Here is a 102,694-nt window from a genome sequence, read left to right as displayed (position 1 = left end):
TTTTTTTTTTTTGCTTGGGGCGGCCAAAAAGCCAGAACCGGCCCTGCAGATAGCAGTAATAAGAGCATGTTACTGCCTAAACTAACAGTGTGACAGGCACGAGTATGAAGTTTCTGATTGATTTAGAGGCAGCTGTAAATCTGGTAGATGGCCACGCTATGTCCAGCTGGAGGATAAGAATAAACTCGTGTCAAACAAATACATAAATAAAAATAAATATTTTAGAGTATGGAAATTGTAAGCCACTATCCAGGCTGGGCTTATTCAAAATAAAAGTGACAGTTTTGTGGCTGATCTACTCTATATTTAACATGGCAAAAATCATCAGGAAACCTGCTTGACTGTAGCCAATGCCATTAACAACAGATCCAGTGGATCACTGACTTATCCAAGCCTGCCCAGTGGAACCCTGTCAGATGTCAAAACATATTCTCAGATGGAAAGAAACACTGACTGTACTGGGGGTTGAAGAACTCTTTCATTGACACTTGAATGGAAATTCACTGAGCGCTGTTACTGATCAGTAAGCCCTGGTAACCCTATTTAGAAATCCTAAAGACAGAACTGAAGGAGAAAACTATTTTGCGGTAGGACACGCAGCTGAAAAGACCACCCCCTTTCCCTACACTCTTGTCTCCAACATTTATAATTATTTATTTGTATTACTGCAGCACCTAAGAGCCCCAGTCACAGACCAGGCCCCATTGTGCTCGGCGTAGTACAAAGAGACAGTCCCTGTCCCAGCTAGCATCATGCTACGCCATTTAGTTAGATGATTTAAAAATACATGTCCACGCTTATTACAATGGCAGGCAGCGTACTCATTAGTATTGCAATCTGAGGAACTAGCTGTTTTATTAGTTGAACCTTTTATTTTTCTTGCATCGGTCATCTATCTCAGTAACCTTTTTTTTTAAAAAGAAAGAAAGAAATTCAAGAAGCTGAAAAAATATTTTTTCCTCTAAATCAAGTGATGTGCAAATTGCATTTGCCCATGGAAGTGTCAGTGCAGCTCCACTACGTCCCTATGTGGCATCAGATATTACTAGGTAGCTGTTGCCTGGAAAATGTTCACAATAGAGTGTTTTCACTGAGATTAAACTTGAAGCCGGACTGGTAGGAGCTAGGTAGCACTGGAGTATCCTGTAAAACTCTCTTCAGTCAATCAAGTGTTCAAGAGCAGCACTGGTGGGTTAATTAATTAGTGAGGGCTAAATGCTGGCTTTTCCAGCGAAAGGTGCACTGGAGAGTGCAGATGGGCCGTGCTGCAGAAGGAGCCCGGTTGACTCAGCCAAAGTTCCTTCTGGGGCTCCTAAGGGAACTTGGGCAGAAGGTGCTCATTTCATACCTGGATAACTCTGCTGGCTATTGTGGAGGGAATAGGGGGACTGCGCCATGGCTCTCCCTTGCCCCTGCCTCTCCCTGCAACCTTTTGGGTAGCTAGTGAAGGTGGCACTGCTAGCAGGGTCTATGCTGCCAAATAGGACCATACTTAGTCCCTGCACAGGGGTGCAAGTGGCAATGGGAGGCTTCTTGTACCCTCTCCCCTGTTCTGTGCACCCATTGGTGGCTGGTCACAGCCTGGCCCTTAGGGTTTTTATGACACTGGAAAATAAAAAAAAAAAAAACAACTTGAAAAAAAATTAATTTCCTGCCCGTAGAGGCTCTGGACCAAGTTACTCTCTCAGATCTACAGGGTATCCCCTTTTGGCTTCATTCCCACTCTCAGCCTGTCCGTCAACGGGATTTGCGCACACACCATTCTAGGTGCAGATTTGCAGCTGAGTGTGGCCTCTCTTCTTTCCCCATCTCCTTTTCCAGTTCTTTGTCTCCTTCTCTCATTCCACTCAGATTGGGGCAGGGGCCATCTTTCATTATATGTGCACAATGCTGCCCTGACCCCTGACTGGGGGCTACCACAATGGAAATTATACAAAATAAATTCCTTCCCTCCATTCCCTTTCTAATTCATAAGAACATCAGAGCGGCCAACCTGGGTCAGACCAAAGGTCCATCTAGCCCAGTATCCTGTCTTCTGACAGTGGTCAATGCCAGGTGCCCCAGAGGGAATGAACAGCTTCTGGCAAACAGAGGCTAGGGACACCATCCCTGCCCATCCTGGCTAATAGCCATTGATGGACCTATCCTCTATGAATTTATCTAGTTCTTTTTTGAACCCTGTTATAGTCTTGGCCTTCACAACATCCTCTGACAAGGAGTTCCACAGGTTGACTGTGTGTTGTGTGAAAAAATACTTTCTTTTGTTTGTTTTAAACCTGTTGCCTATTAATTTCATTTGGTGGCCCCTAGTTCTGGAGTTATGAGAGCAAGTGAATAACACTTCCTTATTTATTTTCTCCACACCAGTCATGATTTTATAAACCTCTATCATATCCCCCCTTAGTCTTCTCTTTTCCAAGCTGAAAAGTCCCAGTCTTATTAATATCTTCTCATACAGCAGCCGTTCCATATCCCCAATCATTTTTGTTGCCCCTTTTCTGAACCTTTTCCAATTCCAATACATCTTTTTTGAGATGGAGCGACCACATCTGCACACAGTATTCAAGATGTGGGTGTACCATGGATTTATACAGAGCCAATATGATATTTTCTGTTTTTTCTATCTATCCCTTTCTTAATGATTCCCAACATTCTGTTCGCTTTTTTGACGGCCGCTGCACCTTGAGTGGATGTTTTCGGAGAACTATCCGCAATGACTCCATGATCGCTTTCTTGAGTGGTAACAGCTAATTTAGACCCCATCATTTTATATGTATAGTTAGGATTACGTTTTCCAATGTGCATTACTTTGCATTTATCAACCCTGAAAATTCCTTCCTAACTGGGTCATTCCTTCTCTTGTTGAGAAATGTCTCTTTTGTTTGGCTTCATTACCGGCCACAGCGCCCCCCTTCCCCTTCCTGTTTTGTGTCTCCGCCTGCCCCCACCCCTTTGCACTTTAATTCTATTCTCTCTTTCACCAAGATTGCCCCTCCTCTCTTTCCTTGGCCCAAATCCTGGGCTCCAGTTTACCTGGCTGGGGTTCTCAGGAGTACTACCACACAGGTTGCAGAGCTGCTCAGCAGTCCTGCAGGTCCTGAACCCTCTCCTCTGCAGGGAACATCGGCTGAAGGATCCATGTAGTGATGGATCCACCAACTGTTCCACTGCTCCCAGGACAGCAGTGCACAGGGAACCCTACAGAGCTGGGCTCCAGAAGGCACTGGCCGGGCACCTCCCTGGACCACCTCTACAAATCCTGCCTCCACCCCCCACTGCACTGAAACTGGACAAGTCCCACTGCATCTAGAAGCCACCACACCAGAGTGTCCAATTTTTCTTCTTGGGGGTATATTCTTCCTTCATTCAAACACATGGGATTCTGGCTAACGCTAATGGGATTTCCTCATGGAGAATGACAGGACACATGGGGGCATATTCTGCTATCTCCTTGCTTTCCCCTTCCCCGTGGTTAGTTGTTAGTAATTAGCCAGCCATCCAATGCACAGCACGCAACACTGATCACATCATTCCACTGGGCTGTAACAGACTGACTTTCCTCGGTGTTACATTTTAGGCAAGAAGTTGAGCTAATTTCCACAATCTGAGGCTTTGCTTGAAGTGGTGAAGATCAGGGGCTGTCACTCACCAGGGTTATTACTTTCTTAACATACATTTCCCTGGGTACAAAACCCTTCCCCTGCTGACAACCCTTGCGTAAAGGAGGAATGGATGAACATTAGGGCACTAAAGAACTCTAGAACATTTGGAAAAGTTCCTTTGTCTCATGAAGCCTCTAAAATGAAACAAACAAAAAAACCAACCTATCTTCACGGGTTTGGCTGGAAAAATGGCAGCCAGAGCTTGACGAAACAGAATGATCCTTTAAATCAGTGGCCAGAACGGAGTCATTCCAATGGAATCTCACACTCAGCCCACTTCCCCCTCCTCCCCCCATGAATTTCAAAGGCAATGCTTTTCTACACACCACTTTTTCTAATGGGTGTCATACTCATATTCCACCACAGGAGAATAGGGCTCTCAGAATTAGATAGTGTGGTAAGGACGCATGATAAGAACCTAGAGAGAGAGACAAGAGTATGTCTACACTGCAATAAAAGATACACACACACTCCTCTCCACTCCCCGGCATGGCACAGATCAGCTGATTCTGGCTTGCGGGGTGTGTGTATCTGTGTGTGTGTGAGGCTGCAGGGCTAAAAATTGCAGTATAGACATTTGGGCTTTTTCAGATGCCACAATTCACTCTCTCTTTTTCACATGCATGTGGATCAATGTACCGCAGAAGAGGGTTGACAGCAGATTGTTGTTAGAATTTTCTGAGACACACACACACACACACATATCACACATCACATAGCTCAGTAACAACCAGAGCGTACAATTCTGAGGGTTTTTCCCTCACCTCTCAGCTCTACTTTTTGCTGGTCGATTCATATTTCCACCCTGATCCCTGACACTATTTTTCACTGTATCTTATGATGTTAATGGAAGACTGCCTTGCTGAAGTAAGATAAGGCAGTTGCCTACGAGTCAGACTTCCTCCTTCGTGATTTTGGCTTTTACCAAAACACATGGGCGTTGAGGATGAATTAGTCTTTGTAAGGTGCGTTGGGATAGGAGGTACCATACAAGTGCACAGTGTTGTTATAATGGGAGCATTCTAAATGTACAAGTTAGTAGACAGCTGGACTGCAGATGATAACTTTTTTGGTCCGAAAATGTCAACTCATCTAAATGAACCGGTTGCAGGAAAGAGTCAGTTTTGACCCCTGTTGCTGTTTCAAAAAAATATTTGGGAAAAAAAGAAAAGAAAAAGAAAACATCCTGTTTCGACATTTTCAAAATGAAAAAGTGCACGTTTTTGGGTCGAAGCAACTTTTTGTTTCAAACTTGAAGTAAAAAAAATAAATAAAAAGGTCAAAATTGAAATGAACCATTTCAAGACTATTGAAGCAAAATGTTTTGATTGACCGGATATGAATTTTTAAAATTTTTTTAGTCATGAAAATTTGAGATTTAAACTTTTTATGCCAGTTTGGGATGGGAAAATTTTTCAGCCTCTCGAAAATTCTTGCAGGATGGGAAAAATGCTTCATGTCTAGATCGAGTAGCTAGCACCTTATTTAAATCAACTTTCATGAATAAATGCACACAGTATATTTCATTTTCAAGTGGACAGTGTCTAAATATCCAAGCAACATAAAGTGATTTGATAGTATCACATGACTAAGTCATAGGTGTTCTAAGGAAATGAATCTGACAGCTAACTTAATAGCTTTGGCAAGTGATGCTGGAAACTATTTTGAGGCGTGACCATGCAGTCGAAAATGGCAGCGCCCAGAGAGTGCACAGAGAAGACGCCTTGAATAGACGTCTCCCTAATCTACTCTAAATCTAATTTATCAACCTTTCTTAAATACATTAGACTTTTGCATCATCAGCAACGAAATACATCCCTCTACCACTCAGGCCATGTCTATACTACCGGGACTAGAGAGGCACAACTGTGGGTGTGGTAGCTATGCCCACATAACCCTGTAGTATAGACGCAGCCTACAGCAACAGAAGGGGTTTTCTGTCATTGTAGGAACCACCACCTCCCTGAGCGATGGTAGCTACATCAAAGGAGGCATTCTTCCATCAACCTCGTTGCATCTACATCAGCATAGCTACATCAGTCAGGAGTGTGGATTTTCACACCCCTGAGCACCATAGCCACATCAACCTGACTTTTAAGCATAGACCAGGCCTCAGACCCTTTCATTAGTAGCAAAGGCTGCACCTTGAACAATAGACTGGGCAATAACTGTGCGTACTTAAAAGCTCATTCAATTATCAGAGGCTTGTTTGAGACCAATTTACTGTTTTACGTCTCTTAAAAATGCAGCAAGCGCAATAGGAAAAGTTCTGTGGTTTTGTTTTTCTTTCAGTGCAAGTCATTCAGTAAATAATTGAAGGCAATTCAAAGCCAGTTTAAGACTCTAATGAAATGATTCTAGTGTGTTTTCAAACCTCGCCACTCGGGGGCATTGGCCTCGTGCACAGAATCGCGGCACTATTTCTGCTCTTCCCAGAACTTCAAGCAGCAGGTGTTTCAGGTGAGGGCTGATGTTCATTGGCAAAGCTGTGTGAGGGCCCAGGCAACGGCAATGGAGTGGAAGGTCAGGGCTGAGATGTGCTAGCAGGGCAGTGTGAATGGTCAGGAGAGAGCAGGAATATTGCAGATCAAGCAATCACAAGACCTGTGCGCACCATGCCTAGCTCTAACTGGAGATATTAGGCCCAGCTGTTAACATCACTCTTTGCTGCAGTAAGTGCTGATTACACCAGAGGGCTACAGTGTAGCCACAATTACTCACTGCATCAGACTGGGACCTCTCATTTCTACTCTGCTGCCTTTCCAACATGCCATTTCAGGGCAGCTTAGCTAACTTAAACTACTGTATATCCACTAGGTGGGGCTCTGGGACCAAGAAAATCAGTTGGCATGGTCTCCAGTTGAATGGACGTCTGTTAGTCTATAAGGTGCCACAGGACTCTTTGTCGCTTTTTACAGATCCAGACTAACACGGCTACCCGTCTGATACTTGTTACCTGGTGTTCTCTGCCTTCCTTCCAAAGACAAGCCCATAAATGGAGATATAGTCGCGAGGGTAAAGCAACATGCTTGTGTAAACATATAGGACTGGACACAAACCTCCCTTAGAGGATGCACATTGAAGGTTTATCATTTTCACCTTAAAATCCATATTTGCATGTTGGTCCGGGTGTTGGAACAGGCTCGGGGTTCATTGTGACAATGGGATTCTGATGATTATGTGAGCCTAGATATAGGGTATAGAGGTCTGAGTCTAGGTATGTGTATTATAATATTTGAATTGTGCATTTCATCTGAGAAGATCAAAGAAGTCAACCAACATTTGTGAGGTTAAATTCATTACAGGTACATACATGTTGTTATTCCATTTTAAAGATGGAGAAATTGAGGCCCAGATAAGTTACATGACTTGCCAAAGATCACATAGGGAGACAATAGCACCAAGATCCCCTAACTCCCAGCCCTGTGCTTTAGCTACATGCTAATATTTCTTCCCTACAGGGGTCAAGTCTGTGTATATGGGGCATGTATGTATGAGTGTGGGGTCTGGGTATGGAAGCATGTGCAGATGGGGATGTGGGTTGGGTATATAGGCATGTGCAGGTGGAGATGCGGGTTGGGTAGATAAATAAGGTTTTTAAGGTCAGGCTTGACAAAACCCTGGCTGGGATGATTTAGTTGGGGATTGGTCCTGCTTTGAGCAGGGGGTTGGACTAGATGACCTCCTGAGGTCCCTTCCCACCCTCATATTCTATGATAAGGGTCTGAAGAAGCAGGGATGTGGGTAACCCACAGCAGTGCAGTGTAGATTACCTGGTCTCTGTTTGTTAGGTATCAGACCACAAGTGCAAAGGTCAGAATGTTTGGTGGGAAGGATGAGCTCAGTCAGAGAAGTATACGTCTGTTCGTGGCATACACCTGCCGTCTCTCCTTTGTCTTCTCTATTATGACTATTATTTATACAGTGCTGTAAGTTCTGCCCATCTCTCTTCCCAGCTAGTGCTCCTTCTGCTGACAGCGGAGCCTCTGTGCCAAGATGTGGTAGAGTTGCCACTCATTGGAACCTGTCCTTTCTTCCAATCGGAAAGGGTCCTGAACTAACGCCCTGAGGCAGACCCAAACACTCCTCAATCTTTCCTTTTTGGGTTGTATGAGGGGGAGCTCAGAATCCAAACCCAGCTCTGGATCTGGACTTTGGGGCTGGGATCAATCTCTATTATGAACTGAACTAAAACCCCAGCTCCAAACACACCCAGATTTCTGAATCTGAACTCTACAGCTCTCATAACATAAAAGCCATGTGCTTCCTCCCAGCCCACCTATTCTAACTGCCAGTTTCAGTTGCCAGGTACTTTCAAGACCCCCCTCCCCCCCCCGTTGGTGAACAGAGGAGTGAGGAACACAGAAGTTTCTTGTTTGTTGTGGGTTCCAAACTTTCCCGAAGTTCAGGGGTGTTTGGATCCGATTATTATGGCCAGAGAAACAAGTGTAACTCACATACCTCCTGGGTGTGGTGTTCTGTCCCATCTAGTGACACCAAGGCCACTTAGAGAGAGAGATGAATGAGTCTGCTCTACAGCCTTAGCTACCAGGCATATGGCTTTTAGCTCTTGCACTAAGCTCCAGAGGCCCCAGGTTCAATCCTGCCCGCCGATGACCAGGGTCTGTCGGTGTTACATAAGGACAGCCAGGATAATCAGGTCCACAGAGAAAGCTGCATGAAGTACAAACTCTTATCCATTAACACCATATGCTGTCACAATACTACGGTACAGTCAATTCATTTGATCTGATAGCAGCTATCTAGGTCTAGAGGAGGTAGGCAGGCAGAACACAAGAAATACACTGAAGGAATTAAATCACGGTCCAGTGATCATGTGGATGGGAAATGGATATTCTTCATCTCTCCACACAACCTGACACATGCCTGTTACTGACGGAGCCAAGTCCAGTGACGGGTTGCATGGCTTTGATCTTTAAAACCCATTGTCAGTCACAGAGCACATTTATTAATTATTATTGGTATGACGCTAACAGCCAGAGGCCCCAGCTGAAGCTCAGCACCCCAGTGTGCTAGGTGCTGTACAAACACAGTGAATGAAAGTTACAGCCCCCAAAAGCTCATCAGTTAACAGATATAAGAAATAGGTGGATGAAACAAACGAGTGGGTAGAGGGGGGATGGGATGACAAAAATCCTAGGATGTATTAGCACAGAGTGGCTGTGTGCACAATTCAATAGAATCAATCGATATCAGTGATCACAATACAGTAGATTCTACTTATTAGCTACCTCTTGCGCCCAGCAAAAAGTTGCCGTTATCTGGAATAAGTGGAAGGCAGGTTTGTAGGGCTGCAGCCAGGGCAAGAAGTGCTGGGACATGCCTTCCCTGGCTGCAACCCTGCAAATCTGCCTGCAGCTAGGGATCTGCTGCCCACACAGGAGCTAATAGGCTGGGGTGCATGCATCCCTGCCTAACGGGGGAACCTCTGGTGGAGTCCCAATGCTGCAGCTGGGAGGGGAGATTGCAGGCAGAGGACTGCAGCAGCCTAGATGTTGGGGCTTTCCATGGGGACCGTGGCGCGGGGCACCCATGGAGCTGCATGGTACCTCCCCCTGTGCTCTCAGGGCTGAATCCTGCCTTGGTACCACAAGGCTGAGACCAGGGAAAGAAGCACTGAAACGTGGCAAGGCTGGGCCCTCGGTGCCAGGGCAGGGCGCTGCCATGAGAGCACAGGGAGTGGTACTGTGCAGCTCCATGGGCTGCTCAGAAATTGATGAAATTATGGACTGAGAAACATTGCATTTGGTGCCAACGTGAACATTTACCACTCTAGGGCACTAACAGTGTTACTCTATGGTCTGGAAGCAGCTGCATGAAAGGAAACAGACCTCAGAAGGCTGGAGGCAGAGGAGACGAGAGTTTTTCAAAAGATGGCAGGTGTAGAATGGAATGATTTTCAGACAAATGAAGTTAGAGGGAGAGCAGGATGAGAAGTCCGAGTATGAGTCTGGCTGCGATCAAAAAAGATTACGACAGTAGGGACACCGGAGTAGGCACACAGCTAATAGGATGCCAAAGAAAATAAGGCAGACACTATCCAAGGTCAGTCCGACCTAGAAGCCAGCCACCAACTAGGTGGCGGGCCATCATACGCAGGGACATAACCAGGCTGGGCTTCAAGGAGGAACACGCCTGGGGCAGGAAGGAATAGTGATGCTGTACGGCTTCTTGCGTCTGCAAAGATGCTTCGGGAAGAAAGATATATACACACACATACACAATCAGTTAGCCTTAATATTTGCTTGTATTTTCCTTGGTAGATGAATAGGAACTGGATTGCCTGGCTGTTGCAATGAAATGGACAGAGATAGTTTATACCCCATATTAAGCTAGGCAGGTGAGGGATCAACTAAGGGCATGTTAGAGCAGAAATATAAAGAAGATCCATTGGTCAGAGAAAAGTCTCATTCATCCAAGGCAGGACGGAAACATGGTTCTGCAGTTTCTGGGCCCGTCAGACCCAGACCAGGATGCAGGGAGGAGCTGGGAAGCTGTTTATCTAGTTAAGCGGAAGGTCAAGAGGCATTGTAAATTAAGGACAGTTGGTTTTTTCCCCTCGCTGAGGCAAACCACCCTTTGTTTGCCATGTCACTGTTGTATTCTGACCAGGCTGAAGAATACCACAGCCCTGACGACGCCACATGCTGGGCCAGGCTGGAGCAGCGCTCGGCGCAGAGGGGGTGATGAGTGTTAGTTTGACTCACTGAAATGCTATCTAAGCAGATGGCACTGCTCATTGGGTTGGGCTCAGCAGCAACAGAAACAAAACTCCAGGCATTCACAGAGCCAGTGGGGTTGACTCGCCTCGTTGGGTGCTGGCCTGTTGGAATCATTCGTCTCTGCAGAACAGATCTAGAATCAGTGGAGATAGCTGCATAGAGCTCTGCAATCTGGACCCGGTCAAAGAGCCACTGGCCACGGTAGGCTCCTGGATTATAATGGAAAGCACTTTTCAATCATTCATTTTGGGTTCTTCTGTAAAGCAACACACTCCAGAGAAATCTCTTCAAGGGGACTCGGGGTGTTTTCCACTGCGGGGCTCAGCGCGCTGCTGTGTAATTGTGATGGTGATGGCAGATATATGTTGCAAACCCAGCATCTCAAAGGACACACGCACTCATCAGACCTGGCCAAATGTATCAGTCCCGAGCACGTCCAATACAGCCGCAGCCAGGCAGGGTCTGAGTTAGCAGCATCTCTCTGAAGAGGGCCATTGTGTGTTATTGGACATATAGCAATGCCAGGATCTGGGAAATCGCTTTAATTGCCTGAGTGTTTCCTAATGTTTGGCTCCCGGATACTTTATTTTTTACTCCTCTCACAATACAGCAGGATGAAACAAACCATCCAAATTGAGAAAAAGAGCCTGAATAGAAGAGATCAGGCACAAAGGAACTGCAATTACTGGGCTAGAGATGAGATCGTTCTTGGGGCTGGATTCAGAGTTTCTTTTCTGAAATATCGGACTGATATTTGGCGGGGTGGGGGAGGGCAAAGAAACAAAAAGCTTGAAATGTCCTCTTTAGGGTCCATGTTTCTGTGCCGATCCCATCTGTACGCTCATCTCCTCGGCGTCAGCCACACCTGATTCCACTGGGATGAAGTGGGGTGGAACCAGAGGTGGGTGAGCCTCAAAGTTTTGGAAGTTCAGCTCGGATAAGCACCCCAAGCCTGGCTCTGCAGCCGTAACTTTTTGGGGCTGCAAAACTGGTCTGAAAACACAGCCAGAGCAGCTTTCTGTGCTCAGACCTCCATACAAACAGCTGAACGGAAGAAACCGTTTGCAGCACACAACAGTGAGTTTTATTGGCCCTACAAAACCCAGGAACTGTGCTACATAATCTCAAGCACCATCTACTGGCATCTCATCTATTGACTATTTGTATGGATACGATTTTTGTCACAGTAAAATTTGGCAAAATTCACAGAGCAGTCATGGTAAAAATGTACAACATCAGGGCATGCTCATGGCAGGGTTGAAACCCAAGCCCCACCATGCGGGGCTGAAACTAAAGCCCGAGCGGGGCTGAAGTTGAAGTCTTGGACATCTGTTAAAATCACAGAATCCGTGACCTCCATGCCAAAATCATACCCTTAATTCTTTGTTTGAAGTGGTGCTGTAGACGTGTTGGTCCCAGGATATGAGACACAGTGAGGGAATATTTTTACACCAACATCCCTCACCGTGACAGCATCGCAGCCTGCCTCATACATCTACAGGACAATGAACAACACTCACATCCACCCCAAGCACATCGCCAACCTCATCCATTTCATCCTCACCCAGAACAACTTTACATCCAACAGCAAACACTTTGTCCAAACCCTGGGAACACCCATGGGTACTAGTCCGGCTCCCCAATATCCCAACCTCTCCATGGGCCAGCTTGAGGAAGAATTTCTGGAAAAATGCAAGATGAAACCGACGCTGTACATGAGATACCATCAATGATATTTGCATCCTCTGGACAGATGCCCTAAACTCAATCAGAGATTTCCACAACATTTTCAACCACCACCACCCACTCATCCATCCAATTCTTTCTAGAACATTCTCACACCAGCACCAATTTCCTGGACACCACAAACAGCTTTAACAATGGAAATCTACAGACAGCTGTATACAAGAAACCCACTGATCACCACATCTATATTCACAGATCCAGTAAACACCCCGAACACACCAAGAAATCTGTTATCTACAGCCAGGCACTCAGGTACCACAGAATATGCAAAGAGAAAGTCCAGGATACACACTTAAATCACCATTTCTAAACAAGGACACTGCACCAGACAACAGGCCACCCAAATGCCCTGAGAGAACCTGATTCAATATAAGGGGGAAAAACGCACAGATTACACACCCCTAGTTGTCACCTACTAACCCATACCGTGTATTATCAAGTAATTACAACCCATACTTGATGGGGACCATATCCTGAAAGAAATCCTTCCCAAACCCCCTCTCCTGGCCTTCAAACAAACCCCCAACCTGGCCAAGATTATCATCAGAAGCGAAGTCCCCACAGACCAGGACACACAAATTCACGTTAGCCAGCATACAGGTACTTCTTGAAACTGGAATGCCCTACAGCAGTGGGCCCCAAATTGTTTCATGCCAAGACCCTCTTTCGGCTCACTTCTGTTACCCAAGAGGGGGTGGAGTTGCAGAGAGAGCCTGCCCTGCACTCACCCCACAGCAGCATCTCTGGCCCCTGGCTCACTGGATCACATTGCAGCACCTGACGGAGGAGGATGACCGTGCTTAATTTGAGGGAGTGGTGTTGTGATCCCACATACCAGAGGCCAGGCCACAATGCCCAGAGCAGGGGGCCAAGGCCAGCCAGCCCCAGGGACAGAAGCCACTTCAACTAGGAGATATTCTGGCTTTCTTGCATTTTCCTTTTCCCCCTTTTTTGTCCATGTCTTGCAACCTCCTGGTACCTTTTTGTGACCCCCTCTCAGCCCCCTGGGAAATGCTGCCTTAAGCATTCCTTGTGCCTGGACCAGTGATGGCTAGAGCCCCCTTGAGGCAGGAAATGGTAGTGTTTAGTAGCCCCCCCAGATAGGCATGTCCCAGCCGTGTTTACATCCCTCTTACCCCATTTTGCTTTGGCCTGTTATAGAATCATAGAATATCAGGGTTGGAAGGGACCTCAGGAGGTCATCTAGTCCAAACCCCTGCTCAAAGCAGGACCAATCCCCAGACAGATTTTTGCCCCCGATCCCTAAATAGCCCCCTCAAGAATTGAACTTACAACCCTGGGTTTAGCAGGCCAATGCTCAAACCACTGAGCTATCCCTCCACTCATGACCTGCCCACAGAGAAGTCAGATAAAAACAGAAAATACTCTTGCTGGAAGCTCACAACGTAACACGACTTTATTTCTTGGAATCCAGAACCAGAACACACAAGAACCGAAAAGAGAGTGAGAGGGGGGCCCCAAATGAAGTGGCCTTGCAGCCTGGTGCACAGGGTCCCAGCACAACTCAGGTCTGGCCCAGCCGCCCCTCCGTTGGTCTACAGGGGGCAGACAGGCCATACCTGAGTGGCGCTGCGGCCCTGCTTTGGTCACTTGAAATATCGGAAGGGGTGCAATTAAAGTGATGGCTTGTCATTTAAGCTTGCACTACGTCACGTGGCCAACCATGGTTAGACCCACCCCACCCCACCCCTGGGGCTTGGGCTATCAGGGTTTTGTGGGCCTTTGGGTCTGGGCAGAGTGTACCCACCACCTTTGGGTCCCTCCTGCAGCATTTGGTTTCCTCTTTCCCCTTGGCACTGGCCCAGGGTCTGTGCTGGTTGACGGTGTTTAGTCTCCCACTCCCTTGGGGCTGCTCCAGCCAGCAGTCTGCACTCTGGGGCTGGATAGTCATTAGCCCAACATAGAGCCCTTTCCACAGAACCTTTGGATCATTGAAGGGATTAGGAAAAGCAGCATCGGTGCCCCTCTTCTTCACCCTCTGGTGCCTGCCTGTGCCTCCTCAAGCCCAGAAGAGCTTAGGAGCCAGATTCTCAGTGAAACATCCCATTAGATACCAGAGTGGAGGGAAGTGCTCAGCTGGCGCCGAGGGAGACATAAAAGCTCCCAGCGCGTGGGTCGCGGGTTGCACATTTTCACTCCTCTCCACACTCCCTTGCGAATCCAGCGGAGGAAGGCGAGAACAGCAAAGAGCAGAAGAGCTTTTCACAGGAGCATGCCTATCAAACAAGATGCTGCCCAAGGCAATTGACAGAGCAATAGTCTTATTAATAAATCATGCCCACGCATAGGCGACGTGTAGAGGGGAGCATGGGGGGGTCAAGTGCCACACAGATTTATGCTTGGCCTGGGGGGGGGGGTCCTTCTCCCACTGCACCTGCCCCCTGGCACACTCAGCCCCTGTACTTGGCAGCCGGGCAGGCAGGGAGTGGAGGGGGCGGGACCAACCGCTTCTCACGCCAGCCACTGCGGGTCGCTGCTCTGTGCAGTGCAAGGGGCCAAGTGAGCCAGGGAGAGGGGCTGAACACGGCGGTGGGTGGGAGGTGCAGCAGAAGGACAGAGCCCCGCCCCCCGCAGGTAACTCTGGTGGGGCAGCAGAATGCGGCAGCCCTGGGATGGGCTCAGGATGGGGGGGGGCACTAGGCAGAGGAGACACATGGGGCGATCACATCCTCCCCTTTAGATTGTGCCCTCCAGATTGAAGAGGCACGAGTCGTCTACGTGCACATCCACACCCTGCTCTGTGTGCTGGTAGAGGCAAAGGGATTTGAAGACTCACCAAGAGGGTCTGACAGAGTTTACATTTAAAGAAATCCAAAGCCAGCTACTGTCTCTGTCAGATGGGCTGAGCAGAGGAGACTAATCCACAAAAGCTCTTTAATCCAACAGTGGCATTTAATCTTCCAGAGAGAAAGACATGGTCTATGGCATCACATGCTGACTGGCAGAGGTGACACTTGCAGACAGTATCGCCTTGCATGGGCTTCAGCTCTTTTAGAGCTATAGAATTGTGGTTTCACGCTGAAAAGTAACTCAAACTGGCATCCTGGGGCTCCGTGTTTATTATTCTTCATTGACTCCAGCTCAAGCTGTGCGTTGTTTACAAGGAGAAGGAGATTTGCTCTCTCTTAACAGCCAACCTTGCTAATGCAGCCTGGGATCTGAGGGTCAAGCTGGGTTCTTTCCATCTCATGCAGCATCACCTGTAGTAAGAGTTCTGCAGGACAATTCGGGCCCTCAATTCGGCAACTCCACTGCCATTTGACTGTGTCCTTTTTGACGCCTGTGCAGCCTCTAACTTTCAATGGGCTTGCCAAAAGAGTAACTCACTAGAGCTCACTGAACTATCCTGTTGATGATGTTTGAGGAGGAATAGACGCTGGCTCCTCCTCTCTGTGCTGGCTGCTGTTCTGTGGCAGAACATGGTCAGTTTCACACAATGAATTCCCACCAATGAAGGCCTCTTCTGCATTGCTCATGTCCATCTATCCATCCATCTCTGCAGGATATGCTATCCAGGCCACTTCTCGCCTGTTTTTGCTTCGTGATTTCATAACCAGTGATTCAAACAGCAGGGCTGCTTTTTTACTGGGAAACCCTGGGATAGACTCAAGAGAGAAAAAATCCTCCTTGGAAAACATAATCCGTCTGCAATGAGTCACATTATGAAAATAGCCACATTTGTTCTGCCATGCTACACTGACATCGGCAGCAGGGGAACAGTTTAACAGCTGAGGAGTTTCAGTTTGCAATAGTTAATTTGCCATTGTGAATAGTCTCCCTACAGGCAAAGGGCAGAGGTGAGTGTACATGGTGAATTTCAGGCTGAATCAAAAACACTAGAAACCCAGGGTAGTTCCCCCAGGGGCAGGGACCAAAGATGTCCACTTAAGGGCGGATTTTTTTTGCCTTCATTTGGATAATTTCCCAGCAACTAAAGAGTTATTGCATTGGCTTCAAGACCTGCATCCTATTGCTGATCACGGATGCTCTTTTTACTAGGATAGAGTTGTAAGCGTTGGTTTCCCCATTTGATGAACGGGGATCGAATACTTACCCACCTCGGCGGGGTGTTGCAAGGCTTTGTTTGTTACAAAGCACTTTGAATAATTCCCCTAAAAGAGCACTGAAGGGCAAAGCGACCCTGTTCACTGCTAATCAGAGAGCTGCTGAGATGCTACAGTCAGAGCAGGAATAGAATCCAAATGCACCCCAAAATCAGGGCAGGCAGCCCCAGTGCTCTGGCGTGGTCCGCTCTGTACCGCCCCTGTCATTACGCCCCTACCTGCCTCTGCGGGAAGGACGCGTCCTACAGAATCTCTCAGTGGTACTTCAAAGACTCCTGTCACCATGGTACCTAAGCATCGCACAGCAGTTCAGCTTCAATAAGCCTGTCCACAAAAGATTATAATTACATCAGCTCCTTCCAGTGGGCATTCTTTTCACCCTTACTTCCTACTCCCCTCCTTGTGAAGGCGCCTAGAGGATTCAAATGAGAATTATCCCCTTTTGGTTGGGTTTTTGAAGCAGCCTATAAATAGTAATAGAGAATGTTATCACTGCTACATAATTCTATAGGCTGCGTCAAAATCCCTGTAAAAAAGCACTTGAGGTCCTATTGTCTATTAAATCCTCTAGGTTTTTGTTTGTTTGTTTGTTTTTTCTGGAGTGATTTCTATATCTCCCCAGTGGTTTCATTCCTATTCAATTCAATGGGACTGTTCCAGGGGGGTTTCTCCTGGCGTTTCTTCTGTTTTCCCCTCTGATCTGCCCCATTCTGGGGGCCCATCCATAGTTTGTACCACCAAAATGTGAGCAGACCAGACCATATAAGGCTGAGCACGCTCCTTTCTGCCAATAGGGATCCAGGATCTTTGGGGGTGGGAAGGGACATATGCGTCAGAGGAATATGGTGAAAAATGGGAGTTCATTTGGATCCCTGTGTCCAGAGAAAGCGTAGACGTGAGAGACAGCGGCGCTTTTTCAGCGGGCTGGGCCTGTTTCCTCTCTCGTTTGTCTCGTCTTTCGGTGGCATCTCGTTTTCATGCCTCCGTTAAACATCCATCCCGAGGATGAGGCTCCTGTATCTCTCTCGCAGCTGGGAAACGCAGCTCATGCTGGATCAAACGCTGAGGACGCAGAGCGGTTGCTCTTATATTGTAGCTGCGGCTGCGGGGGTGGAACGTGGCTTGCATCTTCAGCACGCCCATCGCTTGCTCCGGGGAGATTGATTTGCTTGGGTGCTATTAGGAGGGACTGATGCTAAAAAGCCTTGGCTCAGCTGACTTGTGTGGTGGGGGATGCTCAGATAGATCCCCAGCCCTGCCCCTGGAGGAGAGCCAACAGTCAGGCCTGGAAGGGGCAGTTCAGAGGGAAAAAGCCCCTGTTGTTCCTGGCTCTTCCCCTGAGCAGGTGGAAGCCCCTACACATGAGCATTACACTTTATTCTATGTAGCTAGCTCCCCTCTCTGGGCAGTGAATTAATAGACAGCAGCAATACTTCCCCCTTGGTGGCTTTATTACATGGCCGAGGGGGCATGGGTAGGAAAACAGCCATGCAGGGGCTGGTGGGGAAGGCCTGACGGGCGTGCGCCTGAGCTGAGATCCACAGGAGTTCGCCCTGTTGCTGTACATGCCAGTCTCCCATGACCATGCTCCGTTCTGCTCTGCAGCCAGCCATACATCCAGCTACGCCCAAGGCCCTGGCATACAGGTGTGCCAGTGCTGCCGAAAGGCTGCCCTTTATGGCCTGGCCCCCGTCACATGACACAGGCCAGGGCTCCACTGGGCCATACTCAGGGCCCAATAAGTCCAACGGCTATTACAGAGCAGAGGGGCCTGGGAACAATGGCTCTGCCGTCCTTTGACCGTGGGAATGCCAGGATTTAGCCTGTGATTTAAGCTGCCTGTGATTTAAGAGCAGGATTACAGGAGCTTTGCTGGGGCTCACTGAGTAACACTCCAGCCTTCGGCTGACGGGGACGTGGGCTGAAATGAGGAAAAGGGTTTCACAGACGGGGCTTTGAACATCAGCCCTCCCTAGCAGCCCGGACCAGCAGCCCGTGTTGTCCCCATCAGTCCCGACTAAGCTACACCAGCATTCGCCACCTGCCAGGATGCATCCCTCCTTCAGCAGAGGCAGCCCCTTCTGCTGAGCCCAGAGCCACTGCCAACTAGACACGAGGGGAATCAAGCCCCGGAAAGGTTTCAAACGACGCAGTTCCATGGCATCGGGGGCGGGGAAATCAATGCCAACCCTTCAGCTGGAAGGTCAGCTCTGCAGAGGGCGCCTTGGCTGCCTGCAGAACGAAGAGGCTCCGAAGCAGTGCTGGGCGAGCAGCGCTCGCTGAAGGCTTCGCCTCTCTCTCTCCGGCCATGCTGTGAATTACAGCTGGATATTTCTGCACAGGGTTGGAGGTGTCATGCTCATTGAAAGGGAAAGCCTTGAGTGTATTAGTGAGAGCTGCAAGCAGGCATACGGAGCTCCTGGTGCTAGAATCCCACTGAGGCAGGGCAGAGAGCGACAGCCGAGAGCTGTTAAGAGCTGCAAATGTGGACAGACAAACGCAACACCTCCCGTGCGCCTTCCCCCACCCTATTCGCGGCACAAGTTCATCCTTGAAAGGGCCGGTCCTCTTTGCAGAAAAGAATCTGTCCAGCCGACCAGATGATTTCCCCCACCCCAAGAGGTTCAGATTCATAAATTAAACAGGGATTAGTTATTTTTTCTCTTTGGAACTTCCTTCCGCTCCAGAGTTTGTAACTTCCCTGGCTGTTAACCTTCAGAGGGTAGGGCACGGCCCACGAGAAGGATGGTGGGGGAAGGGGTTAAGGTGCTAGCCCCCACCACAGGCAAGCCAGGTTCAATGGCCGCTCCGCAACAGCCTGTGTGTGAGACCAGGTCCAGCTTAAAGAGTTTTGGGGTGCTGTGCTCTATGGAAATTGGGGGGCCCCCACCTTCCTTCAATTAGATAGCCAATGTGAGATAAAAGACAATAACCGCCTGAGGTGAAAATTCAGTGTCCCCCCCCCTCCTCTGGCCCCCTAGCGCAGAGGTTCTTCGCCATGGGGCTCAGTGTGAGCCTGAGGGTTTGATGGTTACGGTAGAAGCGGGCAGGCCAAGGGCCGGGTGACAGCACCACTCATTCGGGTTTGGCCCAGCCACCCCTCCGTCCCGACGGGGGGATGCGTGTGAGCCAGATTTGAGTGAGTGGCATTGTGACCTGGTGCCACTCAGGGCTTTGTTGCTGCTGCTCTTGTTTCTTTTTCTGGTGATAGGGGGCCTTCCTGAGGTGGGGACCCCATGCCAGGGCACCGAGAGCACGTTGGTTCATCTGGACATGCATGAGATGTGGAACAAGTCACTTAGTTGCTCTGTGCCTCGGTTTCCCCTTCTGTACAATGGGGATAATAGTACTGCCCTGCCTCACAGGGGTATTGCGAGGATAAATATACTGACAATTGTGCGGTGCTGAGATACTAAGGTAAAGGGGCCATGTAGGTACCTAAGAGAGGTAGATTTTTGTTATGTGGTTTGATTTGATCTGAGGGGTCTATTTATTACTATATTTTAAAAGATGGTCAAGGATGACTAGAGCATTGGACGGCTGCACTTTGACTGGAGAGCAGTAAGCATCCAGAGCCATAAAAAACGACAGGTTCACAGCACTGGCAGCTGTCGGTTCCAGGCACCAGCACACCAAGCGCGTGCTTGTGGCGGCAAGCCGCAGGGGACGGCCTGCAGGGGGTCCGTCGGTCCCGCGGTTTCGGCGGCGGTAGGGGCACTCCCAGAGCAGCCAGCTCCCCCCACAGCCCTCCTTCCCCAGCTAAAAAAATCACCTGCCCCAAGCCGTTTTGGCTCCAAAAAGTGCTACAGACTCCAGGAAGTCTACTAAGGGCTTTGCTATTGATTTTAAGTGGAAGGTGCTCAGATACGACAGAGATGGGTGTAGTATGAGAGAGAGAGAAAATCAGTCCTGCTTGGCTGTCAGATCTCAGGCTGGCAGCTAAGGGAAAAACAAATCTGTTTACCTTTAAAGTGACTCTGTTTGGTCTGGAATTAGTGACCCCCGACGGAGGTGCAATGGTGCCGTTTTTACTGTCACTCCTCAGAGCAGAACTGCACTTTAAATCCGTACCCAGGATGTCTTGTAAACCCAACCGGCCACTGTGGTTTTAACATCCGCCACAACGCCATCCAGAACCGGCTGGTGAAAGCCATCCCGCCGTCCCTGGGGAAGATCACCGTCGACTCCGCCATCCCCGGGACAGACAGCCGACTGCGACCCGACATCGTCGTGACGGGCGCAGAAAAGAAGAAGGTCCTCATGGTAGGTGTCACGGTGCCATTTGAAAACAGGTCACCGGCCTTCCACGAGGTCCGAGCACGGAAGGCGTTGAAGTACACCTCGCTGGCCGACACCCTGAGAGCCCAGGGCTATGAGGTCCAGATACACACCCTGATCGTGGTAGCCCTGGGCTCGTGGGACCCCCACAACAAGCCGGTACTGAGAGCGTGGGGAGTCGGGCGACGCTACGCCTGGCTCATGAGACAGCTCATGGTGTCTGACACCATCAGGTGGTCCAGAGACATCTATACAGAACACATCATGGGACACCGTCAATACCACGTTGAGTAATGGAGACCGCTAACTAGGGAAATAACCCACTTCCTTCCCTGACGAACCAAAGGACGCACCCCACCCAGGTACTTATTCGCTACACTGATACTGACTTGGACTCTTTATACATTCCAGGGGTGGCGTACCCACGCCCATTTATCCACTGACGCTTTAAAAACTCCCACACCCCAATCTGGGTCTATGTTGGTTGTGTGATATGTATGTCTCTCATGATCCTTGTAACCAGTACCTGTAATCCCTCATAACTCAAGCCTGACCCCAGATGTACAGTACCTTCCCTCGTAACTTGTGTCTATTTAATTTTAAACATTAACTTTAATAAAATGTTTATTACGTAGCTGACCAGTGACTAAGGAATTTCTGGAGTTCTCCTCCATCCTTACATAGATTCCGCACCCAGTGAGGGCAACGGACCTTATAGGGATCCCTGATATTATATAGTAAGTGTGGGGGACTCAACGAGACAATGGTCAAAGCACGGTTGTCTAGGATGGCCTTAGTCTGTATATAGGATATGGCTGAAAGATTCATGCCATAATCGATACATGTGGGAGAAATGCAGTTCTTACCTCTTCCTTGCCCTAGTGCAGTCAGGCCTCCTCAACACCAGGGCGAATGCAGAGTAACAGCGGCACTGCTTCAGTTTCAGTGACTTGCTGCGGGGGGAGGGGGTTCTCTTCCTTAGGACTGACTCATCCAGGATGCACCAGACAGTCTCCTCAGAGCTGGGAGCCCCAGTCTCCTGCCAAAATACAAACTGGGATAATGACACACCATGTGCTTCTTCACGTCCTCTCCTAAACAATGGCATGCTGTTGCTGTGCGCTGCTGAGCAGCTGATGCGTTCCACCCCAGAGGTGACTCCATCGCAAAGTAAGGGGATCTTCATCTAATCCGTTCTGGCAATCTTTTGTTACAAAAGGCACCGTGGCAATCTAAGTGATGACACTTTGCTCATTCCACGGTTAGCTAGGGCTACGCCATTCACTTTCTTCTGATTTTTATGGCCCTCCTATTACAGGAATGAGGCATTAGACAGCATTTCCTTTTGGCCTTTTCAGGCTTCTCTGCTCCCTTTTCCTGGAACACGTGCTCCAGCTGCAGGTTCAATACCTCTCCATCCTGACAGAGGCAGCAGGTTTAAAAATCGCCCTCCAGCCATGCCCAGATCAAATGAGGGTATGTGCGTCTTGCACAGCGGAATTAGCCTCTCAGCGCCCCCTTGGAAGCACAAAGAAAGAACTGTGCAAAATTAAAATGACAGGGCAAGAGCCTAGAAGGAAAGGAGCAAAGATCTCCCTATAGAAATACATTTCAAGAGGCAGAGCCCAACGCCCAGTGTTGCTAAGGGAGCAAGGGGGCAGGAGGTGCCGGGTGTGTGCACGCGTCCTGGTGGGAAGAACGTGCCAGTGCTGGTTTTACCTCCTCTTCTCTATTTGGAAAAGGGACAAATCCCTCCTCTTGGGGGGCTGTCAGAGCAGCAGATCCCACCCCTCTCCAGCTCCGGCTCTTGGAAAATGCACGGATTTACCAGCATGGGGAGAGAGGGGAGTCTGCTGGAACAGATCATCCCAGCTCTGCTCTTAGCCCAGACCCCAACACCCACCTCATTGGGGACTGGCAGGGACCCCTCGGTGGTCCAGCCTTATCTTTGTGAACAGCAGCTAAGATCTGCCTTGGCATTCAAACAACACTGCTTCCGATTTACATTCTAGCATCCGCAAGGAGAGCAGATCGCCCTCACATCTCTCTGGGAGGATATCAGCTCCGATTGCACAGCACACAGGCCACCGTTTAGCTGTCATTTCACATGCCATGGAACTTTGGACAGGTCTGGAGAAGAGCAACTCTTGCTCGCAGCTTCAATTCAATCGCTGACAACTTAAAAGCCTCCAGGGTCACAAGGACCACTTGGAAGGCAATCGGAGTAAATAAATGCCTGCATCTTCATGGGAAGGAAAAGAGCTTGGACAGGCGGCTGCACCAGGATTATTTCCAGCAGAGTGATCGCTTCCCCATCTACCTGCCAGCCACAGCTTTAATATACATTAGGGGCTTTTAGCCTTTGGACTTGAAGACAGCGATCTGCAGGTAACTGACTCCTATCTTCACTTCCATCTGTGGTTCTTGAAGGCTGTTTTCTGCAGGGTGAAATAACATACAGCCGAGAGAGAGAGAGCAGGGATTGTTTTTTTAGAGGCTGTAAATTCGTGGGCACCAGCAAAAAAATCAGAGTGATGCTGTTATAGTGACAGGGACCTTTGTGTCTAACGCAGCCCTGTCTGCTCAGCTGCATGGAATCTGTCTGCACGTCTGACGACAGCTTCTCAACACGACGTCTTCAAAGTTAAGTGCATCTATTATTACGCTCTGGGGCTGGAAAAATCCCTAACTGCAGAGAGATGGAGCTGGGTCCATGCACTTCTGTGCCCTGCCACCCTAAGAATGCCACGGATCACGCCAATGCCACCTTTGAAGTCCTCGCTGACACCAGTGATGTCTTGGTCACCTACTTCCTGGGGTGCATCCTGGCCGTGATGTGCCTGGTGGGCATAGTTGGCAACATCTACACCTTGGTGGTCGTGAACCTCTCCATGACGTTCACTGGCTCAATGTACATTTATATTGTCAACCTGGCACTGGCAGATCTCCTGTACCTGTCGACCATCCCCTTCGTGGTCTGCACGTATTTCGTGAAGGACTGGTACTTTGGCGATGTGGGTTGCAGGATCCTGTTCAGCTTGGACCTCCTCACCATGCACGCCAGCATCTTCATCCTCACCATCATGAGCACCGAAAGGTACCTAGCCGTAGTCAAGCCATTAGACACTATTGGGAGATCCAGAGACTACCGGAGGACTGTCACCTGCCTGGTGTGGCTGGTGTCCTTTCTTCTTGCCCTCCCTACTATGATCCTCATAGACCTCAGGACGAGTGACCAGGGCGGGGTGACCAAGCGCATGTGCCATCCCACTTGGCAGATGGAGACCTACAAAGTGTACCTCACCATCCTTTTTAACACCTGCATCCTGGCCCCTGGGCTTGTCATCTGCTACTTATACATTAAGTTGGCCAGGACATACTGGAGATCTCAGACTGCTGTTTTCACCCCCAGGGAAATGAACCGGTGCCCCAAGCAGAAAGTCCTGTACATGATATTCAGCATCGTCCTCACCTACTGGGCTTGTTTCATACCCTTCTGGCTCTGGCAGCTGCTCAGCATCTACTACAAGCAGCCAGGGAACCTCACCACCACCACCATGGTCTACATCAATTTCATCGTGACCTGCTTGGCCTACAGCAACAGCTGCATTAACCCTTTCCTTTACACGCTGCTCTCCAGGAATTACAAAGAGTATCTGAGGAGTCGCCAGAAGAACTGCATCAACCTCTCCAAGTTAAAGCCCAAGAGGCGCTCCTCGAGGAGGTCCAGGTTCTCTGGAAGCCACGCCTACCCGGAATCCATAGCCATCGCTCAGCTCACAGGGCTCACTAATGAGGATGTCTGTACTCTGTGAAAGGTGAGTAGGTGTGGGGGGTAAGGGAGCTATTTAATGATTCATGCTCGTGGGTTTTATTTACATGTGTGGTACCACCTGCGTGGCACAGCGGCACCAGAAATTACGTTCAAATTTAACACACTAGGTATGAGCAACATATTCCCCCCTGGTAGCCAATCCACATAGAGGATAAGAGCCTACTACAGCTACCAGCTAACCAAGTTATTCATTGGGAACATGGTAGAAGCCCAGACTTTGGAGCTGAAAGTCCTGGGTTCTAGCCATGTTGCCCCCCACATGGTGCTGGTAGGTCATTACACACGTAGATCATTACAGTAGCAGCTGTGGTCTAAACTGTGTTCACATAACTCATTTCGAGTCGGTGTGGCAGGGAAAAGGAGGCTACGTGGTACAAGCACCATGCCTCGGTTTTCTGGCATCCAGCACCAGACAAAGGCTTTAAGAATAACTTAATACTTGGCAGTCACTGCTTCTCCACATTGAGAGAGAGCTCTTAAATCTAATGTAACTGAATGGAAAACACAGATGCTGCTCTTCCCCCCCCCCCCCCCCCAACCAATTCATTTCATTTGTGTTTGCATTTTAATCAACAGCTTTCCCTTGAAGAGCCCAGTGTGTTGTTAGAGCTGATAGGATGTTGTTAAACAATGACGATGTCACAACAATAAAGAGGTAAAACAATAGCTCCCAGCCAGGAGAGGCAGAATTGGAAGAACCAGGTTCTTTTGGGGGAGTAGCTCAGATTATAATTAAAACCTAGTCTCACGGTGCCCATTGAAGTTCCATTGAAAATTAGTTTAGATTTACTAGTAAAATGATCTCCGGGCAAAAAGCAGGGCTCTGAACTGAATTGATCCTTTCAGTTCTGTGCCATCGTGCTTTCGGGATTGTTTTGGACACGCTGCTTTTGATGACAGCTATTGAACGACTGCTAAATCCAGCCCCAGAAGGCTGTGACCTTCCCTCGTCACACCCACACAACAGAAGTTCACTTTCAAGGACAGAGTAAATTCTACTGTGCATTTTAGTGCCCTGGCAGATCTGACAGGCTGGGTGTGATTCTAAGGCTTGGCCTACGTTACATCAGTTACAGCTTCCCGCCATTGCTACCACCGCTGTACGGGTCCGTCAGTGGCAGGGCTCTAGTCTAGGCAGGCTGACAGCATTTTAAACACCACATGGACTAAGCCTGCTCCGAGCAAGTCTCCACAACAGTGGCAGCTGAGAGTCTGTCTATGACTGGTGGGGCTTCGCTGCAGGTAGCAATGGTGGGAAATTCGAGGGAAGTCAGTCTAATGTAGGCATGGTCCATGTGGCGTTTGCACAAGCAGAAACATGGTCTCCCTAGGCCACAAAGGGCCTTGAAAGGCCTGGCCTAGATTAGGGAATTTTAGTGACAAATTGCTTCTCTCGCTAACACCCACTGGGTGCCAGAGTGTAGACACCCCCTGGCTCCAGTGTGCATTCATTAACATGTTCCACCAATTGTCTTTCCAGCTGAGCCGGCCTGGAGGCAGCCCCCTCTGGAGGCCTGAAGGAGTTAGTCTGTGCTGGCCAGATGGTGCTCCCTAGCAAAATGACTGGCCAAGTATTATTTTATCAACTACACGTGGTTAATAACCTAGTAAAAGCATCCTGATTGGTTAATAATTAAATCACATGGTGTGTTAATATCATCTGCTGCAAAGAGCCAGAGGAGATGTATTAAAAAGCCACTTGCAGCTCCCAAACCTCAGGCTGAAGATCAGTGTTATTGTGTCCTCTTCCCTCTCTGTAGGGTCCGTGGGGAAGAACAGTGTCCCTATCAACTCACCCCCCAGAAGGTCTTCTGTCGCTGGGTTCTCCTTGGGACACAGAGGTTGAGGAGGAACAACGGTGCCAAACCTCCTGCTGTCACTTGCACCCCATGTCCCTGTTCTACTGGTTCCTGCCCCAACGGTGATGGTTCTGAGCTGTTGCCATCTAACCCAGTGTCTGAGCTTCTTCTGTTATTAGGTGCCCATCAGCGCCTGCCACTTGGGCACCATCTTGAAACTAAATGAACACAATTAACGTTGTCCCTAGGCAGGCAACAGACTGACTCTGCTGTAGGCTACCCCCCGCCGGCTGACTGACACAGCACCCGATGGTAACACCCCAGGAAGGAGAAGCCGGATGGACAATGGTGCATCTCGAACTGTACCCTACAGGTGACCAAGCTCAGCAGCGAAGGTTAAGCCCTGGGACCTCACTGCAGGTTGTCACCACTGTGGCGGGGCATGCTGGGGAGAATATGCAGGTGGACGAAGGGCTGTCCACCGTACGGATGCTGTCGGTGGACTCCAGGGAACAACTTTCCCAACGGAAGGCCCAAAGTTAAAACGCCGGACGAGCCCAGGAGGCAGGTGGGTGACTTGCTGCAGGCTGTAGTGAGGACGCAACAAGGCTACCTGAACTCCGCTCCCCTGCGACATCAGAGTGAGGAACGGCTCTGGCACGGCCTGCCCGGCTCTGCTGAATTCCTCGCTCTCCACGCACAGTGCGGCACGAGGTGGCACTCAAGCCCATTGCTGGCTAACCCCCCTACCCCGCGCCGGACGTTGCATTTTTATTATTGGGTGCAAAGGTTCCATCAGTAAAATAAAAATACGCTGAAAGAGGAGGCGGCCCTTTTCTCTGCACCTAGGGGCAGCTCTTGGTTGGGCCAGAGCTGAAAGCAGGTCCCTTTAAATGGTGTGGGTGGGGACAGTGTACGAGGGTTGGCCCAGAGGGGACCGCTGGAGTTTGGGGGGAGGAAGTGGGCCTCGAGCTGTGTAGGCACTGTCAGGAAATGGGACAAGGAGGGTCCCACTCAGAGGTGGATTAAGAGCTCCTGGGTCCCTGGGATGGAGCAATGTGGGGGCCCTGCCCCTGGCACCGGAACTGTAGCCCGACCCCACCCCTTTTGTCTGTGGGCCCCGCCCATGGCCCCACCCCATTCCACCCCTTCCCCTGTTCCACCCACAGCCCCGCCCCGTTCTGCCCCAAGACCAGAGATGCTGTGCCCCTGCTGCGACCCTGGGGCTGTGGTGGGAAGCAAGAGCTCCTGTAACCCCAGGGCTGTGGTGGGGGGAGGGTTTTCCAGGGGTCCCAAATTGGCTGGGGCCCCTGGGCACACTTTAGAAATGGGGAAATTGAACCTATGAGTCAAGATATACATCCGCCAATCCCTCCCTCCCAAGGGGGCTGGCCAGTTGGAAGCCATACTCCAGCCACTGTTCTACTGGAGACACGAGTTCTCAGGGCCACTGGGAGTGGGAATTCATCACCGTATTTACTGGGCTCTGTATACAAAACAGAGTGGCCCCAGCCCTGCGATCCTTGCTCAGGCAAAACTGCCAGTGCTATCACCTGCCACACACACAGGCTCAGACCCATTCTCCTCACACAGGAACAAGTTCCCAGAGTCACTGCCATGCAGGGGGGACCATGAGACACAGACAAATGTTGAACACCATCACCGTCCTGCAAGGACAGGCTGGTGGGGGGATCCGGAGATGGCGGAGTGGCTCTGGAGTCTTTCACCAGTGGTCCAGATCTAATCCAGGCCAGGAGGGATCTAAAGTGGCTACCCCTTTATTGCTATCTGAAGTGTGTTTGGAAGGGTCAGTCCCGTCCCTAGCAGACGCCTACCCACATCCCAAACATGCCAGGCAGCTGCAGCCTCAGCAGAGCGCCCAAGGGTTACGTTGGCTTTGGAGACCCATCTCCCTACCTGCTCTGAGACCTGGGCTGCGTTAGCAGAGCACCGTGGGTCGCCCTGCTGTGGCTCAGGCTGTCTCCATCCTGTCCAGCCAGCATGTGGCTGCAGGACTGCCAATCTCACCACTTTCACCCACACTTTCTACAGCCCTGCACGGGAGACTCTGCCATGGAGAAAATGGCCCGTACCAGTCCCGACCCAAATGCTGGCGGTTCCCTCCCCCCCAAGCAGGTGTGACAGATCAGGGCTACAATCTGCAGAACAAAGAGCCCAGCCCGGCACTCAAACCAAGGTGAGTGCACATGGAGATTTCTGTAGAACAGGGTCAGGCCAGGGCCAGAGTCGGAGAGAACAGTCTCCACCAAACCCTCTGTGACGGAGGATGCTGGCGATTGATGCTGGTTTTGCTGGACCCTCCCCAAGGAAGCCTTTTCAGCAGCTCAGATAGTTAAAGCTCCTCCACTCGGCGAGGAGTGACGCATGCACCATGCAAACCAGGCGTCTGCCCTGCAGCTGCCTCCACTTGCTGAGCCCAGGGGTTGTGCTCTCAAAGCACCTACATGATTTAGGAGCCCGTGTTCCACTTTCAAAAGGCATTTATGTACTCAGGAGCCTAAGGGAAGGAGATGTAGGCTCCTAAGTCACTTTTAAATAGGGCGCATGGTCTCCTAAGTCACTTGGGTGATTTACATTTTTTTACCCCAGTTCCCAAGTATACAGAGCCCAGGACACATCTAAGGGGCTCAGACACTGAACCCACTGGCCCTTTTCATGTTGTTTCAAATTCTTTACAGCTCGAGACTTGTCCACACTGACTGATGGACCATCTCTTCCGTCAGCCCCAGAGGTGAAAGTAAGTTGGTAAGCCCCCGTACGGCATACCAGCAAGAGCCGGTGTGCCGTACCGGGGCAGCCCAGCTTCCCCAGGCGGCAATTTAAAGGGCCTGGGGCTCCCAGCAGCAGGCTTGTCTACACAACAAAATTAAGTCGATTTAAGTTAGGGCGACCTACATCCACTGTAGTAATTAAATTGGCTGTTCATGTCCACCCTACCCTCCTTCTGCTGGTGGTGCGTGTCCTCAGCAGGCGCACTTGCTCCTTAAGTGGGGCATTGTGAGGGGGCTGACAGCCCGAGCGGTCTGCCCCAGGGTGGCGGGGTCCCAACTGTCAAAGGCAGCAACAGGCGATGTAAGCAACACCCCCAGTGCATACACGGACACTGGATTGACTTAACTGCGATGCCTCTTGCAGAGGTGGAGTTATTAAGGAGATGTAGTGGGTGACTTACATCGGCGGGAGCAGCAACATAGTGTGGACACTTACAGAGTTAGGTCGATGTAAGCACCGTAACGTAGACCAGGCCTGAGTGAATAGATGCTGCAAACCTCATCTCTGTGCAGACATGCACCCCTGGGACACACAGGTTACCACAAACTAAGGAACAACCTCTCTGTGGGAGCACTTCAGTGACACGGTGGGGGCCGTCATTGCTGATCAGGTCCCATTCCCTTGGGGCCGGTCAGGAAGGGGTGGGGTGGTGTGTGAGTGAGAGTCCAGTCACTTTAGGGCTTTTACTTTTTTAGCCCTCCCCGAAAATGCAGCCAGCTGGAGAGATGGTTCTGTTTCCTCCACTGCTGAGCCATGATCCCACCAGCCCCCACCACTCCCCCGTGCCAGTGGCCGTGGAGATTCGCAGCTGGGGACTGCCTGAGGTGAGCACACCTTGGGTTTATCCACGGTTTTGTGCTACACTTTACTGTCCTCCACTGCCAGGCAAGGGGCTCTGACTCATGCACTCCCACACAGACTGCGATCCTGAACCCCGAATGGAATTATTCCAATGTCGGAAAAGATTAGTGAGTCTAACCTGAATCTACTGCACTCAGATCCTCATGGAGCGCCAGGAACTGGGGCTGCTTCTTAATTGCTTTTTTAAAAATTGTTAAAGACTTTCCTTTCCCTTCCCCAACCCCCAGAGCTGTAAGGTCGCAGACAACACGCAAAGGAAGTGAATTGAAATTGACGCACCTGCCAGGCTGCCTGATCTGAAGCTGCCCCATTGCAACTATCACCTCCTGTCAGAGCAAAGCACATGGCAGAGGCAACGCAGATACGTTTGCCCTGGAGAGATGTGCTTTGCTGGGCAAACTTTGGGAAGATGACACTGGGAGGAGGAGGAGAAAGATACCGACAACAAGAGTTAATTCTCCTTGGAGAGGTTCAGGCAGTAAGAGGAATCTGGGCTGGAGGGCTTGGGCTGGCTTCTTGCACACCATGCTGGAAACCACAGCTCAGCGAATGCACTGCTAATGGCTTCTTCCTAAAGCACTTTACAAAGAGTGGCCCCTTTGGGCTGGGGCGGCGTCACGCCCTTGCGTGACGGCAGTGAAGTATTATCCCCATTTTACAGATGAAGGCACAGGCTGATAAAGTGCCCATACAGGGAAATCTTTAGCAGAGCAGGGAATCGAACCCAGGACTCCTTAACTCCCAGCTACAAGACAACCCTTCCCCTCCTTAGCAGCATTCAGTCAGCTGTAAGCTTGGTGCCCAACGGGCAGGCAGCAGCCCATTCATTTATCTAAAGTCGCTCTGGTTGCATTGATTTGCTATGACGCTTGGAAGCCAAAAAATCAGCCTCCTCACTGATTTTAGTCCACACTCCAGAGGATTGTCCCCATTTAAATATCTAGGCCTTTCATTCAGGTGCCCCTTCCTCCCTCTTCAGGCACATCACACAGCAAGCGGCAACGAGGCCCAGAGCCCGCTCCACAGACTCGGGTTCATGTTCTGGCACTAAAAATAGCTGTGCAAGCTAGGGAGGGGGGTGGGCTCCAGCCTGAATCAGGGGGTCTACACTGCTCTGTCGAGCCGGGCTCTGAGCCTCGCTGCCGCAGGCTGCGTAGATGCACCTTCCAGATCAGTAACGAAGACGTCCAATCAGAACGAACCCCACGCTGGTCCCTGCGGTGCTCAGGAGGTGATTGTCCTGCTCGATGCATTGCGAGCCACAGCTACCCTAGTGCTTCGGATCCGAGGCTACAGGCCAGGTTGTGTGTGCAAGCCCTGATTGGATCTTTAAGTAGGATTCTGTGAGACTGTATCTGAGGCTGTCCTGAGATCCCAATCTGCCGCACGGCCTGCGGGCCCTTCTGTAATCCTTCGGAACAAAAAAACCAATCAGGTTTGTCTGGCTGGATTTATTCTCTCTAGTCTAAAACCCCGTTTAGGCTCCTGTTTCCTTAGTGATCCCCCCCTACCCCTTACCTTTGTTCAGAACGGTCCGTCCACGCTCAGTTTTTACATCAGCCTTTTAAAACCCTGTTATTACCTCCCTGCTCGGCTGCAGCAGCATTGTGCTCTGCGGAGGCGGCCTTTGAGTCCTGTGTGGTGAGTAGAAAGCCAGTTGCCCTCACACGGTGCACAATCAGTGCTCCACAGGGCTGTAGCTGCACGCACAAGTACAGCGGCCCCTTAGGCCCATCCTGCCCAAAAATCTCTCACAGGATTGCTATAAGCTTGGAAACTCAGAACACTTTCTCTCACCTAGATGCATTAAGTACCAAAGTACGTACTGACCTTTAGAAAAAGAAGCCCTAGGCATTTGGGAAGCTCTTGATCTATCATCATCCACTTTTAATAGTTCTTAACAACATATCACAACTAGAAATAATTCTAGTTTTGAATGATCAGTGATATTAATGTGAGTACTGCTTTAGTCCCTTGAAGGGGAGGGATAGCTCAGTGGTTTGAGCATTGGCCTGCTAAACCCAGGGTTGAGAGTTTAATCCTTGAGGGGGCCATTTAGGGATCTGGGGCAAAAAATCTGTCTGGGGATTGGGCCTGCTTTGAGGGGATTGGACTAGATGACCTCCTGAGGTCCCTTCCAACCCTGATATTCTATTTCTAGAGCGCCTTTCCAGTCTGAAGGATCTCAAAGAGCTTCACAAACCACTACCTAAATGCTACCATCTCTGGGGAGGAAGGCAGCATCATGTCTCCCTCTAGTGGCCAGCCCAAGCAAGGATAAAAGCCTGCTGCATAGAAATGCCCTTTTTGAATTCACACCAATACCACAGCGATGAGCAGAGTGGAGAACTTGTGTAGAAGAGAAGGTGGGGGAGGAGAGGACTCCTTTAGCTCTAGTGGTGGGTGCTTGTGCTTTTGGTGCCGACGGGCACGGGTCCAGTGTCTGCCAGTCCCTGTGGTGTCAGTACAGACATTGCCAGGAGTCAGTAACACATGCAAAGCAACACAGCCCAGTAGTTTAGGACAGGAAGTGAAAGCCATCTCCAATTAATCCAACACCAGGGGGCAGGGATAAATCATATCCACCAAGTTTGGGAGGAAATCCACTTCCTGGAGGGGACAGGGTTGCCAGGGAGAAGTGAGCAGTGCATCATGAGACATCTCAGTAGCAACTTGTGTGTGAGCTCCCACTGGCTGCATCCTCCAAGTCTCCACCAGCTACACAATTAATGGACAGCGACGACGGGGCTTGATTCAAATCAGGTCAGGATCCCGCAGCCTTACAAAGAAGCTGCAGTTCCTGCTAGCCTCACCTTGGGCATGGCCGCTTGCCCATCGCTTCCCTGAATTCGTGGGACAATGGGCTGTTACTGTCTCCCCTTCCCACCAAGACCTTAAATTGTTTCCTAACAGCGAGGTAAAGTTGCCTGGGCAAAGGGTGGAACCCCCAGGAGGGGCGTTGCAGCCATGACAACTCCAGGACACGCTTTACCAGAACGACATGTTCCACTCACCCCAGGGAAGACGAAGGGATCATGGCTGAATGATCCTTTCCATCATGGTGAACCTCGTAATGGCATCTCTAAACAGACTTTATCCCAGGAGTTCTTGGCAGAGAAAAGAAGCCTGAACACCAGACGAGAGCCCTAAATGACTGTGAAGGACACTGCTAACGAAATGAGCTGAGCCCGACCGATATCCCTTGGAGTCCGTCAGCTCTCCATTTCACTTGTCCCATGCTGTTTTCGCCAGGTTTGGACTCTCTAGGTTTATGTGGAGTGGGCGTTTGGGCAAGGCCTTTAGAACACAGGACTTGACAGGCCAGAGCAGCCGATCGGTGCCCCAAGTCGGTTATGATTTGTCCTCCAGTAATGCCTAGGAACCCAATCACAGATCAATGCTAAGGCCTGTACAGGCACATCACAAAAAGACAGCACCCATGCCCCGAAGAGCTCGCAATCTAAGCATAAGGTGAGACAATGGGTGGATGCAGACAGACAGGAAGCACCAGGCAACAAGAAGATACTGGGGCGCAGGGCAAGCTGGCTCTCAGCACACCAGCTGCTGAACCACTCCTGAGGTTTTTGTAGGCGTACCCCACTTTTGGCAGGGGCCCAATAGCTATTGCTCCCGAGAAAGGCAACTCTGCTCCTGCACACGCCCAAAGAAAGGGCTGTATCTGGCCAGTGTTGCAATGCTGCGTCTGGAGTCAAAAAGTCCCCTCCTGGAGGCTTTGACGATCAGCACGAGACACTAGCAATCTTGTCAAAACCACACCGCAATGCTCATGTCCAGCCACTGGTGGTTGAGAAGGACCTAGAGCGGTGGTGGGTCTGCCCCTCCCTACATACCCTCACACTAGAGCTGGAGGACGTGTAGGGCACAGGCAGGAACCCACAGGCACTCCCAACAAGATCTCTGATTAAGAGCACACTAGACTGAATTACAGCTTCCCAAAGGGAGGGTCTGGTAGTGCCACTGCGGAAGCACCAACCTCCTTTCAGGACAGGCACAAGAAGTCAAGAGGGAAATGGGAGAGATGTGCTAAACTGCTCGATCTTTTTGAATCAAGGCTCAGCAAGGAGCGGATTCTGGATAATGAAGATCCAGTGTGTCCACTCTTCAAGGAGTAGCATTGCTCGGTTTTTGAGCCCCGGCTGGTGGTGAAATAGCCTGGTGTCAAAACAAAGGAAAAGGGTCAGGGGCAGGAAATGCTGTCCAGGGTGCTGAAAGGGATGTGCCAGAGTGATTTGTAAGGGTGGCTGTTATCCTCTTGCTGCAGATGGGGAAACCGAGGCACAGAAAAGTTAAACCACTTGCCCAATGCCATACAGCAAATTAGTGGCCGAGCCAGTTTGCCCTAGTCTCAGCCTCCTGCCCGAACCACTAGCCCACAAGACGGGATGAACTGGGCACACTGGGTAGGGGTCATACCATTGCATTCCTGCACAAAGTCATTCTCGCCTTTCCTCCTCTGGGACCTTGGACGTCAGGATGGCCTCGCTTCTGGATCTTCCCCCTCCTTGGCACTGCCTGCTCTGGCAAGGGGCTACCACCTTGGGCCAGTCTCGGGGGCATTAAGCACAGAAAGGAGAGGAGCTGCTTGGTTTCCACATGCAATACACACACAGCTCTCCCAGGCATTCTAGTGCCCCTCCCCTATGCCTTCCCCAGTCTGTCTTCTGCACACTCCTCCAGACCCTGCCTCCTTTTCCTTCTTTCACAATGTCCCTCACATACGATGGCAACACATTTTCCCCTTGCCCTCCCCTCTTATCCTCCTTCCCCTCTAATTTACATTGGCCCTCCCTGTCCCCCTCCCGCACAGTTCTGCTAAACTTGCTGGCCCTGATGTCTCCTCGGGCCGAAGCACGTAGCATACCTGGTGTTCAGTGGACAAGCTAACTGTAAAGGCACCGGGCCCAGCAAACGCCGCATGGATGCGCATCAAACCGACGCTCTCAATGAATAACATGTAATTATTAGGAAGATCGTCCTCTTGAAAGCGGTTATTTAACGGCCTTTTCTTCATGTCACGGCCAATTAAGTCATAAATTAGTCCTCAGGAGGAGCCTGTCCCACTGGGGTCGGTGGGTTGACGCTGCAGCAGTAGAATTAGCTGAATCCTTGGCAGCCATTCAAGAGAGGGGGAAATAAATCAGTAACTGGAGTTGAATAAAGACTGTTGGCTTCTTCCTCGGGCAGACTTGGATCACTTCAAGAACCATTCAGACCTCACAGCTGCTCCAGTCATGTTCTTTTCCTGTAGTGAGTGGGCGTGAGCCTGCACTCTGGATCCAAACACCTCCCAACCTGATCTGAGCAGCCTCAGGTTTGGAGGAGCTGCGTTGTGCAGCACGGACCTGCCAGTAACGATCGGGGCCGTTATCTCCATGACTCGCAGAAAACGTGCGGTCAACATTTGCACCGAAGGTCGCTTGAGTGATCATGTTGCTGCAAAACAAAAGAAAACAGAGGCCAAAATACTTCCGTAAGATGAAGTTAGGCACAGGTACACGTTCCCCGCACAGCTCCCCTCCCCAGCCCCCAAACCCGCTGAGCTCCTGAGCACGCCCCAGGACCCCTTCATGCCCCCTCCCACCCACTCCACAGGTTCTATTCCGAAAGCAGCAGAAAGTTCAGAAAACAATTTCTCCCCATACATACATACGTACCTCTGCTCATATGCGGTGGGGGCCAACCAGTGGAGGTCTCTGCCATGGCAGCAGATTGTTGTGGGCTGACAATTTTTGATGCCAAAAGCACAGCAATCATTAAGCCAACCTAATAATCCCTGTCAGGAGGGGAGCAGAGCCAAATAGGATGGCAGCCAGGCCCTAGGAAGGTTTCAAAACCTTCATTTCCAGGGATACAGGGCCCAGCTTGTGTAGTTTGGCCTCTTACAGAGCTGCTTCTGTTTTTCAGACACATGTTAACACGCTCTATCTGAAGTGCCCTCCTAGGGATCACTGAGGCTGGAGGCAAAGAGCCGGAGCACAGGGAGTTACTAAAAGTGAAACACTGAAGGAATCAATGGAAGATGGAAAGAACTAAGAGCTGGAGCACTTGAAATTGACTGCAGGGATGCATCTGCTCTGCAAGGTCCTGGGAGAAGATGGTGGTACCATTTCCACCATCTGGGTGAGTGACAGATCTTTCTGGTTCGGTGGAGAAGAAAAAGATCCTTTTCTCCTTTGCTGCAACTCCCCTCCGCCCCCCCCCCCCCCCGAGCACCATTTCTCAAGGTTTGATGCAGACTGGCTCAACTGCATCTCAGTCCAATACATGCCTTGACCAGGAGCCAACAATAGCACACATCAGTGCTAGCTCCAGGAGTTTTGGATCAGGTATTTTCAGAGATTAAAGGCCAAAAGGTACCATTGTAATAATCTACTTGGACCTGCTACATAGTACAGGCCATAGAATTTCACCCAGGGATCCCTGTATCAAGCCTGTAACTTCTGGTTGAGCTGGAGCATATCTTTTAGACAGATGCACACACTGGATTTAGAGAAGTTGAATGATGGAGAATCCACCAAATCCCTTGGTAAGTTGTTCCAATGGTTAATTCCCCTTCCTTAAAAATCTGCACCTCGTTTCTAGTCTGAATGTGTCTGGCTTCGGCTTCCAGACACTGGATCTTGTTATGCTAGATTAAAGAACCGTTGACAACCAGAAATTTTTCTCCTTGTAGGTACTTACAGATTGTGATAATTGCTTTCTTAACCTTCTCTTTGATAAATCTTGATCTTTCCAAATAGATTGAACTTCTTTAGCTTTTCACTTGAAGGCAAGTTTTCCAGGCCTCAAATCACTGTTATAGCTCATTTCTGAACACTTAACACGTGGACACCAGGATGGGACACTGTATATTCCAGTAATAGTCCCAACTAATGCCACATACAGCGGTAATAACTCCCTACTTCTACTTGATACTTCCAAGGATTGCATTTGTTCTCTTAGCCACCACACTGGGAGTTCATGTTCAGTTCGTTTTCAACTATTATCCCTAAGTCCTTTTGAATCACTGCTTTCCAAAATACAAACCTTCATCCTAGAAGTGGGACCTATGTCCTTGTTTCCTAGATATATGACTTTGCCTTCAGCTGTATTAACACACACGATGTTCAAGCAAGCCCTTCACGTGCAAGTCAGATTACTCTAGAACTGATCTGTCCTTTATCACACCACCAATTTCAGCATCCGCAAACTTTATCAGCAATGTTTTTCTCTTCCAGACCATTGATAAATGTCTTACATAGCATTGAGCCAAGAACTTAAAGGACTGAAGGAGAGTCCATCTTTTCCCTTCCTTCCTCTTCCCCATCCTTCTATAGCTTATTTTGACCATTTTCTTCTCTCTCCCTTCTTGTGGCTGAAAGTCTTAAGAATCAAAGAGCCCAATTCACTTCTCTCTCACCAGCTTTTCACGGTTGTAGCTTCCATTGGACTCAATGGAATTTACTCATTTTCCCCACAGGGAATGGAGATTCAGACCCTAAGAATGTCTTTCAGCATTAGGCAGAAAAGATGGGATCTGTTCATTTTAACTGGGGCAGCCTCAATTGGCCATCATGAAAGTTCACCTAATTAATTGCGTCCCCTGTTTGTTCAGTCATGTGATCAAAATGCCCCTATGTTATCCCCTGGCACACCTGATTTTTCTTGAAGGCATAATCTCATTTCAGTGGAATCCTATCTTCAGACACAGCTTCAGCCACACCCACGCTCAGTCCTCTCCCTTGGGACTTGACCCCTAGAGTGGAGCTGGTAAAAGGAATGAAGACCAGCCACCCACTCAGCACCAGGGCTGAGCCCTTATTCTCAGCACGCAAAAGCAAAGATTAGTGGCTGAACAGATTCAACAAGGGGATCTTGGAAGTGTTAAATTTCTTCCCAGCATCTTATGTAATTGTGATGAAACCTGGCACAAGTGGGGTAAATGTAACCATGACAGACTTCCCATAATTTTGCTCTCTCCTCTCAAAGATTTCCTCTTCAAGAGCATCTGCCCCTAAAAGAAGAAGAAGAAAAGACATGGTCTTCAGCTCCCAATAGATAGGCCCTGGCCTGCAAAGGCAGCTGGTTCTGTTTAAATGAATCTTTCACCATCAATTAGAGGCTTTGACAGTGTTAGCAGCTGGGGGGTACATTTCGTCCTGACTCCTGTTTTAACAGCACAGAGTGGCTGCTAACCAGTTTCAAATCTTCAGTAGATGCCAGTCCCTGGAAAGATTTAACCTTTTACCCAAGTAGCATGACCAGCAATTCACTAGGCAGTTCGATATAAACTTCAAGAGGTCTAATTTGTTGTGTAATTAAGTTGGAACCTTCAAGGATTCTACTTCTACTGCCACAACCAGTTGCTTTCCCAGAACCCTTTGGTGGTAAGTCTGAAGGCGTCTATACTAATTACTATAGCATCCATTTGCATGGGGCAAGATTGACACCAATGACTAGTAAATTAATTTCAAGTGCCCTGTCTAGGTTTGTCATTGCTCCAAGCTCAGACAAACCACCTTTTTTTTTTTTTTTAAATTTCCCCTGTGACCTGGGCCAGCTTCCCTATGGAAAACACAACCCCCAAGAAATCCTTCAAGCTGGTTTTACTCTTTGTAGCTAAAACAAGCTAGGATTTGTAAAGGAACTTGAGTTAGGCACCCAAATCCTATTGAATTTTCGTAAGAATGAGACACCGGATTCCTTCGGGTTCCTTTAAACATCCCAGCCACAATGGATAGCCTGGAGAGAATCTTTAAGGTAGCAGCCTGTGTTCTGGATGCCTAGCTCCTAATTTTCCAAAGAGCCCTACGTCTGGAGACCAGCAACTCGGTTTAGTTTCCAATCCCAACTCCTTGTGACTGCTGTTCACGTGTCTCCCTGCACACCTCTTGTAAACCAGTGCTGCCAGATGAATGGAAGAAAACTGGTCCAAGCAGGGCTGAGAGAAGACATCCTAGGCAAGCATTTTTTTGGACAATCCACCTAGCAAATAACTGTCAGCCAATGAGAATCTAGAGAGACTAAGCACCATCACTAGTTGCCAGAACAATTAACCCTCCCCTTCCTAGTCATACCGTAATTAGCAACCCACAACCATGAATACCTGGAAAACCCACCCAAAATATGACTCTGTTGTTGGGTGAACATCCCTAACTAGGTTCTACTAGCTAAGAAAACACCACCACGACCTTGGCACCTCTCTGCTCAACACTGCAAGCCAAACGCCCCATTTAATCACTGGGAACAGGGGATGGAGCTGCTCAGGGCACGTTGCCGCAACACCCGCTCCATCAGCAGCAGGGACAAGCTCCAGCACCTCTCTTGGAAGAAGTAAATCTTGCAGCAAGGGTTAGCAGAGAAGCAGCAACACGTTTTACGGTGCTCTGATGTCGCCAGCGTGTTTCTGAACTGCTTCTGGCCTAGTGATGAGAGACGTGACTGTGGGGCGTGAGGGCAGGGAGAGTGAAAGGGGTAATAAATTAGAGATGTAAATAACATGTAAAAACAACCGTGTAACCGATTAAAATTCTATCCATGACACGGTTAAACATTTAACCGGGGACCTATAGGTGCACGGGGTGCTGCAGCACCCCCACATTTTAGGCAGGGTTCAGCTGCCAGCCCCATGCCCGGCATCCCGGCTGCCAGCCCACCTCTGGGGCTCTGTGCGGGGCGGCAGCAGAGCCCCGGGTGCGGGGCCGGCAACCGGAACCCTGGGTGGAGTTTAATTGTTAACAGAAACCGATAAGCATCAAGTTTATGGGTTAACCTTTTACATCCCTATTACAAATCAGAGATAATTCCACTAAGATTAAGGTTAAGGAACGAGAAAGTGTAAATTAACAGAAGGTAAAATGTATGGATTAAAGACGAGGTGGACTTTAAAGGGCGTTTTCTGTTTAGCTGCTCTGATTGGCTGAATTTTCTGCAACTCAGCCATGTAACAAAGATTTCCATTTGATAGATCTCAAAGCGCTTTTCAAAGGGCAGTATAATTATCTCCATTTTACAGATGGGGAAACTGCAAAAGAGGGCTGGGTAAAAGGGAAATGAGAGAGGGAGGGGGTGTGGAATGAACTAAAGGGATAGGGAAGGGGGCAGCTGGGGATCAAATTGTACAAATGAATTAAACAAGTTTACCAATCACCACCTATCCCACTGTTTGTACATTGTAACTCTTCCCACCACCTTTTGTCTTGCCTTTTTAAACTAGGCTCTTTGGGGCAGAGACTGTTTTCCCACATGTTTGTACAGTGCCTAGCACACCACAGCCAGCATCATAAATACATAAACAAGTGAGGTCACTAATGGGCAGATCCTTCTTTTCACAGGATGCTGTTTCCACCAGACTTGTTGAAAGAAGGCCCAGGAAATGGAAAACATAACCCAAGAGATTTATTCCATCTGGACCTCCTGCATTCCTGTTTATAAGAGGGTAAGTTATTTGTCAGCTGAACTATCCCTATATTTTCTTTTAGCAGAAACTTTACATTTTTCTGTCTCTATCAAAAGTTCATAGAGTACGATATAGTCCTGTCATCTCAGTTGCTTTAAAGAAAAAAAATCCAAGGCCCTCACTTCAAAAAAGTATCAATTAACTGATGTAGACTGCCACCTATTTATAGTGTCAGGAGGGGGAAAACAAGAATTCCAAAATACTCTATGGGTTTGCATACCAAAAGAAGTCCATGGAGACCAGGAATTTCTTTTCCAAAAGTATTTAATAAAGAAAACACAAGGTAGCACAAATGCTTGTCAGAGCAGTGAAGAATTGATGGCGGTTTCTGTTCCAAACCATCAGCAAAAGTGGTTAAATCCCTACGAGCTGGTTGAAAAAGGAAAAACTTGGATTAAGGCCACCATCATTCACTCATTACATGTAGATTCACTTCTTATACCATGAAACTGACTCAACAACAAACAGCAAAAACAGATGAAGGATCCCAGTTTTATAACAATACGCATGAAGATCAAACAAACCATAGCAAGAAAAGCTTTAGACAGGAAAGGCTATGCCCCAACACATGCCTCTATCAAGCCCAGAACTCCCATATCCACCTTGGAAATACAGCCAAGCAGTACTCTACATCACTTCTGTAAAGTAAGTTTCTCATTGCCAAAGCAACAACATTAGTAATATGAGACCACACTTGTCAGTTACTTTTACCCAAGTACCATTAAAATGGAATCTGTTTTTCCTGAGGGTAGAGATTTTGCAGAAAGGAAGGAAGCTGCAGAAGGAGCAGCAAAAAAATCATGACAAGCCAGAGGAAGGAGAGAAGCAAATTAGGGCTGGTAAAAATGTCCCAACAAACTGTACAGCTTAAAAGATAATGAATGCTACCTGGGGAAAATGATTTTCATCTGAACATCCCATGTGTTCTCAGATAAATCGAATGGAGTTCTATGCTACCTTTCACAGCTTGCCTGCATTGAAATTTTATCAGAATTTTCCTCACTACTGTTCTAGTAAGAGTGCCCAGAAGAGAATTAGACAATGCTGTGGTAAAAGTGTCTGGTCCACCACTAGAGCTTCCATCATTGCCAGTGATGCATTAGTGCTTAACCAATGCTGAAAAACTTTTGTAAAACCATTACAGATGCAGACTGTCAAACATGTCTTAGGTTCTACTGTAAGCTTTGCTAAATACTCAGTTTAGTGGCATTTCAATCCATTTCTTTGTTGCCTTCCCTATTGTTCTACCATTCCCCAAATATGGGCTGACTGATATCACTCCCTTAGTCACAATCGTCACTGCCTTATCCACAGTTTGATAAACAAAATGGTAGATACCAAGAGTTTAAAGTTGTGAGTTTATTGCATATGTAACAAAAATGAACATGACCTCCTGGGTCCAGCCTACTATACAATCACTGTTTATTCCAGCTGGTTCCATAACCACATTAAATAGAAGTAGTATTTCTTTAAATACTTTGATTTAGACATAAAATGAAACTTTAGTGTACAACTTTCACAAAATAAATCTGCAATAAAAACAGTGGGAAGAATAACAAGGATAGCAGCAATACTTAAACAAGACATTACAAAATAATAAATTAAAAATACATTATAAAGTGGTCAAGGAACAAAAATTAACAAATTAAAAACAGAATCACATATGCTGTGTTTCTGGGAGCCTGCGGTGCTACACAGCACCGACCCTGGGCACTGGGTACAGAGTGTGCGGTGGCGGGGTCTTAACTTGTACGAAATCTGCTAGATTTCAAAACCACCTTCCTTGACATGAACTAAAAATGTACAGCTGAGTACGCTTTGATTTCACCATCTCAACCAACAAGCAGCCTTTTAAAGCAGGGCTCTGTCAAACATAATGCCCAAGTTAACTCTAACATTCATAACGCAGTCTCATTTCTTCCCGATTTAAAACACAAGCAGAGTGGTGGTCTCCTACATCCCTGAGTGTATAGGATCGGCTGATAAGCAATATCAGGGCAAGCACTGAACATCTGTACCACTGGAGCAGTTTCTAAATTTGCTTTTGGAATAGGTACAAGAAAGAATTCAGAAGATGTAACTTGCACTTTCCTCAGGTCTGCTCCAAAATGTATGTGTGTACAAGGCAGATGGGTGATGGTGAAATGTGAACGGTAAACTTTTCTGTGTTATTCTTTGGGCAAGTCTGTAAACAACCAACCAGTTCAAATACTGGAAGCTGTTGTAGAGAACACGTTCCATCTTCTTCATGCTGGCAGACCACAAGGGAAAGAACATGCTTTAAAATTCTGGGTGTCAGAGGTGACAAGAACAGACTCAGTAAAAACCTCAGTCAATCAATGACCAAGTTCCCTCCAGCACCATCCCCTCTCAACTTTCTGCTTGTCTTTCACAATTTCTTGCCCATGAACCCAGATGTGAAACCAGAATAGTGAGTCTTAGGCAGAACCAAGCATTGTTTTAAATCCACACTTGCCTAGCTTGTTTATTTTCTCCATCCAGACAGTTTTAAGGCCTGCCTCACACATTAATGTACAGAATGATAAAATTAATGCTCCATCATTACGGTAGTGGCACAAAATTGAAAAGACAACATAACAGGAGAGGTGGGAAAACTGTTTAAAAGATTTATCCCTTAAAGTAATTTAGAGGACAGTTCCCTCTCCCCACTGCTGCCAGCATGGAAAAGGGACATTAGCAAGGCTTTTAAAAATACAAAAACAGACTTTACAAAACAGAAATCCTTGCCTATTTTGTGCAACCAACGAAGTGTTGATCTAAAAGAGATGTACGATCACATGCTAACTTGCTTGCTGACTTGCAGTTCTCTGGACTGAGAGCCCTCCATCCTCACCTTGTTTGGTTTTAGAGAGCCAGCTGTGCTTTGTGTGAAGGTGGTGGGTTTTATTTATTTATTGTTAGCCCTTTCAGTGAAAAAACCACAACATGAGACTGCATACAATATTTCTGGGCAACAACCTATTTTGGATTTTTCCTATCTGCCTATGGTATATTGCACATACAAATGCACTGAAAGGTTAAACACATTCCATTGGCAGTGACTGATTTCATAGCCATTTTCAACAAGCCAGGGCTAGTGGAATTACGTTACCCAATGCAAGACTGCACAGACGTGCGGCTGCAGAAAGTTGCATTTTTCCCTCTACTGCAAATGTCACACAATTTCTCCTTCCATGCCCAATAACCCACAATGCAGAAACTGGTCCTTAAGTGCCACTAGATTCTAAAGACCCTACGTACAACTGTCTGAACATGTCTTTCTTACAAAATCCTGCCATGTGAGCTTCTATAGCCAAACTGTGCAAATCTCACAAAATTATACAATTTCATACTTGGAATGCAATTCTGACACTCCCAACATCAAATCACAAGAATTATGGTCAATGGAAAATAAAACAAAGGGGGAAGATTCCAGGATTTTGACAAGTATATAACTTTTTGTCCTATCACAGTTTAAAGCTATTATCAAATTCAATTAAAAAAGACAAAATAGAAATATTCCAGTAGACATTTTCTAAGAACAATCTCTGACCCACAGCTGAATTCCAATGCACTATTCCATAAACATAACATCTGTTAAATGTTTCAGTAATGAATCTCTCTAAAAATCAGGCTTGCCAAAGAAAATCCTATACAAAGCAAGTCTGCTTTACTTATGTTTAGACATGTTTGATGGCTAACTTGCTCTTTATGAAGTCATGTTATTTTGTTAAAATACTGTCTTATCTTGGTGTGCAAATTGGAAGAAATGTTATTTGACCCAGGTACTTGATTTGCTTTTGTTTCCCCTTGCACTGGGAATCCATTTTAGCAAATGAGTTAGAGTACCAACCTTTAACATTAGTTTCAGACAGTTGAAAAAAATGCCATATGTGGCACTCTGGAGTAATTTCCATCACTATAGAACTTAAAAGATAAAACCTTCCAATAGCTTTACGTAAAGTTTAGACTTTATTCACTATATAGTTATCCTTTTACCTTCCCCTCAAATACACCTTTCACAAGGCCTATGACTTAAGAACAGAACTTTGTTCCATTAGCTTAGCTTTTAGCAATTTCCTCATAAAATCTTTTAGAATTTCAACTCACAAGTGACTCTCAGATAAAACAGTGGCACAGAAATCACAGCTTTTTGGATTTCTCTGATTTGAAAATTTTGTCTGTTTGCTTTCTCTTTACCAAGCTTCTTTGCAAAGTACTTAAATTTGGACAGACTATGGTAAGTGAATCTGCAGGAGAAATATTTTTCCCACGTGCAAAACAATTAAATTTCAACCAGGACATCCAAAAAGAAATAATATACACCAATTAAGCTGCCCTGGATTCCTTCATTTTTCTAGACGTGAGCCACTACTTTCACTGAGAGCTTCCTGCGAAGGCAGAACTTCCGTTACACGTGCATATGGAGTTTTGTTTTCTGCTAGAAATTTGTTTGTTTAACAGGTGTTTAAAACGTGCAATTCTGAATTCCAGTGCCAGTCAGATATTCAATAGCTGCTGGACTCTACAAGAGGCTCAAGCTTGCTTTAAGACAAAATAGCCAGGTACTCCTACCAGTTGCAAGTCCTCAGCAAACCAAGCTCAGATACTCAACTACAGATTGATACTCCTATAAAAAGACCACAGGTCATTGACCCTATCACAATATGTGTTACAAGTCTAGCAGAATATCTGGTGTAATCAAAGCCAAATGCTGAACTTGGCTGCATTTCATTTTATGGGGATGGAAGAAGAGGGTGGGGATTATTGTAACAAAGGGGAGAAAATGGCTGGGAACCACCACCAAAAGCCCCCTCCCCCCACCAACAAAGGAGGGGAAACAACCCCATCTCTCTAAGTTGTCTAGTGTTCCAATGCTTCAGACAGCTTAGCAGGAAGTTCACAGCAAGCTTCTTCTAGCTTTTGATCTGGTGGTCCATGAGCTAGTGTCTGTTTCCTTTGGTTGCCTCTTCACTCCACAGCAAATCCACATGTCTCTTCCACGGCTGTCAGTAGCTTCTCATAAAGCTTCTCATATGACTCATAAGGCGGAATGTCAATCCGGTTAAAGCTAAACAAGATGAAAATAACAGTATGAACATTGCTGTATATGACCCAAAACATTTCACTTGCAAAAACCTAGCTCACCCATGTTTAAAGATGTACTCTATAAAATGAACTGTGGTAGAAGTGAAAATTATTAGCTGTTTCAGTGATCAAATTAAACAAGATTAGGGCTAATTTAGCACCTTTTCCTATAGTTCATGAACCTGCACAGGGGAGCTGTGAACTGGGGGAAAGGAATTCTGTTAGCATTTGAGCTTGTTTAACTTCACTATTCCATGTTACCCTTTACCTAGTTTTTTTTTTTTTTTTTTTTTAAATATTGCCTCTAATATGGCTACACTTTTTAAAATAAAAATTTAGCATTCACACGTGAAATGTTTGATTTTTTTTTTTGTGCTTAATAATAATAATGTATAATTCTAATGGTGGAATAAAGTAAAAAGCTTTCAATAAAAATACACACATTCCCATGCAATATTTGAACTGAAAACACTTGCAACGTGTAAAAAAGACACCAGGCTACAGTGCCTCTGGTTAGCGTCCAAAGCATTTTGAAGCATTGTTTTAGTCACAGTAACACTAACTTTTTTTTTGCCTATTAATACCTAATAAGGGAAGAAGTTACTGAATCCAAAGCATTTCCTGTATCGGACAATGCTACTGCTTTCTGAGGGGCTGATGGTCCAATGGAATGTCAGATAGTAGTGTGCCTAATATACAGGGAAGCACTGGGTGTATACTTTGCCCCAAGTATGAGGCATATTAGGGAATCAGTTAAGTGGTTAATTTACTGAAAGTGTTGCTTCAAAATAAGAGTTTTCCTACATTTTGGTTCCAAATGCCAAAATATTTAGGGTACCTATTAAAATGGCTTCCTGTACATGAGCGTGTGAGTAGGTCTATGCAAAAGCTAATCTCAGATTCTCTTGAAGTTCAGTTCTGTATATAATGTATTAGTAGTGCCTTTTTTTCTAATTTTATAGCTAAATGTACATGCAAGAACACCATTACTGTACTGCTGCACAAGGAATACATGGAATTATTGAATCATTGTCTTTGAAGATCATTTCTTGTAATGTGTATCCTTTTATCTGTGAAGACTTGACTGGACAAATGGAGATAAATGAGTATCCTGTGCACCAACACAAGAGGCAGCAGATTTTAATAACATCTTCATCTTACCAAGTGTGGGCTTTTGGAAGGTTGTCTGTATTTGCATCTATCAAATGGATGGTAAACAGCCTGGGTCCTGCAGCGCCTGTAGAACCTTACAGACAGACATTCTAGTTAATGCACTTCAGCAACAGTTATAATACATAATGAATTTGCTAAATACGGGGGGGAGGCGGGGTGGGGAGGAGGAGGATTAATTCCAGTTTCAAGCAGGAATGTACCAGAGGTTAACTGTGCATACCAGTCAGTGCAGAGTTGGCCCAGGGGTTCTGGGGAGGTAGCTGGAGTTGTTAAGAACAAATATCACCCAACATGGCTCTCAGAAAACATGGGTTTTTACTTAAAGGGCTTCCCCGTTCTCAAAATGGGAGAGGTGTTAGGGCAAGCAGCACTTGGGAGATGCTCATACACACTATGGCTGCAAGGCTCCATTTATTCTCAGCCAACATGTATCTGTAATGGGTCCATTCATAATGTGCTTAATACACTGAAATTCTGTTGCCAGAAAGAGGCAATTTCTGGAAATACATTCGAAGTCTAATAAAAATACGTATAGCAAATGTATTGAGTCAGGGTATAAAATCTTCATTTAAGAAACAGTCTAAGTAGTTCATGTGCATTCAGGAACCCAATTAGATTTGTAAATTTCATGCACTAAAATATACAGTGGTTGTATATACACAATGATTTTAACTACACCCGTCTAGACAATAGTCTTCTCAGGAGACTGGCACATACTAGTGGTGACACCAACTAAACTGCTACCTGATAACAAGAATACAGACTTGTCAATGCATATCACTACTGGCAACTGCTAACTGTCCATTACTGGCAGAGGTGATGACAAATGAGAACTTCAATTCAAGGGCAGGGTTTCAGTAATTAGATTACTAAATTCTAGTGCCACATATTGACATGCTACTATTATAGTGCAGTGAATATGGAACAACTTTTACTGCCTTCTCCGACTACGCATTAACTCAGACTCCACATCAGTCACCTTGCAAAGCCTTGAAACCTTGAAGAGGGACACGTGTGGACCCAGTCACAAACTGTAACAGCCTCGCCCTTCTTTCCTCATCAAACGTTTCCACGGCTTGCCAGAACCACTTTACGATATTGCTATCTGCCATGCAGTGCTTTAGACGCGTGTTTGACTTCCAGTCATTCAGGTCTATCTTATCCAGGCCTCCTATTATTAGCTGTTAAATAATTGTAAAAACACTTTAAAGCAACAAGCACTGAAATGACATCTTACATTAATATCTATTACCCCAACATGCTTTACAAACTGTAATATACTGCACATACACAAATCATTTTACCCACAATGAAAAACTTTTCTGGTGCACAGTATATAGTAACGCTACTAAACAGCTCAGGACAGGAGGTGAATACTCTCTCCAATTGAAACGGCAAGTGGATTTTAGGTAGGTGAATGCAATTACCTAAACTGGGTTTTGGAGAAGAAACCAAAGCCAACCCTCTGTGACGTTGTGCAGTCTACATGGTTTTATAAAAATATAATAATAAGTCAATATAATGTAACTGGGATAGATTTAGAGAAAATACGGTAATAAGTGATATAATGTAACTGGGATATGCTTCATGCAAAAGGTCTCTTGTAAGGTATCATTACAAAGCTTATAATCTACTGAGTATGATAATCTGATTTGTATCAATGTACCACTCTTGTATCTAAAACTAGAAATATAAAACATAACTCTGAGGGCCTATTGTAATTATGTAGAGTGTGGGCCATTAAGGATGGTTTGGAATCTTGATGACTCCCATTGTCTGCAGATGGCTGTATTTACCTTTGAGTCTTCCTGTATATGTGTGTGCTGACAAGTGAGTAATGAAGTCTTGCAGTGACATGTGATCATGTCACCTGAACTGGAATCCATCTTTAACCTGGTGCTTTTCCAGTGAGGGGGGGTGGAAACCCAGAGGGACAAAGGATTCCCGCCTTATGCAAAAGATATATAAAGGGGTGGAAGAGAACAGAGAGAAAGAGGAGCCATCATGGAGAATCCCCTAGATAACACCTAAGCTGGAACAAGAGTTGTACCAGGGGAAAGAATTGTGCCCAGGCCTGGAAGGTGTCCAGTCTGAGAAAAACTTACTGAAGCATCTCTGAGGGTGAGATTATCTGTATTTAGTTTGATTAGGCATAGATTTGCGCATTTTATTTTATTTTGCTTGTGACTTACTTTGTTCTGTCTGTTACTACTTTGAACCACTTAAATCCTACTGTCTGTATTTATTAAAATCACTTTTTATTTAGTAATTTACTTAGAGTATGTATTAATACCTGGGGGAGCAAACAACTGTGCATATCTCTCTATCTGTGTTATAGAGGGCGAACAATTTATGAGTTTGCCCTGCATAAGCTTTATACAGGGTAAAATGGATTTATCTGGGTTTAGACCCCATTGGGAGTTGGGCATCTGAGTGCTAATGACAAGCACACTCCTGTGAGCTGTTTTTGGGTAAACTTGCAGTTTTGGGACAAGTAATTCAGACCCTGGGTCTGTGTTGAAGTGGACTGGAGTGTCTAATTCAGCAAGACGGGGTGCTGGAGTCCTGAGCTGGCAGGGAAAACAGAAGTAGGGGTAGTCTTGGCACATCGGGTGGCAGCTCCCAAGGGGGTTTCTGTGATCCAACCCGTCACACCCTCTACTTTAATTATCACTAGTTTTGTTTGTTTTTTTAACATGTAACGTGAAAAGCATAGTGTGATTCCTTACACTATACCAGAGCTTCAGACTTAGACAAAAGAGTGTCACCTACTGAATCACAGACACCACTTTTCACAGCACTGCATTTTATCTGAGGTCTTCCATCCCACTAATGACTACAGCCAAACCCTGCTTAATTTGTGAGATCTTACTAGATCACTGCCAACTGTGCCATGGTATATATATCTATACAATATTCTGTTTATCATCTCTAATATAGACTACAAAACAAATTCCTCAGATCTCTTCCATAAGTGAAAATGGAATGCGGAGTAGTGGGAAGAAGTCATGATAGGCCAAGGTCCCAACCAACTGGAATGGTGATAAGGAAGTGGGGACACAAGATCCAATTGCTTAAAATGAATGATATAGTCCAGGGATCTGCAACCTTTGGCATGCGGTCCATCATGGAAAGCCCCTGGCGGGCCGGGATGGTTTGTTTACCTGCAGCGTCAGCAGGTTTGGCAGATCGCAGCTCCCACTGGCCACGGTTCGCCGCTTCAGGCCAATGGGGGCTGCGGGAAGCAGCAGCCAGCACATCCCTTGGCCCACGCCACTTCCTGCAGCCCCCATTGGCCTGGAACGGGGGACCGCGGCCAGTGGGAGCCGCGATCGGCCGAACCTGCGGACGCTGCAGGTAGGTAAACCGCCCCGGCCCGCCAGCAGATTTCCCTGTCGGGCCACGTGCCAAAGGTTGCCGATCCCGGATATAGTATATTCCAAAGGTACTCAAACTGTTTCAGGCGGTGGACCACATTTTAAAAGAGTATTGTCTCATGGATCTGTCTTGTGCCAGGATATGTAGACCCCCTTCCCTCTCATTCACACTCGTTTAACATTGTGGCAATGGCAACATTTGTTTACATGGAAAATATCACAAAGTTTTTAATGCATTTTTTATTTGCCTTTCAGGGCAATTTAGAAGGCTGAAACAAGAAATAGCCTTATGTGACTAGCTGGCATGCCACAAATTGCTAGCAAGTGCTTCCAGGACCACCAATGGTCCACAAGCTACAAGTTGAGAACATCTGCTTTACTATTAAGGGAGCAAACCATTTGCACTGAAGGAACAGAAAACAGAAATAAATAAATGTGATACAAAGAAAAAAAATACCATTTTAAGTGGCTGCATTTTGAAATTCAGGTTTAAAGTAACAGGCCCAGGTCTTTTCTGTATATTCTATACTTAAATTTTCTGCTTTCATTTTAAAGTGCTCTAATCTTTGCTCTATGTAGTGTCAATAAATGACCTGGATTGTAAATTATTACAGAAGACAAACTATTCTGAGGAGACTAACAAGCTAGGATCTGTCATTGTTTGTGCGATCTGCAATATAGAATTAGTCTTATTGCTGAAAAAAACAAAACTGTCCACGTCCAGCATTAGCCCTCGTTTAGACAACATGTATTTTTACCATCTCCCATTTTAGACAGCCCTAGCCGTAATGCTAGTATCTCTCACGTAAAAAAAAGCCAGAACAAACTAGCAACTGTGATTAAAATGACACAGCTTTCTGGTACTGTTCATTATAATTGAAAAGGGAAAAACTATTTTTACATTAATACTCTAAACATTTGCTCATGGGTCATCCTGATCACAAAATAAAATCATTCCGAATGAACAAACACGTGTACCTCAAGCTCCTTCTGGTCAAAAGGCTTTAGTAAGTGTTGAGGAATAAGTTCATTAAAGCCTTTTTGTAGAGCCAGAAACTGTGCCTCAATTCCTCTCATAAATCGCCAGTTTACATACAACCTGGGGGGGAAAAAGCCCAAAACAGAAAGTTAGGAGCAATATGCTGGATAGAACTGGGCTTTTTTATATTATCAGAGTGGGAAAGTTTGGTCAAAGACCTATTATGGTCTGGATAGACACATTGTGTTTATGGAAAACACTTTTTTTGTCCATTTTCCTTCTGTAATTACCAGTTCCATATCAACACAAAGAAAAGAAGAACTAACTTTTTTAAAGCTCAGTTTATTTCTCCTAGCTCTTATGGCATGTATACGAATTACATTGCTATGCCAGGAAGGTATATAAAGATGAAGACTTCATACAAAATCAGGCCAGAAAAGTCAGCACTAACTAGCTACTGTGAATAGGTCACTGGATCTTGTTTGTATCATTCATTACATCTCCCACCAATTCAGAGCATTTGTATTCCCAGCCTAAAGGAAAGCAGTAAATTAATGTTTGAAATGCATCAAAAAAAAGTATTATTCTATACTTAGGTGTTGCAGACTTTCTGAAAAAAAAATCTTAAAGTTCTGCCCTCAACCATCAGTCTCCCTTCAAATACCTATCACCACTTTTAGGCATGTTTGCTAAAAGCCAGCTCAGAAGTCTAATCCCAAAATGATTTTAGTCATGTTTTTCAATGTCATCAGTAAGAGGACAGAAGTCAACTGAAAGCAGCAATGAATTAATATGTATGATAATAAACAACTAAGGGAGAAATATGAACCTGCTCTCTACATCTGATATAGGTGTGATCTTGAATTCTCTTTGGATTTTTTCCTAAAAAGAGATGACCTAGTTCAAACACAGGTTATTGGACACCATCCAGGAATTACTGGATGAAATTCTATGTACTGTGCAATGCTGCAGATCAGACTAGATGATGGGTTCTCAACCAGGGGGTCATGACCACCCTGCCCTTCCCATATTGCTAAATAGAAGGTGGGTCTGGTATGGTCATATTAGTCCCCTCCTGGCCTTAAAATCCATAAATCTATATACCTTATAAATCCCGCAGCAAAAATGTCCCCAAATCGAAGACACTTAGACCTATTTATCCTTCAGAATAGACTGATTTAGTGCCAGCAGAAACTGCTGCCATGTAGAGAACCACAACTCAGGACAGAACTTGGTCCTTTACACCAATGGCTTTGCAGGGGCTTAAGTGCCAAGGAATAATTTGCTTTGACTGATTGAAGGAACACTGTTTACTTGCTCAGAGAAAGGTCTTCATTCCTCCCTAGACTAAGGAAGAGTCATTATAATGGACACAAGTGGTTGTGATGGGCTGGAAATGGGAACTTTCAGGAAAGCAAAGGATTTCCCAATGTGCTTTTTCTCTGAGAATCTCTTTTCCTCCAAGTCCTAAACAGAACATACACTTGTTCACTAAAAACAATTTTCAGATCTCCCTCCTAATGTGCACTCTTCATTACTTCACTTTTCAGATCCTAAGAATTGTATAAAGAACTCATCTTCTCCAACCCCTTCCCGTTATGTTTTGGGCAGCTGGTTCTTCCTGTGGTACCTGACATATTCTTTCTTGTTCTCTTCTGTAACAGGAACATTTCTGCCATTTGGTTTGAGCTCATGCTGCAGAATGCGCCCAAAAGCATTGTGTTCCACACAGAAAGTATGGTCCAACACTGGGGTGATGTCATTCTCTCTGTCAATTAAAAGGAAAATGGAAAAAAATGTCATTTTTTCCCAATTGTTGATGCACACAGACCAGTTATTTATTGAACACTTAAGGAAGTTAATCTGTGGAGTGAAGGGTCCATCTGCCATCTTTCACAAGCCCTACATTTACTGTTTCCTAAATTGCCTCTCTCATGTATAGCCTTGTGGGTTTCAGAAGTTCAACCTATGTGTTAGTTTCCCTTTTCTCTACACACCCTGCTAGTAAACAGACAGTTAATTTGTTAAATTTAAAATAAAATTAACTGATTTTTTGCCATATTTCAACACAAAATATTAGGAAGATCATGTAACTTTCTGAACTGCTGGTGAATTGACAATGAATTAGAACACAAAAGGAAAAGCTGCATTGATAAAAATTATTTGCCTTATGACCAATGAAACTTTGAAGGAATTTCAAATATATCTGACTAACTCTAAGAGGATGTGAATATAAAAGATAATTTCTTATATATGTCTAAAACAGTAGAACCAAGGGCACGCTCCCCCACTGGTTGTTTCCCAAGCACTCACACACCGAATTCATTAGATTTTGATATAAATAATTTCCACAACTAAACATTAGGTGACTAAGGACAAGGTTATGATTTCATTGAAGGATCCGACAAGAGCTGAGTGGTGTTTGTATAAGAGCTTTCCTTCACAAGTACCTTCAATTCTTGGATGGGGAAGCAGAGGCTAGGAAATAGAGTGTTTTTGCAAAACCTGCTCCACTGTGAAGGCTCTCTTTTAATGTGATATCTTACTACCCCTGAGGTCTGGTGCTCAGTCTTCTATAGTTAAGTACTTGGTAAATGAATAGTACTTACAAAATCCAAACTAAACTCTTGTGCAGTTCTGGGTCAACAGATTCCAGATCAGATAGCTGAATGGGTTTCCCCAGCAGCTGTTTGTAGAAGGGAACTGTGAAACCCCCATTGATGTAGTGTCCATGGAACACAGCTAAACCCATTATCCGACCAACAAAATGGAAATATGACAAGTGATCCTGTAGGGGACACAAAAGAAAAAGAATAAATCATTGGCAAAGCAGTCCAACGCTGACACCTTGTGGCTATATTTATGCCAGTAGCAATGACTTAGTATCCAAGGATTTGCAACCTGCTGGGCACCAAGGTATGTCTATACTGCTATGTAAGCCTGGGCTCACTCAGGTTTGAGCCCATATCCCCTTCTGTCTACACACAACTCTCTCAGACTCTGGCTCAGACCTATAGTCCTAGGTTCCTGCAGTACTGGAGGGTTCAAACCCTTCTGCTTTGCAGTGTAGGTGGAGCCTCCCGACTGAAGTCCTAGAAGTCCACCAAAAATATCCCACAATCCCATGGGTCAACTTCCTTTGTCCTCTCTATCCCAAGAACCGCCAGCTGACTGCAGGGAAATGGGAGCATCTGCCCCCCTCCCACTTGTAGTACAGAAGCTTGGTGGGTCAGTGAGCTGCAAACACACCATCAGAGAGCCTTCTGTGTTTGCAACGGAGACTGAACAGAAAAAGTGAGTGAGGCCAGCGAAATGAGACTGCTGCTGAAACTGGGCCCAGAGGAGGCTTTGCCTCAGGAGCAGCACAACCTGGGGCCACACTTCGAGGAGCTTTTTGATGCCCCACCCTCACTCCTAGGAACAGCCCATTCTCTCAAAGACAGCAATTACTTCAGGAATATCTATTATGCTCAACATGCTGGAGTAAACCACACATCTGATTGCCTCAGAAATCTCTGCCATCACTTTACTCACAGTTGATTTTTCCAACACCAAACTGGTTGGCAAAGAACCTGTAGCAGTCTGGGGTAGCCAGTCTCCAGACTGTTATAGCAACCTGCTTCTGGACCAGCGTGGCTGTCCTCATGTGTGTGGTTTGATGCTGGGGGAGTAGGGCAAGCTGCTCACAAAGCTCCAGAAATGTAGCTTTTCTTCATGTGAAAATTCTGAACCCGTGCTGGTCATCCCCTGTCTGCATGATGATGTGGTCCCACCAATCTACGCTTGTGGCTCTGCTCCAGAAGAGCTGATCTACATAGGGGACATCAGCAGCTGTACTGAATGTCATGTGCGGCATCAGCCTCTTTAAGTCTACCATGTTTGTGTTCTCCTTGTTTTCTTCCTCCGCCTCCATCATAAGCTCTATCAGGTGCCTTTGGTGGACCAGAAAACACCACTGAAATGTCCACCAGCATCTCACAGAAGCTCTGCCTGTTTCCTGACACAGGAGTGAAAGCACAAGCAATAGAAGTGCTGCCTCCATGTTGCTGGTTCTGATAGCTGAGAGCGCACAGACCAAAATGACTAATTGGCAGGATGCATTACCTGGCTGTTCAAACTTCCTGGAACATGCAGGGTGGACAGTCAAGTTTCCCCACAGTGCACCATGGTCAAAGGGCTAAAAGCTGCCACGTTTCAGGAGTCACTGGAAAGTCTGGGATATGGTTGATGGGACTCAGGCCTGTACGCGGCACTGCGGACACCAGAGCTCTGAGTTCAAGCCTGGGATAGAAAATTCTTAATGTACGGTTGACAATCAGTGTAGATGATCAAGCTCTGGGTTCTCTAACCCAGAGTCAGCTGACGTGAGTCCCACTAACTTTGGGCTTACACACTGCAGTGTAGACATACCCAGAGAGTCATTATTTCACCTACAGTCATATGACCAAGCACAAAAGAGCCATTTAATGATAAGATGTCACAGAAAATATCCAATGAATTAACTGGGTCAACTTAATTTGGAAAGGTCTCCACACACCATCTGAAGGGTCCAAAATCGAAAAAGGAAATGCAAGAATATGAACCCAAAGAAACCCTTTAGAAATGCAAGCAGCAGGGAAAATCCAAACAAATCAAATGCTTGTCAAGTAGAATATCAGCTTCATCCCTAACTCTTATTGATAATTTCTTCTGTTGGAAGTTGGCAAATTTCATCCAGTTCTAGACCATCCACATGTTGCTTATGCTTGCAGGTTTGCCTCAGTTTTTAAGGAGTAGGCTTTTTCAACCCGAGGCCAAATTTCTTCCAATACATCCTCTTGCACAGTGCCACCTATAACTTGTCAACACTGGGATTTTAGTCACTGATTTAACTGCATGAGGTGTAAATCATGCCTATGCTAGGGGTCTGCATCAGTGCAGCAACAACATCTAAAATCACAAAATACACAAGGGTTTACTCTAGATTCATAGATTATAATGCCAGAAGGGACCAGGGGTTCTCAGGACAAATTATTCGGTGGCCTTAGAGTGCGGCCACCAAACTCTTGCTGGTGGCCACTCTCACACTTTTCCCTAAAATACTTAAATAGCTTTAGGAAAAACAAATAAATATGCAAATATACACGTCCAGATCATTGTAATTTATTTATTGCTAGCTAGTAAGTCTGTTGTGAAAAGGGATATTAACAAACATACAAGTATCACTTTTCACAGCAGACTTACTCAGCCCCGGAAAGCCTGGGGAAATTAAGCCATGGATGGGGAGGTTGGGGGGAGGCAGCTGGGGCCAGGGGAGATGGGAGTGGGTGGGTGACTGGAGAAGGCAGCGGGGGGCTAGAACCTAAAGGCTGGTGGACGGGGTCTAGGGATGGAGACCAAAGCCCTGCGGCCAGAACCTGGTGCCTACCGCCGTGCAGCCGGAGCCCAGGGCTGGAGACTGAAGCCCCACAGCCAGAGCCTGCCACCCCAAGGCTGACGCCCAAAGCCTGAGCCCCACCACCCCTGGTAAGGTGGGGAACTCATCAGCTGCCTGCTCCTCCAGCGTTGTGCCCTAGCTGTCTCCGGAAGAGGGCAGGGTCCAACCCCTGCCTGCAGCCCCAGCAGTCAACACCAAGGCAGTGCATTCAGGAGCAACAGGGAGCGGGAGGGGCCACTGCTTCTTCTCCCCCCAACCCCCTCTAAATCACAGCCCAGGAGGCTGTGGCCGCAAGAAAAGCCCCTGGTGGCCACATGCAGCCACAGTGGCCGCATTTGAGATATGCTGATCTAGTCTGACCTCCTGCATAACACAGCCAGAGGTCCTCCCTGAATTAATTTGTGTTTGAACTGAGAATATCTTTCAGAAAAACATATCATTTTTAAATCAAGACCGGAAGTGATGGAGAATCCACCACGACCCTTGTTAAGTTGTTCCAAAGGTTAATTTCCTGTCTGAGTCTGTCTAGCTTCAACTTCCAGACATTGGATTTTGTTATACCATTGTCTGCTAGACTGAATATCCAATCCTCAAATTTTTGTTCCCCATGTAGGTACTTATAAACTGTGATTAAGTCACCCCTTAATCTTCTCTTTGTTAAACTAAAGAGATTGAGCTCGGAGTCTTTCACTATAAGGCATAGCTCCCAATTCTTTAATCAGTATCCTTGGCACTTCTCTGAATTCTATCCTGTTTATTAATATCCTTTTGAATTGTTTACCCCACAACTGGACGTAGTGTTCCAGTAGCGACTGTACCAGATGCCAAATACAGAGGTAATATAACCTCCTCACTCTTACTTGAGGTTCCCCCGTTTATGCATGCAAGGATCACATTAGTTCCCAGTGTGACTCTGGACAGAAGGGCTAATGTTCAACTGATTATCCACCATGATCCCCAAGTCTTTTTCACAGTCACTGCTTCCTAAAATAGAGGCCCCCATCCTGTAAGTATGACCTACATTCTTTGTTCCTAGATGTATAACTTTACATTTAAGCTACATTAAAGAGTATATTGTTTGTGCTCAGTTTGCCAATCAACCTAGATCACTCTGTATCAGTGACCTGTCCTCTGTGTTATTTACACTCCTGCAACGTGTGTGTCATCTGCAAACGATCAGTGATGACTTCCAGGTCACTGACAAAAAAATTAATAGTATAGGCCAAGAACCAATCTCTGTATACCTCACTAGAAACACACCCTCTCAATGACAATCACCAGTTTATAATTACGTATTGAGACCTGTCCATGAGCCACTTTTTAATCCATTTAGTGTATCATGTTTAATACTGTACTATTCTAGTTTCTTAATCAAAACGTCATGTGGTACCAAGTCAAATGTCTTAAAGAAGTCTAAGTTTATTACATCAACACTATGACCTTTATCAACCAAATTTGTAATCTCAAAAATCTAAATTAGTTTGACAGGATCTATGTTCCATAAACCCATGGTGACTGACATATTACCCTCCTTTAATTCTTTATTAAACGGAGTCTCATATTGACTTCTCTGACTGAGGGCAAAGTACGTGGGGCCACTCCACAAATTGGCTGGGCATTGTTCAGGACGGAATATTGCTTATACTTTTCAATACTAGGGTTGGGAAGTATTGAAGAGTAGCTGCACCCGTGCATATGGTCTCAACAGACCAGGTGTTTAATAGTACCAAAGAATCTCACATGACTGCACACAGCAGTGCTGACATACCATAAACCACACACTACTTCCGGTACATCTGCCTAAAACTCGCTATCGCATTAGTTCACATCCCATCACAAAGCTTTATTGTTTACCCTCTTAAGATTGGACAATTATTAACAGAAGTAGAAGTGTGACTGAGCTCCCATTGAAGTTTAACATATATTATTATTGCCCTAATGTTAATACTTACAGGATTGATAGAAGAGTCTGGATTGATTTGCAGCATGTAAATATTGTCAGTAGAGTACTGGAAGAGTCCATAATAGGGGTTCAACATTTCATGGCACAGTAAATACAACCACTCTCTGCCAAACAAACCAGGATTTTAGTGAAAGTTTCACTGAAATTTCAAACATTTATTATAACTCTGTCAAACAGTCTTGAATGATTTATTTTCAATATTCTATCAGAAATCTGATAATCTATATAGCCTAGGGTGGAGGACTATAAAGCTTCCTCTAGGAAGCCAGGAAAAGTCTGGCTCATTCACATACAGATTTTGATTTTACTTTAGAAGTATTGTCAAGGAAATTAGCATTAATAAAAAAAACAGGGAAAAACAGACTCTAGTAAGCCGTTAGGGTAATGTAATCGTAACTCATAGTCTTCACCTGAACCATGGGACTGAGTGTAATCAAAGGAAAACAAGTTGCTGGGTCATTTAATCAATGGATTAACTGGAGCCCTCCTAACATGAGGCGCTCATAATATTTCCAGAATTGTGTAACTTTTGGTGCAGAGCTAGCTATCTGGAAGGATATGAGGCATCACTGGGCAACCTTAACTATGCATTAAAGTTTTTGAGCATTTAGGTCATATGTTCAAGTAATTGATTAAATGATGTAGGAGCCTAAGCCCCACTGACTTTCCTTGAGCTTTAGGCTCCTAAGCCACTTGTGTGCTTTTGAACATTTTACCCACTGGTGCCTTAAGTCAGCACTCAATCTTGAAAATTACAGATTGATATATGCATACATTTGAGAACACATACAAACATGAGTTTTGAGGAAATGTTAAGTTTTAGGCCAATGATGTAATTGAAGGGACATCAACTTGAATTAGTCTTTTTTTTAGTATTCAGTAGTTTCAGGTACTACACCTCTGCCCCTCCAATGGGTTGTAGATTTACAATCACATTTTCCTATTTAAAAATATGTTCTTCTAAGTCCTCTTGCTGTGTGCCAACCATACAAAGCTGACAATTTGGAAGAAAAGTGTGACTATACAAAGTATGCCCAAATGAAAAGAGTTATTTCAAACCTACTTCAGTTATAAAATTTTTAGGTATTATTATTAACAATAGTAGGAAAAATTTTCAGACTTAAGTGGCAGTTTTATGTTGACAGTATTCCCTCCAAAATGATCTGCAATTCAACCTGTGTTTTCCCACACTTCCAGTAATAAAAGCCAAGAAGGAAGGCAGCAGCAAAACAAACACAGTAAATATTTTGCATAAAGGATATCGTACTAAAGCAAACTGTATAACCAAGTGACTCACTGTAAGAAAAAGCAAGGCTTTAAGGTAATATTTAAAGGGGAAATGACTCAGAAGTACTGAGGTGCTGGAAGGAAGAGTCACAGACAGCACAGTAACAGTAAAAAAGCAGCTTCCAATTGTTAAGCATTAATGTGACATGAAAAAGGAGGGGCAAAACCAAAAGGAATAAAGCAAACAAGAAAAATTACAAGCAGAATTTTGTGCGAAATCAGTTTTTGGATAGAATATGGAGATAGATAGGATCTTGATGAAAGTAATGGGGGTTATACAGTTCCACTATCTGGAACAAGAGAGTAGTCTAGCTACATAATTCTGGATCCTCTGAAGTTGTATGCAGAGATTTTGGGCAAATCATAAAAAAAGATATGGAACAGCATCTGTCTAGACAGGAAGTGATTAAGACCTGAATAAACATTGAGGCAGAGGCATTGTCAGGGTAAAGATGAATTCTCACAGCGTGTCAGTGGTGGCAACAGGTGTAGGTCACTAAGCATTTTAAAGGCTGTTTTACAGTTAAACTAAAACATTCCAGACAGAAAGGACTAAAAAAAATCCAGGTCTCACCTTGCCACTCCACCATAATCCAAGCCTTCTTCTCCTCGAAATTTCACCATCAGCCTCTTTTTCAAGTCTTTTGGCCTCATCTTCATTATCTGACGGTAGGACTCCTATATAGATTACAAAGAAGACAGTTCTTTCCTTTCCATGGTTAGAAGTCTATTAAAAACCACTAGAACCATATAGGTTGCCATTTGAGTCAAGATTTCCCCAGTATAATGCATTAGAGTATTTCATGGCTGGTGTCAATGTGAACTCCAATAACATCCCACCAGTATTACTGTTAAATAGGAGAAGATACATGGAGTCTGATTCTATAAATTCAGATGTGTTTTCTATGTTCAAATGCTCTTAATGTTATCCACTCCTAGAATAATAAGAGCCTTCCCCAATTAAAGTAAATCTTTACATGACTGAAAAGCACAAGCAATAATGTCAATGATAGAGATGGACTGGAAATACAGCTAAGGGATTTCACCAAGAAAAATTGGTTAGATTTTAACAAATTAATCTGAAAGTGTCATATTAAATTCTTGACTGCTTGTAATTTTAGCTAAAGAGGGTCAAGTTTGCTGCAAAGTCTACAGAAAGAAAAAAAGGTTTCAGTGAGACTTGTCTGACAAGCTGCACAAGTGTGGAAACACCAGCAAAGGCTTCTCTCTGTATGGCACATTCTGAAAACGTTTTCATGACATCACAACCTTATATTCAACATTTGAACCTCAGCAGTTAACATTTTCCTCAATGTTATTCCCTTATATTTTCATACTATGCTGCACTATATTTAAAAAACTCTGTCGGTGTTGAGTTGCATGACAGCTTCTGGCCTACCCTCCCCACACTCCTAAGGGAAGGGGGGGGGGGGGGGGAAATACCCCAAACAAGCTAGGGCTCTAATCACAAACTGAAACTCAGAGTTAAGAAGGTAATAGGATAGGTCTGCTACCCAGACAGAAAGTTAAACAAAAACAGACAGATAATTCAATATGCTCTGAGGTGGTACTTCAGCTGCACTTCTCTAGCTACAAATTTCAGTCAGAAAAATAATCCTGCAATTTTGTAGTCCAAGCTTACGTTTTACGGCAGCTTTATCTCCTTAGCCATGTCTACTTCAGTGCTACCCTAGCATGAATCAGATTCACTGTAACCAAAGAGCAATTTTACATAAGAACTATCAGCAGCATTTGACTCTCATCTCACCAGTAATGCACAAACCTACATACCTCAAATATTTCTTCTCTGGATACTTCAATGCGGCAGTGACCAGCTTGTGGTTGCTGAAGAGAGAGTTCATGTCTAAGGACTTTTAATTTCTGTACTAAGTCTCTTTCATATCTTTGTGCAGGCAACTCCTCACCATCTTCTAATGACCCCTCATTTGGGACTGGCAAAGGCTGGCTCGGTTCTTTTAGTTGGCATTGATGGCTTTGGAAAAAAAATGACGTAAAACATTTACTCTAAAAGCACAGCAGTAGAAAATATGGCATAATGTGATGGTCATGGCAATGAAAGAACTAGTTAGCCTCCCTTTTCATTAATACTGAAATGGAGCAGAAAGTGGATTGAGCAGGGTAATTACTGCAGCCTGGCTGCCTTTTATTGGAGGCTGTAACAAATCAGGATACGTACAAAAGCTGAGATAACTCAACTATTCCAAATTCAATGGTTCATGATGATGATATTAATTAAGAAGTTCTGAAAGGCAATATTATTCACCGTTGTACAACGCTTATATTGACTGCTGACTGAACAGTGATGAAAAATTTCATTGACTTCTCCAGCATTGAGACCACTTTAAGAGCTATGACATTCCATTACAAAGCTGTTTGCATAAGAGCTTTATAAATGAAATAGCTTAAGACTACATTTTCATTGCATTTTACTTGGGCTCCATGCAAGTAAAACAAGTAGCACCAAAATGAGGTAGTAAATACTGTATTCTATTGTTAGGCTTAAAAAAATATGCTGGTCTCAAAGAGTTACAGCATTATATCTAAATTTACTGATTATGGACAAAGAAAAAGCTAAGCTATTTCTAAAAGATACACCTCTACCCCGATATAATGCGACCCGATAGAACACAAATTCGGATATAATGCAGTAAAGCAGTACTCCGGGGGGGGTGGAGGGGGGGACACGGACTGCACACTCTGGTGGATCAAAGCAAGTTCGATATAACGTGGTTTCACCTATAACGCGGTAAGATTTTTTGGCTCCCGAGGACAGCGTTATATCAGGGTAGAGGTGTACTTCAAAGCACAGGAGCCTAAAATTAAAAGATGAATTCTCTACTGTATGAAGTTCTTACTTCATGATGTGATGTAATCTTGGGTCTGTGAACTGTGTGGTTCTGTTATTGTGATCTACAAAATATATTCTTCCAGATACTGTACTTCTCACTTCCCAACCCGGTGGCAGAGGTCCGAGTTCATCGCAATTCACACTGTTAAGGTCTCTAGAGAGAGGAGAAGGAAAAAAGTTAGGAAGTATTGGTAACTAAAAGAAAAACAAATTACTCTGAAAATAAGATGAGTAAACTTGGAGTTTATGAAGGCGAGGGGAGATATGTAAGACAGGGGCCATTCTGTTTTATTTGTTATGCAAGAAACCCAGATATTCAAATAGGAGGGATAGATCTGAAAACCAGGAATACTATAAACACCTTGGAGTGATAGCAGAAAGCAAATTAGACATGAGTTTGCAATACAATATGGCAGCAAAAAAAGGTCAGTGTTGACAGTGTAGTTTTGGGCTACACATTCAGAGGCACATCATCACAGAGCAGTGAGATAAATAGACCCTATTTGCAACTGCATGTGGAAAATTGCATTCATTTCTGAACATCTTGTTAACACAAAGAATAAGGAATTGGAAGGAGTACAGCAATAAAAGTGATTAGGAGTCAGAGGGTTAGAACTGAAGAATAATTGAGAACTAAATATGGATACTTGGTTAAGCAATTAAATGAGGAATATTTTCAAATGGCATAAACACCATGCGGGGGTTTCTCATGGGAAGATGACAAATCAGGATATGTACAAAAGCTGAGATAACCCAACTATTCCTTTAAACACTAAAAGGGGCTTCTTCCCAAAAAACTACAGCATTCATAAACTTAAGACTATAAATTGCAGTGTTCAAAAACCCAGACCATTAAGAACTGAGGTGGCTGACTATTCCCACTATCTTTTTGAAACTGTTAGTGATAAAAATAGGCACAAGCAGGCAAGAAGATCTCTCACTTCTAATTAGCAAGTTTCTGATTCTAACCATATGATTAATAATTTCAGTACAACTCATTTATTTAGGGAGGCATTGTTGACAACATTTTCCTTTTCATTCTAGGTAATCTCAAATGTAATTTTTTACAAGTGCTATTGAAGACAGTACACTTACTTACAGGTAACATTTCAATTCTATTGACATGATGTATTACACACGCAGAATTGCAAAGGCAGAGGACTCCAGCATCCTAAGTATAGGAAAATACTAGTAGGGGCAAAAAAGGGATGGAGTCATTGAAGACTATTATTTAGATAGCAAAGTTGTTCTCATTAATAAGGAAGTGAAAAATGCACTAGATAGTTGCTATGATGCACATTTTATCAGCATTCAAGATGCTGTCTGACAGATATTCTGAATGGGAATATTCTTAAATCTAGCTATACATTATGAACATAAATCAGTGGATTGTGAGGCTATGGGGAAAGCACATTTTATATACTCTAAGCTTCCTTAGTGCAGGAAAAAGCAGGGAATAGGCCTTCGTCAGGTTTTTCTAAAGGATTTCAGTTATGGCTATGTGTTTAGATCAGCTGTGCACTGAAACCGTAGTTTAGTGATCTGATCACATCCAATTTTGAGTGTACATTTGTGCTAAATGGCAAGGACAAGATTATGAAGTCTTGTTTCAAAACAGGTACAGAAAGAGAGAACAACCTTTGCTAAAAAATAAGACAAATGTTATCGTCCCTAGTAAGACACTGTGACCTGTTTACTTAAACTGTTGTTCTTGAAAGCCTGTCTCTGCACTCTGCTTCATCTATCCAGTATCTTGCATTACTCCAGTTAGTTATGTTGTCTGCACAGTGAGTAGAAAGTTGCAGACTTTCATAGTTTCACTTTCCAGGCTTTGGGGCACAGACAGCCTATAGGAACATTATGGAGAAGCAAATCCCCTCAGGGAAACTAGCCAGCGATGGATGTATAGTCACAAAAGACTGGATTAGCACAGGCTAATTCTTTAAAGAGGCTTTATCAAATTAATTTTGTGGATGATTCATATTTTCCCAGCTGCAATTTGTTGGTCTGAAATGAAGAGAATTTTAAATAGTTCTTTAAAAGTAATTTTTCAAGCCCCTAGAGTGTAGAATTGGCAAAATATTTCTGCTTCAGTTGCACAAAAAATGAGCAATTCTATGATTGAAGACATCAACCAACCATTCAGGAGTCAGAAGTTATCAGTAGTTTAAAGCCAGCAGAATTTAGCTTTTCTCAGTTGAGCACTCAAACGGTTCTCAGTCTCAGAAAAATTTTAGGTCAGATTCAACAAAGCAATTTGCAACTTTATTAAAAGGATCAAGTCAAATCAATGTTTTATCAATGTGACTTCAGTAAGGGTTACATGATGTTTTTACTTGATTTAAAAGTCGCAGGTAGCTAATTTTTAATTAAGTAAGTAAGTAACCTGAGGGGATTGAATTAAAGTCAATAAAGAAATCTACGATGATTCCTTATTCTGCTGTCTCTCAGAGTAGGAACCACTTCAGATCATCAGCACTTAATGATTCAGCTGACTGCCATAAGATGAAAATAACTGACTTTGTATAGCTATGAATACATACCTTGGTATCCTGGGGTCATGCCACGTACTAACTCCAGTCTGTGTGTGCAAAAAATAAACCTGTCCCTGTACCGTTGTCCTTTGTTCTACATAGAGGAGGGAAAATATTCCTTAATTATTCTAAATTATAAATTCTTAAAAATCTATAAGCAGTTTCTTAAAGCTATAAGCATGTTCTTTTACAACAGAATCAGGGAGAGAACAGATTACTTGAGCCATCCAGGCTGATCTCTCTCACTTTGGACTCAATAGTATGTTCCACCATCCAACTGCTCTTAATATTTCTAATATCTTAAATTCAGATTACGATGCCTTGAACTAATTCTCTTCTTTTCTATTGTGGTGATTATTATTACTATTTTAAAATAAACTAGATAATTGCCTCACTCCCAAATCTGGTGTCATCTTTTTTCCTAGATAAGATTTAATTCTCCCTCTCATCTTATCCTCTGATTCTTGTTTCTTTGTTGCCTTTATATTTTCCTGTAGTTTTTCTAGCTCTTTTCTAAACTATGGGCCTCAACCCTGCACAAAATATGCCATAGGGAAAGCAAAATAGCACTACTACTCTAGTTTAAAAGTGTTTTAAATGCACTCGCCATGCATAAACATTCAAATTTAGCATTAGCTTTTCTGCAACAGCATCACACCACAAACTCATGTTTAGTTTACTATCAGCGCTAAGTGTCTCTTGCAGTAGCTGTTTTCTAAAGCAGCCATTCTTCAGTTTATATCTGTACTGCTTATCTCGTGTCCCTAAATACAGACCGTTACAGACATACAGATATTGCCTGTACTAACAAGTAAAGCATGTATTTTATACTAAACTTAAGGAAATTTAGATATAAAGCTAATAGACTTCAGCAAATGTACAGTTCCGGAAACTCTTACCATAACCTTCAGGTAGGTCAGGTGACTGATGACCATGTGGTCTATTCTGAGGTGTTTGTACATGACCTCTGACTTCAGGGTTTCGAAGTCGCTGTGCCTGAAGCCTCTGATCTTGACTAGGAGATTCCACAAACCTACAATTTCCTCCACCAGCAGCACCAGTACTATCTGTATATGGTGCTGGTTCCTCCATAAAACAGCTTAGTGGCCTTCCAGGTCCAGAATCTTCATAAACCGTTCTGAAAGCAGGGACGCTCACAAAATTAACACAATAAAGGCTTGTATACAAAAAGGGCTAATTTTCTTCCTCTCCATTATTTGATTTGAATGAACCGCAACTTCTATGACACACATTATACCCTACTTTTTTTTTATATATGTGCGCACACATATTGAATTAAATTTATATACACACACATACATATACACACACAAATGTAATTCAATATATGTTTATGTGTATGCGCGCACATGTATGTATAAATATATAATTAAATTGTGTGATTAGCAATACAGACAAATTTATAAAGAAATGGTCTGGAGATACATCATATCTATCTCAGGACCGTTTCTTAATTAATTTGGCTGAATTACTATTCACAAGAATTCCAGATTTTATTCTTCATAAGCGTAATACATAGCATGAACAAAAATACAAAAATACCATGAATGGAATTAAGTGAAACTAAATACTCAGCAGAATTATCAGATGTGACACTTACCCTTCGTTGTCCAACAGCCCTCTACAATCTACCACAGAACCTCCTGAGCCTATTCTGTCCCGTGTCTGTAAACTGACTGAAATAGAAAAAGGAAAATTGAAGACAAATCCTGCCATTCCAAGAATGCATTGTTTTATCAATAGATCACATCTGCACTACTCAATATTTTATTAAGTGTTTTTGATTAAAAAAGGGATAGTATTTCCCAAATGCAAACTACTAGCATCACAGCTCCAAAAGCTAGGCTGTCTCTTCCCTATGAATAATCCAAGCTAGCATTTACTTTGTTATAAATATGGACTTTTTTATTTATCAGCATTCACAAAGGTTCTAAATCTCTTCTGTGAGTACTGAATCAAGGATGCCCGGAACTAGAACTTTATTCACCACTAGATGTCACCACAATGGAGAATTAAAATTTTTGCCAATTACATATTTCCTCCTTCAGTGAAGAGGAGTCAGGAAAAGACAAAGGGGATTTAATTGTATTTTTAAGTTGAAGGCATACTTCAAAATATTTTAAAAACAACACAACAGAGTAAAATTTGGGCTAAATGCTCCAAACAGAGCAAGAAAAATAAAAAAAATGAAGAAAAAGTTTGTCTAATCAATTGTTAAGTACTCCAAGTCATAGATCACCAGCTCACACTATGAGATGGCTAGGCAGGCACACTACCGCAATGTCAAAACAACAATTCACTGTCAGGTGGTGTTCTCAGGAAAGTGCCTTAAAAATGGTGTTCTGCAAAGCGTTTATATCCCAATATCTTCCTTTAGAGTTGATAGTACCACTGAATTCCTGTTATATATCACCTTGGCCTTACATGTACAATTGGTTTTCCATGGAGAAAGTTTACCCTAAGTAGCTGTATTAGAACCACCACCAAAATCCTCCATTCCTACTTATTCATACCAATTACCCTTACAATTACCAGTTGGAAGAAAGCAATTTAGATAATGATTAAACAAATTTCAAATGATCTAACCTAGTCCCTGTTCATTTACAGTAACCAGGACATCTAATTAATATTAGTATAAGGAACACAAAATGGGATTGAAGCAATTAGTGACTTCAGGAAATGATGTTTGAAAGATTTTTTTTTTTTTAAGGAAAGTTTTTCCCTTTTAGCATCCATCTGAATCTTGTTTTAATCCAAGGAGTTGTAAGTTTGAACTATAACTGCTTCTTTTTATACAGACAGGAATGTTCTTACCCACTATTTGGCCTCGTACTGCATCAGTATCTGTGGGGTTTAATTTGCATAGATCCAAACGCTGGTCTGCAAACGAACAATTAAAAAACAACTCAACCCAAGCAAATATTGAACTGAAGATAAAAAAGTTAATATTCACAACTCAAATATATAGCAAGGACTTTTGCAAAATACATTTTTTAAGATGCATGTAAAAAAAATATACTAACAGCCAGTATCTTTTAGTCTGCTGATGGCATTGGAAAGGAGACGGACACACCCCAGGAAGCCAGCTCCCTGTTTCTTGTGTATTTTCTTGTGATTCCATACACTGATGGTTATAGAATCTGTTTTCCCAACATATCTAGAAAAATATATATTTAGAAGAGATTAATTCAAACTTGTTCTCTTATTATTCTACAGTATTTTCACTTTGCTCCATGCAGATTGAATTCTGATATATTTTAGTCATGCCGCTTTATCATAAATACAGAAACACTTAATCTTGCTATGGCATTAATTAGAGTGCTGTAACTTTGCACAGCATGTTAATGTTACAGCGTTGGTTAATTACAGACAACCTTATAAACACACATGAATTCATTATGTTCCAAACTTATTTCTTTTAGATCTGTGTTTATTATTTTGAAAACATTTTAAATCACTGCAACAAGGAGAATGTTTGGAAATAACTTTGATGCAGGAATCTAGCCAAGCTTGAGTCAAAGCTTTCATGCTGTGTTTGAAACACCTAGATGCTTTAAAATCATGCCTAAATAATTATTTTTTAAAAAGTGTCCATAAAGAAAAAGAAAACCCTTCAAAAACATTTGAAGAACTGCAAGTGATTGTAAAGTCAAGCTTCCTCAGGAAGTGTGGCTCTTCTTGCTAACAGATGGGGAAAAAGGTGGCTTGCTTACACTTGTTTTTTACTTTCCAGATAGAATCATGCAATGGTTTTACAGAATAAGTAACTCACAGATCATAATGCTGGTTCCACTTGGGGTCTAATGTGTTCTTCACAGTGTCAGTTGAATGGCACTGACCTGATCCGTCTACTACTATTTTTGCAAATGGATCAGGAAGTCCTATGGAGGGGGTGTGGGGGAGAGAAAAGGTACAATTAGAATCACAGTGCCAAATTAATAATTTAATACATACATACATTTTTAATGCATCAGAAACTGAAAGAAAAAAAACCTATCACAAGTTTCAGCAAGCTACCTTTTTGTAATTTTATATAGGACCAATAAAGTGATGACCATAATTTGACCTTTGCACTATTTTTTTGTTGGTTCAGTTTTCCTTTTTTATCCCAATTCTGCCATGAGCTTTTAACATTCTTGTAAGGAAAATTTACAGTTATCTTAAAATTCTTTCTGTAACTTAAATACACAGTTTCCATTCCTAGGATCAGATTTTTTTTTTTTGACGCAGATTTGCTTAACATAATTCTAACCTGTAGCAAATTTTGAAATTCTTTAGGGGAAAAAACATTAAATACTGCTTAAGTTAAAACAGTATTTCATTTAAACAAATACCTTCATTAGTATCTATGCATTTCTATGCACTCTTTGGTATGATGTTTAGGCTCCAGCACTCGTATGGTATTTTATAACCTCAGAGTGCTTTACAAACATAACTGTTACCACCTCTTTTGAGATCGGTATTATGCCTCTTTTACATAGACGCAGAGGTAAGTGACATCAGTGGTAGAGTCAGGACTAGAATTATTGTCCCCCCCCACCACCCCCGTCTTGTATTTAGGCTGCCTGTCTACATCATATAGTAATATGAACCTAAATAGTAATCCAATGCTACTGGCAAATGTGGAAGTTATCCCTAACTCTCTCTCACAAAGAAACAGACATGCATAGGAGTTAGGACAATAATAATGTATAGTTTAAAAATACAAGTGTGAGAACAATACCATAAAGCTATTTATACAGTATTAGAAATCTGTCAGTTATACTTACTGAAGAAATCTTTTTTTGCAAGATTCTTGGCACATAATACTGCAAAACAAAAATATCAGATTAATATTTTTATAAAAGGTTTTTAGATATATCTTCAACACCCATAATGATTAGACACCAAAAATTTTCTCACTCTTGATCTTAACTTAAAACTGAGCAAGTTAAATATGAACACTGCTTTTTTTGCCCTCAAAATTTGGAATCAGCATAGTCTCTGCATGCACTCATGTATGGAGGGAGTTGAATTAATATCCTACTGCCTTTACCCTCATATCTCAATGCTGACCACATACCAAGAAAAATAAAATAAAATAAAATAAAATAAAATAAAATAAAATAAAAGGAAACTTGGTCTTTATGAACTTTTGGCATGAATTGTTTAATATGACAAAGACCAAATTCAGTATCTTTCAAAGTGTGCCAGTTTTGCTGAACTTCCCAATGCAGAAAGCGCTCTCTGTATTTTATATTTACATACACAAAAGTGACTTCCCTTGCCTCAGGTCCACTCATTCAGATTGTTGGTCATAGCTTTTCAAGCAGTTGTTACTGTACTGTACCAGTAACTTTTTTAGAGCTTTTGCACCTACCCTCCTACTGAACCCCAGCTTACTCTACCTCAATCTGCCAGCAAATTCCACTCTTGTAGGCAAAGGTATTTTTACATATAATAAAATAAGATAAAAGAGGAAGAAAAAAAAAGCACACACTGCAATAGCACTCAAGGGGTCTCCAATGCAATATCTTTTTGCCCTAGATATAAGACAAGACCACACCCAAGGGAACAAAGCCAAAAAAGCATCCAATTATCCATGACCTTCTTGAAGATCCACAAATCAGACATTATTTGCCTCTCCCCAATTCTACAGAAAAAGAATAGCAGAGTACGCAGAAATGAAGGAAGTAAGGGAAGGAAAGACTTTGGTCTGACTATCTCCACTTCTATAAGGTCCTCTTCTGTTCAAGACTCCAATCTTAATTCTACTGTTCAATAGGACCTTTTCAGTATCCAGTCTCAATTCAAAGGAGTTGTCCAATATTCATTAAACTTCTATATCAGGCTAGGAAGCATAACCACTGACTGTCAAATATTAACTTTAATATCTTCAAGATATTTAAGTGTTACTTAAGGTGTGTGAGAGAGAAAGTAGGCTAGCTATACCAGTGTTCAATTTATGTATCACTAACCACTTGTTGAGAAGGTCCCCTCTATATCAGGATGAGACTTCTGGACACAAGTAGCAGGATGCTTGTATCATGCTTATGCCATCACTCTGCCTATCAACATCTCTCCTCATCTCTTTCCCACCCTGCCGCTAACGGGTTCCCATTCTACATAAAATCAGCCCTAGGAATGTGGGGTCAGACACAGGCACCTTCACCTTGGCTAAGCTAGACTTGGGAGGTAGTTGTAACAAGAGTGTGGGAAAAACAATCTTGGCACACCTCTGCTGAGACCCTTTCAGCTTCCTGGGAGCAGCTCTGCGCTGGGAGCAATGCCACCAGCATCTGCCTTCAGCTAGGAAGTGGAGTAAGAGGCTGTCAAAGAGCAAATGTGATCGAAAACAATACTGCATTAAATTCATAAATGTATAACCAAATGAAACTGTCCAGACTAGCTTGCTATTCAACCTGAATGAACTGCAAAAATAAACCATTCATTTTTACATCCTTTGTAGCAACAGGTAAAGAATTTTTTTAAATACAATTATCATAACAGTGTCTCTTTAAATTGGGTGCTAGATCACAGGAATCTTCTTCCATAACTTCCCCCCCCCCCCCGACCAAACAATGAAAAATCTGCAGGTCTGTAAAGTATTGTACTCGAAAGAATACTGATGACACAATTTGAAATAAAATAGGATTACAGAATCAGAGTCAGTTACTACATGAGCACTTACAGAGCAAAATTTAATTTTCTTCTACTGCTGGGGTTGATTTGAGAAAAAAGGAGGAAACAAGCAGAAAAAAGTGAATATGGGAAAAATTAGAGTCAGAAATGTTAGACTGTTAGTTGAAATTTCTAATTTAAAAAAATCCCTTTAAAGTATGGAATTGTTCAGCCTCTCACCCCACTTCTCACCATCAATATGAAAGCTTATTGGAGAAGTTAAAGCCCTATACTCAATCTCATTGTTAAATTAATATTTTCAGACTGACCCAAGTTTTGTGGTGTTTTCTTACAGCTACCTTCTCCAGAGCTTCTGAATAAAAGCCACTGCAGTTCCTGACTACTGGAAAATTAGATTCTCTGTTTAATGTTTTATCTTTGCCACTGGCTTTTGGTCTACTGTAGTAGAGTATTACTGCCAATTTTAGTACTGCAGTCTGTAAAATTCTCACTTTTAGATAAAGCTATTATTCACTCTAGTAACACAAAAATCCTGCCCCAAAACAGTCAGTGCTCCAAAAACACCTTTATGAAGCAGTCTTGGCAGCCAGCATCCCTGAGCTGTGCCCCTGGCTTCATTCCACTATTTGCGCACTAAAGTCACTGAAGCAAAAATGCTTTTAACTGCCCTATCAATGGTTCACTTAAAAAAACCCTCAGATTTCTAAAACCAAGTAAACAAACAAGGGACAAAGGCACTTGATAGGGGACTGGAACAGGAAGTGGTACTGGTGATTGAGGAGAAGGCTTTCCTCCTCCAGGCTGTGTTTATGCCAGACTTTTTCTTAAAGTGCACTACCACCAGTTAAACTCTTCTGGCAGGGTGCACGATGGTAGACTAGCCATTAGCATCGTACTGCCAGAGCACTATATACCACTTGTAAACAAATATCTCACTGCATTTGCTGCAAAAATATTGGGGGTGTTCACCCTGGCATGCTGGTCATTTACATTATGCCTTCCAAATAGCTTCCCCTCACCTTGTTACAACAAAAAGAACAGTTCTTAGTATTGCGGTAGGCAGAGATACTCTGAACTCTTTGCCACTGAATTGTAGGAGAACTTGTTGGTCCTTTCTGGGCACGTGGAAGGAATTGTGGGAAGATACTGCAGGACTAGATGCACACCAGAGCATCTAGTCCAGGGGTCTCAAACTCAAATGACCACGAGGGCCACATGAGGACTACTGCATTGCCCGAGGGCCGCATCACTGACACCCCCCCTCGCTGCCTCTGGCCCTGTCCCCACTCCACCCCTTCCATTAGGCCCCGTCCCACCTCTTCCCACCCCTTCCCCGCCCCATTCCAACCCCTTCCCCGAAGTCCCCACCCCAACGCTGCCCCCAGGGGGTGCAGAAAGGGTGCAGGGTGCCGCGGCAGGGGCTCAAGGCAGGGAGTTGAGGTGCAGGAGGTGTGCAGGGTGCAGCATGGGGCTCAGGGCAGGGAGTTGGGGTGCGGGATGTGGCAGGGGCTCAAGGCAGGGGATTGGGGTGCAGGAGGGGTTCAGGGTGCAAGCTCCAGCCCAGCGCCACTTATCTAGAGCGGCTCTGGGGTGGCAGCAGCGCGCACCGGGGCCAGGGCAGGCTCCCTGCCCTGGCCCCGCGCTGCTCCGTTCCAGGAAGCAGCTGGAACCCTGTCCCTGCAGCCCCTGGGGGAGGGGGAGGGGCTCAGGGTTCCGAGCATGTGCTGCTCTTGCCGCTCCTCCAGGTACCTCCCACGAAGCTCCCATTGGCCGCGGTTCCCTGTTCCTGACCAATGGGAGCTGCAGGGGGCGGTGCCTGGAAGGAGGCAATGCAGGAGCCCTCTGCCTCCTTCCCCCTCCCCCCAGCCTGAAGGGGCGTGCTGCCAGCTGCTTCAGAGAGTTGCGCGGGGCTCGCAGCGCCACAGGGGGCAATCCCGGGGGTAGGCAGAGGGGCGGGGGGGAGGGGGCACGGGGAGCTTGGTGGGCCACATGCAAGAGCCCCGCGGGCCGCATGTTTGAGACCCCTGATCTAGTCTGTATCCAGACTACAGAGTGGTTGTGTTAGAAATTGACAAGTTGTGTTCACTTGAGTTTTAACTTATACCCCTTCTCAGGCCAGCCAACTTGAGTTAAAAGGAGCACTGCATTCAAGTCAGGGCTTTTTGTGTGTGGATGGGATTCTAATTAGGAGCAACACTTAAATTACTTGAGTTAACTTTGCAGTGAAGACAAGTCCTCTGAGAATGATCAGCTCTTCCTGTACAGAAAGAGGGGCGGTCTCATTGTAAGATGTCTGCAGAGCTACGTTTTGGTCATCTTTGTGCTTTCATCAGGTATTATAGTTGATTATCTTTGTTTGTATAAATGCACTTTCAATTACTGCATTCCAAGAGGTGTTTAACTCTCCGCATTCTCAGTCAGAGGCATTAATCCAGATTGGTGGACATAAGGGTGCAGAAAAGATTTTGACTTGAAAATATTTACACATCTGACACCAGTCTTGACTTTCCCTCCCTAATCATAGGTAAAGTTAGTTAACACAGAATAGGAACTTTAACAGGTCATTTCTATTAAAAGCATTAAAGATTTTACGGCTCAAGTTTTTTAATTCTTATTTATAAATGTCTACTTTGAAAGTTTACTCCTCTCTTCCCATAAGGAAAAGTGGGAAACAGGAAGTCCTAGATGCAAAATAACTGACACATTGTAATGAATGTTACTGTATACCACACAAGGACATCCAGCTGCAATGTAGTTTACATTTAGATGTGGTCTACATTACAAACTTATGGTATAACTACTTCGTTTAGGGGGCGTGGAAAATCTACTACCCTGAGCGACAGAGTTATACCAACTGAAATTCTGACAGACAGTGCTATGTTGATGGGAGGGCTTTTCCCATCAACACAGCTACCACCTCTTGGGGAAGCGGAATACCTACATCAATACCTACCATTGGCATAGGTAGCATCTTCACTAAGTGCTATAGCAGCACTATGTGTAGACAAGCCCTCAGTGTATCTGAGATCAGGTCTACACTATAAGCTTTTGCTGGCATAGCTATGTTGGTCAGGGGTAGGGTGACCAGACAGAAAACGTGAAAAATCGGGACGGGGTGGGGGGTAATAAGAGCCTATATAAGAAAGAGACCACAAAATCGGGACTGTCCCAATAAAATCGGGACATCTGGTCACCCTAGTCGGGGGTGAGACAAGGTATGAGCTCTGACCAACATAACTGCATCAACAAAAGCCCCTAGTGTACACAGTTATACTGGCAAAACTGTGCTTTTGCCGGTACATGCTCCATCCACACTAGGAGCACTTTGCCAGTATAGCTATACCAGCAAAACGCCCAATGTAGACTGGCCCAAGACACAGAAATTATAATAATAATAGTAATACCTCCACTAGTGCCTCCAGAGTTCACATGGTATGCAACTTGCAAACAAAGGAATCAGCGGCGACCTATTTATGAAGGAGAATTTTTTTGGCACTACTATGCAATAGTGCAACCAAATGCTATACTATTTATAAATTCTGTCTTAAGGGCTATTTTCCAAATTGCTGTTTTTCTACCCCTAAAAAGGGCAGTTTAAAAATAACTACAAACAGCAGTGTGTTCTGTTATTCAAAGCTAAAATGCAGAGGGGAAAAGAACAAGTTTTCTGAGAGGGCAGCATAAAAGGACAAAGTATTTTAAGTGTTAAAAATTAGACAGCAGCAGCCCAACACATGCGGCATTAAATCCCACAGTACAGTGGCACAAGATTAAAAACCTTAGATGAATCTGTTAAATGAAATCCCTTCTCATCCAAATGGTTCAGTGTATTTTCTGTGGAAAATATTCTGAATACCACCAGCAACCCTCCCTATACTGCCTCTGAGAATGATTCTTCTTGCTGTTCCTATTCTGTGTGCATGCCCTTAAGAGAGACTTCACGGCAGACAAATGTGTTTTGATTTCCCACCACTAGGCAACACATGAAGAAATCTAAGTGTGTTTTTTTCCAGGTTGGCAATCATTTACGTTTGATGGGGTATGGAAGGAGAAATAGTTTAATAGAAAATGAATATTGCTGAAGGCACCACGTGTATAAAAACAGAGTTTCTAAGACTAACCACATTATTGTACCAAAATACACCATTATATTTGCAATTTGAAGTTAAATTGTTACCACAAAGCCCAAGGCATCCATTCTATTCTCCTCTTCCTTTATTTTTGTTTTTATATTTTGATCATAATTTTAAGTGAATTTCTGAATTTTTTTTTTTTTTTTTTTTAATTCAGAGTCAACTTTGCACTTCAGGTTCTGAAAGATTTCAGAGGGTTGTGTGTATTTAACTTTTCAAAAATCAAATACTTGGGTCTCTGATATTTAAAATCCAGAGAACAGAGGCAAACTGAAAACCTGTACAGATGTCCATGCAATAACTCATCAGAATATTTTGCAAACATCACATGACTGACCTGCATTAATGATAGAGAATAGTATTATAATGCCGACACAGTTTGCTAGTCAGCAAAGAACAGGCTTCAGTGGAAATACAAGCCATATCCTGACATTTCACTCCACCTTAACTAAAACTAGAACTCAACTGGGCTACAGGACTGAATCAATACATTATCCTTTACATTCCTATGAAGTATTCTCTTAATTAACTGCCAAAGGAAGAGTTACTAGATTTAAGATATTTAGGTCTTTTTATGCAGCCCTTTTATGTGGGCTGCAGTAGGGTTCAAAGTATTTTTTTTTTCTGGGTTGAAACTCACTACATATCCATCTACAAACAGTAGGCACCTCTGAAGAGAGATTCAAAACACACACCAGGAGCGAGTGTGAGCATTTTTATTAAGCAATAGCTAACAATTAAAAGTGCATTAAAAAACTAGTTGGAAAAGAATACTAACAGGTTGGTCCTACATAAGCATAAAAAGAACTTGCAAATAGGAGAGTTCTCTCCATTTATGTTAATTTCAACATGACATTACCACAAAGGGAACCATATTGTCTCTCAAATTCCTGATATTAAAAAAACCAAAACACTACGGCAGTGACCAGCAATAAACGTGATTAAAATCTGCATCTGTACATCCTGTGTACGTGGAAGGGTTGGCTAGCTTTCCAAACTTTCGGAAATATTTTAACCTTTACTAAGGAAAAATATAGGGCTAAATGGTGGGGCGAGGCTGATTGCAGGGATTTATAGAAGGAATTTATAGAAGGACTAACGTGTGCAGGGGAACAGAATTGGGCCTTTGTGCATATGTGGTGAATTACAGAAATGGGGAAGAGAATAAATTGGGGGGCATGTGAAAGAGTTCTAGAATTAATTATGTGGGAGCGAGGAAGGTTAACTGGTGTTGAATTAAATCAATTTTATTTATTCGAACATATGCAAATTTAATTTTGTCAGGAGATATTAGCAGGTATGGAAATTTTTTTAAATATTAACTTCTCCATCTGTCCCCTCCTCTACCCACCCATAATTAGTGCCCGATCCAACCCTTATCTACTAACCTAAATATTTCTTTAAATGCCTCTAAAATTCTAGCTAGTGTATCACTTAACCAAGGATCCTCCTGTGTCCCCAACACAACATAGCCACTGTCACCCTGTGTCCTCCCCTCCACCTCTGCACCAAGAACCCTCCCACTCCCACTGCACAATGAATTTCTGTTACAGAATAAGTAAAGAAGTCTGAAATGCCTTGTGAGGGCAGCCACAACTCCCCCTCCTGGAAGCAGATCAGTTTTTGAAAGTAGGAATTTCCCTTGGTTCCTGTTCACCAGCCGTACTTGTTTAGCCTCTATGTTCAATTCCTACCCATTACCTACTCCTCTTATTCAGTCACCTTCTTATCTATATGTTCCCCCCCAACAGTCTCCCAGCCTCACAAAACAAATTAAGACAATTTAGATCTTTAATAGCAATTTTTAGCCACAGATCTCAAAGCACTTTTCAGTCTTATCAGTATTCCGATTTTACAGATGGGTAAATGGCAGAGCAGGGAACTGTCCCCAGATCTCCCAATTCCCAGTTCAGTGCCATATTCATTGGACTACACTGCCTCCCTTGACATTTCAGGGGAATACAGCCACATATTCCCACTGCATGGTATACTATTCTCAATCTTCTCCTAAGTAATGCATCCACCAGAACCACAACAAAAGTGAAAACAAAATAAGTCAAATTTTTCTTCCCTCTTTTCTAACAAATGTTTCCAACAAATCTGATTGAGTGAATTCTTTATGAAATGCCCACAAATTATCTTTCAACGATCTGAGAATATATTATGCTCTCATTACCCCATTGTATTCCGTCACAGTCTGGATACAATATGTATTTTGAGAAGTGAACAACTGAGAGACTGGTTAGAATACCTTTTTTTTTTTTTTTTTTTTTTTTTAAGTGATGTATATACAGGGAATAAAGTTCAGAAAATGAAGTGCAAAAATCCTAAACGCAACTTTATAGATGAGAATTTAAACAAAAATCAGGAAATTCAAAGCTACAATTCAAATAAGAGCTGTAACAATATTCCCTTTCATATATGCAGGATATTTCTGTTTATGCTGTTAATTTTATGCCCTAATGTAGAAGCAATGCATCCACGTTACAGTTGCTGTGGTAACCACAATTTTGGATTTCTTGTGAGTTTTATTTCTTAAACCATAACATTATATTCATTTCCATTCAATATTTTTTTTTAAAAGAGAAATTCTCTGTTGACTAGCAATGATTATCTGAATGGTTCGCACATATCTGATCACACTCTGAAAAAGATATTGATGTGCAGAGCTCCACACCATTGTCATAAAATTAAAAATTTGTTGGAAGGTCAAGTGTTGAAAATTATGTGCTGCATGTGTGCTTCAAATAACATCAAAATCTTTGAGAAATAAACCCATGATGAAGTTCTAAAATTAGCTGTTTCAGTTATCCAAGTACTAAAAAAATTCTTAAAGCATGAAAATACCAAGCGCACACAGCAAGTCTGAGGTAGAGCTGGTAATCAAACTCAGGAGTTCTGACTCTTGCCCCATATCTTAACATTATACTCTACTCCCAGCCTTTGCTGAACAGCAAAAAAATATATAATACTCCAAAAAGTAAGCATCTGACAACAGCATCTTTAATCATAACTTCACCAATATGCATTTGATTTTTACAAATACCAGAGGTGCGGCAGTGAATGGTTAATTCAATATAAAATTTGAGATCTGAACACAATACGGGTACCGATTTTAGCTATTAAAATTGTCTTTAGGTTCACCCTTTAAACATAGTTCTTTCCGATTTATGAAAAGACTGAAGCTACATCTTGAAATGACATTGGGATCCTGTACGTGTGTGGAACAGGAAGGAACAATGCTAACAATGATGCAAAGGCCATTTATCAATTTGTACTAACTTTTAATATTAGGAAGGTAGGACTATTTGGTTTCTTTTAAAAATGATGCAAATAGTCAGTTAGGTATGTTATATGAATGTGCTTTAATTACCCATCTGTTAATGCTATCAGTATTCATTCAAATTATTTAAGATTTTTGGCGGAGTACAGAACCACCTAAACAAAAGGGCTGCCAACTGCAGACAGCATTCATTTCCTAACACATCAAACCCACAAGAATATTTAGGCAAAAAAAATTCTTAATTAGTAAATATATAGATGGGAGCCTGGATTTCCCCCCCATAATTTTCCAGGAAATCAAACATTCCACAAATACAAACTCTAGCCTTAAACTACTCATCCACTTCTGAATGATTATCAACAAAACTGTACAGTGAAATTCATGCAGGACATAAATGGACTTTCTAAGGACACGAGACAGAGGAAAAGAACCCCAAGTGAAGATCCAAAAAATTTTCTTCCAAAATTACTTTGGAATTGCTTTGTATATACTTAGCAGGAAAGTGGTTACAGAATACTCAGATAATTTAGATAGCTATTTACTGGTTCAATGAATTTAGGATAATATTCAACCTCCTCTTTCACAAGTTTGAAAGCTCTTCAAATGTCTCAAAAATGGATTTTCTTTAAAAATATATATTTTTATAAAACGTGTGTAGAGCAGATCATTTGAGTGCTAATTCAAATATGTAATGGTCTTCTGAAAACCTACATATTAGTTATAAAATGCACCATTTGGGATCTTGCTCTTTTACCAGATGCGCTCTGTTCTCCCTTTTGAAAGCGAAGGGCTCAGCCAGCCACTCTACTAGTATAATTATGTTTTTGTGACCAATTTGTGAAACACAAATGACAAGGGTAGAGTCATTTTCACACAGCTGCTTTTTTTTTTTTTCCCTTAACAAATATCCATGTGTCAACCAAGTTTGAGAGTCCTTACAAAGAAACATCTTTCTTTGTCCCTTCGTATACTGGGAAAACTTGGACGGCTATATCCCATACTGCCTCAGTAGGAGATAAACTACCCACAAAACACATACATGCTGAGTGGCTCCAGCAACACATCACGCTATATACTTTAGGATGCCTTACTACACTTACAGCTAAGAGGAGGGAGGATCAGCCAAACTGATTAAATAGACAAAATTTGGGGGGGGGGGGGTAGAGAGTATTGTCCACAGAGCAAAACACATTTGAAATGGTGACAGAAAGAGAACCACATGCCAGCTTATATAAAACTCTGGCAAGGGCAAAACATGGTTAGCCATTATACTTATTAACCAAGTATTATCTTTGACCCTGTTTCCCCCCCACACACAGTTAAGCGCCAAATAATTTATCTCATCAGTAAAAAGATAGCAAAAACCTGACTGGTCATAGGCTTCAAGTGTCCTGCAGTGGAAAGCGGAAGCCTCTGCATTGAAGCTGTTGAGAAAGTTTATTTAAATACAACAAGGCAACAGGCCAACAGTGACATTATATTATTCCCAAATGGCCAAAGCTCTAAAACATCCATCCAAATGGCAAGCATTTTTTTGCCATTTCAATCCTGAAATCTTCATAAAAAAGCATTTTGCATTTCAGCCAAACAATGCTTGGGATTTATAGCCCTTCACATAGACTATATTAATCTCCAAAGACTACTTCCAATTTTAGATGCTATTTAATTTACTTAAAGATCATACCAAAAGCGACAAGGACATGATTCAGAATTCCATATATATTAAAAATCAATTATGTGAAGTTAAATTTTATTTTTCAAATAAATGGAATAAGACAACAAAAAATCAGGGTATTGATTCAACATAAGATACAAGAGCAAAAGTATTTAAATGAAAATAAGCCTATCTGGAATTTTTATGGACAATACATTTTTTTGGTACAGATAAGTGTCTGGTTTTCATCAAATGCTCAACAGGAATGTTTGCAAGAGCTTAAAAACAAACAATGTTATTTCAAAAATGTATGCAGTTAAACCATGTGTAAGCTGTAAACTATGCAAACTGCTAGTTCATCCCATGAGAGTTTAAATGTATCACTATGAAAGATTTTAGTTAAACAACTTGCATGGAACATTGTCTTAAAGTAAAAATACAGGCATGCCTTCAGTCAAAGCTTGGCACTCAGCTGAGCAGATCTAACAAAAGCTGCTATGTAATGCACTGTGTAAAGGCAGCTAGCAATTGGCTTCTGCTGAAACTATGTATCACTTCAGATGATGGACTCAAGAGCCACCAGAAAGAAAAAAGCTTTTATAAGAACAACATTTAACTGGGAGAAGCAAAGAGTAAACTTAATTCTGCTAAAAGGTACAACTATAAAGTAAGAGAGGAGTAAATTGACCCAACAGCAAGTGAAAGTCCACAGGATAGCTGCTATTTAAATAGACTGAAACCAACACACACTCTTGTAGATTCAATTAATGACCTGGAACCAACAGGGATATTCCAACTTTCAATTACAAGCAATTCTTTTGATGGCAACTAATACTAGCCAAGGTACTTCTATAACCATCATAACCACAGTATCCTAGCACCCCCTTTCCCTAAATTCTTTTAAATCACTAAATCCATTCAAATGAAGGATTTCCAGTACCAAACATCAATTTAGGAAACTTCACTCTGTAAAATATCAGACACAAAAATTTTAAGGCCAGATTTTGAATATGTCTAAACATGAACCAGTAAGCCAGTAGTTTACATCTCCAGCAGTTAAACTGACACCAACTAATTATTGGAACTAAGGGTTACGCTTTAAAATAAAATTATAAAATAAAGTCTCTTAAATTAATCTGACATTACTACTGGAGCGGCCTCTAAATAAATACATACTGAAGTACTTTTCAAGACGTCCACAGTCCATGTTCTCCTTTTTTTAAACGTATAGGATTTATTTTGCTTTTACTTACTATTGTGTATTGGTATTAATACTGCAGCCTCCATTTTTATATTGAGTACCTTAAGCAACCGGTGGTCTGGGATTTCCCCCCATTTCCTAGAGTATAGAGCTGGCTTTCACATTTATATTTTAGTAAGAAAGCTATGGCGAAAAGATGGCTTTTACTTTTCCATCTAAAATGTAGTAAGACTACTTGTGTCAATCCTTGTGATAGAGAGAATTCCAAAGCTATGGGCCCCACTGCCAAGGCAACTCTGTTCCCTGCTTCCACAAATTTCAGCCTTGTTATTAACAGTTCCATTGTTCCTGATGGATACAGCTGTCTGGGTAAGCATGACAACAAGGGGGACAATTTTTGAGGTAACCAAGCCCCAGCCCATCGAAGGTTATAAATATCAAGATCAGGACATTAAAGCCAGTATTCAATGGGGAGCTAAGCGTGTCCAAAAGATGAGGGTGATGTGTTCATATTGATCTGGGCTACTTAGCAGGTGGACAGCCATTAGTTGAACCAGCTGGAATTTTTTCATCAATGTTATTTTCATTCTTTGGTACAGTGTGTTGCCATAGTCAAGCCAAGGGTAACAAATGTGTGGATGACCACACATCCAAAGGATGGGGCATGGCCTCTTGGCCAGTAGTAGATGGAAGAAGTTATTTTTGGCAGCTGATGCTAACTGGTAATCCAGTATCACTAAAGAATCCAAAAGGAACCTAAAGCTGCATACCACCATGGAACGCTGAGACTAATGTCATGGTGCTGGCTAGTTCTTCAAAAGCATTTCCCTTCCCCCGCCAGGCATCAAGGCACTGATACTGCTTAGACACTAACAGCTAGACGGGGTACTGTTAGTTTTCAATATGGAGAAAATAACTAAAACTGTATCCAGTATGTATATTTCCCATGAGCATAACTTCATTTCACAACTATATGAGTGACCTACCTTGAATTCCTGTTATATTTATTTTGAGTTGACAGTTATGTCATATGTCATTAGAAAGAATTCCCCCAGATTAGTAATAAGGTCTTAGATTTTACCTAGGACCGTATCAAGGTATTAATGACATTCACATTTAAGACCTTCATATACAAGATTTGCCTATCCGCTAGATTAGTTTAAAAGATTTATCTATAATTCTAAAGATTTTAGATTGATTACCTACTTTTTGATGCACAGCTAGTTACTATACGTGAGATCCTGATGAATAGTTTCAACCCCTGCTGATACTGAAAGATCAGCTTTTTAGCACAGATATACTGCCTTCCCTTCTATGTAGCCCATTCTAAAACACTCAGCCAAGCAAAGTGAGCCTGCCACATGAAGTTATTGCAGCATAAACACCCAAAAGTCATTCTAAACACCATTTGGATTCCTTCCTGTAGGAAAATAAGTACTAAAAATGGAGAGAGTCATTTTCATTCATTACTCACATCTGACCACGTCTACATCACAAATGAAGCTGTGCTTGAAATCCAATATCACTGTTCCCTCCAGGACCCTTCCAACTGTGGCTGCACATAGTTTAGCCATTTGTGCAATAGACACAGTCAAACCCCATTTAATACTGGATCCAGGAAGTGAGATACTGCTCTATAGTCACATTGCCACTGCAGCTAGACAGAGAAGGATCTAAACACTAAAACTCTGCCGATTCTGTACACTGGCACCAGACAGAACACCTAAAGTATCAGATTAGCGGTCAAACATCTATTAATCAATTTTGGTTTTTATTAATACTCCTTTATAGCCACATTATTTCTATCAGATATAGAAAACAAGGCATAATTTTCTTAAGCCATTCCCAGAAGATTATAAAAAGGCACAGCCAAATCTGAAGACTAAGGCCTATATTTTCCAAACTTAAGTATCTAAAGTTGCACAACAAAATCTATTTTTAAGTAATTGCTCTGATTTTCAGAAGTGCATTGGGCACTTGTAACTCCCACCTATTTCAACAGAAACTACAGGCGCCAAGTTTTTTTTGGTTTTGTTTTGTTTTTGGTAAATCAGACCTATTACCTAAACACCTAAATATGGAGTTAGGTGCTTGATTTTAGGAATTCAAATTTGGAAGTTCTAGCATAAGGGCGCAATTTATTTCTCAAGTCTGGGGAGGTAAGGAACAGAAATTTTCTGCAATGAGACAAACATGAGATTCTTAGCACCAGCTTTGATTTTTAATATAAGAAGTCTATCGATTAAAATATTACTCGTAATTGAATCATTAGAAAATTTCAACTGTCAAATTCTGAGATTTATACACAAACTATTATACATCCTCTCCATTTATTGGTCCAAATTACTGTAGTTCAGCACAAAGAGCTTAAAACTCTTATTCCCATTACTATTTGGACATCTATAGTTTTCTAAAGATCGCCACTAAAGCCTTCTCGCTTAGAGCTGAAAATGCATAGAAAGTATGGAACAAGTTGTCTATAGTATTTATTTTAAATCAAATTTCTCATTCATCCCCCAATTCCTGATCCTTTTGCAGAGTCTATTAATCCTAATATTAAAATCACTATTCTCTATTAGATAACAGCAGCTAACCTGTTGTAGGAAATACCCCTATATAATGCCGTTTTCACTGGATTAATATCAAAGTTTCTAATATCTGGTAAACAATTAAAACACTTTTGGTTTAGAAGTAAGCAATTTTTTACTTGGCTATTGTAAGAATAAGGCAGTAGTGTGCACATAGAGATTTGTGTTTTCTTGTTAGACAAAAATTAAAGGAAGCGTACACATATACGCTCTATAGTCTATCTCAGCGATTCATGTGTTGCTGACTTAGACATGCTGGGGCCCGGGGCCAAAGCTCAAGCCCAAGTTGAAGGGCTTCAGCCCTGGGCATCAGGACTAAGGTTAGAGGCCCCCTGTCTGGGGCTGAAGCCTTTGGGCTTTGGCCTCCAGGCCTAGGGCAGTGCGGCTTTGGCTTTGCCCCCTCCACCCAGGGTGACGGGGCTTGGGCAGGCTCAGGCTTCGGTGCCCTCTCCTGGGGTCCTGTAGAAATTTTTGTTGTCAGAAGGGGGTCGCGGTGCAATGAAGTTTGAGAACCCCTGGTCTATCTAATCACATATCAGTCATACAAAGGGTAAATCCCTGAAAGCACTTTGGTTTAGGTTATATAAATGCTTGATGAACCAAGTTACTGTACATCAATGCTTGTCTAGTTTCCAAACAGTAAATGAGATGCATTTCCTGGTGTGGAAGACACACGTGACTATTTCTGTGCCTGAGGAAATGTGGGTCAATAAGCATGCATCCTACTGCTGAATTTGCAGACTCTCCAGAGACTAGCAACAATGTGACTCAGGAACACTAGACTGTCTGCAGGCACATACTGTACACATATTAATGAGATTACCACTATTCTGTTCTAATGCTGTTCACACTACACTAACGCATACCTAGCACTCATTTGTAATACATATTGGTAAGTTGTGTGTAAACAAGGTACTATGGACAGAGGAGGCAAGCTGAAACATTTTGGACAGAATACTCTAAGCAGTTGGAGCCAGAGAGTGATAAGCCATTCTTCCCCAAATATTTTCATTTGTCTACCCAAGAAATTGTCTGGCAGCATGAGATTAACTAGTCATTTACCTCACAGAACACCCTGGTGACCATTTCCTCCAAGCATGATTTTACAATTAGCATCAAAGGCTTTGCAGTCTCACATCATATCAATGTCATTCTTCACTTATAGTCACAAAACTATTATCCTCGCTTTATTTTAAATATATTTTGTTTACTTTAATAATTTTAAAAAAGCCTAGTTCTTGTGCAAGCTAAATATACAAAACAAGAAAAACATCTGAATAGCACCAAATTAAGATTTTATGAAAAGGCTTTTATTTAGAATAAAGCCGTATCAGCCAGTGTTACTCTCTTGTTCTACTAATTATATAGGACAGCATCTATTTAAGCAGCCAAGTTAATGACTTCAAATTTGATCAATAGTCCCTGTTTGTACAGCATAGCACTACTAGCAGTCACCAGGGATGAACCAAATCTACCAACTGAGATACAATGGGAATAAGAGAAATGTGTTCAGAGTAAGAAGCAGATCATATTTTCCATGTTTGCAGTTACAAAGATTCCCGCTCACCTCTCATTTTAGAAGATTGATCAAGATTATTCCATTGTCTATGAACATTACAGAATTGACACAAGTAAACTATGTCTCTTGTATGCATAAAATATTTATCCTTATTATTCTGCTCACAACCTACTTGTGAGTTTAGTGAACTCAAGCATAATTTACAGCATGGATACAGAATGATTCCAATCTGTATCCTATACCACACAGCTATGTTAAATATTTAAGTTTGTTTTCAGCTCATGCTCTGCAGGACATGACAATTCCCTGGCATCAGAGAAACACTGTAAGCCCTTGGACCATAAGCATTAGGTTGTCCTTATCTTCACTGAGCCAACCGTGAAACGGCACTTAAAGCTATTAGGCTACATACTGGAATGGAATCTGGAAAGACTAGAAAAATCCTCTTAGAAGCAGATGGAGAAGGATAAGTGTCACTGCCTAAACTTTCTATCAAAAGATGCTAGAAATTTTTTACTTAAGGACTGACTGCAAACCAAAAAACAAAATGTCAATCCAGTTCAGGATGAAAGCAATAGATTTTTATAGTATTATATACAAAGCTTTCTAGCTAAACTTTTCAACCTATGCCATAATTATTTGCACTGCAAAGCTAGTTTATTAGCTTACTTTTCCATGTGCATAATTATTACAATATTATGACTTTCTGGATACAGCTTGGCAGCTGAGATCACACTTCTGCACTAACAGGATACCACCATTTAACTGACCTCAATCAAATCTATATGTACAATGAATGAGAACCTGAAGAGAGAACTACTGCTTTAATGTAGTATTAGGATTGAGATCTTAAAGACATAAAATTGAGAACATTTAGAGTTACTGCTATTAGTAAATTGTTCTTATATCCAAAATCAGTGTTCAATGAATGAACAAATTATAATCCCAGTACTACTTTGAAATGCTCATCTGGAAGGTGATAAATAATTGCAATGTAGCTCAATGAAAATATACCAAAGCTGCCTCCACCCTGCAAAAATATGGAACTTTTAGGTCCAAAGAGAAGGTGCAATATTTTCAGAGATTACATAATATTAATTTTGCTGTGTTTTCCATGGGAAAGAACGTTAACAGAGTCAAACTATGCTATGATTTGAACTAAACGCTTATAATTAATATTCTTAGAAGTTAACTGAGAAAACCTGTTCAGTGAAAAACCAAGGATTTTTTTAAACTGGCTGACCAAGTAAACATATTATATTTCACATGGAGGATTAACATATACAATGCTAATATTCTAGGTCAGATTAAATTAAATGTGAGGAAAGTATTTGCTTGGGTTTGATTTTAACATTCCTCTAACTAGATATTTCATTTACCTCCACAATACTCCATTAAAACAGAGGCAGTCCCAATGAAAAGTTCAAATTAGAGAGAAACAGAATTACAAAAACATCAACATATAGTTCATGCTACATCCCTGGAGACAGTGACTGCTACAATGCAGAGTATGGAGACGCTCAGAACGATGGGTTTCCTCATTATACTTTCAACCTACGGAATGTACTTGCACTTGTTATGACAGCTTTACTATACATATTCTATCATTTTAAAAATTACACTAGTAACAGAATAATTTTGAATTGTTCTTTTCCACAGAACAATCCAAGATATTCAATCCTAACCTACTGCTTCAGTTCATGTTATATTCATAGTTCTCATACCCTCAAATGTCTGATTTCTAACCCAAACATCTAAAACAAAGGTCATACCTATTTAAAACATGTAACACTAAAACTGAAAGGATGAAAAAAGCCGAATCAGGCAAAATTCAGTAGACAACCGATAAAAATTTAACTTCTGTATACAACATTCAAAAAGTATGAAACATTGTTCCACTCCTTATTAGGAACACACACAGAACACTTCAAAATGAAATAATATTGTGTTTAAAAAAGCACAAGCTATCCTAAACTACTGCAGAATGGTAGAAATTTGATGCATTGTTTTGAATGTGAACAAGTGAGATCTTTTAACGCACTTTGCAAAGGTAAAAAAAAAATTAATATTTGAAGGACGTAGTGAGAAAAGGTAAATTAAATAGTATTCTACCAAGACAACAAAGAGGAGTGTCTCAATGTCATGTCAAAACTGTTCACCTGAAGTAAGTAGGAAGTTTTCCTAGTGACGGCTATCAATTTCTGCAAAGTCAAAGCTTACATTTAAAACATTAAGTTTCTATCCCTTCTGGTTATGAACACAGCAGTTAGGCTACCTTCTGAAGTCTGCAGACAAATAGCTCTAGAGCACCTCTGCTCTTGCTTACAGCATTGCCAAACTGAGGAAGAGTGCAATCTGACCAGAACTGCCTTTTTTCACTGCTGCTATACAGAACTAATGAATACCTATAAAACTGACAGGTATCAGCTCCTGTTCTCTGGATGAGTCAGGCTGGCCAAAAGTCTTGTTGGCCAAAAGTATCTACTGATTCTCTGGACCACTTTTTCCAGCATCCTACATCTAGACTCCATGGTCCTAAAAAGAAAATCAGACTCATGACCAGGTGTGGGACTTCCAACATGATTCTTTCCATTGTTACAACCATAAAAAGAGCACCACTGAGGCATCTGAAACCATAACAGTCTTATTTAACAATTAACCGCCACCTGCTGATTGACAGCTGCGTGAGTGCAGAAAAATTCCAGGAAACAAGTAGGTCATTTTGGTTTTACTTGGTACGCAGATTAGTACAGTGAAGCTCATCTGTCAAAATGTACAGAGCCTTTGGATCAATCTCACAAATAAGTATTCCAATAACATTTATATCATTTCACACCTCCCCAAATGAATAGTAATTCTTTCCTTTGGTCTCCCAAAAGTCTGAAGCTTTTTCTGTATACAACATTTGTATGCTTAGTAGCTTGAAATAATAAAGAAGTGGTACTATTTTCTCTGAAATTTTGTTTTATTCCCTCCCTTTTACACCATCCCCAATCAGCTAGGAATAATTCTCAAATCTGTTCTAGTTCAGCTTGGAAGTAGAGCTCACAGGCTTGATAAGCATGCAGAACAGGAAATGCTTTGAATTGCAGACTACTTAGAACACTTATTTTCCCAAGCAAGTTTTTACAAATTCAGTTTGATGGGTGGTTTTATAATTTTTAATTCCCACTAAAGCATATCCAAACACTATCGCTAGACAAGTCAAAGAAGAATGAGAATCACTATTCCAAAAGTCCTGCAATAGATGAGGCAAGAAGGTTACTACCAGCAAGTGGAGAGAGTAGACAGGAGAATTACAACAACTCAGATTATGTTTCTTGCCCATATTTTTATTTTTATATACACACACAGAGAGATCTAAACAATACTTATTGAATAAAAAGTGTTACGTTTATACAACATTCAGGTTTTAAATTGAAGTCAAGAAATGGAAAAAATATGCTTCTCAATGTAACATTAATTTGCCCCTATTGCCATAACACTTTAAATTACTAGTTACTGTTAAATGTATACTTCACTACACAGTATGCATGTGTACGTTAATCTTGCAAAGAAAACTATCATTTTCTGATATGCTTTTACATTTGTAAACTTAATGTTACATTAATAAAGGTTTTGGTTTGCATTTAACTTCTGAATTTAAGAAAAAAACTCCCCCACACATTACCCAGTAAATGCTTCATGCCAGTACTAAATTTCACACCTGAATTGAATAAAGTGATGAAAGAAGGACAAATATATACCTTTGCTGCCTGATGGCATCATGGTCCAGGGGATAGGGAATGGACTGGGTTTCAAAAGAACTGGGTTCCATTCCTAGTTCTGTCACTGATTTAGCTGGGCAATCTCACATAAATTACCCCTTTTACCATTTCACATATCTGTACCTCAGTACTCATCTGTAAATTGGGGATAACAATCATTTGTTAAGCTTTTTGAAATATAAAGGAGATAAGAACCATTGCTGTTTGGTAGTAGAGAATTTTAAGTCTAGGTTAACCAAGCAACGGTATATCACTTCACATAGTGGAGGTGCTCTTCCTAATGGAAAGAGGTTTTTTAAAATCAAGATCACAAAATTTTCAGAAAATTTCACAAATCCAGAAAATTGTGGCACGTTGCTATTTTTGCACCCATCAATTTCTTCTTTCCCTGATGCTAAAGTATTTGAGGAGTCTGTTATTTCAATAAGACATTTACAAACAATGAGAGTGTGCATAATTTGAAAATTAGTGATAGAGAATTGCCTGTTAAAAACAACCACCTTAAACAGCTAGGTTGACCTTATTTGTGGCCATCTTAAAGAAAAGAGGGACACTGCTGATATTTCAGCTATTGTCTAAAAATGCCAAAGTCAATGCTACTTCAAGAACCCAACAAAACTGGCAAACTTTCAATAAGAGGTTAACATCACAACACAAGCCTGTGTTCACATCCCTGGTCAGAAGAAAACAGTTCAGATTCTTAGCCTTGGTCTACACTCAAAAAGAGTTAGATCAACTTAGCTACATTGCTCAGTGCCATGAAAAATGTCATGCCCTGTGTGACGCAGTTTGGTTGACCTAACCTCCACTGTAGACATTGCTAGGTCGACGGAAGAATGCTTCCGTCAACCTAGCTACCACCTCATATGGAGGTAGATTAACTACATCAATGGAAAAATCCCTTCCATTGATGTAGGAAGCACTACACTGATGCTGCAGCTGCACTACTATAGTGTAGACAGTCTCTTGTTAAACAGGGCTTCTCCATTATTCTTAAAATAATTTCTTTTAACAATCAGGTATTCATTATCCCTGAATCTGACACACATTTGAAGTACATGTATAAAACTGGAGTTCTGCATTGTAAACTTGAGTGTAAAGTCATATACTGATGTTTCCAAAGACTTCCAAAGAATATTTTTCTAAGAAGATGTATTCAAAAAAGCTATTAACACTAATCATTGAAGAATGAAGTTACATAATTTTCAGTTAGAGTGCAGCATCAAGTCCATTTAAAAAACTGTTATATACACTGATTAATCAAAAACACACAAATATAAATTTACCAAAAACTTTCTCATTATGATTATCTTTGGGCCGAGAAGCAAGCATAAGAGGTTTCAACCCAAAGTATAGTGATCACTGTGAAGCATATAAATTACATAGCTGGATTAAGTACTACGGCGCATGTGTGATTATGCATATAAAACTTCTATTGACTTAGTAAATGTAGCACAAGCCATGTACAGTACATTTAGCTCTTCATGCGCATTTAAAAATCTGGACTTTTTAGACTTTGCACTTTCAGTATAACAATTAGAAATGTTCGTTTCACAAAATGCTCTCTTTTCAAAAAGCTTTTTGGGTAGTATTTGCCATGGGTTAATAGTAAATATAATAGTATCAATCAAAGGGGCATAGAGTTTTCAACCCATCATACTTATGAGCATGGTACATTTACTGGATGCAAGCCAGGCACCATTCAGCATCTGAAAAAATATCAATTCAGCTTTACATTAACAGTCATCTTGAGTACAAAGTGAATCAAATGCCAGCTGGCTAAAATACATTTCCACAACTTTCTTTTACCTAGATCTTAAAGAGAAAGATACAATAAATCTCTACACTGTAATATACTCCACACTCTGGAGACCAAAAAGTTTACTATTAAAAAAAAAATGCATTACCTCTTTCATCAACATAATCGGATTTATCTTGCCATTTTGTAAAGGAAACAAGAGATGCAAATCTTCAGACAGTAGTATGCTGAACTATAGAGGGTTCAGATCAGTGCTGCATTTTATTTTAATCTAATCATTTGAGTGAAAGTATAATCAGAAGACTGAAGTACAAAGATACAAAAAGCATAATGAGCATTCTATACTTTTCCCGAAAAGTACAATAATAAACCCCACTTTACTGAAAGACGCTAAATTGCAAAATTTACAAAAAGAGAGACTATCAAGTTAAAAAAAAAATACTCATCTGATTTTTTTTTTAAACCTAGTATTACCGGTAAGAGCTAAGATTCTCTAAAAGGTTAGAGAAAACACTATCTTTTACTTTTCAGCTTATTTTTTGTATATTTCATTCTCCTGCATATTTAGTCTCCCCTGTTTGTGTAGATCTTTTGCAGTCACTGGGGAGAGAAAAAAATCTAAGTATTTGGTAAATATGACTAAGATCATAAACACTGGCAAGGAAACTTAATGACACAGAATATCTGAAATCATTTTTTAAATTGATAATTTCAAATTGACAGTGTTCCTTTAAACTTGCATTGTTTACAGCACACTCTAATTGGGTATTAGAAATTAAAGAATAAAATAAAAAGTTACTATAATATAAACACCTAGCTGCAGATGATTCTTCACAATTTCAAGAAACCATAAGAGCAAGAGTCAGACTCATAGATCTTAAAACATGCAAATTGCTTCATCATGCCACAGCCAGCCTAAACCTTTGGGTTCACTGATGAATGTCTGTAGCATCATGTCTCAGCCAATTAGAATTCCTTTCAGCTGCAATGGAGGTGAACACAGCTGGAATTGATGGAGTAGCATGCATCATCACTACATATTCATTGATTGGGCATTATTTTAACATTATTCTGAAATAACCGTGGATCGTTTTACCCACAAATAGACGGATGAACATTCCAATTAAATACTTAAGTTTATTAAACTGCATTACTACACACTAATTTCGATATCTTTAAAACAAAAAAAGAGGTTAAAAAAATCTTGCTCTGCCTACTCTACCCATCTATGCTCTGAGTTTGGTGGCCTTAGGGATTTTTGTCTACTGTACTTACAGTGACCTTGACAACAAGCCAGTCTGAATTTTGGCCTGTAACTTGACAAAAATCATTTGCTGAAGAGGAAGGCATCAAGCTATTTATACCCTTTATGAGTTTTTTGGGGGGTTTTTTTGTTTGTTTTTTTTTAGTTTTTCTTCACAGAATACAACCCTACTTTGCTATCTAAGCCAAGTTAGTGTCACGAACATATCTTCCAATGTAGACACCCCCAAAATATTCCCAGGATGTGTCTCTCTCTTCAGAAACAGAATAATTTAATTCACACAAACACACACCACAGAAGGATTGGGGAGGCTCAAAATGTTGCCTTTTAAGGTCTACACAAGGCAGTTACTGGGATGTGAGAAGAGGCAGAACATATTCTCTGATTTCCCACTCAGAAATTAAGAGAATTGCAATAGCATTTTAGTATCAAACGGTCTTGAATCACAATTTACAAGCAAACAGTCTACCTAACTGGAGTATGGAATTGCAGATTTTCCTTTTTCAAAAGGAAAGCTAAACAATTAATGTTTTACATTCAAGTTGCTTCTCCTACCACATACACAGACCTCATCTACACTGAGGCACTGGTGAAAATCTTCCACCAACTCTATCAACACTAGCAACAGTGGGAATGTTAATGTGGACTGACTGTCTTTAACAATGTGCCTTCTAGAATCTGCTCTCGATAGACTTAGATAATATGGCAGCAAAAAAGCTGGTAGTCAGTCAACACTAGCACTCATTTCTAGCACAGGGGGAGGTGGTCAAGCAATTATGGAAGATTTTCAGAAAGACTTCAGTGCAGACCACAGCCACTCACACCAAACTCTAAAACCTATCTGCAACAGGAAACGTACAGTATGCAGTTTATAATGGTTGTCAGTAAGAGGTATCCTGGACTAATGTTCTATAAAGTTTAACTTCCAGCCTAGAAAGAGACAAATCATCTTCAGCAGCAAAATAGCAGTCGCCTTGTCCATACTGGGAAGCTGAACTGTTGCTGAGAATAGTTCTCAGTTCCCTCTGAATCAAAATTGCACATGGTTAAAGTGCTAGTACAGACAAAAATTTTCAGCAGCATTCCAGAATTTTATGCTGTCTACAGGAGGACTTGAAATATTTCAAGTATTGCTTCCAATGGAACCATTGTGGAGAACCATATTCAGCAAAGATAGAGAAGAGAACTCACTACTTTATATCTTCATCTTATTTATTTTTATACCTAAGGACATTAAAATGAGCCACATGATTTGCACATGACTAAATTAAGTAGCCACATTATTGAACTGGTGTAGCCTTCATCCTTCTTTGACCCATTCCCACCTTTGTTAGTCATTCCCAATAACTGTGGCCCCAATTCAGCAAAGGATTTATGTGCTTAACTTTAGGCCCATGAGTGTTCCCCACTGAAGACAAAGGGATTACTTCTGTTCTTAAGGTTAAGTACACGCTTAAGTGCTGTACTGAATCAGGGCCTAAGTCCAGTTTAAAATTTATATTGTAAGCTCTCTGGGGCACACAGCATGTCTTTGTATTCTGTGAAGCACAGAGTTCCAACTTCAGTGTGCTATATACTGACACCACTCCATGCTGAAAACTTTTGTTTCACCAGCAGCAGGTAAACTGTTTGCCAGCTCCTGTCAGCAATAGGTCAATTTCCTTGTATAAATGGGGACACAACATAAAACTTAGTCACCTCTACACTACAAAATTGAAATTACTAAATAATTTTCAGAAGCATGTCCCACTCCATCCTAAATCAGTAATGAAAGTGGTGTACGTACAAATACATCATCTTCAATGCTGTTTCAGAAAACATGACTAAAAATTAGCAAATCTCACACTTTCTGTATCTGAAATGATAATGAAGATGTTTTATCTGCTCCACTTATGCCATTTCAATATTGATTCAGTGGTTCACTACTGAAACCAATTTTCAGTAATAGTTTAACTTCTTCGCAGAGACAGAAAGAAGGCATTCGGAACAGTTACAGAAAACACAAAAATACAAGATGAAAGAGCGTTAAAAGGAATGGGTGAGAAAAGAATAGTTCTTAGTCTGGTAGATAATGAAAAGAAGAAAAAGCAGTAATTAAATTGTACAACAGTATTCCAAGTTACACTCTTTATATGAAGATTCTGAGTTTGAGAAAAGAAAGCTTTGAGTTAGGAACAATGGCGACTTTATTCCTACTTCCCCCACCCGAGAGGGATGTTGAAGCAAACTCTTTTTGAAAATTTAATTTCCTTCCACCAGGACAACAGTTTTGGGATGGTCTTGACTTCCATGTAGGAAAAAAAGACTTGTTACCCACCAGCCTGCCCATAGGAAAAGGCTGTTCTCCGTATTCCCACTCTGGTAGCTCAGTGAAGATATCAGCAGACCTATTACAAAAGTGGCACTCTGGATTCTTACCCATCAAACAAAGAAAAAAAATACAAGTTTTTTTCTCTAGTTATATGTGTCCCCTTCCATATCACCATACTATGAGAGTGTCACACCATAATAAGGCTCAACTTAAATGTATACCCCAAATTAAAAAACATAGTAAGAGAACCAAAAAACTGCCACCGTGACTAACCAACAAAGTAAAAGAAGCAGTGAGAGGCAAAAAGGCAACCTTTAAAAAGTGGAAGTTAAATCCTAGTGAGCAAAATAGAAAGGAGCATAAACTCTGGCAAATGAAGTGTAAAAATATAATTAGGAAGGCCAAAAAATAATTTGAAGAACAGCTAGCCAAAGACTCAAAAAGTAATAAAAAAAAATTTCTGTATATCAGAAGCAGGAAGCCTGCTAAACAATTAGTGGGGCCACTGGACGATCGAGATGCTAAAGGAGCACTCAAGGGCAATAAGGCCATTGCGGAGAAACTAAATGAATTCTTTGCAACGGTCTTCATAGCTGAGAATGAGAAGGAGATGCCCAAACCCGAGCCATTCTTTTTAGGTGACAAATCTGAGGAACTGTCCCAGATTGAGGTGTCATTCTAGGAGTGTTTGGAACAAATTGATAACTAAAGAGTAATAAGTCACCAGGACCAGATAGTATTCACCCAAGAGTTCTGAAGGAACCCAAATGTGAAATTGCAAAACTACTAACTGTAGTCTGTAACCTATCATTTAAATCATCTTCTGTACCAAATGACTGGAGGATAGCTAATGTGACGCCAATTTTTAAAAAGGGCTCCACAGGTGATCCCGGCAATTACAGGCATGACTTCAGTGCCAGGCAAACTGGTTGAAACTATATTAAAGAACAAAATTGTCAGATACATAGATGAACATAATTTGTTGGGGAAGAGTCAACATGGTTTTTGTAAAGGGAAATCATGCCTCACCAATCTACTAGAATTCTTTGAGGGGGGTCAACAGACATGTGGACAAGGGGGATCCATTGGATATAGTGTACTCAGATTTTCTTAAAGCTTTCGACAAGGTCCCTTACCAAAGGCTTCTAAGCAAAGTAAACTGTCGTGGGATAAGAGGAAAGATTCTCTCATGGATTGGTAACTGGTTAAAAGATAGGAAACAAAGGGTAGGAATAAATGGTCAGTTTTCAGAATGGAGAGAAGTAAACAGTGGTGTCCCCCAGGGGTCTGTACTGGGACCAGTCCTATTCAACATATTCATAAATGATCTGGAAAAAGGGGTAAACACTGAAGTAGCAAAATGTGCAGATGATACAAAACTATTCAAGATAGTTAAGTCCCACGGAAACAGCAAAGAGCTACAAAAAGGATCTCTCAAAACTAGATGACTGAGCAACAAAATGGCAGATGAAATTCAATGTTGATAAATGCAAAATAATGCACACTGGAAAACATAATCCCAACTATACATATAAAATGATGGGGTCTAAATTAGCTGTTACCATTCAAGAAAGACATCTTAGAGTCATTGTGGATAGTTCTCTGAAAACATCCACTCAATGTGCAGCAGTAGTCAAAAAAGCAAACAGAACGTTAGGCATCATTAAGAAAGGGATAGATAATAGGACAGATATCATATTGCCTCTATATAAATCCATGGTACGCCCACATCTTGAATACTGTGTGCAGATGTGGTCTCCCCATCTCAAAAAAGATATATCGGAATTGGAAAAGGTTCAGAACAGGGCAACAAAAATGATTAGGGGTATGGAACGGCTGCCATATGAGGAGAGATTAATAAAACTGGGACTTTTCAGCTTGGAAAAGAGACAACTAAGGGGGGGATATGATAGAGGTCTATAAAATCATGACTAGTGTGGAGAAAGTAAACAAGGAAGTGTTATTTACTTCCTCTCATAATACAAGAACTAGGGGTCACCTAATGAAATTAATAGGTAGCAGGTTTAAAACAAGCAAAAGGAAGTATTTCTTCACACAACGCACAGTCAACCTGTGACACTCCTTTCCAGAGGATGTTGTGAAGGCCAAGACTATAACAGGGTTCAAAAAAGAACTAGATACATTCATGGAGGATAGGTCCATCAATGGCTATTAGCCAGGATGGACAGGGATGGTGTCCCTAGCCTCTGTTTGCCAGAAGTTGGGAATGGGCGACAGGGGATGGATCACTTGATGATGACCTGTTGTGTTCATTCTCTCTTGGGCACCTGGCATTGGTCACTGTCAGAAGACAGGATACTGGGCTAGATGGACCTTTGGTCTGACCCCATATGGCCGTTCTTACGTCTTATGAATTTACTCTCACAGCCTCTTTGTACGGTGAGGCAGTAGTATTATCCCCACTGCACAAATGGGGAACCAAGGCACTGAGATTCAGTGACTTGTTCAAGGTCACAGAGGAAGTTTGTGGTAAAGCCAGGACTGAACTCTGTCCAGTGCTCCAACCACAAAGCCACCTGACTCCCAGAAGAGTGTCTGCGGTAAAGGAGTTGAGACAATCATTACAGGAGAGAAATTGAGGTAAAAATAAAGTAAGAAAGTTTTGGTCATAGATTTTGATGAAATCCCATGCTATTATCCAGAGTTTGTAGTGACTCTATTGTTATTCCCTGCTCCTCCCCACCACCCCACTGTGTACAACCAAATCATTTCCCTGTCCAGATGGTGTAACATACTGAGCTTATTAACCAGTCATTTCAATTTTCACCCCTGGATCATAATAGTCAGACCAGTACCAAGACAATGCTTTTCTACAACCAGTAAACCACATTCTGTATGAAAATGTGAGAAAAACAGCTATGTACAACACATTAGGTACTTAGTACTTCTGACAAGACAAAGACAGATGTGTAGTGCTATTCAACATTTCTAAAAATGAGACATAAAACTGTCTGGGTCACCAATCTCAATGTTCCTATTGATCAGTCAGTTAACTTTGCTGCAAGCAATATTACATTAATAATGAAGCCAAAGCAAGACAAGCTAATACATTTGTGACAAGTGCTTTTCAAATTTGCCTTTTCACTAACTGTAAGTGCATTCTATCTAAAATATAATTTAATATTTTACTTTGAACTTTAAGTCAATTTATTCCCCAAATGTTTAAGTTGCAGGTGAGTTTACTTACAAAATGTTTGGAAGCCATGCTTTTGAAATATACTGATCATTCAGTTTTATATACTCTAACTAAATTTCATCCAGAGTTTATTGTAAGTATTGGTATGTACAACCATTCTCCCTCCTCCCCCTTTCTCTGATACTATTAATGCAACCATCTCTCCTGCAAAAATCAGATCTGTAACCCAGGAGTCACCTTTTAGTGCCCCCACTTGCCTCAGACTTCCAGGCTGCCTCCAAATCTTGCTGCTTGTTCCTCCATAACATTTCTAAATCCAACCTTTTTTTCTTGTCAAGACAGATAGGACTCCAATCTATACCCTCATTGACACCTTTACTGCACCCTCCAATCTGTACAAAATGCAGTTAAAATAGTCTTCCTTACCTATCACTCTGACCATGTCATCCTTCTCTTTAATCTCTCCAGTGGCTCCCCACCTCCATGATATCAAGTTAAAAATAGTTGTCTTACTTTCAAGGCCCTTCACAATTCCATCCCTCCCAACTTATCCGCTCATGTTTTATCACACTGCTCCTCTCCACCCCAGCTCCCTTTCTTTTCTGTCAATTAGAATTGCCTCTGCTACCAGCTTGTCCATTCAGCCCATAAAGATCTTTGCATTTTCTTTCACTCAGATTCTTATGCATGAACCCCTTTCCCCAGAACTGATCCATAGGGCTATTACTACCCTTTCTTCCTTTAAATTGCTTCCCAACTCCCAATACTGCCACCAAAGTACCTACAGACAACCAACTTCTAAAGCCTAGGCCAAGAAGCAGTTGGGGAAAGTCACTCTTTGCTATTTTTTATTTTGCAATTATATCAATAAATTTATACATATAAAATGTTATATTTATTGTTTCCATCTTCCCTACACTTCATATTGTGCACATCTTTTTAGGTTTTATGTCATTTGGGGATGGGCGTCAAGTCTCCATCTTTGCATAGTACTCAGCACGATGTGATAACAATCCTCATCAAGGCTTCTAAGTGCTACTAGAAATCTCAAAACCTTAAATGTTTTGGGACCTGCCCGACAAACCCCTCTGCCCAAGTGACACTGCCACAGCAAAACACAACAAAGATGCTTGAGCTGGAACACTGGAGAAACATCCTCTGTGAAGGCCCCCTGGTCTTTGGAATGCAATCCTCCCTTGAACAGCAGACCTTTCAGACACATGGCACAACCCATTTAGGACTTTTCTACACTAGCTTTTTTTTTTTTTTCATTGAGAGGGAGAGAGAGCGCTCTCATTCTTACACTACCACTGATAACACTAATATACACGTTTTTACACTGTGTTGTCCAGAGTTGCTCTGAAAAGCAACAGACAACATGATTGTAAAAACCAGTGCATGCCTTACCTCCACCAGGACCTTATTTGCTCAGGCTTTGGGGAAAGCTGGAGTATAGGGGGGAGATCAGAGTGCTTGAGATCTGTGAAAGGTGGGATCATTCTAGTCTATGGACTGGCTTTTTATTGTTTTGTTTTAAACGGGGGGTGGGGGTGGGATTTGCAATTTTTTTTTTTTTTTTTATGGATAGCACTGTGGCAGAGCTCACAGTGTCTGATCCTGTCCACAAGCAGTTGTGTTTTTAATCACTGTCAAAGCGTCTAGACCTTGGGATAAGTAAAAATAAATAAAACGTTTCTGTTAATGCAAACGTTTGTGTGTGTACAGGAATGAAGTTCATTTCTTTAAACACAGGAAAGATTCTACCAGTGTTCACATCTCATTTATGAAGTGGTCCTTGAAGGCATCTTCTATGTAAGTGGTATTTACATAGTAATTTTCAGTTGATATAAAACAACAGAGATGGTTTATAATCACAGGAAAAGAAATTGCAAGTCACAAGGCAACATGATGTAAGTAGTATATCAAACAGAAGATGTCCTGTTTTGTTTCAATTCAGCTTCTCTCTCTCAACAACAAAACAGAATGTAGTAACAAGAGACATATTAGCTATAGGCTAGGTCTACACTACAGCGGACTTCCGACCTAAGATACGCAACTTCAGCTACGTGAATACCGTAGCTGAAGTTGCGTATTTTAGGTCGGCTTACCTGGCGGTGAGGACGCGGGAAAGTCGACCGCTGCCGCGCTGCCGCCGACTCCGCTACCGCCTCTTGTCGAGGTGGATTTCCGGAGTCGACGGTAGAGCCATCAGGGATCGATTTTACCGCGTCCTCACGAGGCGCGGTAAGTCGATCCCCGATAAACCGATTGCTACCCGCCGGATCGGCGGGTAGTGAAGACGTAGCCATAGTTATTCAAAGCTGATCAGTCAACGAGCACATTTCAAATGAAGCAAGAAGTAAAATATATGTTTAATACTTCTGAAGGGACAAATCTCCAAAAGTAGTAGTAGTTTATTTTTAGAATAAATCTTGCAGATTTTAACTCACTGTTGGGGTTATTTATTAATAAAACTGAAAATAAGATTGACCAGGTGGCAGATTCCTCAATATAGTTTAAAGAATGTTATGCTCAAACAAGTCACCAAAGTTCTTTCATTAACAAAAAATGCAGCATCTTCCGAAATGCTTTGAATTATGAAGGTCGATTCATGCAAGCTAGAAGTGAAAATGAAGATACAAGCTACCTGGCGCAGTATTTGTTTAAAAAATGCAAAACCAGTAACTTCTGTTCAGAATAATTACTTGGGCTGTGTACAGTGTTCTGAAGGGGACTGCCAGTGTCCCTTATACAACAATTACTCAGCTCCTTCTGAAATCAATAAATAAAATATTCTGCACTTCTGTTTTAGAAACAATTATATGACTCTGTGAGTATGTATTTAACATACACCAGTATAAAACTATCAAATATCTATGTACTTTAAACATTTTAAAATGTTTTAGTTTCATAAAACATTCATTCTATCTTTAAAGCCCTTTTCTCACAAAACCTAAATTCTAAACCAGTAGTAGTTTAGATCCAAGAAGATTAATGAGCTGATATCTTCCAACCAATTACTCTCCCCCCCTCTGAAACATATATTTAATCACCCTGTTTCCTAGAAATACTATTTGAAATCAGCTAGCTTTGCACTTTATAAAAGGAAATGGGGTTTTAACACAGGTGTTTATGACTGACTGCACTGTAACTAGGAACCAAATTAGGCTTATCATTAAAGCTTAACTAATGCCATATTCTCATTAATCCATGATATTTTATGTGCCAATAAAAACTATATACTGTATGTTAAATTCATGCAGTGGAATAGTATTATGGTTCTTTCAGTCAACAAGATCCTATAGTGGATGTACCTGTTGCCTTTCAAAACCTGTACTGGATCTTATTCATCAGTAATTCATGATGCTGTCATCTTTAGAAACAGAAATCACGTCTTTCCCTTAAATGAGAGATGCCAATGCAGGCTGCACCTTTTATAAAATAACAGGTAATTCAGCTCTGTAAGGGTATAACAAACTGATGTACCCACTACAACCTCGTGACCAAACATGAACTTCAAAGTGTAGTATGTGATTTACTTAAGGAAAGCGAATTAGGTGAAAACGTCTGAAAGAGATTAAACAGATGTTTGATTTATTCTCCTATATATATCTGCATCCGAAGAAGTGGGTTGTAGCCCACGAAAGCTTATGCTATAATAAATTTGTTAGTCTCTAAGGTGCCACAAGTACTCCTGTTCTTTTTGCGGATACAGACTAACACGGCTGCTACTCTGAAACAAATCTTCCAGCAAGTGAACCTCTCCATTGCAGAAAAAAGCAAATTCATTATTAATTAGGGCTAACAAAATATAAACTATTAAGGGAGGGACTGATTTTCCATTATAAAAATTGACATGCAGAAAAATATGACTCTTTAAATACATCTAGCAAAACCAGACTTTTTTATAGGGGGAGTGGAAAGGAAAGATGCCAGGAATGGACAGGACATCTGGAGACTGCCAAAGAGGGATACTTCCCAGCAGGAACTGTCCATCCCTATGAGGCATGCATACACCAGAACTCACACATTCATCGGTTAAGGGATCTCTAATGGGCAAATGCAAAACACAACGGGAGGGGAGACATGTAAAGTTGATTGAAGAAAAAAGCCAAAGAGGCAGTTCAGTGGTGTCTGGACTTCAGACACCTCCCACTTGACAACCCCAACTGGGAAAAAGAACGGGAACAGGAGAAAGACACTTGAGAAATACAAATGGTAGATTGTGAGGTAAGGAGATTTGCAGGAGGAAATGGTGAGAATGGAAAAACGATTGCTGGGAAACAGGGTCTGGAGAGAAATAAAGAGGAAGAGAAAAAAGGAGAGAAAAATTCTCAACTTTACCCAACACACTCACTCAGTCCCCAGAATCATTCTGGATTTCAACAAGCTGCAGCCTCCTCAGAAACTACATCACACGAGAGAAGAGCGTCCAACCCAGCCTCATTTTTTCCCCGGGGGGGGGGGGG

General features: G+C 42.8%; 2 protein-coding genes across 2 annotated transcripts; one reads left to right on the top strand and one right to left on the bottom strand.

Annotated features, from left to right (window-relative positions):
• The first annotated feature begins 23,213 nt into the window (after nt 1-23,213).
• Nucleotides 23,214-26,340, top strand: LOC112110342 (urotensin-2 receptor-like). The gene is made up of 2 exons (XM_024205289.2): nt 23,214-24,332; nt 26,110-26,340. Exon 1 carries the CDS (start codon nt 23,214-23,216, stop codon nt 24,327-24,329), a length of 1,116 nt encoding a protein of 371 aa, XP_024061057.2. The 3' UTR covers nt 24,330-24,332; nt 26,110-26,340.
• A 15,265-nt stretch (nt 26,341-41,605) lies between these two features.
• On the bottom strand, nt 41,606-83,434 carry SMURF1 (SMAD specific E3 ubiquitin protein ligase 1). The gene is made up of 18 exons (XM_026650763.1): nt 83,335-83,434; nt 69,738-69,776; nt 68,741-68,849; nt 67,992-68,125; nt 67,783-67,848; nt 66,569-66,644; nt 65,847-66,085; nt 64,957-65,041; nt 62,421-62,567; nt 61,336-61,537; nt 60,119-60,222; nt 58,247-58,361; nt 53,488-53,666; nt 52,509-52,646; nt 50,878-50,998; nt 47,502-47,703; nt 46,511-46,586; nt 41,606-45,332 (listed from the first exon to the last, which is right to left on the bottom strand). Exons 1-18 carry the CDS (start codon nt 83,432-83,434, stop codon nt 45,233-45,235), a joined length of 2,232 nt encoding a protein of 743 aa, XP_026506548.1. The 3' UTR covers nt 41,606-45,232.
• Between the last annotated feature and the right edge of the window lie 19,260 nt (nt 83,435-102,694).

Source organism: Terrapene carolina, unplaced genomic scaffold (assembly GCF_002925995.2).
Source record: "Terrapene carolina triunguis isolate 2854851 unplaced genomic scaffold, T_m_triunguis-2.0 Scaffold93, whole genome shotgun sequence".
NCBI classification, from domain to species: Eukaryota; Metazoa; Chordata; order Testudines; family Emydidae; genus Terrapene; species Terrapene triunguis.
This window is presented reverse-complemented; position numbering and strand designations above follow the sequence as displayed.

Coding starts and splice junctions, on each gene's coding strand:
- LOC112110342 (XM_024205289.2), top strand. CDS start 23,214: ATGGAGCTGGGTCCATGCACTTCTGTGCCCTGCCACCCTAAGAATGCC.
- SMURF1 (XM_026650763.1), bottom strand. CDS start 83,434: ATGGCTAAACTATGTGCAGCCACAGTTGGAAGGGTCCTGGAGGGAACA. Junction 66,645..67,782: donor AGTACGAGGCCAAATAGTGG/GTAAGAACATTC, acceptor TTTCTATTTCAG/TCAGTTTACAGACACGGGAC. Junction 47,704..50,877: donor TTGACCAGAAGGAGCTTGAG/GTACACGTGTTT, acceptor ATTATTTAACAG/CTAATAATAGGAGGCCTGGA.